General features: G+C 39.9%; 14 protein-coding genes and 1 long non-coding RNA gene across 22 annotated transcripts; 8 read left to right on the forward strand and 7 right to left on the reverse strand.

Moving 5' to 3' along the window:
- Positions 1–3,014: 3,014 nt before the first annotated feature.
- On the reverse strand, positions 3,015–7,560 carry LOC135948104 (uncharacterized). 4 transcript variants are annotated; one of them, XR_010575759.1, is made up of 9 exons: positions 7,408–7,560; positions 6,841–6,948; positions 6,564–6,782; positions 5,957–6,137; positions 5,678–5,815; positions 5,445–5,624; positions 5,221–5,383; positions 4,750–5,097; positions 3,015–4,038 (listed from the first exon to the last, which is right to left on the reverse strand). XR_010575759.1 is itself a non-coding variant. In XM_065497180.1 (9 exons), the coding sequence occupies exons 1-9, from the start codon at positions 7,432–7,434 to the stop codon at positions 4,011–4,013; spliced, it is 1,275 nt and encodes a 424-aa protein (XP_065353252.1). In that variant the 5' UTR covers positions 7,435–7,560; the 3' UTR covers positions 3,015–4,010. The 4 variants fall into 4 exon arrangements, 3 of the variants coding, with proteins under 3 accessions (XP_065353252.1, XP_065353253.1, XP_065353251.1); XM_065497180.1 differs by having other exon boundaries at positions 4,858–5,097; positions 6,573–6,782; XM_065497181.1 differs by having other exon boundaries at positions 4,916–5,097.
- A 705-nt stretch (positions 7,561–8,265) lies between these two features.
- On the reverse strand, positions 8,266–14,014 carry LOC135946886 (long-chain fatty acid transport protein 4-like). Its single transcript, XM_065495347.1, has 10 exons — positions 13,685–14,014; positions 12,153–12,303; positions 11,856–12,093; positions 11,558–11,801; positions 11,301–11,502; positions 11,053–11,245; positions 10,715–10,999; positions 9,339–9,496; positions 9,130–9,283; positions 8,266–9,076 (listed from the first exon to the last, which is right to left on the reverse strand). Exons 1-10 carry the CDS (start codon positions 13,840–13,842, stop codon positions 8,916–8,918), a joined length of 1,944 nt encoding a protein of 647 aa, XP_065351419.1. The 5' UTR covers positions 13,843–14,014; the 3' UTR covers positions 8,266–8,915.
- An 890-nt stretch (positions 14,015–14,904) lies between these two features.
- On the forward strand, positions 14,905–20,748 carry LOC135933889 (putative leucine-rich repeat-containing protein DDB_G0290503). 2 transcript variants are annotated; one of them, XM_065475298.1, is made up of 15 exons: positions 14,905–15,020; positions 16,640–16,962; positions 17,024–17,235; positions 17,294–17,502; positions 17,562–17,668; positions 17,720–17,864; positions 17,920–18,302; positions 18,357–18,522; positions 18,584–19,075; positions 19,363–19,560; positions 19,616–19,759; positions 19,814–19,984; positions 20,039–20,104; positions 20,161–20,262; positions 20,349–20,748. In XM_065475298.1, the coding sequence occupies exons 2-15, from the start codon at positions 16,679–16,681 to the stop codon at positions 20,358–20,360; spliced, it is 2,691 nt and encodes an 896-aa protein (XP_065331370.1). In that variant the 5' UTR covers positions 14,905–15,020; positions 16,640–16,678; the 3' UTR covers positions 20,361–20,748. The 2 variants fall into 2 exon arrangements, with proteins under 2 accessions (XP_065331370.1, XP_065331369.1); XM_065475297.1 differs by lacking the exon at positions 14,905–15,020 and adding an exon at positions 15,272–15,375.
- A 1,591-nt stretch (positions 20,749–22,339) lies between these two features.
- CycJ (Cyclin J) lies at positions 22,340–25,512 on the forward strand. Its single transcript, XM_065475520.1, has 7 exons — positions 22,340–22,487; positions 23,066–23,193; positions 23,757–23,928; positions 23,992–24,110; positions 24,177–24,354; positions 24,408–24,576; positions 24,628–25,512. Exons 1-7 carry the CDS (start codon positions 22,484–22,486, stop codon positions 24,869–24,871), a joined length of 1,014 nt encoding a protein of 337 aa, XP_065331592.1. The 5' UTR covers positions 22,340–22,483; the 3' UTR covers positions 24,872–25,512.
- Positions 25,513–25,797: 285 nt separating this feature from the next.
- On the reverse strand, positions 25,798–38,532 carry LOC135934218 (uncharacterized). 3 transcript variants are annotated; one of them, XM_065475799.1, is made up of 10 exons: positions 38,244–38,532; positions 29,031–29,327; positions 27,987–28,186; positions 27,564–27,793; positions 26,866–27,089; positions 26,663–26,807; positions 26,461–26,607; positions 26,287–26,399; positions 26,117–26,231; positions 25,798–26,064 (listed from the first exon to the last, which is right to left on the reverse strand). In XM_065475799.1, the coding sequence occupies exons 2-10, from the start codon at positions 29,193–29,195 to the stop codon at positions 26,006–26,008; spliced, it is 1,398 nt and encodes a 465-aa protein (XP_065331871.1). In that variant the 5' UTR covers positions 29,196–29,327; positions 38,244–38,532; the 3' UTR covers positions 25,798–26,005. The 3 variants fall into 3 exon arrangements, with proteins under 3 accessions (XP_065331871.1, XP_065331870.1, XP_065331869.1); XM_065475798.1 differs by having other exon boundaries at positions 25,798–26,231; positions 29,031–29,320; positions 38,244–38,529; XM_065475797.1 differs by having other exon boundaries at positions 25,798–26,231; positions 38,244–38,529.
- A 1,536-nt stretch (positions 38,533–40,068) lies between these two features.
- LOC135934220 (THAP domain-containing protein 5-like) lies at positions 40,069–48,627 on the forward strand. Its single transcript, XM_065475801.1, has 4 exons — positions 40,069–40,306; positions 45,368–45,638; positions 46,072–46,779; positions 47,454–48,627. The coding sequence occupies exons 1-4, from the start codon at positions 40,236–40,238 to the stop codon at positions 47,817–47,819; spliced, it is 1,416 nt and encodes a 471-aa protein (XP_065331873.1). The 5' UTR covers positions 40,069–40,235; the 3' UTR covers positions 47,820–48,627.
- Positions 48,628–48,675: 48 nt separating this feature from the next.
- On the reverse strand, positions 48,676–49,508 carry mRpL43 (mitochondrial ribosomal protein L43). Its single transcript, XM_065475807.1, has 3 exons — positions 49,283–49,508; positions 49,111–49,217; positions 48,676–49,048 (listed from the first exon to the last, which is right to left on the reverse strand). The coding sequence occupies exons 1-3, from the start codon at positions 49,417–49,419 to the stop codon at positions 48,726–48,728; spliced, it is 567 nt and encodes a 188-aa protein (XP_065331879.1). The 5' UTR covers positions 49,420–49,508; the 3' UTR covers positions 48,676–48,725.
- A 60-nt stretch (positions 49,509–49,568) lies between these two features.
- Positions 49,569–50,914, forward strand: Ski6 (exosome complex component Ski6). The gene is made up of 4 exons (XM_065475806.1): positions 49,569–49,715; positions 49,977–50,155; positions 50,216–50,422; positions 50,488–50,914. The coding sequence occupies exons 2-4, from the start codon at positions 49,985–49,987 to the stop codon at positions 50,887–50,889; spliced, it is 780 nt and encodes a 259-aa protein (XP_065331878.1). The 5' UTR covers positions 49,569–49,715; positions 49,977–49,984; the 3' UTR covers positions 50,890–50,914.
- On the reverse strand, positions 50,897–55,711 carry Mtpbeta (mitochondrial trifunctional protein beta subunit). Its single transcript, XM_065475800.1, has 10 exons — positions 55,551–55,711; positions 55,083–55,254; positions 54,559–54,746; positions 53,511–53,698; positions 53,149–53,454; positions 51,938–52,065; positions 51,796–51,883; positions 51,595–51,745; positions 51,450–51,538; positions 50,897–51,172 (listed from the first exon to the last, which is right to left on the reverse strand). Exons 1-10 carry the CDS (start codon positions 55,618–55,620, stop codon positions 51,128–51,130), a joined length of 1,425 nt encoding a protein of 474 aa, XP_065331872.1. The 5' UTR covers positions 55,621–55,711; the 3' UTR covers positions 50,897–51,127.
- An 11-nt stretch (positions 55,712–55,722) lies between these two features.
- On the forward strand, positions 55,723–57,526 carry LOC135934222 (secretion-regulating guanine nucleotide exchange factor-like). Its single transcript, XM_065475802.1, has 7 exons — positions 55,723–55,998; positions 56,053–56,304; positions 56,368–56,490; positions 56,593–56,734; positions 56,791–57,036; positions 57,102–57,263; positions 57,319–57,526. The coding sequence occupies exons 1-7, from the start codon at positions 55,981–55,983 to the stop codon at positions 57,465–57,467; spliced, it is 1,092 nt and encodes a 363-aa protein (XP_065331874.1). The 5' UTR covers positions 55,723–55,980; the 3' UTR covers positions 57,468–57,526.
- On the reverse strand, positions 55,996–58,735 carry LOC135934223 (RNA pseudouridylate synthase domain-containing protein 1-like). Of its 2 annotated transcripts, none has more exons than XM_065475804.1 (9): positions 58,450–58,735; positions 58,144–58,387; positions 57,937–58,073; positions 57,745–57,884; positions 57,518–57,680; positions 57,301–57,463; positions 56,769–56,973; positions 56,617–56,711; positions 55,996–56,263 (listed from the first exon to the last, which is right to left on the reverse strand). In XM_065475804.1, the coding sequence occupies exons 1-6, from the start codon at positions 58,621–58,623 to the stop codon at positions 57,443–57,445; spliced, it is 879 nt and encodes a 292-aa protein (XP_065331876.1). In that variant the 5' UTR covers positions 58,624–58,735; the 3' UTR covers positions 55,996–56,263; positions 56,617–56,711; positions 56,769–56,973; positions 57,301–57,442. The 2 variants fall into 2 exon arrangements, with proteins under 2 accessions (XP_065331876.1, XP_065331875.1); XM_065475803.1 differs by having other exon boundaries at positions 56,617–56,716.
- Positions 58,736–58,807: 72 nt separating this feature from the next.
- Positions 58,808–59,373, forward strand: LOC135934227 (uncharacterized). Its single transcript, XM_065475809.1, has 2 exons — positions 58,808–58,917; positions 59,226–59,373. The coding sequence occupies exons 1-2, from the start codon at positions 58,829–58,831 to the stop codon at positions 59,371–59,373; spliced, it is 237 nt and encodes a 78-aa protein (XP_065331881.1). The 5' UTR covers positions 58,808–58,828.
- An 89-nt stretch (positions 59,374–59,462) lies between these two features.
- Tim10 (translocase of inner membrane 10) lies at positions 59,463–59,992 on the forward strand. The gene has a single exon (XM_065475808.1). It carries the CDS (start codon positions 59,463–59,465, stop codon positions 59,745–59,747), a length of 285 nt encoding a protein of 94 aa, XP_065331880.1. The 3' UTR covers positions 59,748–59,992.
- Positions 59,993–60,773: 781 nt separating this feature from the next.
- Positions 60,774–62,971, reverse strand: LOC135934217 (uncharacterized). Its single transcript, XM_065475796.1, has 7 exons — positions 62,843–62,971; positions 62,617–62,786; positions 62,414–62,547; positions 62,150–62,354; positions 61,938–62,098; positions 61,364–61,807; positions 60,774–61,311 (listed from the first exon to the last, which is right to left on the reverse strand). The coding sequence occupies exons 1-7, from the start codon at positions 62,874–62,876 to the stop codon at positions 60,936–60,938; spliced, it is 1,524 nt and encodes a 507-aa protein (XP_065331868.1). The 5' UTR covers positions 62,877–62,971; the 3' UTR covers positions 60,774–60,935.
- A 23,713-nt stretch (positions 62,972–86,684) lies between these two features.
- On the forward strand, positions 86,685–87,220 carry LOC135935751 (uncharacterized). Its single transcript, XR_010574248.1, has 3 exons — positions 86,685–86,751; positions 86,809–86,853; positions 86,909–87,220. It is a non-coding gene; the product is annotated as an uncharacterized LOC135935751 (long non-coding RNA).
- The last annotated feature ends 52,576 nt before the right edge of the window (positions 87,221–139,796 follow it).

Raw genomic sequence — 139,796 nt, forward strand, 5'->3', positions numbered from 1 at the left:
AATGAATTTAGGTAGCCGAGAAAGTTTCCTGCTCTTTGCACAAAAATATAATATGCCTACAACGGGCTCAAAACATGCGGCGCACGATTGTGTTCTCAAAAGAAGAGTGAATTCGAAAAAACCACCTGCCCGCGATTCATTGGCAGGAATTATTAATCGTTGGAAAGAAAAACACTGCGAGGTTAAAGGTGGGTTTGTTTGCCGGTTTTCGCCACTAACTAAAAAGTAGTGACAGCGGCAATCTCGGCGTCGTGCAGACGGTGGGCGCCATAAATAATTCTCGAGACACGCACGCACTTTGGTGGGGTAAATTTAATCTAAAAATGAAGCGGAAAAGCTCTCAGGATGGTGCAAGTGCGAAGTGATATTGCCATTTATTTGCGCCGCGCGCTCCCAAAAGAGAGCGAGAGAGAGAGAGAGAGAGAGAGAGAGAGAGAGAGAGAGAGAGAGAGAGAGAGAGAGAGAGAGAGAGAGAGAGAGAGAGAGAGAGAGAGAGAGAGAGAGAGAGAGAGAGAGAAGAGGTCGCGCGCGCTGAGTATCAATAATGGAGCACTCGGCTGATTGCTGTCTTAACTTTTTTAACCACCCGCTGTCAGCTGCCGAGATATCTCATGCATAGTTAAGGCGTCGGCTGACGTGTGAAGCTCACGCCAGTTACACAGACAGGCAATCACAGCCCTAATTACCCCGGCGCAGCCACCGACGGCTTCCCAACACCAACTCGAGGGCCCGCCGCCGCCGCTGCCGCCGCTCTGCGCTCGTTCGCTGCGCCAGCTCTGTCTGTCACTCTGCCGTTTCAGCTGTCACGTCACACACTCGCGCTCTTCCTCTACTGCCAGTTGCCACCGACCTAGCTGATACATCTCGGCTTTTGCAAAAATCAGCATTGCTCTGTCATTTCGCTGCAGCTTGTTATACAACAGAAACAACATGATTTGAATGACTCCCCAGTCTGCTTTGCTTTTACGAGCTTCACTTTTGCTTTTTTATGGTGTAATTCTAAATGCAACTTTTCCTGCAGTTGCGAACAAAAAACTTCCGAGCCTCCATTTATGGACATTAATTTGATCCCAGCTGTTTGTGTCCCAAAAAGGAAGACATGTTCAAGCAGCAAAATCTTACTAAGCATTACTAAGTACATTAAAATTGAATGATAGTGTCTGATTTCCACATGTAACCTGAAAAATAACCTATACATGTATATACGAGATCACAACAGTATATACAAGTGAGGTTTAACTTACTATGGCCATTCACTCTTGCTAGAAAAAAGTGAACCATTGTGGAAAATTACACTTCTTATTACTATCATGTTTTTGTGTACTGTGAAACTAGCTATTTCAGTCCCTGAGACCTCACGAGTTGTACTACTATGAATAAAAAACGAAATTCAATTGTTAATTTTCTAGAAGCATTAAATTTAGATTCACTTTTATTGGCTATTGACAATAATCAAATTCGCTTAATTGCTGCGTACAATCAAAGAAAAGAGTGACAAAATTCTGCGTAGCCCCGCAACTCGTTCTTCCTGCTAAAACAATTTAGGATCCCAAAAATTCTTTAATTTATTTTGAAGCAATTGCAAATTAGGAAGTTATGCTTGTTTTATTATGGATAGCTATTTGAGAAAAATTCACTTCAGTGTATCTTTTGCAAATAGGTTGCGAGCTGCAACCAAATCCTAGAAAGTTTTGTACCAAAGCGTCGTGAAATTAATTTTCTTTGTTAACAATTTTTTTCTGTATTCTGTTTAAATTGATTTTACTTAGAACAACTTCATACATATAGCAATAAAAAAGCACTTCCAACGGTTTCTTGCGTTCAACTTGTTAGAGTAAAACCAGAGCGCACTCGTTGAAAGATCGAAGTCAGTTCTGGACTGGGGCGCTGTGATACCCACGGTCTCGAGTATTTTTGCAAACCCAATAAGTAGCAAAAGGAGAGAATACTTACTTACTTCGTGTTAAGTTGCGTCAGACCCGAACCTTGAAGTTTCTGCCTCTTAAGCGCACCATTGTCTAATTTTTATCAATTTTTCCCTATTATAAAATAAATCCCTGAAAAAATATTCTTTAGATAACATTAGATGTACTGATTCATTTCTTCTGAGATATAACATTAACAGTTAGATTCAAATAAAATTTTATAAGCAAAATATCAAACAGAATCGCCAAGCTGCAAAACCAATTGAATTTCACATGTGCAAAAGAGCGCCATTTTATGGCTAACAATTTTAAAACAACTTGTATTAAGGTGCAGCTTCATTTAGAGTGATTGATATACACATTAAACATGATCTCAAAATTAGTATTTCTTTGCCTTTGAAAATTTCAAACAAGACATGCTCGAGCCCAAGTGTAACAATCTTTTCGCACCGATGGCCAAACGTATTTTGCAGACACCATTTTTGACGTTGACTTTATGCCAGGGTGAGCCAGATTGTGAATGGATTCAAAGGCAGGGCGGCGAAATTGCTTTGGAAGGAAAGGGCGCGCTTCTGAGGTTGTCGTGTCGCACCATAGCTGATACTTGCTGCCGGACACGGGCCCCTTCAGATCCTAATGAGTGAAGAGTTAAGAAGTCCACAAAACAATATTCTGATGAATGTGAACCTATGATTTCTTGCTCAAAGTCAGTCAGATTCAAACCTGCAAATAATTCAATTACTGCATATTATGTGCTCTATTTTGTCGCATTCTAAAAAATCGCTTCTCAATGGTGCAAGTGGGATATTTTTTAAATATTTCTTCAAGAGGTAATTGTTTGAGCTATTCAGCATTATTACTCTTTTGAATTGGTAATCTCTAGTCACCACTCTACATATTCAAACCCCTTACCCCTTCAACAGTAAGGAGTGAGGGGTCGGAAACCAGGAGGTTCACAAAAGCATATATGTTGTGTCATCTATACGGGTCCCTCTGAACTAATAGACGGCACACCATGTAAGGTTTTCTCGTAAGCTAAAAGAATAAAGATTGCGTGTAAAAGGGTGGCACGAATAAATGCTACACGTGTTTACAAAAGATTTGGCATTTTTATTTTTGATGTGTGAACGTTTGCTTCTCCTCAAACAGTCGTTAAGCAAATAATTATAATTAAAATTGTTGCATCGATTCTAAACTGTTGCTTATTTATGGCAATAATTTATCTTACAGCTTTTAAATCCATCTACACAGCATCTTCACTACATTCAAAAAGATTCAGAACAGGCATTATTTAACGTGCTCGTGGTAAGAGTATTTTCCAAATATCTCTTTATTTTTATCAATTATTTAATCGCTGAAACGATTTTTACCATTATTAATTCGTATTTCATAGGGAAACAAATGCACGATTTTTGATTCGACAGATCTCAAGATTATAGAAAAGCTGAAGTCTCAAAGCGAGTTTAGAAAAATTCAATTCACAACCTCTCGTCAGTTAGTTTTATTACATAAAAGTGTTTTCTGCATTTTATCAATTCATTTTTAAACCCTTTCGTTTTAGTTTATTTACAATTGACGCGTTTTAAACAGTGCGTTGATCTAACGACGGCTAAAAAGGACATTGATTGCGATTGGAATTTGTATCATGTCGGACCCACCGCGTGAAAATAACATTATTTCTTGGTGTGCGAATTTTAAATGCAAAAATCTATCGAAATGTTCAGCAAAAGCTGATTTTAAAAATGGTTTTGCTTGAATGCAAAAACATTCGGCGTTAAGTCAAGGAAAACTAATTGTCGTGAAAAGCGTGGGTCCTGCTTTTAACAATAAAATCTGTATGAAAGTTGCAAAAATGTAGTAATTTAAACCGCAGATATAGCACGAGTGCACGTGTATGAATCAAATTTTCAAATAACACCTTCGATTTTGTCTCCGGTTGCCTTTTGTGCGAGAATGAGTCTCAAAAGATTTGGCCGTGCCGTCGGAATCCGCGCCTACCAATTTAGTTTGTGCAAAACACGCGTGAAAGTGCAAATTTTCTGCACCACTCATCAATCCAGTCAGTCCTCATCATCAAACACATAATCATATACGTGACGTACGATTGTAGCAGCTGAAATGAGAAAATCCAGAGTTAAAAAGGTAGCAGCTGGCGCTTGAGAATTTGTTTTGTTTCATCGTTTTTCGTATTTTGTTGTTCAGTGTGGTAAAAAGAAGGTTTTCATTCTAGTTTGGTTGGATTATTTGCTTTCTACTGTGCGGAATTTGGCAGTTGAATTAGTTAAAATCCAGTTTTAAACTATATTTTATGGATTTAAAGTTATATGTGTTAAGCCGATTAAGCAGAAGCTTTGTTACGCCGTTAGAGATAATTAGAGACTTAGATAATGACAACTTAGAATTGAATGTGCATGCACAAATTATTTCCATGTAATAATGAGATATGAGAGGTGTGTGTTGTGAACATCTTAAAATGAGTGATTACTTATCAGTCTTTAATCGACAGCGAAGCGACTTTTAAAATATTTTTTAATTTGTACGCAGCCACGCGTGAAAATTTGATGTATGTGCGTGTAAACATATTAAAATGACAAAAATAAGCAATTTCAAAACATGTAAGCACATTGACAGCATATTTAAAGCAGAACGGTCAGCTCTCTTCAGCTGCTCACGACGAAAAACGCAAAAATATAAAAGAATTAAATAAATCAATGTACAGTCTCTGTAACCGAATTCGATCGAGATGAAAAATTGTGAGGGGGTCGATTAAAAACTCAAATTGAACATCTACAGGAAGTGCCAACGTAACAATTACTACAATTACCATGACTGGAGGAGTTAATGAGAGAGCTAGACAGATTGAGGTGCGCGGTTGAATGGGTGCTCTGTAATTGGATAGACATAGTTTCATGTGGTGTGAGTAGTCTCTAACCTCTCCATGAGGCGCCTCTTTAACTCAGGTGGATAGGTTACGTAGATATAATGCTCGCCTTGGTTCTCGGCCACGTAATATGGCTCGCCCTCCATCGAGAACTCATCCCCGTGATATGGCATCGGGATTGCTTGCTGATGATGCAAATGGTGGTGCTGATGGCCCATTTGCGCCTGCTGATGCTGCAGTAGCGGCGACGACGGCTCCGACATGGAACCTTTGTTCCCTCGGTATTGCCAACTAAGCGTAAAAATAAGCAATCGATTAAAATTCCCATTGTCACCTTTGCAAGCATAACAGAATAAAAAAAGATCAAAAGGATCGCTGTTGTGCTAAAGTAATAATAAGAAAAAATTCACTCACTCGCACAGAAGCCAAATAAGATAATAGCAGAAGCAAATGACCAGGGCGAGGGCAGTGACCAACACAAGCAGCAAAGCCCACGGGAATTTACGTCGTTCGTGCGCTGAGTTTTCCCAGTACCTGTCGCACGTCAAGTACCAACAAACTGCTCGATTCATGTCAGCTGCAAATGCAATGTTTCAATTCATCAGAAAATAAATCGGCACAAAAAGTCTTGTACGGACCTTCGATGGTTTTGAACTCCTCGGTGGTGAGGTTGGCGAGCAGACCTGCTATGCAGTTCCAAACCAGAGTCTCGCATTGGTCCCTCAACTCCTGCAGGAGGTCTGGTCTGCAGTCAGCCTTGAATCGTTTCATTTGCTCGTCTTGGGCATTAATTCTAGTACAATCGGCACCTGCGGTGTCTGCTGAAACATTTCATACAGTTCCACTCGCGAAATTAAAATTCGTTTACGACCTGCTGATCGCTTTGATCTGGAGTTGTTGCAGTTTTGAGTGTTCACTGTTTTGTGGTGTGACTTATTCACTTTCACCTCGGGATGTTTCCCTGCCTTTGGAGCACTTGTTGGCGTTAGCACGATTTCACCTCTTTTGGCTGCAAGTGCGAAAAGCGTCAGAAACGAAACCCCGTATAAAAACGCCTGCAGCGCATCGAGTCATGCAACCGGCGTGAGAGCAACGTTGCGCGGAACGCCTACTCTTACAGCTGCAGGCGCTGAGTTCATACTAAACTTGCCTTTTTGTTGCTGGACCGGCTGCAAGGCCGTTTTGGACACGACGAGCGCGGCGGTATTCGCAGAATCACGGCCCCACAACTCCAGGTCAGTGTTGGAGGTCGATGACCCTTTGATTCCATGCTCCCACACGGTGCAACGCATGATGTCGCAATAGTCTGCCAGGCAGATGGCATCTTCGGCCTTTTTGTAAAATAGAGAAAAAATAGTTTCAAAACAGATACATATTGTAAGATAGAAACCATTTTTATAAATTATCTGTGCCTAGCTGACAAAGGTTAATAATTGCTGGGACTAATTAAAGGCAATCTTTTTTTTATCATTTTCGCACTAAACTTGATAGAAATATTATTGGACTTATATAAGGATTGTGTACATTCTGATAATTTCGAACAATTTCTGTAATCATAAAGTCTTCCCTAGTAGGTGCGCGCAACTCAACTTTATTCTATAGTTGAAAACTGATTTGAAAGTTTATATTTTAATTTTATCAATGGTTAAATTAAGTTTTGAATTTTCCTCGTTTCTCAACGATAAAAGATTTAAAATTATTCAAATTTATTTCTCATTTGATTCGCAGTGCCCTGCATGCTTAAAAAGAATTCCTACCACACTCACAATGTTGAGGTGCTCCGAGTGTCTGTTCTCAAAGTGCATTTCAAGGAACTTCTCCGAATAGAAAGACTTTCCACACAGACCACAGCTCCACTGCGTCGCCCTGTGTTTGATTTTCGACCCTTGTCTCGGCCAGTAAACCTCCCTGGCAGGGTGGAAGGGACACTCTATCGGCAGTTTGAGACCGTACCTCTCTAGGATGGGCGTCCATTTCTAGACACAAAATTTGGCATTAAATTTAATTTTAATACAAGAAAAATCAACCACTTACTTTGGTGATGATATTGCGCACGACGGACGACCTGTCTCTATGGCAGGGCGGTCGAGGGACTTGTGGGCCTGGCAAGGGCACAAGTGCCAGCAGCACCACCACCACCAGCTGCGGAAGAGCAAACAACCCTTTAATGATGGGCCACACGTGCTTAATATATCTTTTTCAAGCGAGCCACGTCGTGAATCGATGCATACAAAAGCAGAAGGCGGCACGAACCGCAAGACCACACACAGCCAACGAGTGCATGCACGTTGTGTGCTAAGCGCGCTGTTTCTTTGATTTTTATCGATCCGCACCCCGAGCCGAATACCGCAGTGCACGAGGGAATAGTCGCCGAAGCGCGGCCGGTGCATTTCGGAATTCCCCAACTTTTGAGGAGGAAGGGTGGAAATCAAGGCAAAGCCAGGGTGAATTTAAGGGCAGTGAACGAGAATTTCAAGCTAATATCGCAGACAAAAAAAGCAAACATTCATCTGGGCAATATGGCATTGCAAGCACAGGTGTCCACGTGCGGTGCTTAAATTAGAGCAAATACGCGGAAAAATATTTAGCATACAAGCTTACCTCGGAAGATAAAGATTTGGTCTTCATTCATATTACTTTGCAGCACCAGCAAGTCATTTTTCTACGCATGGAGCAGGACGGACAAGACGTTGTAACTGCATGCAAGGGTAACAATCACTTGATCATGCAGGACGGGCGCACGCGCTGCCGGAGGGGTGCGGGTGGAAAATGACTGTGGAAAATCCCGAAGGCGAGGGAAATTCAAACTCCTCGTGTTTTCTTTGTATGTGAATTTAAATGCTCAAGGGAGTTTGAAACTACTCAAATAATTCAGCTTAGAGGCCAATAATTAAGTCCTAATGTTAAGCGAAGCATAAAATAGGCTATAGTGGTACAAATAATATAATATTGCTCTGCAAAAATACTCAAATATGATCTACAAAGTCTAAAATGAAAGGCTGGGTTCATTCATATACAGCAGTGTTTTATATTGAAGTGTCCCTTTTTTGCCACAGATTTCCCCCAAAATTAATATTCATTTAGTTTAATATTGATTCCTGTTATATCAGCCCCCGAGTAACGTTTCTCTGAGATACAGGAAGCAAAATAAATATTATTATTGCTATCCACTTTTATTTTATTAATTGCTAATTTAGATAGCTTAATTCCATATAATGCTTATTCTGTGCACTCAGTCACTATCTGAAATGGAAATTCTCCATATATGGCTCATCCTAGTAAATACCACTCAAACAATTATTATGTAGTGTTCAATTACTCATATATCTATTTGAATATTTTATCCTAAATAAACATGTTATAGTTAGGAAAAAAATATTATGTTTCTATTTAGCCAAATGATTAAGCCTGGAGAAAACTCAAATCTTTCTGTTGTGTTAATCAGAATAAAAATCATCATTTACATAGTGTTTTTACCTTTATTGTTTGTTAACGGTTTGGTGTGGCAAAATATTTCATTAAATGCGGCTGTTTGAAATAATTATAACTAGTTTTGAGATTTTATATCTGCATTTAAGCCAGCTTGCTATCAAAATATTACGACCTTAATATCTCGACAAGATCAGTCAAAATATTTGCTCGAGAAAACTTGAATACAATTATCACATCATATTTTTACTACCATGACAAATACATTTTTTTAGTGAGTATGAATGACAAATCTGGCGAAGAAATGCAGAAAAGGTAGATTTTATGAGGTGAAATCACACTTTGTGACACACAAATGTGATATTTTTAGATTTTTAGTTGGCATTTATGCTGTTTAAAATATATTACTTATTTAGAAAAATTTGTATTTAGAACATTCCAAATAAGAGCAATCGGTGTCGTTTGTGAGCTCATGAGTTAGTCTTGAAATTTTGGTTGAATTAAAAAAAAATATTCTTGATAAGTCAGAAGAGGTCGGCGATTCATTTGCGCGATCAACGTTGCAAATTACAAGATAAACAGTCTTCTGATGGTTGAAAAATCAGTCAAAACAAACCAAAACTACAAATTTCTTAACATATATTTCAGTAGCCACTTTGTCACTTATGACCTCTGGAATCTCAGCACTGAACTTTCCCAGCTACTATCTCTTCATACAAACTTGATGTGAGCTCTTTGAAGTCCCCATCTTTGCTCACTCTGAAATACAAGCGATCAGAGCCGACATTTGCTGGATTGAAACCCTCCTTTTGCAGATTGAACTTCTTCAGTTTAAAGGTGCCTGATTGAAGGTAATAATTAGTTGACAAGCAAAACTGTTTCAATTATCCTTACTAGTCACGTCGATTTTCTTGGCTAATCTAATGAACAAGGGCTGAGCATATGGCGGCAGATATTTTGCCAAAGATTTTCCCAATTTGCTGATGTCCACGGTGTCGTCTGCATCAACAATTGTGGCCATGCCAGCCTTACCGTCTGTGTTAGGGATCTGCCAAAACCCCATTTGAGATAATTGCTGGTAAAATTAGTAACCATTGATCTACCTCCACACCGTACACGCAGGCATCTTGCAATCCAACTGCTTTGGTGATTGCATTTTCCACTTCAGTCGTAGATACGTTTTCTCCCTTCCATCTGAACGTGTCTCCAGTTCGGTCTTTGAAATACAAATAGCCCAGCTCGTCCATCACCAAAATGTCGCCTGCACAGATAAATTCAGGGTTTGCACAATCATTCACACACAAGCATGCACCAAGAAAAACTTTTTGTTCTGATTATTTTTTGCTTGTCATAGTTCAAGCAAATATGCACCTAACAATTGTAAAAAGATATATGAACAAAAATTTAAATGATATTTCTGGTTGTTAGTGTGAAGCATTTAATTGAAATTATACCAAGCTTCCTTGGTGAAACAGCTCGCTATATCATGGAATCTGCCTATAATTTCAACTTAGTTAACTTTTAAAATGTCCACAATAGATACAGTTTTTTGTCACCCCTGCAACGGTTGACCAGAACTGAAAGTCGGCCTTTTTCACAGAGAGACGTGTTCACGCAACATGCTTGCAATGACTTCCACACTTTAATTTCTGAAAACGAACAGTATCACACAACTGAGATGAACGGTTGTGGTTTTTCTATTGCATTTAATCATTTTTTGAACTGTGATGAAGCATACATTAACATTTAGTGAATGAAGCCACCAATGTTAATCTGTGAACGCCTCCGTATTAGAATTGATTTATGACTGTTGTAGACTTTCGTGTAAAATAAATTATTCATTCATAATTTCAACTAAGAACAATATTTTTTAGAGTTTAAAGAATTTACAACTTTAAGACAATTCTGTGAATATCTACATTTAACTTTCCATATAATTGATAGCATATTGGCTCATTGAAAAATGTATTGCAGGATGATGACAACATTATTGTGTTTGTATAATCAAATTTTACTCATTGTCGGAAATAAAGTATAATTAACATGTTACAACATTAAATATTTGATTTACTAGTAGAATGAGTTTACAAAATACTTGTGATTTTTTTAAATAGCTTCAAAAGTGCTCTTGCTCAGTATTTTGTTACCATCTGGAGTGAAACGCGCAATTCCGAGTTATAAATTGATTTGTGCCCTTCAAGCCATGGAAAATAATTGCAAATCAAAGCTTGCTCATGTTTTCCTGGAGGGTTTCCTGCCTAACGTCTACTGTTCAAAGTTTATTTGCAATTTGTTTAAAGCTTTTGATTTTTAGTATAATTAACAGCAGTTAAAAAAAGGCGAAGACTATATTTAACTCTATTGTTTAAATTATTATATCAATATTTTCATTTTGAAATTCTAACAATGGCCATTTCTGAACTGAGTGCGATTTTTCCGGATCCTCACTTGCTTAAGAAATGCCGTGTCCAGAACATACCTGAGAGGAAGTATTTGTCATTCTTCTTGAACACATTTGTGGCCACCTTTTTGCTTGAAGCCTTCTTGTCAACGTAGCCGTGGAATTCCCTGGTTGCGTCTCCTTCCTTTATTTTGCCAACGAACATGCCTGGCTCTCCAGGCAAGCAGCGGAAGCACAGACCGTCTGGTCCTCGCAACACCTCGCTGGTTTCTTCGTCCACCTTAATCAGTCCCATCGGATTGAGGAAATCTGGTAGAAGTCTAGGTTGGAAGCCAACAGCACCCACAGTTCCATCAATATTAACTGGAATTGAATTACAATAAAATTACAGCGTCTTGACATTATTTATATCTTACCAATATTGGTATTTCCTTCAGTAGCACCGTAAAACTCAACAATTCCGTTTATGTTGAATCGATCCACAAAGCTTTGCCAAACATTCTTCTTCAAGCCATTTCCAAGCATGATGCGGATTTTGTGCTTCTGGTCGTATTCCGAAGGCCGAGTTGCAAGCAGGTATCTGCACATCTCACCAATATACTGGCCCACCTAGTTTGAAATGAGAATTAATAAACAATTTCGAGAGGCTAGATTCAAGATTTACAGTGCACTCATATTTCGCACAGTCTTCAAAGTATTTTGAGGCCGAGAACTTGCTTTTGATGACGCATGAAACGCCCATTGTGATCGCGGGGCCAACTCCAACAACTCCTCCAGCAGAATGGTACAACGGTAGAGGGTTGTAAATTCTGTCCTCCTTGGTGATGTTGGCAAAGTATCTAGCAGCAAGGGTTCCGAAAAGATATCTGGATACATTTAAGTTAATTACTGAGCAACCCAATAGCAAAATGCGGTTAAAACCTTGAGCTCCTGAGCACTGCTGCCTTTGGTAGACCAGTCGTTCCAGACGTGTAGATGTAAATGAGCTCATCCTTGTAGCTGGGCGGCATCAATCCAATGATCGGGGTGCCAGGTTGTTGGTCCAACGCAGAGTTCAGCAATTCAAATCCAATGCTGGGCGATTCCAGTTGGGATTGTTGGTCAGCTCCGCAGAATTTGAACAACGTGGGTTTGGCAGAAATGTCCTCTTCCACTTCTTTCACAGCTATGATTGCATTCAAATTTGAGGAATATATAAATTAAGTTTAAAAATTATTACCAGGGCACAGTTCGGCACTAACAATGACGCCCTTTGGCTTAACCACTTCGAGCGAATGTTGAAGAGCGATGTTTCTTAGAGTGTTGTTGACCAACGCTGTAATCACGCCGAGGCGGGATAACCCAACCCAGATGGCCACATACTCGGGTCTGTTGGAGCTTACAAGGGCCACAACGTCACCCCGCTTGTAACCACGTTCGTGGAAGACTCGGGCGACTCGCCAGCTCAGCTCATTGACCTGTTGCAAGGAGAGGTTTAGCTAATATCAATAATTTTTGGGACCCTCGCTTTGCTTACCTGCTTGTAGGACCACACCTGGTCTTCAAACAAAAAGCACGGCTGTTCCGGGTACTTTGCGGCCAAATCAGACAGCATGGACGCAGGAGTGAAATTCCTACCCTTCAAAATCTGGTTTTTACGGATAATCCTATACAGCTTGGTTATGAACCTGAAATAATAAATTTACATTTTTTCAAATTGGAGAAGAAAGGTGCATGTCACTATTAATTATCTTAATCCTAGACAGTGATGTTTGTCCAGCCGAAACGAGTCACGCAATACTAATTACGTTAAATTCAACTGGACAAACATCATGCCTCTATCAATTATTTGCGGAAGCAAAGTGACAGCTGCGTTTCGGTTAAAATAGTCCTTTCCTTTAACGGGTTTTTGTTTGCATTTGTTCCATTTGTTCACTCGAAACGAAAAACGAATTATTAAATAAACAAAATAAACAGTATCAGGCATGTTTGCCGATTGCTTCAGAGCTAAAATTAAAAAGCATTATTATTATTTCTGTCACGAACTGTCGCACGCCACCTGGAAAATAGCGCGGCGACATGAAAGTATCTTTGCCTTTTGCGCCAACAATGTGGCATGTGGCACCAAAAGCAATGAATTTGTAATGCTGATTTGACTTTTGTTCGTGAAATTATAATGTGCGCGAGGTCTCCAGCGTCAAGGTCCGAGGAACAAACAGAGGAGGAGCAGAGCTATCACGAGGCCAATGACAGAGGACTCCGGATGAGTAACACGCGCATTAAGAAATTAGACGACGGACGCAGCTTTACTTGAGATCTTTGAGGATGAAATTTAGAGCACGTATATTTAAATAAATTCTTTCGACGCGCAGTTAGTGAAATGCTGAATACGCATTTCGTCTCTGTCTACACTTAAAGCAAAAGAGTTGGGACACTTCCTAAATTTAAACTAACCATTGAAAAAGTGATAATTTAAAAGCAATAAAATCATTGGTTTCGAAATATTTAAGAGACTGCAACCAACCATTCCCTTCATCTTGAAACCTCTCAAGAGTAACATTTTTTTAAAAACAATAATAATAATTTAAATAGTGTTTTGATGCACCCTTATAGCATTACAAGTTTATGAAATCCACAGATGAAATAAAAAACATGTATGATATATTTATAAAAATACATACATTAATATGTATTGTCACTATTTTTGGAGAGCGATATCAGCAACAAATAACCACATCGTGGTAAAAAAAAAACCGACAACACATTACACGATGACAGAGGTCGCAGCTCGTAGCATTATTTGCAGCGCAAACACGCCCTAATCAACTCCCTTTACCCACAGATTATTTTATTGATCCCTATTTTTATTGCGTTTGTGTGTGTTACGTAACTAAAATCAAGAATAAAAGGCAATACACTCAAGCAAATTAAATTTAATTAAGTTCCCTGTTGCTCCTACGATGCTTAAAATAAGTCTCATATAATTAACTCATTTGCAGATTCAAATTGCTTCCTTTGCGTATATCATTTCCGAGCAAGGGCGCTACCAATTGTAAAAAAATTGCTTACCCAAGGTCTCGAGGCAGAGTCCGAAGAATGATGGAAATTTTCTGGGCATTCCACAGGTAAAATGCCAAGGCACAAAGACAGAAAATCTGTAGCCATGGTCCGACGACCAAGATTACTCCCAGCAAGCAGAACACAACCTTATAGTTAATATGGTCCATCTCGTTGTTTCGGTCGGCTCTTGTCTTCCTTCACAAAGTTGAGCCAATACACGGGGAACGGGGAAAATTAGGCTGACCGAGCCTTGGGGATCCCAAAGTCAGTCGCTCCTCGTGTGCAGGGATTCCTATTTTAAACGAATTTGCGAATCGAGACTATCGAGAGAGCAACCAAACCTGAAATCTAAACACAAACAACTGATTGTGATTGATGCGTGTTTTGCTGCCTGCATGTGCCCGCCCAGCGCCCGCCCGCCATCGGTCGGTCGGTACCTCAACTCTACCCCTCTCTCTACTTGTGTGTGGCATTTTATCGCGTTTCCCCTCTTTTTCAGTAATATGCGTTCTACGTTCTAGCTTGTTGCTTCACAGATCTCCCTTCTCCTCAATTTATTAACGCCAAGAGAGCCTCGTCAACAGACCCATACCCATGCACTCAACTTCTTTCACGATGCAACACCGAATGCAAATTATGCAACACACATCACAGTACCCTCGCCCTCATCATTCACTTCTCGCTCACTTACACTCGTTTTTTCCATAAGAATTACATTATACGATTGTACCGAGAAGTGGGGTATTCCATGTATAAATATGATAAATATAGTTCTGGTACATACAATAATTAATTAATTATGAAACTTAAATTAAATTTATTTATTTTTACTATCGTATGATACGTATTATAATACTGAGCATTATTGTAATATATTATGGTCCTTGAATTAACGTACAGTATTAATTTAATTAATATATTCGCGGTAACGCAAAAGTGATCTTATATTCACTACATAAGCTTCCACCCCTTCCCCTGACAATGAGCCAAAATTCTTGTACATGTCAAGGTGAGAAATTCTGATCTTTTGAACTTCAAATAAAGAGCTCAACATGATTAAAAAGCTTGATGTACATATTTGCAATTTATCCTTGCAATTAGCTCATCAGTCATCACTGTCTATTTCTCTACAATCAGAGGGGAGAGGAAGGGGTTAAGGCTCTAGTTAAGGCTATGGCCACAAAGAAAAATACATAATATTAATTAACAGGGGGCACGCGCCACGCAGGCGGGCGGCCAGGCGCGAACGCGAACGTGTTGAACTAGAACGTTTCATTCTTGGGTTTTGGAAAGACAACCGGCAACCAACGACTTGTTACGTTTGACGCTAGACTTGAATTGATTGGTACACGCACCTGTTTGTTCTCTTATGTCTTTTGATCTATTCCAAAAAGTGTGGTGTGTACTTATTTCGTCCTGGTCGCGGTAAAATTGCGCATCGCTCATCAATCACCCATATTTACATTGTCGAATTGATTGTTCCCCTTTTCTTGCAATTAATTGCAACAAGGAAATTGGAAATTCGCGTTTGGTTGTTGAAAGTTGCGCAATTTTTCCGCTATGATACCAAGACGATTTGATAAATGAATGATTTCATCGATTTCATTTCCCAGATGGAGTTGCATAATCTTGCGTAACGAACTAACGAATTTCAATTCAAACGAAGCAGTTGAATCTCCGTTGTCACTGCAGAATTCAAGGTATATTTTTTTCGTGGTACATACATACATAAATCCTTTTTTACACTTTTCTCTGATTTTTCATTTACATAGGCGCTAAGAATTTTGATTTTGTGTACATACATACATAATGATAATATGAATATTGCGGGAGCGGTGCGTAGAACAGTTAAGACACTGGCGTCGCGGGCGATCATCAGAATTTGTGACTTCCTGAAAGGAAATAATAGTAGGCATATGTATTTTTATTAATGTACTAATTAAATAATGGTATAGATTCGCATTATGTAACATATTACATGGATCATTCATAAATATGTAGATACATGAAATAATGTTCATATCGTTCATATTTTCATTTTGCAACTTGTTCATTTCGAATTTCAAGAATTCTTCAAGCTCCGATCGTTGGAGACAGACTTCATATTGACTATGAAAATCTTAAATACGCATACATTAACTTGTTGGATCTCCTGCAAGAAATCGGGATTCGCCAATTTTGCAATGCACTTGTCTTATTATATTATGTACCACTTGATGTTGGCGGAAAAAAAACTGGAAAACCCCTCAAATTATGTTTTCGAGTTTTTCTAAATTTGACGTCTAGAAAGATCATATTCTGCGCCTGACAAGATAGAGTATCAAAAATTTTATTAAATAACAAAAATCCATTGAAATGTGAACTCGGTGGCACTAGAATTAGATTTTCTTTTTAAATTAATTATTTGTGTCTTCCAACATTAAGCATTAAATATTTAAATATATTTTTTTTGGAAAAAGGCGCGAATATGTACATTTTAAACCTGCGCAAACAGCGTTTTTTGCGATGCGGTGGGTTTTTCCAGAAAAATGCAGGCTATGCGAACCCTGGAAAATTTCCTTCGTGGCAAACTTTCAAACGAAACATCCCTCTCAGCAGTTAATTAAGAGGGAGCAATGCAATAAAATAATCATATATTAGGATCAAGAGGTCAAAAGATCAGGGCCCTTTTGTGCTGAAGACTTCGCCTTTTTTTTAAATAGTCTGCACCCTATAATGTCCAGATTAATATAAATATTAAATAGTCAATCAAGTAATCATTGGGAAATCTTTATAGTAACAAATTTTTATAATTGATAAAAATGACTTAAGTTCTGCTTTACATTAGAGAGCTTTGAATAAATCAAGTCTCATAATATATGAAACCCTACAAATATATAGTCATCAATGTATTTCAAAGCTAAAAGTGATTGATTTTCTGTAATGTTAAAATTTAACATTCCAAAAATTCATTTATGATTTCAGTTAATTCTTTGGAGTGAGTAGCTAACCAGCTCCAGCAAGATGCAGAAACAACATCAAGAGAGGCAGCATGTTTTGGCTGCAGGGGCGACCAAGGACAACCAATCAACCAGCCTCACAGTTCACTTGCAAACAACAACTGATAGTGTGATTAAGATGAAAATGCAATTGGAAAGTGAAGTTAAGCAGAGAGACAGCAAAATAGCTGAATTGCAGAGCACCATCAAGGAAATGACGAAGAATTTGATTAATCTGCAGCAGCACTCAGAATCTCTCTCACACAAACTGCAGTATGAACTGCTCAAACGTGGGAACATCATTGTCAAGTATATAATTCTGCTTGCTTAATTAGTTATGAATTGAATATTGATATCTTGAATTATTCAGGGTTGAGTCCACCAGGAATATATGCAGCACGCTGCAGGAGCATATCAAGTTTTTGTCAGACACTCTAAAGAGATGTACGGAAGAGAAAGACCTAATGAAAACAGTGCAGCTCGAGTACCTGACAGAGCTTGAGGCTCTTGTTATCAAGACTCGAGATTGCCAGAAGACTCTTAATGAAGTCTCACATCAGCGAGATTGCATCGTTCAAAAATGTATATTGGCACGTGGGTTACATAGTTTTGAAAATGCTTCCTCTTTTTTAATTTTCAGTTAACTTTGAGAAGCAAGCAAGGCAGAAACTTTTGGAGGAGGTGTCTGCAATGAAACAAGAATCTGCGAAGATGTTGGATGACGTCAAAGAGGCTGAAAATGCTGCTAGAAGTAGGGAGGATAAACTCGCTGAGCAGATAAGCCAGAAGGATGCTGAGCTTATTGAGTTGAAAACTCTAAATGAGAGTGTTTCTTCCCAACTGAAACAAGTAGCTATATTTTAATGTTATTATCTACTTTGAATTAGTGAAACCTTAACTTTTTGTAGCTCGAGGAAACCTCTAAAGAGAAGCAGATGATATTTGATGCGGACAGGGAGAAATTGGAGACTGCTATTGCTGAGAGAGATTGTTTTCTCTCTGAGAAAAATGCTGAGTATTAAGATTATTAACTTCTTCGTGCTCCTTTCTTAAAAAAATCTTCTAGGTTAGAGAAATGTATGTCTGAATTGCAAAGCAAGCTTAATACAATCCATGAGTTGGAGAGGGAAACAACTGAACTGATTGCAAGCGTTGCTTCAAAGGAGTCAGAAATTTGTTTGCTCTCAAGCCAACTCTCTGCTGTCCAACAGGTATTTCTCGAATAAAATATGCTTTAAATTGTCAAAACAAAATTTAATTTTTCAGGAGCTTCATGAAAAGATCTCCAGTTTGGACGCTATGCTGTCTGAAAAGACCAGCTTGGAAGAAAAGGTCAGCGGGATTGCCCCTCTTGAAGCAGAAATTGAAGAACTGAAGGTTGCTTCCTTCAATGCGTCGGAAGAGATAAAAAACCTCTTGGAAAAATGTGAAACGAGCAATTCCAAATGCTCTGAATTGGAAAGCTTGCTTGTGGAGACCAAACTCCTGTTTTGCCAGGGAAAAGCTCAACTTGAAGAGCTTGCCTTGGAGGCTGGTTCGCTGAGAGTGAAGAATGAAAACTTGGAACGAGAAATGAAAAGTGCTTTGGATAAACTGCAGCAAAGCAGGGAAATAATATCCAACTTGCAAAACAAAGTGGAACTTGAAATGTAATACTTTACTCTTTTTTCAAATTAATTGTTCCTAATTTTCGCTTTCATTAGGAAAGAGAGGGAGAGTCTGCAACTCACTTTGGATGTGCTGAAATCATCCAATGAAACAGAATCAGGGGAAATGACAAACAAAGTCGCTCAGCTCAGCAGTTTGTTGGCCAAATCTAAAACAGAACTGGCTATGAAAGATGAGGCTATTACTAACTTAATCAATCAGGTTAATTAGTTGCCATAGATTCTTTTGTATAAAAAATTCATGATATTTTATGGTACAACAGATCAGCACACTGCAAATCTCACTGGATGAAGCCTTGGAGCTAAGGTCAAATGAGAGGAAAGCTTTGGAAAGCAAAACCAGCAACCTCAACAAAGAACTTGATGGAAAAGCCAAAGAAATTGACGCTCTACTGAAAACAAGCAAAATGCTTCAGGAAAATGTCGTGCGTTTTGAAGAAGAGATTTCGCAGATGCAAAATCAGCTGAAGGAGGCAGCCACTGAAAAAGAAGTGCTGCTCAGTGAGAAAAAGGAGTTGGAAAAGACCCTAAAAAACACCAACTCTGAGAAAAACTCTGCGGAAACCAAATTGAAACGACTTGAGACCAAGGCTAACAATTTGGAGAAGGAGAAGAAAGAGTTGAAGGCAAAGATCTCTAAAGCCAAGGCTGAAAGCATTCAAGACGCTGAGAGGAAGGACCAGGCTATCAGTGATTTTGAGGAAGCCCTCAAAGAAAAGGATGAGCATGCTGCTGAGCTTGAACAGACTATCGCTGTATGTAATAATTTTGCTTAGTTCCCTTAAGTTGCAACATGATTATTGGAGTTGAAAATAGTCTGCACTGAAAGTATACCTATTAAATTATCATTTTTCCCATCCATTTTTTGTGCCCCTGCAACTCAAGTGCATGCTATTTCGCTGCGCACGCCACTGTCACAGGTTGCCTAACAGTTAAGGGGTTTGAGCAAAAATCAAATCATTTGCTTTGCACTTGGAGCTGGGAATATGATATTTTTCTTTCAATTTTTTTCGTTATGTATTTTATCTCTTTCACTCCGCAGGACTTGAAAAAAGCCAGTGAAGAGGAGCTGAGCGCCCATGAAGCAAAGCTTAATGATTCAGTTGCTGAAAATAGCAAACTAGTGAGTAAAGTTGAGCAGATGAACAAGCACGTCGCAGAATTGGAGGCTAAAGTAGCACAGCTGAACTTGCAGCTTTCGAATACAATCAAGAATTTGGATGAAACTGCTGACAAATATGTACGCTTTAGGTTTTAATCCCTACTTAATAACTATGTTGCAATATCTCTGTCAGGAGTCTCAAAAGCAGAAGTTGAAGGAAAAGATCAAATTCTCTGAGCAATTGATCACTTCAAAGGATGCTGAAATTGTGAGGCTCTCTCAGTCAAGCCAAACCAACACCAAAAAGTTAAATTTTGAAGTGGTCGCATCCAAGACAGTATGGTTTTTTAATATGAGATTATCTTCCCTTAATATTAACATGTGCTTGCAGTCAATTATGAGGGGTCCTGATAAGACCAAGAGGCTGTTCACCAAGAAGATCAGGTTCAGAGACAATGTGAGCTTCATTAGCTGGGACGGGGAAGAGGATTTCATCAGTTCGGGAAACTTGACTCCTGGAACGCCTGTCAAAACACAGGCAGTGCCAACTACGCCTCGAAAGGTAGTAGCTTTAATTAGGTTAAAATTTGCAACCACTAATGGTTTATATTTACAGACACAACTGAGGTCTCCGATGAGGAAAATTTCAAGTTATGATGAAGAAGATGAGATGCATCAAAATGTAATGGGAATATATATTATTAATGTCACAATAAACATACTTTATATAAAATACAGGTTGAAGCAGGAAAGAGTAGCAAGCAGAATGAGAGGCGATATCCAACGCCCATGAAGCGTTTGACAACGGCCAGTGGTGATGGCCCTGCGAAGGCCAAGAAGGTAAAAGTATTTTAAAATAACTTTCTTTAGAAAGTTATTTTTTAGAAAGTTATTTCTTAGAAGCAATTTTGATCTCTTTTTTGCAGTTCCGTGGTTAAATTGTCTCTGGATGTATTGTGCTTTTTCTTGAAGTCACATGAAGTAGGTGGCATCTTTTGTTTGTTTTATTTTTAATTAATGATTAGCTCATGTTAGCGTGGAAAATATTTTCATTGAAGTAGTAACACACGCTTATATAGCTGCGTACACTGACGTAACAGCAGAGACAAAAATGTGTTATCCGTGTTATCGTTTCTGTTAAAACTGTCTGGAAATCGCAATTGTTGATGCTTTGGTTTTACCTGCTTTGTTGTTACATTGCTTAGTCCAATATTGTGGCTTTTCATTTGTTAGAATGTTAAAAATATTCTAGATCGCTTAAATTGCCAGGCTGAACAAAAGTAATAAAATGAATCAATATAAATATATTTTATGCTCAATAGCCAAGCTATATAGTTTTATTGAATGAATGGTTTAAATATTTCAAATTTATCACCTGTAAGACCGCGAGGATTAAATGTATCTAGCAACAATTGGGGTTGGAATTGCAAGTGTTGGTAATAAAAACCAAAGGGGCCAGTGATATTATGTTGTGGGAGAAAATTCATTTTTCGGGCGTTGAAGACGCAGGTTCTTCAAATTGAAAAATTGTACGCTCTTTCAATGGCTACAGGCACAATTTGGCATGATTGACATGGGTCTTGGGGTGGTGGCTGAGTGAAGCACCACAGGCATACACTGGCAATTGAGTGAGTGAGCCAGATGGGGGCATGATGGGGTGGGTCAGGCGGGGTCTCAATTGCGACACAAGGTGAATTATCCACTAGCTACAATCGCATATTAATTAAATTTATTGTGCGTAAAATTCATCCCACACTCTAAATTACTCAATTTTCCAACGTTTGTCATAAATTGTAATACATACATGAATGACGTCACGAGAAAAATTTGTAACAACGCAACTTATTTGTATTGTTGGGAAATACAAGTATAGAATTCATTGATTGAAAATAATTTATTGATATTTGAGGCCTTTGAAAGTTTCATAATAACTTAAACTACTATGTCTATGCAATCTAAAAGACTAAAAAATTAATATTATGTCAAGAATGGGTAACAGAAATAATGTAGCTTGATAAGTTGGGAAAATATGCTCAGTAAAATTAATAATGTTTTTGACTCATTTTAACACTCCCACACTGAACCTCAAAACGCATCGTATGGAAAAGCTACAGTTTTCGCCGCCGAGTTACAGTTTTCGCCACCCCTACTTTAACATGGGATTCTCATAAGAACTGGCGAGATGTGTAACGCGGCAGAAACTGTAACTTTACCATATGCATCTTTTTCTACATTTGCAGAGGTATGTTATCAGAGATTGTATAAAAGAGTGAGAAACCCTATAATAATGCACCTTTTGTCGTGTGGCCTGTGCGTACATAATTTTAATAACCGCACATTGCAGTCAGACATGTCCTGAATCTCTCGCAGCTTTAACCTGATCTCCATCTCGTCGTACCCGCTACAGAATTGCGCAGATTATTAATTAGAATGAGTTTTTGATTTAAATTACAGGTGCAGTTGACGGTAGAATGTGTGTCGTTTGTCGATATTTAGGTTAAAATAGAGATCAGTTAGGAATCAAATAAATAGTGCATTATCCTGGAAAATTATTTTTTGTGACTTTCCATGTTGCTGCATTCCTACTCAAACATATCAGGTGTGTGCAGTTAACGTGCTCGAACAAGAATCTGTCACGTATAGGCGGCTGCAGTAAGCTCACGGTCCATCCTGGATTGTTTTCAACATATTTTTGAAAGGTGGCAGTGCACGCACATACTTGACTCGATAAAATTCCGAAAATACATCAATGCAAAAAGGTAGCATACACAGCTTGACATGTCACGGCATTGTTTTGTCTTATTTGCTTCCGTGGTAAAAGTAAAAGCAAATACGATCTGATGAGCTGTCGCAACTATTTATACGAAGTGGATTGTAACTTGTAAGTTTAGTGTTGACCGTTTATTGTTTACGTCAGTGTGTTATTGAGTGATGGTATCAATATCAACGTTAATTTGAAGTAGCTAAAATGAAAGCATTCAGGGATTGACCATACCTAGCAAGCGACATCAATTTTTCTTCAGCCGCGTAGTGATTTGCAACCATCATCATCTTGTCTGAAATGGGTAATTACATGTAAATAAATATGTAGTTAATTTAAATTATTATTTTACGCAGTCCAATATTGCACTTTAACGACCCCCAGTGACCAGCTTAAAGCATTTTTAAAGAACAAAAACAAAATATTATGGCAAAAGTTAAGGTTTCTGCCGGGCTACACAACATCTCGCCAGTTCTTATGAGAATTCCATGTTGTAAAAGTAGGGGTGGCGAAAACTGTAATTCGGCGGCGAAAACTGTGACTTTTCCATATTATATTTTATGTTTGGTAGAATTGTCATCTATTTACCCGGAGATTTCCTCCATCACTCCGAAATGCTCTGGTTAAATTTTGGCACCATACACCTGGAGATCCTAAACCTCCCCTGTTAAATTTGAAAAATAAAAAAATCACAAAACTCGCAGCCCTGTGTACTACAATATTATCTGGAATTTTTCCTACATTTTTTAATAAATTTTTGGTACTAATTTACGTACTTTACAAATTAATTTCGTAAATAATCAATCGTGAAGTCTCTTCAGAAGGGTGGTTATTAATTTATTAATGCAAATTAATTGATAAAAGTTATAACTAACTTTACAGGCTCTATCGATAATTTAATGATGAGGCATTGTAACTTTGAATGGACGGAGGAATACGAGTTGGAGTTTTTCGTTTCTCTTATAGGGCAAGAGAAGCGACGTAAAGGCAATTACATGTTATCGCCCCAGGTAAGACAAACTTAAAAATAATCATCATTGAAAAATCAACTGAATTTAATACATTCAAAAATAAACTGCCCAAACTTTTAAAAATTAATAAATAATAAAAATGGGTGGTTAAAAATATTAATAATTACAATGTTTATTACTTTTTTCTTTGAGAATGAATAAAGCTAAAACCATTAACGAATGAATATCTATAATAAAAATGTATTTTACAATGGCAACTAGCATAGGCGAACACGGGTGGAAGACAAAAATTGCAAAAAAAAAAAAATGAAAAAGAAAATATCCCACGCTCTCATACTGCACAGCACAGCAGCTCTTTTGGCACTTAACAGTTTATCATTTTTCATGTTTGTGTTTATTAGTGTCATTAAGAAAAGGATTATTCAAGAAAGGAACGAGAGTGTGGTTGTTTAGTTCCTGATCCAAATTTTATTACATAAGAACCCAAAATTATTAAAGCGTATCTATATTTTTTTTAATTTTACATTTTTACTGTGGATTATAAATTAATTAATTTGTTTTAAACAATTTAAATTTAGTAATTATGTGCGTTAATTTAATAGAAAGAATACCGCAATGAACTTGTGCTTTGGATGAAGAGCGTGTGCAAGGAGTTCAATTTCAACCTACTGACTTTGCACCTGGCCTGTTACATACTAGACTCGTTTATGGATGAGCATGAGATCAGACCTTTTCGATTAAGGCTAGTTGCCACAGCAGCTCTTTCTATCGCAGGTTAAAATTTTTCTTTTGTCAAATGAGAGTAGGTAATGTATTAATTCCAAAATTCAATTGTAGCCAAGTTTGAAGAAAAAACGTCCGATGTTCCCACCTTTAATGAAATGTTCATCATTGAGAATCCACATAATATGGAGCAGGCTATTTCTAAGGATGTAATTTTCCAGATTGAGTTACGGGTGAATAATTTATTGTTAATGACATTTTCTTAACTTCTAATAATTTGGACCATCAACGTAATATAGGTTTTCCGTTACTTGGATTGGAATCTGCACGTACCGACAGTCGCTCACTTTGTCTACTTCTTCCTTGTCACTGGGCTGACTGAGGCCGATTTTAACCAAAGGCCAGAGTTCACTGAAAATGAGCTAAGATTGGCCCTGCGGGACCATCTTCAGGAAATGCTTGACCACATGCTACTCGGTAACTGACTAAAGTTAACTTGAGTGATTTATGATATTAACTCCTACTCAAAGATTTGTGGTCGCTTAAAGTTTCCCCATCTTGGATGGCCTCGGTCTGCTTCATTAAGGCTCGCCATCATTTGGGCTTGCATCCAGTTTGGCCTCTGAAGTTTGAGGAGCTAACAAAGCTGAGCATAATCAACCTTCAACCTGCCTTTAAGATAGCTCAAAGATATGATAAGTAAAGTAACAAATAAATTATTGCATTAAAACTACAGTGAATTTTTTGCAGATTGCTTGTGTATCAACTTGAAGAAAGCTCACCGAACGACTCTGGCTACAGAAGTGCGTTTTCAACACCAGATTCCTTACCACCTCAGGAAACGAGTGGAACAGCTTGCTCAACCAGTGTCAGAAATACGCAGTTTTGCCCCATGTCTCAAGAACAGAGTCCGTCAGTCACTGCTAGATCCTCGGGGGATAGCGGTGATTGCGTTCATCGTCGAGTACTCTTTGATGATTGTGAAATGAAGTGAGTGCGTCAGAAAATTAAAGGAGATCAGTCACTAATAATTATTACTAAAGACTGAAAGTACTAGTTAAGAACTGTGTCTTACGGTTATTCCACGTGATTTAGAATCATGAACTACTTTGCCTCTTTTAGGTATGATTGACTGATAATTTTACGCCTTGTCTGTAGTATAATTGCCTTTTAGACACTTTAGGGCGTTTTTTTGCCAGTCGCACCAAGCAGTTCAGTCATTTTTGGCTTATTTCATTTTGATGTTAATCTTTGAAGAAAATAGTGAAATATCCATTGTATATTTATATAACGTGAGTCCGCACTGACCAACACACTTATATTGCTGGATGGCACACTATAGTCAGAGATGCCACCTCTTGCTGTTGAAGAATCTCCTTTCACAATATGAATTTAAAAAACTTAAAGCATATTCTTTGCAATAAAGCAAGTAGTATTGTTCAAAAATCGTTAAATTTCCATGATCGGTATTTTGAAAAGAGGTTTGTCTGGTCATATGTTAAATAATATTATTTCGCATTGCAACGTTAAATTTGAAAGAAGCGAGCTTGTAGACAGATGCTACATCAAATGGAATTTGAGTGTGTAATGTTATTTGTAAAAAATATTTATAGCAGACTAAACTTATTATTTAAACATAAACAGTATGTTGGCGTTTCATTGTGCTATGCCCATAGAAACCTTGCTTTTAAGTCCTGTGGTGTGTAATTTTTCATATTTAAATTTAAACGATTTGCTGAAGTTAGAAACTAAAGTCATTTCACATTATCGTCTGTATCTGTGATACTGGCTAAAAATGTCATCAGTTATGTTGATAAGCTGTCTAAAAATATTTTATTTTAAGAGCAATTAGAGAACATTGTTAATTAATTATGAAACTTGCTAACATTCAAAATTCCTATGGAGTGAAAATAAAAAGCATTATACGTCTTGCTATTGTATTTAATATGTATATTATATTAAGTGTGCATGAACAATTTGCAATGAATGTAGCTTGACTAGTTCAAAGATTTAGTAATCTGATTTCTTGTAGTTCTTAAATGGCATCCTTCTTAATCTTAATTGATCCAAGGTAAATTTCACAATTTAGAATTAATTAAGTGAACAGCGATAGTTTCAAATTACACAACTACTGATCTTCGGTTGCTTTTCCTGCCTGGACTATACTCTTCCATGTCCTCTGGCAAACTGTTCATAGCACTGTAATCCACTGGGAAAATTACATCGTCGTTTGCTTTACCAGAATCTCCAAATGGTCCAAAAACAAATTGGCCTGGTCCATTTGGGTGTTTCCCGATGAGAAAGTTCGCGAAGACGAGTTGATATGTATCAAAGGTTAATTTGTGGTCCCCACCCTGAAAAGAAATTAAATTTATTCCAGCAATCCTGCTGAAATATGGTTACACTCACTCCAGTCATTGCTTTATAAGCGTGTCCTAAAGCTTCGTCCACTTTTCTTGAGTCAAATGCGAGGAAACTTGTGTAAAAATGTCGAAGCTCATCTTTAGAAATCACGCCACTGGCTGCAAATGTTATAAATTTGAGAATGAAGCGATTATTATTATTATCTCTGGAAGGCATTACCACTTCTGTTAATAGCTGAAAAAAGAACCCCAGGAAAATACTGCAGCCACAATGGCAGTTCGTGGATGGCTTTCACACCGCGTAAAATGCTGCTCCACTCGTTCAGCCAATCATCCAGTCCCAGGAACAAGCCATAACTCATGGCACCTGTTTTTAAACCATTCTCAAAAATACGGTAGATTGAAAATCGATAAAATCTCACTTCTGAATTCAGTTTCAGGACTCCCGCTGTCGAGGTCAGGGGTGTGCAGCGACAGCATGAACGCCTCCAGCAGCCCTGTGACCACTTCTCGCAGCATGCAAGCCTGAGGCCCGTGCTCCTTCCAACCAGCGAACCCTCGCAGCCTCTGTATCGGTGAGAAAAAGCTTTTAAGAAATGCACGTCACTTGCGTTAAACATGATACCTCTATTAACGAGCGGAAATCGTCAGCCGAGACCAAACCATCGCTATCCGTGTCCAGGAGCGCGCTGAAAAGTTGCGCCAGTTTGACCCGCTGCTCTGGGGACAGGGGCACTAGGGGCGGTGGCGTGCACCCCTGGTAATTTCGGCATCGCCACCACTCTTGGTCTTGGAAGTTGGCACCCATCGGTTCACCCAAGCTGGCTACTATTTCCATAGTTTTCCACTCTATAATTAAAGACAGTCATTACATTTAATTAGTTTATGTCCTGAAAATATTAAATATTTTCAATATAGACCTGCGCTCTACCACTAAGTTTATTTTACGTAGAATTGCTCAGTTATATTATTAACCTCATATAGAATGCATCATAAAACAAATTAAATCCAAACTTAAAGACATCAATAATAATTTTAAATTTATTTGAACTTTCGAGGGGAGGCATTCTCACGCAACACAAACCAATTTGAGAAATTATAAAATCTAGAAAAATCAGATGTATTAACCTAACGGGAGCATGCATATCTAACGCAGTTATTTCCAACACAAACTCAACTCGGCAGCTTTTATATCGGATTAACACGCTTTGGTGCTTGATAATTATAATTTCTCACATAGTAAAAATTGTTGGAATATTACTACTTAAGAAATTATGAGAATTTAATTATATTATTTTGGTGTTTCTAAGATAAAAAATTTACCTAGCGAATGACTCCATGCTGAGCTGCTGCGACCCTCGTCCTCAGGAGTGATGAAGGTGGGGCTCCCTTCAGGAAGGGTGCGCCACCTTCTTATCAGATCCTTTGTACGCTCACGCGTTTTGTCGCACGCCTGCCGCCACGTATTGATGAATTTGCGAGGAACTTGAGGATTATTGTGGTGGTAGTGGCCCGCTACGCTGCCGCAGCTCTCCGCAGATCCCTCTGACGCACTGAAAGTGGATGGAAAAATACTACTGTTCATATTTTTTTTTTAAATTATGCATTCAGCGTTTGTAGGGGATCGATGCAAGTTTCTGCCTGTAATCGGCATTATAGATTCGAGTGGAGAGAGCCATAATTTGTCTCTCGCGTGACGGAAAATGAGTATAAGAATGGAATGGATCGGGGGAGGCCGCATTTTACCCATGAGACTCCCGCCGGTGGTTGTCGAACGCTGGCGCCCTGGACAGCGGCAGCCTGACATTGCTCTGCGAGGAATTGCTGGAAGTTCTGGACCTGTCGTCAGACCGGCTATTGGAGTGCACGCTGGCTTTTCTGTCTGGGGACGAGGCGCTCGACACCCACTTATCTTGAATCTGATTTTGAGTCCCAGTGGCAAGAGCCTGTGATGAAACAACGTTGCTTAGCGGGTGACTCTCTATCAACGTTATTCACCATTGGGGTATAAACATATCAAGCAGCGTAAATTTGGAATAATTATAAGTAAATAAGGTGGGATTAATTATTTCACTAAATATTGATCACCATATAACTAGACCAAATAGGGGCAAAATAAGGAATATAAGTTTTTTTTATTTTCAACTCCCAACGTAATCAATCGCTTGTAAAAAAATGATTGAAAAACCAATTATTGATCAAATACGGACCACGTTTTTAGATGAAAATGAAGCGTTCCATTAAATATGTCAGGTCTGGTATAAAAACTTGTGGATGATTCGTAAATAAATCTGCAAATTTAATCCACTTCAGGCAAACCCAACATAAACACACGCTCGATTGCTTCCTTGGTGAGCTTATAATATAGCTACCGCAACGTATTAAATAGTTCGGTTTCAGACATAATAACCTGCAAAAAATCTAGTAAACGGTAGGGATAAACGCTGCAGTAAATTGGCTGCCGTAAAACTTGACCTCAGAGGTTTGAGGTCAATAGACCCCTTTTTTTATGGAGCTGACCAAAGGGTTTGGTAGAAAATTTAATAAGAAATTCAACTATTTTAGGGAGAAAAATTATCAATTGAACACACGTAGAGTTCAATAAATTTTAAAAACTCTGTTATGAAATTAAATTTCAATTCAATGTCATTTTATTTTGTAAAATTTACTTTTCTCATCTGATTGAAAATACAAATTATTGTATTTTGCCATAATATTTCGACGCATTCCTTTCCAATTACAGTGATCTAAATAAAAATAATTATTTTATTAAAATGAAATTTTCCTTACCTTTTTGTCACTAGTAAAGGACGCTGCCGAAGACAAATATCCGCTGGTGCTGGCGCTGGTGGCCGAGACGCTACTGATCTTCCTGTCCGCGAGCACGCCTTCCAAAAGCAAGGTGTTCTTCCTAACAAGTGGCGCATTCTGCTCACGAAGCACCTCGGACGTCATGTTCGTCTCTTTCGTTTATTATTATTTCACGCGGAGCTCCGTTTCAGAGTATAATTCCTGCTGATGGCTCTTTGGTGACGCTCTCACGGCAGCATTATTATTCAAAGCGCAGCCTCTGTCTCCTCCTAGAACCTGCAAGAGCAGTGTGATGCAAAATTATTGATGAATCAGAAACGACTGCGCCCATGATTTAAAATTTAAACGGCTTTCGGGCATTAAGCAAGGATGGACCGCGCGCAGGTGATAAAGCGCTAGCGACCGGCCAGCAGCCGCTCCGCTACTGATCGGGTCTTTGTCATATAACGGAACCGGCGGGACAGAGTTTGCCCCGCAGCGAATTGGTTTGGTGTGCTGCAAAAGAGAGGAGAGTTCGCGATGACCATTTTAGCCAACCTGGTCTGCCTGAAAGAGAAGCACTTTTTCAGCTCGAACAACTAGTTTTGTGTTGCGCTCAGAGCATTTTTCGTTTAACGGCGATCTGAATGGGAGCACAATTTACTGCTCCTCAAGAATTAATAGGAATGTTTATTTTTGGCGGTACGTTTCATGGCAAACGACGCGCGAGTCCTATGGCAACAGTATGTCGTAAATCAATTTGGCTGGTTTTGATGGGTTTTTGAGACGTCTTACATAACTAACACGATTGGTTGCCAAAATTACGATTATGATTGTTCAAAACTCTTTTATATTTGGTGTTGTTTTTGCGGCTTTCGGGTAAGATTTGTGTTTTATCTTGTCAGCTCGTAGTAGTTTTTGACTAAGAAATGTAATACAGCACATTATGGCTGTGATGAATTTAGAAATGCACCAGTCAACCATCTGAATTTTACCTTATAGCTCTTTTTAGCAGCTAATAAGATTATGCCAAAGAATTTTAACCACGAAAAATGTGATCTTGGCAAGAAATTGCCACGCAAAAATGCGTAAATCCCATGTAAACTATCTCCTAAACCGTCCAAATGCAGCCCGAAAATGTCTAAAAATCGTCGTATTTTCATCGCACGCTCAATTTTGAGTGCATTTAATTGTTTTTAACGACCACAGTGGCTCAAAATTTCACTCAGAAAAATTCCATATAAAGCGAGTAATGCTATTTTTTTCAAATATGAACCTTAGAGTTGAATGAGATTCCCTCTAATTAGTGGCGTTTCATGTTAAACTTGTGCATATAGAATCCCGTGACCTTTGTTCGCATGTCTAGAAGAGTCGCAATATAAAAATCTCATTTGCAAAAGGTGAACTCGCGAAGCGACCTTAATGCACACTGAATGTGCTCGCATAGAGCATGGGTGAAGAGGCTTTTCATTACACGTCCCCATTCCTCCTCCGCCCTGATTGACAAATTTGAATAGCGAGATGAAATGAAAGGATATATATGGCAGCCAGCTTTTTGCACGGTGGGCGAACGAGAGCGGCGCATCACTTGACCTCTCTCAAAAGAAGTGTGCGCGCCAGCATGCTGCACGAGGGAGGCGCAGACTGCCTGGCTCCACTTTCGCCCGCTGTACAACCATGTGCGCGCACTCCACTCGAAAATTATATTATTTTAACCTGCCCTTTGTCAACTGACAACTTTCAACTTTTTTATCTGTCAGAGACAATGTGCTGCCGCTCTGATAAAATGAAGCTCCGAGCTTGAATTTGCTAGCAGAGTATTACATCTGCGTACGCGTTTGTAACTTTATTTGTCGCAGCCAACCGCCAAAGTGCACACAAGCATTACAAAGGACTTTTCGAATTTGTCCTGGAAATGTGGTGCTTATTTCACTGAGTAAGTAGGGTGGATTTGCTAACAAGAAACAAAGCCTTGCTTCTCTCAGGTATTGTTAACTTTCTGTGTTTGTTGAAATGTTGCTTTGCTCAATGATATGATGAATGCTCAGAACTCAGAAGTTCTTTGAATACGATACTTTAGTCGGAGTTTTCGTGATTGTGCTTTCCGCAAAGAGAGATTACAGAGGCTAAATTTTATTTTAATGAAAAACCTGCTCTTTGCAAATTTTAATTAATCTTCCTCCACACAGCAATATCGCATATTATCGTAATGCTCTTTTCAAAAACGAAAAAAATATGGGCAGAGGATTATGGAATTTTCATTGATTTAGTTAAAAGCAGACAAAAAAGTAGTTGGATAAAATTCGAAAATTGTATGATTCCTCGTAGCCAAAAGCATCAAATAGTTTCCTGGATAGCTTCGGCGTATCATCTGAAGGCCTATTTAATGGTAGAAATATAAAATTAGTAAAGAATTTAAAAGTTTAATTTATAGTTTTGATTCTATTCCATTATTTGTTATTTTCCTCGTGAAACAGACCTTCATTTGTTAAGCAGAAACTAGTCGGAAATTGAACTGACGCACTTGGAAACGAGGAAATACAATGATTGAATTTTATTTGAACAATGGAACAACCTTCTGTTTTTGGCGTCTTCCATAGCAGACAAAAGAAGTTTGTCGGTGTTGGTTGGCTCAGTACAGGCTTTTGTTAAAACATTCGCAACACTTTTCTTTTATTTAATCAACGACTCCATGAAAAAGGTTGAAAAGAAGATTGCAAGTCTGAAATGTGGTAAATCGAAATCTGTATTGATTCCAGGGGGAACATAGCCGCGAGTCGCATTTCACCTGAGCTGTATATAAATGGGGCTCTTTTGTCACTGCATATATACGAGGCCTAAATAATGCACACAACTCGGGACATGTTACCCGCAAAAAACCTTCAAACTTGATGATGGGCGCTTGTATTAACAAAACGGCCTTGCAGCACTTTGGCAAGTGACGAGGGAAAAAGAAAAGTGCTGGGCTTGTTGCGCAAGGAGCCGGCTGTTCTTCTACCCTCGCTGCCAGGATAAAAAAGGATCTGGCAAAGTGTGCACGTGCTGTGTATATTCGTGTGTTTGCAAATTCTATACTCAACGGGGGCAGACAGAGACTGTCGTGTGCCAAGCAGCGCAGTTATATGAAAGTCGTAATCAGCGTGCACCAGTGCGGTTTATCGTATGTATGCCTTTTCCAGCAAACATGAAACACGCACGTCATAACGATTATAAGCTTGAGAGACCGCGCAAAAGCCAGTGCAAAACCCATTTTCACCGGCAAGCGCACACGCGAAATAGGAATGCTTTAGTGAGAACGTCCCCTCCTTGGGGAGGCTTGCGTTTGCAGCACACCCCATGAATTTTGAACAGTCGTAGGATCCCCAGATTTAATTTTGGTATTCGTCGCCTTGAAAATAAGAGAAATTAAAGCGTTTTACTGCATAGAGGCTTTAATTACTTTTTTGGATGCGTCAAATATTGACGCGTCACCCGATTTGCTTATCCGAGCCATATTTATGGTTTGTTTATTTTAGAGACGAATCAATAACCAGAACGAATAAAAGCTGTATTCATAATTAAAAATATAGAGGGGGAAAATAGAAAATATTATATTAATCCTCTGGCGGCACGGAAAAGCTAATAAGCCCAAGTTTCGTCCCAAGTCACTGTTGTTTTACGGCAGGCTGGATGCACCTCGATTGCTAATGGAATTGCTAATTCTCATAATTAGAACACAACATCCCTCTCTGAGGCCAGAACCCCTTCCTTGTTGGGTGCGGTGCCTGCTCGAGAGATATGAGTTGCATGCCGAGAGCAGGCGGGAATAATAAAAGCAGAGGGTTTCAAGTGTGCACCAGCGGCAGCCGGCATCATCTCATTTCGTCAGCAAGAGAGCCAACTTTATGATTATACGATGCGAGAGAGATGAAGTGAAATTGCCCGTTGCGCCTTGATTATTTATTTAGCCGCGCACGCCCTCGACACAAAGCGAACGTGATCAAATATAAGGCTTGATTTTTCTCCCGTGTGCTAAGTGAATGCGAGGACGGAGGCGTTTTGGGTCGTATCAAAAGAACGTGACCAAAAAATACTCTCTGGCGAATGAATGGCTGAATGCCGTCTTTGCTCTCGCGCGTGAGACGAATTCTAAAGGAAATCCGCACATCATATCACTTCCAATAATCATCTCCCTTTTTTTATTTGTGGCGTTTTCAATACGATTTCTCCTTCGTCTGCAGTAAGAAGCAGAAAAAACTTTTTCGACTGATGCGTGCAGGAGTTTGGAAAAGTCTTGATGTTTGTTGGTTTATAAATGGGCGCGAAAATCCTTTTGTGTGTGGTATTGATTTCGCGTAAAGCTGCGAATATATCACTGGATGCTCTTTTTGTATGACAGCCTGTTTTCACATCTGTGGTTCGGACCGAGAAACGCGCTTCAGAAAAAGCAATCTATGCTGCCACGGCTTCTTTCCTGCTAAAATGACATATTGTGCTATTTTCTCGCCAGCAGCTGCCTCAATATGACCACTTATGTGATCAGTTTTCCCCCAAGGATTTGTTGTATTACTTTTTGGGCTTGTTCCAACCTCGCAGGGTGCTATACAATCCCTCGTTGATTATAATTTAATTATACCTCCAAACATATTTGAAAAGATGGCTCCCAAGATATTTTAACGTCTCAAAAATTCATTAAAGAGTTTTATAAAAAAAGCCTTGTCGCACCAACAGTTTTTTAGTGAGCAGCTACAAAAACTAACTATTAGGTGAACAGTTAGAATATTCTGCACTCTGCCCTACTAAAAGTTAAATTCTTCTATAAAATTATTTATTCAGATGATTGTGAGATCATAAAGAGCGAGCAGTCCCATTTTAATAATATAGATGTCTTTTGTGAACCTAAAAACAGCAAAAAGCGTTCTTTATTCACGAACATCAATGCAGCTCGAACCGCATTTGCGCCTAATCCACGATTTATGAAGCGAAATTCAATTTGGCTGACCGGCAGTGGCAAAGCCGAGTCTCCGCCACATCTCACGCATAATGTCTGGCAATAAAGCCGCTTATTGCTCCCCCGCCTGGCCGAAACAAGGGTCGGCGCTTCACTTCTCTTTAGCGCTGTTTCAACCTCCGGCTGCTTCGTACGCGCCCCCAGGCAGCAGGACGCTTTTTGAATTTCCAAGAGGTCATTACCACGCCAACCGATATTGATGACACCCTAAATCGAAATCGCGAGTGTCATGCTCTTGGCGTCAAAGAAGCCGTGAAGTGAAAATGGATTGCCCTCAAGGGATGCGAATTTTGCTTGAATGGAGGCCGAGGCCAGGCCTCGATGACATGCTGCAATATATTTCCCGTGTCTTCTTTTATGTAATGTGTGATGGACTCGTCAAGATTAAAGTCCATGGAAGTTGTGGTGAATTAAAAATATTCTCGTCCGCCTATTTTTACAATTAGACATAGACTAAAAGGCACAAGCCTATTTGCATCCATTAACAAAAGTACACAAGGGGCGTAAATTTCAACTTTAGCTTCATTCTCACCGTGACACCTTTATCAAAATTACCGGTTAGCACGCGAGACTATTATTTCAGCACAGCAATTCCAAAACCATGTAAATACATAATAGACGTGGAAATAGCGCTTCGTAAAAAAGAGTGTCGTGTGCCATATGCTCATATATGGGCCATCGAATTTGCCAGCCGAGAGGGAAATTGATTGTCGAGATGGATTGATTAGTGTGGAATGAGTGAGTGTGTGTAGTTCCCAGTGTGACGCAGCAGCAGGTGCGCTGCCATACTTATCTCGTTACAACCATCGAGCACGGGAGGGCACAATCAATTTGTCGCCTAATTGCTTCGTAACTGGCTGCCCGTGCCAATTACTACATGCATTTTGACCGACATACAGAACACAGGTTAAACATGTTATAAAGTCGGTCTGCTCCATGGAAGAAAAACCGTAACTAGTTCAGTTGATGCGCGCGCGAATGCGAAAATTTCCTTGTGAAATTTGATTGACTGATTAAAAATTTGTCAACCGCAGCTGCGGCACGAGATGATTCTCGGTATAGGGCACAACACAACACTCGTCACAATCAGTGTCTTCAAAGATTTCGCCTTTTGTATGTAATAATAATAACGTGATGAAATTCAGAATGTGACGTCAGATCACCATGGAAACATTGAATTCAGCCAAATGTAACGGAGCCCCATTAACTAATCACCTGTCATTTCGGAACCTGATATGAGTCACAAGATGCGTCGAAAGCGGGCATCCCTCTTGTTCGCGTAGTAATTGTTTAGCAATACATTGTGTCACCAAAAGCAAATCAAATTACACGCACCGCAGCCGGTGATTAGCTCTGGCTGGCTTTGTTTGTTTGTTTACACGCATGAGGTTTGCAACAAAATTCCAAAAATAGCGCAGAGCTATGCGGAGGGCCATTTGAATTCATTAGTTTCAACGCACACTGCATAAGCACCAGCCTTTAATTAGCAACTTTTCATATAGTGGTAGCCAGCGGTCACATATGACTCTAAAGGGAATAATTTTGCGCGGGAGCAACTGAAATGTAGAAGAATAAAAGCGGAAAAATGAATGCCGTTGATGTGAGCGCGAAATGAAGAGAAATAATATCAATTTTTGCTGCATGAACGGAAGCTGCCGCGGGGCTTTATTGGCTCACGATAAAAAGTTTATACGTCCTTTATTCCGACGAAAAACTGTGTTGCGGAAAAATCAATGAAACCTTGTCCTTTTCGTGCGTTCGTGGCATTATAGTTTGCAGAAAAACTCTTTATCGATCATCTAAGTTTATTAATCCCGTTCCAGATTTTCAGGGATTTAACAAAAAAAATATGTAATAGAAACACACACGTTCAAAATAATTTTTTATCTAAGAATTGTTTTAAAAACTTTTTAGTTGCACCAAAAGTTGCTTAGCATGAAAAATGTTCTGATGAGCGGTGACGATATCGTTACTTGAAAATTGCTTTTGTTCGCATGTGTAAGTTTAAGGAAGTCTTGGAACGCACAAGCTCGCTGGCGCAGTAAAAGTTGTTATTAATATTTATCGCACCTTACAAGCTAAGCGTGGTAATAAAATTTTCAAGCGAAATATAAATTGTATTTCTTCGTACAGCACATTTTTATACTAAATCGATTTTTTGTTTTGTTGCATGCTGGAAGAATGAAGGCTACTAAACGCACAAAGGAGTTCGATCTTTTATTTAAGAAAAAGAAAACTTTTAAAAGTACCCGGCGAAGCATAAAAATGGCAAACTTCAGTCACACGCGAGCTGCTCTGTGAGTTTTTGTTGCGGTAAGCATGAATGCTCGCGAAAAGTAATTTCTTTTTGCAAGCAGCGCAAAGCAGCTGCGGCGGCGGTGGTGGCTCGAAAGGCAAACTTAAAGGCACGCGAGTATTCACAAAGGGCAGATAATTAAATTTCCGATAATTGCTCAAATTAACCAAGTGGAAGCAATATCCTGTCATTCTTCGTACCTATTATATCCTTTTCTCTAGCATTTTCTTTCGGGGCGGGAGACAGGATGTGACGCACGAGATCGGCAGAAAATGATTTTGCGTCACGTGGAGCTGGGTTCCTTGTTTCCTTTTGTGACTCCTTTTCTAAAACTCGGCAACTGTCATATCTTTCAACAGAAATGAACAGCCTCTGTTTAAATAAAGACAAGCCCTCTTGGAAACACGTACGCACAAAGGGGAATCCTCAAAAGGAAAAATCAGTGCAAGCGTCGTACAACTTAACGGGCCAAAGTTCACGCGAGGCAGGCCCTTGTCGCTCCAATTTCCAAATAACGACTTATTCATCGAGTCGATGTTTTGACTCGGCGTAGACCTCGCGTGTTCATCGGTCTAAAAGGACTCTTTTGAAAGAATCGATTCCGAGCTACCTGGCGAATATCGTGCCTGCATGCACCATATTCCATCGGGGGAGCTAATTGTTATTATATATATATATATATATATATATGGAAGCGCGTCAGGTCTGACCAAGGGCTATAAAATCGCGAACGCGTGCGTGCAATCCCGCTCCCTAGGGCTCAGCTTTATTTTTCTGCAATTATTATATTTACTTGGATCTGGCCTCAAACTGTTAGTAGAATGAAAAACAAACATGCCAGTGATGTGAGCATAACATGTATGCATGCCTGCTGCTCCACATAAACATTTCGCTTTGCCACCGCGCTTGACGACCCCTCCCTATTCATTTCTGCATGGAGGCAGCAGGTGTAGGACGCCGTGTATTGTTGATGTTTTCATACACCAGCACGGCCTTCCAATATATTGACCTGCAAAGCTGCTGGCCTTTTTGGTAATAAAACTTTGCTCATCGTCCTCGTGGATTTGGCAGGGGTGCGCATAAAACGCCGAAGGGTGCGCGCTGGAAAATCCATTTTGGGAAAGTCTTGTACTTTTAATTACAATATAATGAGTTTCTCTCCTTTCTTGTCAAAATTGGCGACAAATTTTCGAAATTTGCAAACCTCAGACTCGGCCGCGTAATTTCCTGCATGCAAATAATGCGGTTGAAACCACCACAACCGCTAAACAGCCGCACGACATCAGAAAATTATACATATATACGCCGCCTGTTCCTAGAAGCCAAGCCCATTAGGGCATACGCTGACCCTTCATAATAGATCTCGGCTCTAATTATTCATGCGTTGTTAAACATGCATGCCTCACAAATGTAATCTGGCACTTTTTTAACGAGAATTTGAATTTCACTGGCTGAAAGGGTAGCGGGATTAGGCAGCGTTGGGCGTTATTTCATTAAAAAGGGGAACTTCTAGAAGCGTGTAAAGGTTACTCGTCAAAATTAACTAATGAGTATTTCATGACACCAGATATATATTTCTGCTGTAAATTTTGCCCTTTGGAAAAGCAGTTGGGGGAAATGCCTCTGTGGTTTTATGAAGTTTTAGAATTATTAATAAGAAAATACTTTTTTGATACAAAAATCTATGAATTTTCTAGCTCACCAGGCTCACCTGTAACTATTAAAGGTTTTACACGTTATTTCCTAGAAGAAACCCTGTAGCCCCACTTTTTGGAAATGTGGTAGACTCTAAAAGATTAAAACCAACAATTGGTGCGCATTTTTCTCCGAAAATTATATAAAAAATTTATATATAAAATCGGTTGAAATATTTGGTCCACTAGCAAAAATTTTAGGAAAGAATTTAAAAAGTGGCAAAAATAATCACCTTGTTTGCGGCGCGGAGGGAGGATAGTCGTTGGCTCGGATGCACCCTCGCGGTCGACAGCAGGTTGCCGCCCTCGTGGCCTTCCACGCTTGGAGTGAGAGCTGGTAGCTGGTAGCGGCCAAGCCAAACAGCAACCACCACTCGGCCGGCGCGTCTTTCACCCCCGCGCGCTTGCGTTTCTCTCGCTCGGCGTGCGGCATGCATGTACGTACCACGAACATAGCTGCACGGCTGCTACGTGCACACAATAATTATTCCGCGCGGCTGTTGATACTTCAACTGCCGCACGTGAATTCGCCACTAATACATAATATGTACACGCAAGTATGCGTGCTCGTGCGGCGACGCGTATGTACTGTTTGCACTGATGGCGGGTGTTGATTGCTGTGACGCTCATTTGCATGATTAATGAAATGACACTCTGACCAGCACGTGTGCGTCCATTTTTCCCCTCAATGCATTCTCTGCACTAGCTACCTCCCGTCAACTTTTGAAAGTGCAATTTTTTTTTGCATATGTGACAATGCTTATAGGATTGGGAAACTTTGTGACTCACTGAGAGTTTTTTATAACTATATATACATGGATATTTTTACTTAGGGATTAACCTGGAATTGATCTTTCTAAATCTGATACGATGATCTCATTCATTTTTCTCCCATCTAAGCAAAGTCTAATATCCCCGTTTGATTTGATAACGGTTACAAGTATGCAACATCACTGCCAAATTCATATTCCGATCCATTTTCCAACCAAAATAAGCATTTTCATTTGTTGCAAATTTAATACGATATCTCTGCAATTAAAAATTAGACAGTAATTAAACATTAAAATCATGAGAAGGTATGGGAATTTGATTCGTTTCCATTTGCGCAAAGTGGGCTCATCGCTCATGCCCTTTGTTTAGGCAGTACTGGGGGGCAGTCTATGAGACGCGTCCGCTAATTTCTCTCCGAGAAAAGCGGAGAATGTGCGCTGGTATAGCCTCTGCGAGTGGAGGGGGACGAAATCGTATTTTTTCGCAGGATCACTCTCCCTCCACTGCCCGTTTCGCTCGCATACAGCCTCACGAAGGCTGGAAAATCTCCACTCTTCCGAGACAAACAACTGGCCGCAGAATTCGCGGTCACCCTTACGCCACCAGGTCTGAGCGAAAATTTATCTTGCGCTTGCCTCGATTAAAACAAATGCCAAAAAATTAAAAATTAAATTGAAACAAATTACCAATATTGTTATTACTTGTTGTGTAATCTTTCAGTCTTAATTCTGGATTAAATGCTAACACAAAGGACCTGATGCCTTTTCAATTTCACTCAGCTCAAACCTTGACCCCACAATATAAATAAATAAGTATAAAATATGAAGCAAATTGGTTCGAGCATGAAACACGGTAACGTTTTGACATTTTACTAAACAACGAGGTCTGGATCTGGAATTCTTTGAAATTTATACACGTCCTAAATAATTTTACAGCGTTTTGAAGCAAAAAATTAAAATTATGCAAGTTTTTCCGTGCATTACAGTTCTTTAATTTAACAACAAATTTATTCCTTGATTTTAAAACAGATTGTAATGGAAATTTACTTTTTTACTATTTGCTTGTACAGACAGAATGTGAAAATTTAAAATCTGCAAGAACTAAAAGGGCAACTAAAAGATCACTTTGAAACTATAAAAGCTGCGAATTGTCAGCTATGCAATATGTTTGGCACAGTCGGCATGCAGGTTGCCTACCTTCTGCTGACTGGCGTCGACTGGCACTTTACGCCAAGTTTAGTGGCAGCACTGCTGCCCTCGAACCAATTGGAAAACATCTCTATGGCAAGTAGGGAGAAGGAAAAGACTGGCAGAGCGGAGAGCAGCAAGCAAGCAGAGGCACAGTGGGCTCGCTCAGCTTACCGTTCAGCTTCAGACTGTAAACAGAAACGTAGGAAGGACATGTCGACATCGCTTTGGATTTAAACATAGTGTTTTCCGCTTGACTTCGCCGAAATGGTGATTTCTTGTTCAGTGCCGACATGCCGAAACCGATTCGTCAAGGGAGGCCAAATCCAGTTCCACAGGTTTGTAGTTTTTTAGTCAGGATTGCAATCAAATTTTGCAGAAATTTTATTAATGCGCGAGAGCAAAGTACCGTTCTTTGATGACAACTTCCGCCGCCGCTTACGGTGTTTTTCCTTCCAGTCAGCCGCATTTTATTGCCCATGATTCTTTTTTGCCGTTTCCCTTTACCTTTAAAACTCAAAGGTGGCTTTTAATTCTTCAATCACTGAATGCATCAGCGAAATAATGCGTTTACAGTGTCGTGCGTCGTGCGCAATTGAACGATTTTAGCTGCTACATTTTATTTGCTAGAAATGTGTGATAAGATCGCTATTTAGCCGGAATCTTTATTTTCTGCGGACCTCCGGTGCCCTTTCGTCGAAGGCAGGGCGTGTGTATTTTTAGAATTTTGGCATCTTGTCGCTCCCCGCCGAGCCCGTCCCTCTCCTTGTTTTTTTCACTAGAATCCGACCGGATGAGAATAATATTCCCCCTCGATGAAACTGGCAGCTGCCCCTCAAATTCAGGTTGTTGCTCGCTTGCCAGAAGAACTGGTCCGAGCCAAGTCACACTCGGAAATTCCACTTTAATAATTTCGTCATCCCGTAATCTGCCATTTTCCACTGTCGTGTCGTGTGCAGTTCACATTCACAAGCACATATGTGTACGCCCTGTCTGACTTTTTCCAACACAAAATATAATAAATCTTTGATAATTTTATTACGTTGACTTGTGGCGCGCACCTTCATATCACACTAACCTGAAGATCTACTCTCATCTGAAGAGTGATCAGCTGTTTAGGTTCTTACGTTAAGGTCAAGGTAAACTAGTTGTGTTACTCATTGACGTTTGCCAGGCTTAATGGGCTTATCTGGCGGGCGAGATTTTTATCCTTTCGCAGGCGGATTGATTTTCCTCTTCGTCAGCTGGTTTTTGCTCAACTTCCCAACTGATATCGTCACAAAATGACGTGGCCTGCCGAGTTTTTTTTGGAGTGCATTGCAGAAACGAGCGCAATATAAATGGTGAATCACACCAGCGAGTTCAGTTTTTCCTACGATCGCATTTCAAAATTTAGCGATTCTGGTGTCGCTTTCCTTGTTTCGCGCCTGGTTAAGGGAGCTCTCATCGTGCGATGACATCATAATTCCATTTTTCCTTCTATTTCAACTGGCTGGGCGATTTTGTGTTTCTCAAAATTTATAATTTTGAAAGGGAAGTTCGTGGGATTGTGCCAACTATATACACATAGAAAATGCCCATGATTGTGTGTGCGAGACAGGAAGTCGTCTGTTAGCAGCACCTAATATATTTTTCCACTTCCGACTTTGCAACAGGAAGTTAGGCAACTGGGTTTAAATTTACCAGTCAGTTTGATAAATTAAGTTCTTAAGCTGGATTCCTATTTTCTGCAACAGGGCGCAAAGTAGGCCAACAATATTTTTTTAATAAAAATGAATAAAGTGACTTTGCCACAAGTTTAAACTCTTTCAGCGTGGAAATTTTTACTAATGGAATCATAAATTTCATAACTAAATATTTGGGAAAAGTTTGATTTTATCTATTCCAATAATGGGCGTGCAATCTAGGAAAAAATTTCATCCAATTTAAAGATCTACATTCCTAATTAATATCTTATAATTTATAAAACCGGTATAGCCTTTATTCCATAAAATCCCTGGGGACTTAAGTTTCATTTTAACTTTATAGTTAACTGAAAGGATTTTTCTATTTGCTCACCTCTAGCAAATAATAAGATTGGCATGATTTTGTGAGGAAGCAAAGGATAACGAAGGAGATGCAGTATGCAAATTATGTAACGCGGTCAAATGGCCACTTTCAGTATCTTCTGAGCCGGGAAATTTGGGTCTAAACTATACGTCATTCATTTCATAATATTCAAGGGTCTTTAACCTGTCGAAATTCGGCATTTTATTTTGGAGGAGTGCTAATAAAGTTTAATTCATCGTGCAAGCACGCAAGCACTCTTTCTACTCATTTTCTCATAATAAAACGATACTCAGACAGGGCTGAGCATGGGAATAACTCGTTTTTTTGGTGGTTACTTTTTTGCGGCTAGTTTCTCCCGGGTTTCTGCAAACAAATTTTGCAGCTGTTGATTTTTGCCTGTTTATCTATCTAGTCAACTTAAATGAAGTAAAATTCGAATAAAATTTGTTTAAATAATAATTTTAATTGGTAAAACCGGTCAATTTCGAGTTCCTTAAATGCAAAAAATCAACTGCAAGTTTGGGAAACTCCCTGGGAGATTCCCAACCATGTTCAAAGTTTTAAAATTGGCGATTGGCACGCCAATTTTGCTAATCAGCATGTTAAATATTCCGATATAACGGTCGAATTCCACGCACTAATTTATTTGATGAAGCAGCATTCAGATTTTGAATCCGACACTAAATATTTATTTTATCTCCGACTTTCCGCAACCACGTCGATGATAAGGATACCAAGAAATTAATTTGGTGCTGTTGAGCTGCCTCCCAGGCAGGCAGACGGCAGGCGTCTCGGCCGACCGGAATAGTATAAATATAAAGTCACACAACTGAGTTGGGAGTTGGGCAAGCGAACGGCTTTATCTCTGGCCCAGCGTCGTCTTCTTTTTCGTCGCGTTTTTCATCATTTCTAAACGGAGCATTGCCCAAACGAAAACTTGGCTCGCGAATCGAGCGGCGGGGAGGCTTTTGTCCAGCGGCGACGCGCACTCGATAAAAATAGCGCTTCTCTCGCTCGCTCTCGCTCCGCACTCGGGCAATTTTCAAGACCGACTTCCTGATGGCGGCCGACCTCATTGGTTGCCCATTTTAATGGAGTTTAGAGTGGCTGGGCACGAATTGGGCTGACTATGAGCACGGCGCCGAGCGCAAGAGGCCATTGAACTTTGCCACTCGCGCTTCTTTATCAGTCGCTCTCGACCGCTTGAATTATGGAAAAGCCAGCTCGGAATTTTCTCCGCCGAATTCTCGGCTAGGTGCATCGCATCTCTCAGCCTTGTTTTTGTTTTCCTTTTGCTCACGTGACTGACAGACTGAGAGTTCGGTTCTTATTTCTTATCGTGTGGTGCGCACGCGGCGTGGATGGACTTTCCACTCGCCGCGACGCGTTTTAAATTCCGCGCAGAACTTTTTCTCACACTGGCAGCCTGGAGTAGTTTCGTCGGAATTTTCTCTCGAGAATTCCATTTTACTGCGAACCAATTCTGGAGTGTTCGCTCGAAAAACGATTCGCACTTCGCACGATGCGTACAAATGTGCCGAGAGCGTCGATTGGACAGGAGGAATTTATTTGGTCTGCCCGGAAATTCATACAATTCATACAATTATGGAATGCGGAATAGTTACTTCTTGCAATTAGTTATTGCGCGAGATGTTTTGCATCGTCCGATGTTTTTAAAAATGCAGATCATTCTGAAACTACAAAACACCCTGTTATGCTACTTAATCAAAGTTTTTTTTATCGCTGTTATCATTTTTCCCATAATGTACGTTACAATGATCAATCTCTCTCAACACAATTTAAGACGTGCGTCATTTCTATTTTTAATTTTAAAATTTGCGTAACCATCTAAAAATTCAACATTTTCCTCGAATTCCTTTTTTGTAAATTCGGTTGGGAAAATTTTCAAACAATGTGCCGCCGTTATATATGAGATTTTCCAATCTCTTCAATAATTAGAATTTCCACTTTGGCGATTGCGTCATAAAAGCCTTACATTGGGCTGCTTTCCTTTCCTGAAATTTCGTAAGAGAGATTTCCCAATGGTTATGAGGCAAAGTCGTTTCCGCTCTGAAAAAAGAAATCGTCGTCGGCCCCAAGATCTACACACAATTAGCAGAAGCTGCGCGCATTGAACCTTTTCCCAGCCGCCGCGATTGTAGGTCACCGCTTTTGGAATGAGCCTAGCGCGATGAAAATTTGCCTTTTTTCTGGCAGCGCGGCTTAAAGACCGTTCACTCGCCGGCGAATGCAAATGAGTGTGTTCGGACGCAAAATCGCGACTCTGGCGGCGGCTGCCTCTTTCTGCACGCTAGCAACACAAAGAAAATGGCCCAATTTCAAAGTTAACTCTAGCGGATAATTTCCATCCTGCTGGCTGGCAGAGTGTTGGCAGTTACGCGGCGCTGGCTGGCTGTTGCTTGGTTCGTCACTCGTTCGCTTCTTGCCCTAAATATCTTTTACCAGCATTTTCTTCTGCTCTCGCGCTTGCCATTATCGCGCGCGCCGGCGTTCTTGAGAAATTCACCTCGCTCAAAATAAGAGCTTTTTCCTCCTCCTTCTCCGCCGCCGCCGCCGTTGCCGTCGCCGCCGCAGCGCCTTTTCACAATTTATTTTCGACATCCTGTTTCCTGCCTAGCCGAAGAAGCCTCCGCCTGCCTTACTTATTGCCAGCTCACAAATTTTCCCATTTCGTGCTCTCGCCTCGCTCGCTCGTTTTTCCTTGAATTTGTAATTTCACATATGTAAACGCGTGTCCGCTGCTCGGTTGTTGGCTCTCGGCGCTCGCAGCTCCGGGCACAACTTGTTGAGCGGAAAGAAAAGTCCAATTGCCGGTCAAGGACCTTTTCTTCCTCCGTTCGACGCGCTCCGATTTTCGCCTTAAATGCGAACCGAGCGTTCAGTACAACAGGACTTTTCAAGTAGCTCCGTTTGAATTTTCCGCCTGATCACCACATCCGAGATAAAACCTGTTTGGTTCAATTTTTTACGTGGTTTTTATTAATTGCGTGGTCGTGCAAATAAAGCTGAAAAGCAATTATACTTCAACTTTTCCTGCTTTTTGCTTTATCCTGCTACGCTGTGGAATGTACTAATTGTAAGTGATAAGAGGGAAATGGGCTTCCACACTTCAATTTCAAGGTTTCTTGACTAAATACCTACAATTGTTTATTCCCTCTACGTTAATAGTCTGTAAAAAACGGACTTCTAGTGGCTCTCGTAATATAATCTGCAAAGTAAAACAACTAATTCATTTTTTTGCGCTGAGCGTAGTACCCAAATATAATTTCTAGGCTTAAATTAATATGTATTAAATTAAATTAATATTTATTGAAAATTATTGTTTGCAGTTTTCCAATGAAACGTGAGGAAATGTGTCGAATATGGGCTGACGCAATCGGCCGCCAGGATTGGTTCCCGACAAAGAACAGTTTCGTGTGCAGTGGACACTTCAAGCCTGAGGACTACCAAACCAAGCCAGGAAAGTTGAAGCACTTCCTCAAGGAGGGGGTGGTACCGAGCGTGTTTGGGCAGAGCCAGCCACGTCGGTCGAACAACGTGTCCAATTGCGACTCCGGCCTGCTGATGAAAGTGCCTTTCAACTCGGCCCAGCAATTTCAGGTCAGTGTCCCTGAATGGGAACGGCGACGCAAATGGGCACCATTGTTATTTTGGCAGCCGCCTCCATTTCACTCGGATTCTACTTTTGTGTCATTGTTCACACCAAGCGGACTGGAAATTACAACAAAGTTAATTAAAATTTTTTTGTGTTTCAAGAATCTGTAGCTAGCGGCTGCTGTTTCACAACAAAAAACTTGCCAAACCTGAAATAAAAAATAAAAATAAAGATTTAATTTGTTTTTGATACAATTATTGCTAAAACAGTATCATAAAAATTACACACACTTTAGTAGAATTTATTATTTAAATTAACTAATTAGTGGAAAATTTTAACCAAAATTTTAGCCAAAGATTTAAAGAAAATCAATCTTTCACTTTTTTATAACTAAAATTTACTTAGCTTAATTTACTATTTCATATTTTATATTTGCAGCAATGTGACGTGCCTTCGCTATCAGAAATCATATCATCAAACCTCACCGTGACAAGATCACCACAAACGCTGGAAGCACTGCTGCCCGGCGGTGTGTCCATCGTGCCTGTGAAGCGGAAAAGCCTTAAGAGAGAATCGCCAAGTCCAAGCCAATACGAGGAGCCGCCGAAGATAGCCAAGCTGTCGCTGCCAAACGCCCTCAATGGCTCCGTGGTGATCACAGCATCACCGAGTAGCAAACAAGTTCCTAAGCTGCGCCCCATCATGTCGATGAATAACGACCACTCTTCCAACGATGAGTGTGAAGAGCCCCTGGACGTGAGTCAGTTTCTTTCGATCAGCATGCAGCCTGAGGAGGACAAGGTGAAGCGCGAGAGCGTCACTAGCCCGGCTTTGAGCTCGTACTTATCCATTGGATATGAGGATGAGAAGAGCAAGAACAATCGCTACCGTGCCGGTGGTGTGGATGCGTTCGCGACACGATCTAGCGTCGGCAGCAACGGAAGCCTCACCCACACCAACGGCAGCAGCAACACCAATGCAAAGCTGGACGAACTGCAGCGCCGCAATGCACAAATGCATGCCGAGTTAAAGAAGAGGGATAGCGTTATTAAAGACCTGCGGATGAGGCTGTCTAACATGAATAATAATGTTGACTCGACGGTCATCGAGTTCCTTAGACGGCACTTTGACAATACTGCTTTTCAGGTGGGTAGAAGGATTTTGGATTGTGAGATTTAGAACTATCAATTTTTTAGGACACAGTCAATATTTCTTTTTATTTCCCCAACTCTAAATACCATTTTTATGATCGTTTCTGTTGAAAAGTGATTAAAAACTGCATGGTGGTTCACAGTGGTTATTTTGGTAATTTTAAATAAATGTTATGTTTGAAGATGCTGGAATTCCGGATACTTCTTGCTGTTTTAACTTGATTTTGACCTAAATTTCTAGTTTTATGGATATACTTTCTTATTGCGGCACATGGTGTTGTAGTTTTAAAGAATTTTTTGGTATGGGCAATACCCAGCAAATAAATTTGTGCAATTTTGATACTTAATTGAAATAATCAATTGTTTACAGTCAATATACTTCTGCCTCATCCTATTGTGTTAAAAAATTTACGTCTAATTAACTGTGAAATATTACATTCTAATGAAGTCATGGCTTGAGCAATATTAAAAATTTGATAGAAAAGTATGAAATATTTTGTTTTAGTTCTGATTTAGTAAGAAAAGAAAATTACTCAAGATTTGTTTTAAAAAGTCCTTTATTTGTGTACAGTTGTGTTTTACCATAATTTTTATCAGAAAGGATTGACACTGAAAATTCCTCACTTTATTGGAAACAAACTTTTCACAATAACCTCATTTTATTTGCAGATTCTCGACAACCACATTCGGAATAAGAAAGCCAACTCCTTCACTTTTGAATGCTACACTGAGACAATCATGAACTTTGCCGCAAATCTGTACAAAAGTTCACCTAAGGCGTATTTGCTGGTCCGCCAGCATTTTGATCTTCCTCCACCTACTTATCTGCACAAGCGCAACCTTGTGCCCGAGCTGAATGGAGAGCAAGGAGAGTTATCTTCATGCTCCAACGAGTATTCGGAGGAAGATATTTACCAAGAGACGGCCGTGCCAGAGCACTTGCCAGAAAAGAACGACTTGCCCCCGCAGTCCATCTCGGACAAGAACATCAAGGAGTTCCGCCAGTTTAACATCATCATTGAACACGATGACTAACTGATTTGTCAATAAATAGTGCATGAGCTCAAACAGTGTCTTTTCGCAGCCGGTATCGAGTACCAAAGCATAAATAATTTATTTTTCTCTTAGGTACGGGTACCTCATAGCTCTTTTAATCCGTGTCAACTTGTGCTTGTAATCTAGTATGGAATATGTTTGTATTAATCGATTTCACAGATTTTGCTTCAATGCCAAAGAAACAGAGGCAAAATTGTTCTTTATTTTTGGCTTAATTGATGATATAGTCAGTTTTTTTTTGTTTTCATTTTGGTTTGATTGATGATAGTCAGATTTGGTTTGTATTTAAATTTCACAAGGCTCTCTATAATACTCATTTCATAAGACGAGTTTCTTGATCAAATTTCTTGAAGCAAATCTATTTCTTCTTTTTTTGCATGCATTTTCAATTATATTATTATACATTGCGCCTGTTTAATGATTAGAAGTAGCGATTATAGTCAATTTTTGGTAGGCAATTTGTGACCCTGGTTAACAATTTGTTCTGAATATACATATATTTTTATGCCCAATGACAACGATCGTTTTTGGCACCTATTGTAAGCTTCCTAATCGCAGAATGCCTTTCACGAATGAATCAAATCACAACAAACGTCTAGACTGATTAAAAGTAACTTTTATAAAAAGTTTAAATTCTGGGAAGGTTTGAACCAAAATAGCTATAACAAAATGCCTGGAACAATGGCGAAGGCTTCAATTGAAAATTGTATTCTGAATACCTGTATGGTCTTTTTGGAAACTTAATATTGTCTTTCAGCTTTCAATAAATTTTGGCTCTTGAATACAACGCTGCTGTTATTTGATAAACCAACAATCCTCAAAATAAAACAAGTAATTATTTTTTGTATCTAAACTTCTTTATTCTAAACTGAACCATAAAAACATTCACTCGGCCTGCTTCTCTTCGATTTGAATCTGGTTGCTCATCTGTTGCTGCTTGAACATATCAAGCACCATTTCTGTTGCCGAAGGCGCCTTGTTGTACATTTCCCTCCACTTCTTGTCGTGGATCAGATCAGCAACAGCCATTTCAGGATTTCTGTTGGTCCAAGGCGTCCAAGGTCCCTGAATTGAAGGGTGGTTGGTGTATTGGACATTAGTCAGTCGTGACTCCTGGCGACCACTGCATTTGGTGTACAAGTTGAGGAACTGGCCCACTGTGAATCCATCAAATTGACAGCAAGACAACTCATGCCGTTCGCCATTTACTAAAAATTAAAAACTGGTGTTTAGCATTATAATTGTGTTTGGAAATATTTATACAACTTACAGAATTCCATAGCGAGCTTAGCAGGCCTGTGTCTTCTAGGTTTAAGGTAAACTACGACACCAGGGTTATTTTTTGCATAGTCCACCAAATATCTCTCAATAAAATCTCTGAAAATAGAGAGTAATTTCTTTGTCTTATTTCAGGGGTTTTAAATGATTTGTTTTAATTTTACCTGATGCCTTTGCTGTCTCCCCTAGTTTTGCAAAATTTCAGCGTTACTCTTTGCAGCTGACAAACATATCGGCCGATTCCATTTTTCAGAGGTGCACTGACTATGGCAGGAATCGAAAATAAATGTCTGTTAGACATATTTCAAGTGCGATATCTACTAGGTTAAAATTTAATAATGAACAATTCACAATTGAACGCGTGTTTTCGTTCTCATCTGATTCTGAACAGATGGGGGTGAGGCATAGATATAAAAGTGGACGCCAGATGGTACTGCTGTAGCACAACACTGTAGCACACACCCATACTCATAAACACACGTTTTAAAAAATTGTTTACCATAGGCATAGAAGTGATTTTTGTGAATCTTTGCATTTTGCGTTGAAATTTCAATCGGTAATCGGGGACGCCGCACACACAAGATTACATTAAAATATGTACGTTGAGTATACTGTTATGTATATCACATGTTTTTGTTTATAAATTCAAAGGAATAAAATATTATGTATGATAGATAATATCGTCCTGGTCCCGGCAAAATCGCGTAACTTTCAACAACCAAACGCGAATTTCCTTGTTGCAAGAAAAGGTCAACAATCAATTCAACAATGAATATTTGGGTGTTTGTTGAACGTTGCGCAATTTTGCCGGGACCAGGACGATATTTAAGTTTTAAATGATTGATTTGAATTTAATAGAATCTACCATGGCTGGACTTCAATTGCTCTCAGAGTATGGACTTCGAGTAGATGGCAGGCGACCTAACGAGCTGAGGCAAATTAGGTGTAAAATGGGAGTTTTCAGCCAACCTGATGGAAGTGCCTACTTGGAGCAAGGAAACACAAAAGTGTTGGCTGCTGTTTATGGACCTCACGAAGTATGTATTTTTATTTTTTGAATGAAATTGATTTAAATTGAAACTGTGTTAAATTTATAGGTGAGATTAAACAGATCAAAAACCCACCATGATAGAGCCTACATCAACTGTCAGTTTAGCATGGCCGTTTTCAGCACGTCTGAAAGGAAAAGGAGGCCCAGAGGGGACAGAAAGTCGCAGGAGATGGATATGAATTTGAACCAGATCTTTGAATCAGCCATCAGAACAGAGCTCTACCCTAGATCTCGGATTGACATTTATCTAGAAGTAATATAAACTATGGTCCCTGTTCAATGCAAATTGTAACTAAAATATAATATGGTGTCATCCAGGTCTTGCAAGCCGACGGCAGCAACTTCAGCGCCTGCGTCAATGCCGCCACCCTGGCGTTGATCGACGCTGGCATTCCATTGAAAGACTATGTCTGCAGCTGCACGTCGACCCTGGCACCCTCTCAGGGTGGGGCACCCCCCACGCCAATGGTTGACGTCAACCACGTGGAGGAAACACTTGGCGGCCCTGGCCTCAACATGAGCACCCTGCCGCGATTGGACTCTGTGGTGCACCTCGAGTTGAGCGGCACCAGGCTGCACCTCTCGCACATAGACCCTGTGGCAGAGAAGGCGTCTACTGGGGCTGCTGACATCATGGCAGTGCTGGACAAGGCTGTGCGAGGACATGTGGCGCAGTGCCTGCATGCCAGGGAACTGTCTGGTCAAGGTGCCGACGCGTAATAAAAAGTTTTCTTAACAAAAACAAGGATTGTATTTGGAATCATAACTACACAAATGGGGAAATCAATAATTATATAAAGTACAACTCGTCATACAGCAATGTCAACAGTGATGCCAGTAGTGCAGGTTTAAATTTTGCTTTAAAACAATAGTTGGCTATGTTCCACCATTCCTCAAGTCTTGCTCGCAGTTAAGAAAAATAGCTATGTACATTTTCTTGCTTTTGGTAAATCATTCTTTAAACTGTTGCTCCTGGGTACCTCTCGATAATCATGCCGACGCCCTGCGAAACAAATTTTTTTTAGGAAATCTAGAGTAAGTAAATGGTAAAGAGTAAATGGCCACTGGTTAGAGTGGTTAGAATTAGAAACACGGAATGTGCGAGACTTATACTACCATCCAACCTGTCCTACAGGTATGGAGGTCCTGTTGCCTCAGACATTATGTCCTCATATTATAGCACCATTGTTAGACCACATTTCGCAACAGAAAAAGGTCAAGTCAAAAGGATTTTGTTGGTGCATTCATATATATAGATATAAATGTTTGAATAAATTCACCTGTCCTCCAGCGGCGCAGGCGGTGACGAGACCAAACTGGCCATCTTCCTTGATGAGACGGTGAGCAGTGTGAATGGCGAGACGTACGCCTGTGAGCCACAATCATTTAAGTAAACAAAGGGGACAAAAATGCAAGTTTAGTTACCAGTGGCAGCGAACGGATGTCCAATGCTGAGGGAGCCACCCCACAGGTTCCACTTGTTGATGTCGGGCATGCCGACCTTTTCCTTGCGGCCCATCTGGGTCGTTGCGAACCAGTCAGAGTCCATGGCCTTCAGGTTCGCGCAAATTTGGCCCTGCAAAAAATATTAATGGGTCAGCTCTAATTTCAACCTCAATTTCTTACGGCAAAGGCTTCATGCACTTCCCAAACGTCAATATCCTTGACAGTGAGTCCAGCCTTCTCCAAGACCTTGGGAGTAGCATAAGTTGGTCTGCAAAGAAGTCGGTCAGTGTTTGAATAATTTTTTGTCTATCAAGTTGCATACCCAAGCAGGAGCTGGTCCTTGGGGTCCTGGGAGACGTAGACAAAGTCTCGGAGGTATGCTTTTGGCTTCAGCCCCAGAGCTTTGGCCTTGGCTTCAGTCATGAGCAGGCAAGCAGAAGCACCGTCAGTCTGAAATTTATATTATGATGCGATGATTAAAAAAGAAGTCCTTACTAAAGATAAGAGATTTAATTCAATCAGAAATCAGTCAAATTCACCAAAAGATGTTTTTGTTTTAAAAAAAAAAAATAAATAGAAATGTAGCAGATGTGAATCAGACCTTCTTCTCCTTTTTCATATTTGGCTCAGGATATTTTTAGTGTTTATGGAACAATTAATGTTAGAAATTTGTAAAGCAGCAGAGAGAGAGAGATTTTAATCAGATTTCGCAGGACTTGCGACCATTGAGGTTGCAATTCTCAAAGTTCTGAGCGTTTGAAAGTGAAGGAATCAATAAGATAAGTTCTTGTTCTAATTTAAGGTGTTCTTAATTCAATCCACATTGATGCATCAAATTCATTTCTCTAAGATTGTTAGTCAGTTCGAGTTCAAATTTAATATTGTTAGGAATTTTGTTCTGATTTCTATTTTAATTCTGTTTAAGGTCCAAGTGTTCTGTTATCATAGTCGTCAAGTGACTTATTTGTTGATAAAAAGTAGAAATATTCATATTTCCGAGAGATCATTTATCACCCCTTCCCTCATAGAAACTTGAATAGAGAATGAACATTCGCACAAATTGGCAGATTTATAGTAACTTTTGTGATGTTTGATCTAAAAAGCAGGAATGTAAAATTGACCATTTTAGACAAATTTGTTGTACGGATTTAATTAATTCACGTATTTCTAGTATTCTAAAATTGTAGGTACCCATTGCACGAGGAGTTTGTTTGAAAGAAAGCAAAAAATTAATAGATACTTTGTGGGGATAAGCATGAGGCAAACAACTTCCTTTAAACTTAACAGGGAAAGCTGACTTTGTGCGTCTAATAAGCAGAAAAAGCTCTCAACTTAGCAGTGATTGAGGGTTAACACAAATTTGCTAAGCTATCATGAATCAATGATTTACTGATAAAAAATGGACCTTGTACACACTAGTGGTAAGTCAGTTATATAATAAATTAAACCTAGCTTAAACAGCATTTTTGAGTTTTTAGAGGAAAAATCTGCATGAAAGTTCAAATGATTATGCTAAGACACGCAGAGTCTCACCAAGAATGAGGCGTTGGCGGCAGTGATGGTTCCATGGGGCTTGACAAAGGCTGGCTTCAGCTTGGCCATTTGCTGGGGTGTGGAGATGCGGATACCATTGTCCTTGGTGACGGTCTCAGCCACGCCGGGCACTTGGAATGGAACAATGTCGGTCAAGTGGCCGTTTTCCTGCGCGCGGTGCGCCAGCTGGTGCGAGCGCATCGCATAATCGTCCTGTTCTTGCCGACTCACTTTGAACGCGGCGGCAAGCCGATCAGCGGAGTGGCCCATCGTTTCGTTCGTCGAAAACTCGGCAACAGCCGGCAACTGCAATGAGACAGTGCTGTTCGTTTCTCAGTATGCAGCATCAAACGAATACAAACCTCTGGAGCGAAGAAATCTGGCCTGATGGTGGAGAGCAGAGAAAGACGCTGGCCCATCGTTTTCGCCTTGTTAGCCCTCAAGAGAAGACTGCGCATTTTTCGCGAGTGCCTTATGGGCACATCAGACATAAACTCGACTCCACCGGCCACAATGACATCATATGCTCCAGCAGCAATCATGCCGATACCTGAAAAATATTATTGATTTGATCAATGTACCAGTAGAGATGAATTAGATTAAAAACCGTAGTCCACTTCAGCATAAGAAATTAAGATGATTGACATAAATAAAAATAATGAATGGCGAACTGAGCACCATGGCAAAGGTTTGGCAACAAGGCACCCAATTACTGTTGCTTACTTTAAGAAACCAATCCCTGCCTTTTGATTTTACAATTTTAGGTAACTTGCTATGTACGCAAGTAAAAAAATGCTGAAAATGCCCATCATCTGGAATAAATCAGACCATTCATACTGGTTTTTACAATAAAAAAACACGATTGGGGAAAAACTAGATGGACGAAACTGCAAACTGATTTTAATTCTAAACGCCAGGAGAACCTACTTTAAGGGCTTTGATTCTTAAACACAAAACTACTCTTTCTAAATGGCCACGATCTAATGTAAGCAATCCTTTGAATTACTATCATACTGGAAATTTATTCTTTTGAGAATAGCAGCACACAAAACCTTTTACTTCTTTCATATATTAATTTTTTTAATTTTAGCGAATGTAGAAAATTGATTTTATTAAATAAATTGCCTGTAACTTATTCAATAATATGTGTATGCCGAATTTGAAGAAGGCTCTACTGGCTGGTATTTTTAAACGATAGTGGGTGGAGTGTCAACTATTTTTATTTATAAGTTAATTAAAAACCATACCCACTTGCAAACAAATTTTTGTTTCATTCTAGGGGGGAGTTTGAATAACACAGTGCCCAATGTAAGAACAAAAAAGCCTCCTTCAGTTATTTTATATAATTTATATCTCATATTTTTTTCTTTAATTTCTCCCAAGCAGTATATCCTTGGATATGAGACCAACCTGTGGTGATGGCTTGGTTTGAACTGATGCAGGCCATAGTGACTGTGTGAGCGGGTGTTTTGTCAGAGAAACCGGCGCTGAGGCAAGCTTCACGAGCGATGTTGCTGGTTTTCACCTCTTGGATCACAGTGCCGTAAATAACATAATCGATTTCCTCCTTAGGGATTCCAGTTTTGCGCAAAAGTCCCCTGTGAATGAAACGGCCGTCCTTGAGTCAATCAATTGAGCAAATGGATTCATTGAGCCAATTGTGGCGACCCACAAACAACAACATAAACGACTTATTTCTGCATCAAGTCTTTGTTAAATTTGTTGAACCATGGCATTAACATCATATGATCAAGAGCCAAGCAAGTGAAGCGTTGCTCAAGATCATAACTAGGCCTGCCAAAAGTCTTAAATAATTAATGACACAGCCAAAGCTTTAAGATCCTGAGGATTTAAATTCCAGGCGCAGTTATTTCAAAATAAATACTACACAATACAAGGTAGCAGCTGCGGTGAGCAAGCGTTTTTATCCTTACAGCAGGGAGGCTCTGGCGAGGTCGTGGGGCATCAGCTTCGAGTAGCTGGTGCCGGACAGCAGGAAGGGCGTTCGCACAGCGTCAACCAGCACCACATTCTTGCCAGTCTTGTCTTGGACAGTCTTTTTGGTCTGCGCGAGTTGAGGAGCCGTCGTAGCGATGCATCTCGCGCCTGGAAAGCAGACAATTATGAGTTAGCAATAATATCCAATTAGTGACCCCATGTTGGAAAGGTCAGGCGAGAGCGTGGACAAGCCGCCCCCGCGGCCGATCGTCTTCGTGCATAGATTATTATTTGTATATAAAAATTGCATTGCCTACTTCTAAGCTGATTGTGTAAATGATCAATTTTCGATAAGAAAAAGAGTAAAGATCGGCCGCGATGGTGGACTTTGGATCACATCCTGTCAGGTGCCGAGTCACTCGAGGACATCGGTCAGGTGACCTATGGATGCATGGAACACTTACCGTGGTTGCTGAGGGGCAGTTTGATTCCGGCCGGAACCTTGAGGAATCCCCGAGCTGCAAACGAAGCCATCACTTTCGACAGATCGGCACCGTGTAAAGCAACAACCCGACAGAGAAAACTTGAAAAGAGCGAAGAAATTCAGCTGAGTGGACAGATGGCACTACAGTCGCCCCCATAGTTGTCGTCTTTCTTTTGTCAGACGTTGAAACTCCCATCGCGGGAATAGCAGTCTATCAACAAACCAGATTTTACTTTCTGTCCGCAACTTACACATCATTTTTCTTTGATTCACTGTATTTCAAGTGACTATTTTTTTAATTAATAACTCATCATAGGAAAATATCTTAACTTTAAGATCTGTTTAAAACTATTTCTATTTTAATAAGAAACGCGTCTGTATTATAATACCTACATCCCGTCATCAATAGAATGAAACTCATCTCGTGGGTAAAGTTTAACTATTATATTTTTTGCTTTAAATAATAAAAAATATATTCCAAGGGAGCTAACCAGTTTGGACAGCTAGCCCACAAAGGCTGGCCCGTATTTGAAGCAAGCAATACACCCAAGCAGTGTAGTCTTGACGGCCTCCCGGACGATATATTAACAAATATTAGCAACATCTGTGGCGGTGGAGGACACACTCTCCTGCTTGATTCTGACGGCTATGTTTGGGCGTGTGGACAGAACAACCGTGGTCAGTGTGGCGCACCTACAGATGCAGAGATAAAAACTATTACTCCTTGGACCAAAGTAACCCTTGAACAGCTTACATTTTAAAATAACATTTTTTACAAATTGAATAACCCCCCTCAGGTTGATATTAATGGGTTGAAAGTGAGGCAGATTGCAGCTGGATGGGAACATTCAGCCGCGGTTACTGATAATGGACGCTTGTACGTTTGGGGAAGCAATAGCCATGGACAGCTTGGGCAAGTTGTGAGTATTCAGAATAAAAATGAATTTCTTCGTATAAAATAAATTACGACCAAGGACTTAGTAACAAATTAGATTTAAACAAAATTTCCAATTTCTGTAAAGGTGGAAAGAGGGAAATGTACCTACCAACCACATTGTATGGCAGGGAATGTGAAGAAAGTGTCAGCTGGTCTTCGGCAAACAACCTGGATCGACGCTCAGAATGTTATCAACTGCTCTAGCTCCACTGGCGAAAATAAAATAAGTATGCTACAAATATAATGTTGCATTCCTCAAACCTTATATCAACATCTATTTCAGCTGTTCCGGGCGTTTTAAAACCAATTCAAGTAGCGTCTGGCCAGAAACATAACGTTGTTCTCATGGGAAACGCGGAAAACGATGAAAGGCTTGGCCAAATTTTTTGTTGGGGAGATAACAAATTTGGGCAGCTTGCCACTGGTCTGGATGGTGGGAAATCCGTGGAATTGGTTGAAGCTGAAGCTGCAAAAGAGAAGGAATTTTTAAATATTGCATGTGGTTGGTCTCACAGTGCTGGGATAACAGGTGAACTTTCGATTATAAATATCTTTATTTGGCTAAACTTGTGTATCAAATGCTACTATTTTTAGCTGATGGGCGGCTCATGTGCTGGGGGAGAAGCAACTATGGACAACTGGGTTGCCCAGAGCAAGTTGACAAAAAGGGACCTTTTACGTGGTTTCACGACCAAGAACAACAAGTTAAGGTGACTCAGATAGCCCTTGGATCAGAGCATACTTTGGCACTAACAGGTAAAAAATTTGAATTTGGTCAAAATAAAAATCCTACCTTCATTTTATGCGACAGAAACTGGTTCGGTTTACGCGTCTGGCTGGAATGAGCACGGAAACTGCGGCAATGGAAGTTTCACCGACCAGTTCTCTCCAGCAAAAATATTAGAGGGTTGCAAACTGATCGGGTGCGGCGCCTCTCATTGTTTTGCACTTGTGTCCTAAACGACAGGCATTTGTACCTTCTTAAGTTTAAAATACAATGAAAATTTTACGCTTTGTAATATGCAGTGGTCTATTTCTAAGAGATCAAACACATTTGGCTCCAAGAGGCTGCTACACACTCTCAACGATTTCCATCCTGCTATTTCTTGAAATGGGTCTTCTGAATGGATGTCTAAAAATTTGCTTTCTTCAATTTTGCTGGGAAACGTTATCCTAAAATTTGGCAGGAAATTAATTATAGTTGATAGAATTTAAAAATTTTTCATATCAATATTACCACAGAGAATGTAAGAACGTTCTTGGAGGAGAATTGTCTTTTTTGTTGCTGTACGTGAAATCTCCTACGATCGTGTGGCCCAAATGCGACAAGTGGACTCGGAGTTGGTGTCTTCTCCCAGTCAAAGGGCGCAAGAGGACCTGATAATGATGTGACGTTTTATGTGGCACTGAGACTCAAAATTTAAATTACCTTAGCAGCTGGGTAGTTTTCATAGAGTCCAAGTTCCAATACTTGCACTCTTGTATGTGCGTTTCGAGGCTTTATGCATTTTTTGTCGGAGCCAACACACATTTTCCTTGAGGTGTCAACTTCATATTTATTTTCACCTGCGTCGATTTGAAAAAGGACAATCACGTGAAAATGCTATTTATTATTTCCTTAGCGAAAACTAGGCACCTATAGACTCGTTGATGGAAAATGAATTCTTGCTGGGCCACCCTCTGATCAACGCAACGTAGAACTTCTTGACCTCTCTTTTGCTGAAACTGTCCCCAGCTTCTTTAGCTGCCTTCTTAGACAAAGCAACGCAAACAACGCCACTGGTAACTAAGTCCAACCGGTGCACAAAATGAAACTGATGCCCAAGGTTAGGGTTAGCTAAATTTGGAAACTGTCTTGAGATCATCGTTTGGAGCGTTTCCTGTGAATGAAAATACATCCAAACTCATAAAATATAAAATAAGATAAATTTTTGTTCATTACCTTATTGTTAGAATCAGAATTCATCAAAATGTCAAAAGGCTTGTACACAACTAAATAGTTTTCACTCAAATAGAGAACTTGGAAATCATCACGTCGCCAAAAATATGACGGGATAAGCTTTCTAGCAACGTTGCTTATGAAGGAAATAACTCCACTGAATATAAGCGTCAGCATTTTCCACGTAATAGCACGAGAAAATTAACGCCTATAAATATTATTAACCTTGGCTCAAAACACAATAAAATACATAAAATTGTTGGGATATTTTTCGTTCCCTCACAATCAGTGCTTCGACTGCTTAGCAGGCAGCAGCCGCTCATAAACAAAAACATGTGTTTCATTCTCAAGCCCAAGGCTACGCCCCTTTTTCTGTTGGTTAATGGTTGAAATTCGGCTGGAAGGGAAGTCGACATGTGCTGTTAGAAAAAGAATGCCACTGACGAAAGCAGCGAAAATCGGCATTGCTTGGTGCGTAATAACTAAATGATTATTAATTTATAAGTTGATCTTCATTTCTATTGATGCCGCTTTTATGAGCAAACGCTCAAAACTACTCAATGAAAATATTTTAGTTGGAATCGCTCTCTCTTTCGCAATAATCAAAGTCATTCTATGTATCGGTTTTTAGCGTAATTTGGCATTTTGGAACGAAATTTTGGTACGGAAGTGGATGTTAATTGAGGCACCATCACAACAGCTTTTAATATAAATCAATGAGCTAGATTTTGTCTGATCAGTTGAATGTGAGATTTACGTAGCATGTTTTCCCTTTTCAGGTCTATAATAACCATCACCAGCATCGGTGGGTTTGTACTGTCAAAACGGTCTATTGAAGAACGCCGAGTAGAGTCTATGAAAGTGCGAGACCGGATGCGAAAATCCAACTTTGGCGAATACCCTTCCAACGAAAGAAAATACACTTAAACACTCCCTTCCTAATCTAACAAAGACGTAACGAACGCTCATAACTCTGTGAAAAATAGTCTGCTAAAATTTAAATCTTTTCTCAGAATATGGCTGTCCCCCCTGGAGGTGCTCCCCAATTGGACTCTGCCAAAATGCAGGCGGTGCAAGACCTTGAGATTGAAATGATGTCGGACATGTACTCGCGAATGACGAATGCTTGCCACAAAAAGTGCATACCGCCAAAATACAAAGAGGCTGACCTGGCAAAAGGCGAGGGCGTCTGCATAGACAGGTGCGTGGCCAAATACCTGGACATCCACGAAAGGGTCGGCAAAAAGTTGACTCAGTTGTCCATGCAAGACGAAGACTTTGTTAAGAAAATGCAAGGCTAGCATCAAAAGTAATTCGTTACTTAGTGTTATTCAATGATAATTAGAATGTTCGAAAGCTATCATTTCAATTATCACGGGCTCCAAGTTTTCACTGTCTGCCGAGGGAACGTGATATTTTCATTTCATCGAGAACTTGGTTTTTATGAAAATTAAAGTTTTGTGTTCTTACAAGTTCACAAAATTGTTTTTAAATTTAGTGTGAATTCCCCACATTAAATATCCAAAATACATAGCACAAACAAAAATGTTTGATTTGATTTACTCTCCTTGCATACTTGGTGTTGAGAAAGGCTTTTCCATATTGAGAGCTACTAGTGCCTTTGACAAAGCAGAGATGGCTCCTCAGTTGTCATCTGACCTATCAGCGATTAAATTTTGACTTCTGTGTAGTGTAATGGTACACTGCAGTCCAGTGACTGTTGAATAGCTGCAACCATAGTTTTCATTTTTCAATCTGAAAATCATTTGATTAAAATTTGAGTTTTTTTATATATTCATCATCTTGCTAAATAAATTAACTGTCAGAAGAAATTGACTTGGTGTGTAGCGAGGAAGCCGCATTTATTAATTTCTTCTGACAATTAATTTATTTTGCAAGACATCGCTGGCTTCTGCCTTCATCGGCATCTATCAAGAACTAAATAAATTAACTTCGTACATTTTTTGCTATGTGCGTATGCGTGTCAAAAATGATTTCAATAATTATGACATCATATTTTAGTATTTTCTATTAAACTTGCTTTTATTCCTTGAAACGCATTTAACCATCAATATAATAAAGTTTTGTTGTATCGACTCTTTCCCTGTTTGTGACTTACAGTTTGACTAAAATTTAATAATAAAGTATCAATTTAACCAAGTTATTGTAATAGGAATTTTCCTAAATTAAAGTATTGCTCAGATATGATATGGAATCGTTAAGGGTTTACAAATCTCTGTGTTTGTCGGGGTCATTTGTTTTTTAAACTGCTACAATTAATAGCAAGAAACATACATTCAGCCTAAGCTCTCAAATAAAAATAGTATATACCGTTCTGTATTGTATAAAAATTACAGATATAACTATGACTTATCCGTCAATCAATGAGTTCTTTATAAAATATATATTCAAATACCGCTAAGAAATGTTACGAAAAATTGGTTGAAAAATGGCATTATTTCTGGCTCACATTGTTTATGAACCATCTTCTAGAATGAGGCATCCACCAAAGAATATTTCAGGCTTTTGATGAAATAGGGACCTCTATGAGAATTAACTTTGCCTCCCTCACACAAAAACACTGCTATGTCTTCAAAGACATTTTCACTTTCATTATTATTGTTAATAGACAACTCTCTTTTAATACTTTCAGCCGTGATATCCCTGTAGTAGCAGCCTTCTGTCAAAATTGCACTCACGCCTACTTTGCTTCCCTTTGGTGCAAAAACTGGCTCGTCAAAAGCGAAAATAGCTGAGGAATTGGTTCTGAAAGCCGTTTTTTGCCTTGCTATGTACTTCTTGCTCGAAACAAACATCTCCAACTCGATATTGCAGTTATACTCGTCTTGCCTGTCGAAAATCACTCTGGGGACAAGTTTTGATTTAATATAGTAATTATTTTATGGGTTTTGCATACCTCTTAACTTGTCCCTGGCGGAAGATAAGCTTGGGTTCAGTGTAAACCTTACACATCACTTCAATTTCGTTGATGAGAATGTAGCTCCCTGTAGTGAAATGCAGATAGCAGGAGGTGAAGTAGGTGTTTCCTGAAGTACCTTGAAAGCCTACGATTTTTTTGTAGAGCCTCTGCTCTATCAGCTCTCGACTCCCTAATATTTTACTCTTAGGGATAACCTCCAGCGTTTGGTAGTTTGTTGGCTTCTTAAATCTTTCTTCCGCTATTGGGCACAGTGCGGAAGGGACAGCCAAATGCAAATCTTTCAAGCATCTCGAATGGAGCATAGTCTGAAGAATGAAAATGGACTCTTCTGGTGTCAGTACTTCGGAAATCAGTTCAAAATCCTCAGGGCTGGTTAGAGTCATCAATCGCAGGTGTTGGAGAAAGAAACGCATTAATTGCCTGCAAATATTCATGGAGTAAATTATCGTTTTAAATAATATTCCTGTCTAGAGAAATTTAAATTTAACGAAAACCTAAAGAGATCACTCAAAATGATTTTTTTTAATGAGAACATGAAAACGCAACTCACAAGTTATTGTTGTACCTGCAGTACTTCAAGCAAGCACGGATCAGCTCTGTTTCTGACTGGATATTCATTTCCGGCAATTGCAAAAACCAATCCAGTACTTCAACGCTGATCCTAAGAAACGAGCTGTGCGAAATGCACTTTTCAGTGTGCTCTGCCAGGAACTGAGAGCACTGTTTTAAATAATAATTTAAAATAAAAATAGATAAATGAACCTTTCCACAACTGCTGGAAATGAATCTGATCCTGAAGTTAGTGCTAAGCGTTGTCCAGATGGTCTCCACGGTCAGCAGCTCGTATATCTGTTTGGAGCAAAAGTCACCCAACTCCTCAATCAGATACTCGTCGGCTGCTTTAGCCAACTGCACAGCTTCGTTTAAATCGGTCAAAGGCGCGGACAGAGAATTAAAATGGACAAATCTAGAATCACGCCAAATTAAATTGAAAATTGCCAGAGTCAGCATCAGCACTAAACTTACTCTATTAACAACTTGAAAATGTGAGGCTCAGCTTTTTTTACTCTAATTGGACCTGGTGCGGTGAACGGACTTTTCAGCATTCTATCAAAATACTCACTGGCTAAAACCAGGTCGAACTTTGAAGCATGGATTACCTTATACAAATATTTCAGGTTTAGTTTAAAAATGATATGCAATAAATGCTTAAATAAAAATAAACTTACTTCAGCATACTCGTCATTAGGACCAACAATGAAAGTGCAGTCCGTATGCTCGCCTTTCTCCAGGGCAATCCGTTTTTTCTCAAAGTATGAGGTATTTTTCCACAAGAATTTTTCATTTCGCCTACTCTCCAGCCGCATCTTCGCAGGTAGTTTGTCGTTGATTAAATTGTCTGATTAATCAAATTTTAACTGAATTGTTCCCACACGTTAAAATTAAAAATTTTACCAATAACTCTTGTGGAGAACCACACCAAGAACATGCTTGATCGGAAATCGTTTTGGATATGTTGGATGCATTCATATCATTTGTCGCTTCATAATGCTAAAAATCCAAAGCATGCTCAGAATTTCCGGGATTAGTGATTTCAACTTGTTGCCTGCATGCCATTTGATCAGAGCGACAAATGCTTCCAACAAAAAATGGGAACAGATAGATACTTAACAGTCGTGCATAGTCTAATCTTTTTCAATAGAGCATGTTGGAAATATATATATGCTATTTATTTTAGCAAATATACTAAAATACTTGAGAAAAAAACCTCTCATGAATATTTAAAATACTTTAAGAACTGTACGAAAGTATGTTTTTAAAAATAGCTACCATCCTAAATTATTTTTCGCAAAGTTTAGCCATTCGTTAAATCTTTAATTATCAATATTTAATATTTCTGAAGCTTTGCATGCTTTTTGACGAGGGAACTGTTCCTCTTTGATGATTGCAGAGGAAATGGACGAAAGAGAAGAGAACAGCCGAATGATCAGTGTGCGCGGAAAGGGAGCGTTGGGAAATATTTTATTGGCGCGATGTTCCTGTCTAGAGAAATAAATTGCATCTCTCGAGCAGCGAAAAGGAAAGATCGTGTGTGTGAGAGAGTCTCTGAAGGCTCAGCAAGTTTGCTTCTGCTGTCATTTGCAATAAGGAAAAGTTGCACTCTTCCCCCGCCGCTGCCGCCGTGGATATATTCGTACGTCTAATGAGCGTGGCACTTAATCAAAGGGCCACATAGGTCAGAAAGCTTAGTGCATTATTAATGACTCCCACGAGGGCTGACTCAGGCAAAGAACAACTTTATATTATGCCCGCTGCTCTCACTCTCGTTTTCTCTCTCTCTCTCTCTCCTCTCCGAGGTCCCCGCGCTGTAATGAGTTTACTATGACAGATTAATTATTCACAAATTGCTATTTATGCGCGGCCGTCATTTCTTTTACGTCCCTCGCTCTGCTTCAATACTGATTGTGTTCCAAATCCAAATTCTCTTTCTCTCTGGCTCCCTGCGCCACAGCCGCTAATTTATTTTTCATTACGCTAATGTGTTTAGCACGAGTCGTGAAATATAAATAATGATTTCATTGCACTCAACTCGCTCTCTATGGGTGTGCAAACGCACTTTCCCGATTCGTTCTCATTTATTATTCTCTGATTCGAGCTGAGAGTGCCTCTATCTGCCTGCACACAAACACACACACTCACACTCACAAACGCGCACCAATCTACAAATGAAATCACAAAATTGAACTCGCCGCCTCATAAATATTGATTAATGGCGCCAACCACAGTGCTCATGCTTTATTTTCTGCAATCCTCTCTCATCTGCTCTCTGAACTTTGAAAATTGAATTTGTCAGGGCACAGAAGAACTAGAATGCAGAAAGTAATAGCAAATTAATGGTGTAAAAAATAGAAATTTCACTGCTGGGCTTGTTCTCCAAAAATTTTCGTATCCAGAAAAAAATTGTCGATGACGATCGAAATCTCTATTTATGATGAGAGGGGGGTTTTGATGTTTTAGCTCATCTCTGCCTAATTTTTAACACACTTTAAATAAAAACAGATATTAAGCAGTTCAAAACCAGTCAAAAATGTAAAAGTCAAATTGATACTGCATTGAACTTTTGAATGTGATGACCCTTTTCACTGGGTTATCTCTTTTGAGATGGACGACCCCTGATAGCGAGCAACTCGCGAAAACGCAGTGTCCCAATAACAATACAAACAAATAGCATGTGCGCACGATTCTCATTTGAGTAAGCTCAGTCCAGAAAAGGACCATTTCGTATTCCTACCCCCGCACCGGAGTATTTTCTGAGAAGCTGCTTCAAATTTTATCACGCATTTATAGAAAAAGTTTCGGTCATCGAATTTAAAATTTCGATATCCAGACTTCAGTTGAAAATCCGAGAACTGCGAGTAATGTGCGTGGCAGAAATTCTTTCTACAAAACCAGATTAAATTACTTTATTTTCCTTAGCTCGTTCGGAAGCGACGAAAAGTTTGCTTTCAATTTACTCTTCATCAAGGAAGGCAGAGAGTGTGTGTTTTAATTAATTCGCAATTACTTGCTGAAGCGTGTATCCGCTTTATTTATTTCTCATCTCTATAGTGCGGTCGGCGCGTGGTTGATTATGTTGGTGTTGGGTTCAGCCAGTGGACGAAAGGCTGAAGCGGCCAGGGTCCAGCAGAAGCAGATAACGCTGTGCTGGGCACGTCGCCGGCCCCCACACACGTTTAATTGGCGCCGGCAGCGGCAGTTAGCCGACGCAGGAAATTGAGAAAAGGTGATGGAGGCGGATGAATCTCGGGCAAAAGGTAATTTTGCAGCTCATGGAAGACGAAGACAGAGACGAGAGAGCACTCTTCTCCACACGGCTCGGGCGAGTTCTTTCACAGCAGGACTATCGTTCTAGTAAATTACAACTTAATTACTTCATTGGAAAAATCATCATGTCAAATTTACTTCGCCAATAATGTTTGAAATTATTTTTTATTAGTTTGGAAACGCTTGTACACGAATTTTTAATTAATTCCATCTAAAAATTTGATATATTTCCACTGCTGAATATGACTTAATTTTATGTGAACTAATTAAAAACAATAAATAGAAGCAATGACCATTGAGATTAGTGCAATGTTTACAACCAGACACAGCACATCAGAGGCCAGTAAGGCGAAATAGAAAGCGAGATAAACGAAACAGTGGATGTTCTTTAGCTCTCTTCTTCGCTTTGGAAAGTGTTGTAAAGCAAAAGCGAAATTCTTATCTCCGCAGAAAGACAATTACTGCATTTCTCTCAGCATCCAACGCTATCTCAAATCAAATTCCACGCGAGAGCGCTGAACAAAAAAGTTTGGAAACTTTATATTAGATGTTCTGCCAGTATTTTGTTGTTAAAAGATTAAATAAAAAGAGGAGCTAGGAGAAGAAGAAACAGCGCGCGGCGAGCGAGAAGAGAAAGAAAGTGTGCTGATAGACAGATAAGGTTTGCTGGGCGTACTTTGAGGTTTTTGTTATAATAGAGGAAATGAAGAAAAGAAACTTGTGGCGAGAAAGGAGCGGAAAAAGCAAAGGGAATAAAAAAGATCAGAGGTCTACAATTTCTGTTGATGACCAGCGGCTCTGGAGCACAAGCACTTTTGGCTTCTTCCACTGATTGGAATGAGCCGACGGCGGGGCTGAGGCCAGAGGGGTCACTCGCTGTATTTTCGCTTCACTGGACCACCGCCACAGCTTTCTTTTGCGTGTAGTCTTTTGTCTTGTCACCTTCCACCCCCGCCCTCTGCGCGCACAATGACACTTTTACGAACGAAAAGATTTTAACGAAATTAATACTTCATTCGCTTGAGACGCTGCCAGGCCGGAAAGGCCGGCTCGCCGGCAAAAAAAAGGCACAAAGGTGCTGGAAACTTTCTTGCTCGGCTGCTGTTTCTCCTTCATTTCGTCGATAATTCCTTTTCTTAAATTACTTTCTGCAGTTGAGCGAGAAGGAGAGCTAATGCGTACGTGTGCACGCCTGCTGTCAATTTTTTTATATGTAATGAACTTTTTACCCCCTATCCCATGCCAATCAATAATCAAGATTGCACAAAAGGGTTCAGATCTATTTCTTTCGATTTCTTGTGATTGATAGCACGGCATAACATTGAAAAATTATTTGTTTTCATTGTTCTAACAATAATGCAATTAATTTTAATATTTTTTTTAGAATCTTATTTATTGGAAAAAACATTACAAGTCCAGCCAATTCAAGACGAATTGATGGCTGGTGCTCGTTCAGCTGCTGCATCGCAGCAGCTATTTAACAAAATAAAAGTGCAAAAACATTTTTGTATTTACAAAGTAGTGTGCGAAAAGAAGAACAAAAAAATTAGTCACACGATGACAACCAATCCTTCACTTTTTTCTTCACAACATTTTTATCTATCAGGTTTTTTAATTCACGTGGCAGCTGGTTCCACAGTCTTGGTAACACAGAGTATGATGTTCGAGCAAAATATTTACCATCAATTATTGGTTCAATGACAGGGTTTGATTGAATCAGTATTGTACAATATTGGTGCGTTCGCTCAGTGCCAAAGTCACCATCAAAATATTTCACATTTAACAAGCAAGATTTGTAAATTTTATCAACAGGCATTACGTTCCAAAATTTAAAAAAATCACTAACAGTACGCTTATGTTTGTTTGAGCACATTTTATACAACACTCTTTCCTGCAGATTTTTTATGCTCGTCAAGTTTACAGTGCCCCAGGAAGTAATACCATAATTCAAATAACAATTCAAGGTTTTGGTCTATTATACTTGATTACCTCTTTTATAATATAATATTTGAAAATATAGACTCAAGACGAACAAAGTTAATCAGTAAATTCGTTTATTGTTCAGTAAGACTATTGATATTGGGTCTTTAACTCGCAAGTCAATACAATTTAAATTGCTGGAAAGACGAGAAAACAAAATAAAACCTCCGCAATGCTTTGGTGATCAGATGGAATGCTCCGCGTCTGAGACGCAATTTTTCAGGATTTTCTCTTCACCATCAATTGCCAATACAAATTAAGTTCACTCCGCTTTTCTTCTTCCTAAAGTAAAATAACAAACGAATAGCAAAGCAGGGAAAGGAGCAACTCATGCAAATCCCCCGTCGCGAATAAATAATATGCAAAAAACAAGCGTGGAAGCCGTGCCGATGGATCTGGGCGCTGCGGGAGGTCAGCCGGAAATTATCTGTTTGCAACCCTGTGAGCGGTGACACTAATGAAATCTATTGCCATACGCAGAATCCTTAAAAAACTCTGGCAACGCGAGCGAGCGTACTTGCTTAGTTGTTTATTCGCCGGCAGCTGCGCTATATTAATTAAATCGCAGGCAAACAGCTTCGCCTTTATTAAATTTTAATTGAAATTTCATTCGAAAACTGCTGGAGCTCTTTGCCCCACGGTTGCTGCCCGCCGCCGACCGCCTGGCTGCTGCGCTAGGGATTTTTATTGTGCAAATAAATTAAGCACGGAACACGCGCGCGGCAAAAATAAATTAAGAAAGAGAGCCTCTGAGAGAGGGGATTGCGGCAAAATGGTGATAAATTCGTCGTTCATGCTTCGAATAATACGAGGCCTTAAGTAGAAATTATCGCAGCTAGTCTAATTCTGTTAATTCCCGTTTATTAGGATTCATTTAAATAATCGGACGGGAGCAAGAAAGAAAAAAACACCTTTGATTTAATTGGCCAATAAGAAAATTAAAATTGTTGTGGCAACAATGAATCTATGGCAATAATTTCTTCTTCTCCTTTATATACCACAACGAAAAGAACAGCGAGCTAATAAAAGATTTCCCTTTTCACTGACGCTGTCAGTTACTCATCCGCCCAGGGGTGAAATAGCTGACCACCACCAAAAGTACACAATTCCTCTCATCAAGACGAGCGAGAGCAGCGTTTCCCTCACGGTGCAATAATCATATTCGCCATCAGTTAGTGCGGAGGCAACGTAGATGAGTCCTGAGGGGTTGTTCTCTCGTCCGCTCTCCTGCTCATCAACCTATAATGGCAGTGCCTGCTAACTCCATAATAAAACATCCCATCTCTCGCACTGCTAATTCAGTGGCGCGACGGGAATATTTTCCTGCTCTTGTGGTTCATCATATATGAACTTCGAATTTGAATAACTCCTGTTTGAAGTTGAACCACCAATATCTTGGAGACTTGGGAATTATACTTGATCGGTTTATTAGACTGCGACATGACAACAAATCATGAAATTCTGAGTTATTATTTTCTTATTATCTAATAAAACTATCTTGTTTAGCAAAATTAGAATGATCGAGTCATCAAACATCGATAATTTACTCTGATTTACACCTCAAAGTTGTTAAAATTCATATTTATCCGAAAATAATTTTACGACACCCTGTCAGGGTTTTACCTGACGATTGAAGTGATAAAAACATATAAATTATAAAAAATCCTACACAGAAAATTGACACTTGGATGACCAGCATTTGTTTGCAAACACGATGTTTCTTCTTTTGCCTAAATGAGTCATTTCACTTAAAACAAATCAATTTTAAAATATTCAATTTAACAGGGTTGCCGTTTTCCCTCACGAAAGTTATCGAATAATTTCAATATTTTTTCGCGTTCCGGCTCCTTTTTCAACGTTGAGGAGTCAGAAAGTACATCTCAAAAGAAACATTTTCGAGTTGCGTGCAAGGTTAAACCCAGGTAAACTAAATTTCTTAAATTTGGTGTCTGTCTAAGTTTTCATTACTTTCATATTAGATCTAAAGATAAGAGTAGAGAACTAGCTGCGTTTATAATCACAATTAATTTTCATTATAAATATATTCATCATGATTTAAATCATTAATATTGGAAACACTATCAAGAGTAAAATGGCAAATAAATTAAATATTTCGAACGAGCGTTATCAGCTTTAGTTAGAGTTTGAACGGTTATTTGTTATCAATGGGAGCATTACTAGAATAAATGTCCCCCAATGCGCCCCTTGCAGCCGGCAAATGCACACAATTCTCGCACAAAACTCTCACCAACTGTGAAAGTATGTGCATGTTCTCATATATGTATGGGTCGCAAGGCAGGGGATTCATTATTTTGGACAGAGTTATAGAACTTATCCAACTTCGGTCGGAGCTGCTGTGCTTGCTACACACATACAAGGGGTTCAGCAGCGGCGGTGGCAGCGGCGAGCTGGCGCAGTGACCAATGTCCACCATTACACCCTCTCTCACCCCAAATGGATAATCTGCTCATGCACATTTAATACTGCGCTCGGCCGGCAACTTTGCGCTCGAGAAGAACAAAAATATACGACCCCGCTTGTATGAAAGCAGTGTGTATGAGAAAAGGAGGTAGCCGGCAAATTTATTACGCCAGCCAGCGGCCGAGAACAAGAAAGCGTGAGGCACATTATAACCAGCGGGCCCTGCTATGAGTGTGCAAGACATGGACGGTGGAGAGAGGCCGGCCAGAGGGTTGGTCAGCGCCATGATATTGCAGCCAGTTGTTCGCAACGTGCCATTATTCTTCCTTGTTTACGCTCTGCAGGAATTTCCTTGACTTCAAAATAATAGAAAATTGCTATTTTCGCCGGGCACGCTATAAAAGCTATAAATTATCATCCTCCAGTTGTGAACGTCTGGCGAAAGGCGCAATTAATCATGGGGCCGAAATTTAGCGGAGGATTAAAGCAAGCAAGCCAGTTCAGCTCCCTTCTCGTGCAGGGGGTTGAGAGAAAGTAGCGGCCGGGGAGGTCTAATTGTAGGGCTAAAACTCGCCGCCGGAGCGAATTTCGTTGGATTTTTATGGCCCAGTGGAATTACCGCAGAAATGCTCTTTGTTGGATTTGAAATCTTTTTATGTACTGGCCGAGCTTCAAAATCGTCATATATATTGAGTTTAACCTCATGTTCATCGAAGTCAAATATAAATTTCTAACTAGTTTAAGCATCTACATGAACATGACAAAAAAGGGTTTCTTTAAATTAAAAAAAAATCAGTTCGGAAAATTAAAGGGCCATTTAGTTCCCATTTAGGCTCTTGAAGGCAGAACGATATTCAAATGACCATTACACCTTGAACATAAAAAATAAAACATGCGTCAGTAAATGTACTCTTGAATATAAACCTATAAAATACCAATATATAGGTATGTCCTTTACACTTCATCGAATTAATTGAGCTGCAACTCTTTAATTTCAGGCGTATTGAAATTCTAACATTTTTGATATCTGAAGCTCTTTTTGATTAATAGTTTAAGAATTGAGGATTTTAAATCTAACCATTTGAACTGAACAAACCTTGCAAAAAATATGATCCCATTTTTTACGTGCTGTAAAAAATATTTTATTTTCACTGACAATGATTCTCAACAATGTTGCTGGTCATCTGCAAGATTGACTGACTGAGCTGACACAGACAGCGAGTCAGCGATGTTAAATGAAAAATTCTTGCAATCCGTGTAAGGCAACGAAGTGACAGCTGCAGTAATTGCAGTAGAGAAGGAGAGCGCGCGCGGAACGTTGCGGCTGCTGTTGGTCATCGTTTTCACAGCGCAGCGCCGAGGGTGAAATATGAGCGAAGTGCAATTACTCGAGGCATCGTGGATGCTGCATTATATATAAATACATATGTAATTTTATATTCACTGACCAGCTGCACCCTTTGTATTTGTGTTGTTTGCTATGCTTAATTAAAATAGAACAAACCTAGTTTCAAGAATGGTTCGCTGATGCAAGTCACGCGAGGGAGAGGGTATTTTGGTCTAGATAGGCTAACTGCTGGGCAGGTATGCTGCGCAGGTTGCATAGCACTAATTTTCATGTTGCAAAAGAACAGCAGAGTTATTTCTCACCGTGGTAATTAATCTTATCATTTAAAACGGTAACTTATTTTAATCATAGTGAATTTGGTTTAAAAAAACTTGGCAAAAACGGGACATTCTATTGTTTTAAAGTAAAGCCTTACAGAAAATTTGTGAAAAATCCTTTTTACCTTAACTTGAAAAATACACCATCTTAAAATTAGGAAAAAGCTCACAATTTCCCAGGTTGCCGTTTAAATTTTTTGAATATATACATATATCTCTCGTTTTAAATGTTTGCTTGCTAATCAAGTGACAAGCAATGCTGGCTCCTTATTGGAAATCATGATTATTTATTTCGCCAGAAGAGAAATTGAGCTCATAATTCGTGACGAGAGGAATCGAAACCAAGGGAAAAAATCATTGACAAACCGTTTAATTTTTTGATAAATTTGACAAAATCTGAAGTTTAACTTTCCTTGGTATAGATTTCATCATTGTACAATTTAGAGATAATCTGTTGCTGAATTTCACAAACAAAACAATAAACTCAACGAACCACTTGCTATTGTCAACAATACAAAATGTTCTTAACTGTTGGCCTGTAAAGCACTAATTCTTAAATTTCTTTAGAAAAATATAATCAGTAACTAATATTAATACTGCTTTTAAAGCAGATTTTCCGCTTAATTTTTATAAGGGAAACGCTAGTAACTGTCAAGTCGACAAACACATCCTTTAAAGCCACCTGTAAACTTTCCTTTGCATCTCTGAGCCAGATGTTGGCTGGTGCGATGGTATCTTGCGCGAGAAGAGGAGACGCCAGCCACTTTTCTTTTTCCTGCGTGCGTCCTCATTATTGATTTGCTCTTTTAGCAGTACAGTATGTTAATGTGTCTCTCGTTGGAGCTCTTTTTGTCCCTTTTCGCCGGCTGGCGGCCGATTGAGGAGCACCCACTCTGGCAGCCAGCAGACTAGACGAGCGAGCTGTTGCTACTTACCGCACACACATGCATGCACGCTTAGGGGTACAAATACGGCACAAACGAGCCGACCAGACGGCGGAAAGAGCGCACCGAAAGGCAGAGGGGTTGCCAGTACGCCACGAAATGGAAAGCAGCTCTCACTGCTTGCGGCCGCGTGTCGGCTGACGAGACAGAAAATTGGCCGAAATCTCAACATGCAGCAGGTGAGTTTCGGGAATCAATCAGACGGGAAATTCCGCGTTCATTTCTGGAAAATGCTCGGCGGCCGGACTGCCGGCGGCGGCGGTGGGGGCAGGTGGTGCACCCTCCGCGCGGGGGTGGCCGGGGATGGCCGGGCAGGGGCCGGAAGGGGCAGAAATTGAAGAAATGTATCAGCGAGAGCAGCGAGCGCAATAGAGGGGAGAAAAATGTGTACAGCGGCGCGGCGGAAAAGCTGCCGGGAGGAGAAGGGCATTTTTTGAGGGTGGAAAAGAGCGGCCAAAGACAAGGGGTTGGAGGGGTAGAGGGCGAGCCAAGGAAGTGGCGGCTTGTGCGGTATTGATCCACCTAAGGGCGTTCGCCAATCGCAGCGCGTTATGATATGATATCATAGCTCTGCATTGGCGGCGGCGTGCCGGCCAATCGCGGTGCAGTTATGGAAATATTAACCCATCATTGGGAGTCGCCGCTCCCGGGAATCGCTCCGCGAATTATTCATCGCGCCCTGCACCCCGCTGACTGGTGATAATCGTCATCTCGCGCGCGATTCTGCGCCCTTTCATAATATACGAAACCTGTTAAAACACGCGGCGCGGTGGCTCGGATGCCAGCACACTTTTTCCGAGTCACTGTGCAACTTCAAAAGAAGGGGTTGCCTTCTGCACCAGCAGCTATCATCCCTCGCACAAGGTTATTGCACGGAAAAGTTGAAAATGTCTCTGCACTCATACTACTCATAAGGAAGGAATGAAACAATGTAAATGGCATACACTTAAGATGAAATTATAACAAGTGAATATCTCTGAAGCTAGATTTTCTAAAAAAAATGGAAATCTTGAATTATACTTCAAAAGAATCATTTTATATTTTATACTTGTTTATTCTTGCTATATAGTAATAAGACATAAACGATTTAATTATTTCAAGAAAATAAAGCAAGAAATGGGCATACAGAACAAGCAAAATACTGCAGAAATGAATTAATACGGGGCAATCTCTCGCTGAACCGAGCCACAATCACAAATTCAGTTTGGAAAATATTGTCAAAAAAGATTATTCTCTAAGAAACACTGCGACTTCAATAAGAACAATCATCAAACTTTGTCTCAAGCCGCAAAGCAAGCGCGATGCGAGCGTTGCGTGATATCTTTTTTTACCTTGTCTGGTGTACACTTCAAGAAATAATAAATGTTCATTCAAAAACATTGCGAACTCTAAAAACATCTGAGAAACATTACACTTGCAGAGATTTTAATTAAACTAAGAAAAAATTACAGAATTTATTAGATCTTTTGCTGTAAATTTTGTGGTTTGAATTTGTATTTTACTTGCTACGAGTATATAGGTACGAGATAGTATATATAATTATCTTCGTTTTTACCCGCCAATAACCTATTTGAAAGATCCACTGTGTTAATAATTTCCTTGTTAAAAGTATTTGATAATCCGAGTATCAACCGAAATTAATTTAAAAGTCCTATGAATTTTGTTTACAGCCCCAGCGCTGTCTCGATTTTCCCTATTTTAAAATGCTTCCAAGAAGAGAGTCAAAGCTTATGACCTCCCTGCTCTGTCAGAAAGAAGAGTAAATTTTCCATTCTAAAAGTAGATCAAAGCGTGTACTATAGCTTTCTCGATCCTGTCTCATATTTGCAGACACTTTCATTTGCGCAGGCCGACTTTTTTGACAGGGCATTTCGTATGTATTACCAAACATGACTGGCGAGCGAGAGTATTTGATCAGGAGATTGTGTCCAATATGTACACACACTTGCTTAAATAAGAAACGAGAAGACGGACGCGGAGAGAGAGAGAAAAAGTAATAATCTATACAATGCACTCGCTCTGCGTCTCCCCCGTCGCTGCGAATCTCATGAGTGTCCACCGTGCAAACAAACACACACAAGAGAAAGCTCTTAAAATCGGATCTTCGGGATTGTAAAGCTTTTTTCTATTTCATGTATTGGTCTCGTATATTGTACGTGGTGGCCGGTCGGCCGGCCGGCAGAGGCGAAAAAAGAGAGTATAGAAGGGAAAAACGCGACGGCAAAGCAGGTGGGCCTCCCTCCGGTCTCGTCTCGATGCCAACCAGGCAGGAATCTGCAACTAGTCGGTCGACGCGCGCGCTCGCCCAAATACTATACGCGTGTGTGTATATATATGTATAGATGATGGTCAAACTTGGACGACGAATTTTGTGCGGCGGCAAAAAAACGGCGGACACGTATAAGAAAGGGAGCAGCTTTCAACTTTTCCTGCTCACCCCTGCGCTGTACTCGAGGCAAATACTAATCCTAACTGACCCTTGCCCATTTCCCCGATGGCCGCCGGGCCAACTTTTCATCCCCGAGAGCTGCCGCCGCCGCCGCTGCCGCCTCCTTGCCCCTTTCTCTCAGCAGGCTCGATTATTCTATTTTGCACATCCGCCGCCGCCGCCGCCCCACGGCCGTCTCTCCGAGGAATAGCAACATTCCAATAATACTTACCTTTTACGACCAAGTAACGTATTATTCTTTATTCAACAGCCGAGCCGCCGTAGCTATTCTCTCTATCCATATAATATGATACCGGCGGCATCATTGCAGTGCCTGAGCCGCCCTCTTTAATATTTGATTCCCACCCTTTTTTACATTTCCAAATCCCATTAGAACGGCGTTAATATTTTCGCAGCACGATCAGCGGCGGCGGCGGCTCTCGTTTTCCTCTCGCTCGCAATCTTCGATTCACGGCGCGCGCACTTATCTTTCATTGATATGCTCATGTTTTAGCAACGAATTTAAACTTTAACCAACGGAAATGTTCGCCAACGACGAGCTCAAGTGTGCTTATATATAGTCAGCGACTCATCACTAATTCAGCGTTACTGTTATTGCAGCAATTCTGCCAGGCATGCATCTATCTATCTCTGCTATCCCCGCGCCCAGAGCGCTCACGCTCGCCTCTCGCCTCGCCTGCTGCCACGTCCGTTTGTTCGCTCGGCCTGGTTTTCTTCATAACAATTATACCCACTAATCAATACAAATGCACGAGCACGCCGCGCAAAAGTAATAAATGTGCGCTCGTTTTATGGACGCCGCTCGTCTCGCCGCGTCTCGCGAGTGAGCGAGAATTGCAAGCTGCTGCTTTGATTGCGAGTTTATGTATAAAACCGGGTTTGATTTGTTACTACCATCAATAAGTACTAACAAAGGTATTATATTGCTCGTTTGCATAGACTTCAACTGCAGGCGCCTTGTTACTCAGTCGAGCGTGATGAGCCGGATGATATTAAAAAGTTAATCTTCCAAGCTTTAACATTTTCACCGTGATCAATATTAATTATATTTTATTCATAGTTGGTATTCACCAATAAATAAAAATATAAATTACATCATAGTAAGAAATTCAATTTTTATGTTCAACTTGAAAGCACTACTTGATTATAAATTAAATTTCAAATTTGAACTCATGGAATTCATTCAAAGTAACCAAAATTTCTAGAAATTATCATGAAAAATCCAAGATTCTAATTTCCAATGAACACCAAAGATAATTAATGAATAAATGAAATGGAATTGATTAATAAACTAAACATATGAATCGACTATTGATGACCTGTGAAAGAGATTCAATCCTATTCAGCTATCCTCGGCGCGGATGCAGTTACCTAACGGGAGCATGCACCTTACATCTCTGAAGCAAGTCAATCTCCAGCACTAGCACGACTGATTGTGAGTTTCCGAATTGCTACTTCAAACAAATGCCAAGGATGTTGATGGGAGTTTTCTCATAATGGCTTTTAATTGCACGATACAATGAATAAATTTTTAAAATATTTAGATATATTCTCAAATCTTAGTTAATATTTCTTATAGTTCAGGGCCGAAGAGGGACATTTTTAAGTCGATGCGGTGAAAGAGCTTCTTAAAAAATAATAAAACTTGCTTATTCTCATCTAGTCATAATACATAATATTATAGTACATATAAAGTACAAGTTAAAGTCAGAAATATATCGATGAGTAAAAGGCAGCAAAGCTAGTGGAAAACCGGTTAAATAGACCGTAGTCATCGCAATGTTCCCGTGGGTGCAAAAAAAGGGGCATATAGGACTTAGAGCTTTCAAATTTGCGAAACTTCCTTCAACAGAATGCAGACGCGTTTTCCACGGCAAATTTGCATGCAGTGTTAAACGTACACAGAAATTTAAATAGAATTTTTCCAATCTCAAACGCAAGGTAAAATTTTATATTTTCACAATAGTTCAAAATCATAAATAATGTCGTGAGTAAATTCTTCATTAATTTATGAAATGCATTTATTTAGTGCAAAGCACTGCAACCTCACAGATGAGTTTCAAACACTTAATTAAATTAAACAGATCTTCACTTAGACGCTACCAGAAAGACAAACTGACGAACTAAATATAAATTTAAAAAAATCATTTTTAATTTACATACTACGTAGTAATCACATACGCCTTGCAAAGAGAGGAAAACTGTGCCGCAGAACAGCCCTTCAGTGCGGGTGGCAAATCACTCCTCTCGTTCACGACACGAAGAACATCAAGCACATGTTAAACGACTCTGGTGTGGTCCAGCAGCTGATGCTGGCGAAGGGTTTCCGACTTTTTAATTTAATTCAGTATAATCATTACGATTCTGTTTTGATTTTCTTGAGAAAAACCAGAAAATCCTTAATCCTGACGATTAAGCCAGTCAGTGCAAAATATATATTCTTTCCGTTCAGATGAAACGCACTACACTTCCAACTTTGGCCATCAATTCCAAGAGCAATTTAGGGCAGCTGCAATTAACCCCTTGGAACAAGTAGCTGGCGCTCATTTTTCTTTCCCTCGAGTCGTCGCGCACATTTTCTTGGTGGACACCAACTCATTTCGGGGCGCAGAAAAAATATTGCCAGTGTAGAAATTAATCACCCTCGCAGCTTTGTCAAATTAGTCGGCGGCGGCGGCGGCGGGCCGGAGAGGGCGGCGAGGGGCGCGCAATTTGTGACAACTTGACAGATTGACCGTCAGAGCGGCGCTTGCATCGTCAGCATCGAAGGCATGCACGCTCGGGGGGTGAGTTAAGGGATGCAATGTAGCAGATTCAGCAGAAATATCGGCGGAGGGTGGCAGCGTGGCGGCGGCGGCAGCGGCGGTAGTGGTGGTGATCAGTGCTATCAGAGAGGGGAGGCCCGGTTTTGATATTAATATCACACAGGAGGTGGAGTCCTCTATATCGCGGAGAAAATTACCGACCGACTGCCTGCCTGCCTGCCTGCTGCACATACACACAAGAGCAGCGCAGGCAGGGGTAGTTTCGCTATAAGAGGGTGAACTTGTATGGCTGCGGTCCGCATTGCGCCAGTCACCGAGATGTAACCTGACGACCAATGGCAGACCTCCTTACAAACACCTAGTCTTTTTACTTACCGAGCCTCGCTGGCTGGCTCTCTCTCTCTTTCGGACCAGATACATACAGCACCAGAGATGATGATGAATTTATGGTGCTCATAAAACGCGCCTTCCCCATTGGCCCTTTTTCAACTTTACTGCCAGCGAGAGCGGCGCAGGGAAATAAAGTAGCAAAAAGTGGCCCCGTACATTACAGTCCTATGAATTGCCGTTGCTGCCTCTGCCTCCGCTCGCTCACCAGTGAAACGCCGCGCACACACACACACAAGCGCGCGCGAGCTAGGCTGTCTTTATGGGTGTTATTGCAAAAAGTGGCTCCGGCTGCTCTCTCGGATATAAAATGACTTTGTTGCGGACGGCATTATTCCGCCGCCGCTGCGAGGAGATATCGTTAAATTGTTTTATGTGTGCCTGCCCCCGCGCCCATCTTTATGTCCCTTCCTCCCGGGAACGGCCATTCTCAAATTTCCTGCAGATGACCACTAGTGTTTTATGGAAGAGTGAGAGTGGCTGGCATTTCTTTCTTTTCCATTTTCAAATTTTGAGAAACTGGAGAAACCAAAATATAGGACAAGTGATGTGGAACATTTGAAAGTTTTCCTGTATCTTGGAAATTGCTTTCTAATCTGACTAGCTCTTTCTATATTCCAGACTGACAAAGGGAGTCTGAAATGAAAGGTGCAATGTTTTATATGTACAATTATTTGAGATAAATATAATGAGGAAACTGTCAGATTTTTCAGGCAAAAAACATTGCCTGACTTTGACTAATTCTCAAGGTGATCAATTGAATATTGCATGCAAAAAGATTGCAGCAATCTGGTGAGTCAACTAATGAGTTCTCCATTTCTACGAGCTGCAGAGAGCGTGTGCGGGAGCAAAAAAGCATCATCGCTGTAATTAAATCTCGCGCTTTGAACTCGGCAGAGTGAACTAACTTCTTATTGCGAGAGAGCGTAGCCGCGCCAAGTAAGAAGAAAGAAGATAAATCAGGCCGCGTGTCTGAATTTATGGTGGTGTACACAATGATTAAGTAAAATTGCCTGCATAAAAACGCCGTCTAAAATGGAAACACATCCGAAAAATTTCCACAATCTGGCCGCGAGCTGGCAGAAAAGACGGAAAGAGCTGCGCATTGCTGCGACGTGCCAAGATAAATGACCTCATTTGAATGTGCGGCCGCGAATAAGAGGGAAATTATTATTGCGCCGTGCGCCACTTTTCAAAAGGTCTGCGGCTCAGCCGCTTTTGTACAAAAAGCAAATTTCCTCCTCCTCCGCCTCCTCCGTCCTTACCGCCGTTTTCGTCGTCGCGCGTTAATTTTATGCGAGAGGGGAAGCCAAGCCAAGGGATGTGCGAAACAGTGCAATGAGCTTTACCGGAAATCATTTATAATTATTTGTGCTATTTAGATATTTTCTTTCTAATTTTATGATTAAGGTTACGGAAGGGTTGCTTATTGATAATTGAAATAAATAATATTTATAACTTCTTTTGGAATTGTCAAATTTAAACGATAAAAATAACCCATTGACATCATGATTTAGTTTTAAAAAATGTAATGGAGCAATAATTTAACTTTTATGAGCCGGTATTAAGCTCTTGAGTAATATTATCACGGATACTCGTGTTAAATAACACACGTAATTTGAACTTCAGCGTGAAGTGATAAAAATTAGCCTGCAATTCGAGGCCACTAGAATGCCAACCAAAAACTAGTTTATTTTACTGTTATGTAACAACATCAAGACTCTGAAATCTGGCATTTCTTTAAAATATCTGAATAAGTGACTGGCCATGTGCACTCTTTCTTAAGTTATTGATTGGAAGTTTATTCCCACATTTTCTTGAAAAGTGTTAAAAGCATTAAGTGAATCAAAGTATGGGTGAAATAAAAAAGAGGGCACTCATAAAAAGGTGTTAGCAACCCCTGAAATCCTAATTTTTTCCAATTGAACTTTTCGCTCCATCGACTGTTTTTCACCACCCTTTGGAGAGACACGCCGCACGCTGATGTAAAACGTTCACCCTGTGGTTTAATATTTTATTCAACATCGTCCCTTTTGTCGTCCGCTGATTGCAATTTCGAGCAGTTCAATCGGCGGGCGAGTCGTCGGGTGGGCGGAAATATTAAACCGAGAAGCCGTGGTGCCGGGGGATCAATAATCAATATGAGAGATGTGAGCGTGTGTGTGTGTGTATAAAAAGCGGCTCGGCAGCAGCCAGTCGGTGCGGTTTGCGAACACCCATAATGTGCCACCGCAAGGCATGTGTAGTATAAGAATAAGGAATGACAAGCACAGATGTGGTCAAAAAGGCGATGCGTAGGCAACCGAGTGGAAAATGAACTGGCTTTTCCTCTGGCTGCTGTCTTCTCCGCGCCCGCTCGGTGTCGGCGGCCGGCGAACAAGGCCGGAGCGGTAGCTAAGGCGTGCGTGGGTGCCGCTACCGCCGCGCCGAGGAGAGCATTCCTGAGGCCGTCCGACCGCCCCCTGCCGCCCCCGCCTGCCCATCCGGGCACACACGTCTTATCAGATATCAGCCGCAGATGCTTCCGAACGCAATTCAATGCCGTCTGATGCCGATCTCGCACCGCTCCAACCGGAAAATTTATCGACATTAACGCCATTTTTTCACACCTTCAATTGAAACTTCATTTCAAAACTTCTCAAAGAGGAAAAAGTTTATTCACATCCTTTAAATTAAAGTCATCCATTTTTCTTGAATAAAAGATGGATGTTACAAGTTAAAATTGTATATAGAAAAATTATTTCGCATTTTCTCCTGATATTTCAGTGCCTCAGAACTTATCAGCATTTTTTTACCTGTAAAACCAAATTTGATGCAAAGGATTATGAATCACTAGCCGATGAAAATGACTGATTGGAGCACAGTTAAAACGAGAAATGAGCAGGAAATATTGTGAAATCCCGCCACTCGCCCTTATTACCATAGAATCCACCTAAATAATTATTACTTGGCAGATTTATTAAGTCACATGATCATGAAAACTGGAAACTGGAATAGAGGTAAGAGGTTCAAGTTCAAACTTTCAACGCCTTTTTCCAGAGATCAGGTTTTATGGAGCAAGTGGTCATTATTTTGCTGCTTAAAAACAAGTAACGTGTTCATCCAAAACCTGCCCAAAAATGTTAACATAAAAAGGAAGATTTCAAAATAGATAATAAAAATTGCAGCGAAACCCATCATTCTATGAATAAAATAATACAGCTTCAGTCACTATGAATCATGAATAAAAGACTCCCAATTATCTGTAAACCATGTTAGCAGCTTTCCACGGCTTACAATTAGAATGGCATGATTCGTATACCCATTTGATATTCTCATAACAGATGCAATAGCCTAGTCTAATTTCACTGCCCTAGAAATAACAAATTAGTTTTGCTGAGCGTGCAAAATAATATTTTGAGCAAAATTTAAATCCTCAAAATTAAAAATCTGGATTCAATTTATTCACAGGTCATTTTATTACGATTTGGTCGGTGAGATTTCCTGCGATCTCTCCCGGGTTTCTCCCATACAGCACATAACCCTATGTATATACAGAGAGTTGTTATCTGCCATTAAGCTTTATTGTCTTTTCCTTTAAAAATCCAATCTATAGACAGGCGAGCAGAGATGGAACAAAACAGAGCGTTGGCAAAGGACGGTCCGGCAGAGCTCTCTTGGGCTACGTGCTTTTATCTGATGGCAGGATTTTGTGATGTCCAAGCAGGTTTCTCGAATCCTTTAGTCAATACACACAATAGCGAGCGAGAAAGAGATGCCGTGTCCAGTGCTTTGAGGCACGTTCTGCGCTGGCTGCCGGGGACGAGCGAGCAGACTCATCCACGGAAAAGATGCAGCGCGCACCACCGCCGCTAGATTATTTAGAAAGCAGCCGACGTCGTGATACACACCCGCTTAAATCTCTTTATATCTATCTATCTATAATGTTTCACTTCGCAGCACCGGTCACTTCTTCTCCAGCAGCGTAGATCTGTCCGTCTTGGCGCACAAAAGGCCCCTCGCTCGCAGATGTTGGACTGCTGCGAAAGGGCGCATAATAAACAGACTACAATACAATACCGTGCCGGAGATTTATGGTGCGTTCGCTGTCTGCTCAATAATGCACTATCATCTATCAATAAAACACGGACCAACTTTTTCGAAGCGAGGCCAGTTTGTTCGCTCAGCACTTCTGCTGCCTGAAAATGATGTATGTGTTTTGTTCTCATAAATATTTAACATCCTCAAAGCTGCTCCTCGTGCCTATTTTTCTTCTCTTTTTTTGTGTTGATTTTTTCCTCAGAAACTCCCTCTCGCAAATTGATGTGCGGTGTGGCCACTCACTCATGAGTGCGCCGTGTTTGCTCGGGTGGGCGTCCAGGGATTTCTGCCGCGTATTGTGTTTTTGAGATGACTGAACAGATTTCTTTGAACTTGACTTGATTGGTACCACCCTTCAAAATCCGTTGATAAGAAATGCAAATGGATTTTCTGACCGTTAATGTATTATTTGGGCATACTATACAGTTAAAAAAGCCAAAAGTAGTTTTTTTTCGAATCAGAGAGCTCATTTAATTATGGTTAAACGACGTAGTTATAAAAATTTCTTTTCAGGAGCTTTGCTCCAAACAATTAAATAGGCTACATAGGCTTAAAAATTTGCAATGAACTTTACTTTGTCATTAGTGAGAAAATCTTTCTGCGTCTAGTAAACTGGGTAAAAATAATAGGTAATCACTTAAATTATACACTTTTACAGACACAAAGGGACCTGATTTCGTCAATCGAAGCCAAATATGAATTTTACCAGATTTTAGCCAATTTAGATGGCCTGAAGTATGGTTCAAATAACTTGAAACTGCATTAATCGTGTGCTTACTTGATGGTCGCACAACTAATGACTACTGTAAACTTGGAAAAGAAAATAGTCGCATTTCTTTGAAAATACATACAGATCTGAACCACTAATATTTATATCCTTCTCAACGTACTTTTTATTATTTCTTCAATATCGCCTACAAAAAGAAAATTTCCTTCCTCTTTGTCAAATCCATTATATATAATCTTGAAAAACAATTGTCGTCCGTAATACGAGATGCAGTGATGCCAGGGCAACCTCTTTGGCCCACCGAATTATTCATTCATGCAGAAAGCGGCGGGCATAAAATTACAAGTTGCTCCATCTCGTTTTTAAAAGGATTACGAAGCGCGAACGAGTCTTTTTTCTATTTCAAAATCTCGGCGGATTACACACCCAGCGCAGCTCTCACTCAGCAGTGGGAGCAGGTCAGCCAGCCAGCCTTTCCTTTTCTGCGCGCAATTTTTCTCCCTCGTCCGCGGCGGCATTATTTTTCCAAGCTGCCCTCTCCGCCGCTCTTGAATGGCAAATTTCGTCGGTCTGAGCGGCTCATCGGAGGTGGCGAGCGGCGCCAATTTAATCACATAATGTTGTCACTTGAGGGTGGGCCGCCGGACACTCACGCCTCGCTCCCGCGCGCGCTTCTCGTAATCCCCGTGGGAGTTGGCCCGCCTGGCCGACAAGGGGCCGCCGAATGCAAAACACACTCGCTCGATCGGCACAAAGAGCCGCTGTCTTTGTTCAATCACTCACTTAGGCATTCGCGAAACGTGCCCACCTACTCGCTCACGACAGCAGGCCAGGGGCACCGTTGACGTTTCGGGTATGCAACCGGCTGGACACCTGCACAAACCAGGCTGCATACTTCAGCTATTCTTAGAGTTTGCGAATTTAAGTTGATTTTATTGAATAAATATGACAACTACATATAGAGCTCAAATCTTGATTATCTGTTAAAAAATTATATCACAACACATTTCACACCAAACTTTTTGATCAAACCGACTGTTCATGATTAAATAATCCAACAAAAATAGGAAAACGCGTGAATGCAAGTTCCAAGAAAATTGGAATTTTGCTAAAACATTTCATAAACTTTGAATAAAACGGATAAAACGTGAATAATGCTAATATAGATCATACCCAAAGTGTAAAAGACGCTTCTCCGTCTAGAATCAACAGAATTAATTCAGCAAAAACTTTCATGTTTCTCAATAAACGTCTCAAATATTGAAGGTGGTCTGATTCACCCTGAGGCTTCTGCTAATATTCTTGATTTATATCAAAGGGCACATGACCCGCATAGCCTACTATGCCACAAACTGCTATTAATATTGAATTTTAAATAAATATATTTTTCCTAACATTTTAAAACCATTTTGTTTTATTTATAGGTGAATAGGATGACTTATTTGCAGTTGATGAAGACGGTTTTGGACGATTTTAAAGCGTGCCACAATCAAAAGACTTAAACTTGCGTGATCCGTGCTCATAAAATAAACACACATATAGATAAGCGTCGATCACCTTAAATTCTCAACCCTATATTTTTTGAATTTTTGATTACCCACGATTAGAGAAAAATTTTGAATTTAGGCTACATAATCAAAACAGTGAAATATAAAATTCTCAAATCAGTGTAAATTTGCCACGCTTTAGGAATTTTATTCCACAGCGGAAAGTCACAAGGAAAATGGCAGCTGACAGCCCCGAGAGTGACGGGAAACTTTTCCCCGGGAATTTATTAACTCTGATGCAGATTGATACGCGCGTTGGCTACAATGATAAATTTCGGCAGGCGGCAGTTTCAAATGTATAATAAACAGCGGCCCTCGCGTTTGCTCCCATTCAGTTGGAGAGGATGAAAAAACGCGGCGAGCGAGCCGAGAGCCGAATTCCTCTAGAGATACAAACGTGATACGAAAAGCCATATATATTTTTGGAATTTTATTTCTCTCTCTCTCTCTCTCTCTCTCTCTATCTCTCTCTCTCTCTCTCTCTCTCTCTCTCTTGCAGCCTGCCAGAGCCAGTGCTGCTGTATTTCTATAGATTTATATTTATTTCCCTTGGGATGAGAAGGCGAGCGGAGAGCGTGCGAGAGCACAAATGGACGTGAAGAGCTTCGCAGAGCGTTATTGACGAAATGGTCAAACGTCGTCTTTTTTCTCTTCTCTCCGCTCGGGATGGAAAAGCAAGCGCGGCAGCGGTGGTGGGAGTCGAGTTTTCTATGGCCATTTCTGCCCGGATGAGCCGGCGAGATAAGGCTCTCTCTCTCTCTCTCTCTCTCTCTCTCTCTCTCTCTCTCTCTCTCTCTCTCTCTCTCTCTATCTCTCTCTCTCTCTATCTCTCTCTCTCTCTCTCGCACTCGACAGCGGGGCGGCAGTATTGTGTGTAGCGGGTGTATGCAATTTCCCAACAGCAGAGCCATATAATAAAACATGTCGCTGCAAAAAAAAGAAGAAATGACGCCATCTTTTTATTGTCCGGCTCGATTTTATTGGGCAGAGCAAGCGTCACACCAGCGAGGGAGCTCACATGCCTCCACAATGACCACTAACTTCGCTGAATTGGAGGGTGAATTTTGATGTCCATATATATGCCATGATTCAACGAAATACACTGCTCTTGCTTTTGATAAAGGAATATTTTCATTTAGGGTATGTGGTAGAAAAAGGGGTTAAATAGAAATTCAAAATTATTCTTGAAAGAAAGATCGATTGACAAATGTTTTATTTCTCATACGGTAATGAGGTTCTCATGAGAATTAATTGGGTTAAATTTTTTACTCGGAATGATTCCTTTCTAAACAGAATGTCGGCACGGCAACTCTAACAGAATTTAATCAAAATTCCTTTGAATGCCAACAGCTCTGTGGTTTGTGGAAATTTCTCAAGAAACGATTGATTTTGGACCATGCTTCCAAGCATACTTGCCGTCATGGTCTCGCATTTCATGAATTGTTCAAGTTTTTCAAATTATTCCTGGTGTATATCTCTACACGCTGTTTTGCTTAGCAAAGTGATTAAATCAAATGGTCGCAGCTTGCCCAGCTTCGCTTCAGTAATTTGCACCTCCGACTGTGGCATGTTTTGGGGTATACTCATTTAAATTTCTTTTTGTTGCTTATCAAGAGCTCCATGTTCTACGTATTTTTATAATTATTAAGCTCTTCTTTTTAAGCTAAGTAATGTGTTTTTAATACTTTATAACGAGACCTTGATTTGTTCATTTGCGCTATACTATAATTGGGGAAGTTTATTTTTGGGCTTCCAAATCTAAAGAACACTTACAAAAGTGCACAAATTTTAAGGTTCTACTTTTCTCTTTTATTTTTGTTCAATGTCAGTACCTTTTGAATGATAAAATTCGTTTAGATGATATTTTCAAGCAATTAATTCTAACAAACTTGAAGCTAAAATCATCTCTCGCCTGAACACCGGAGAATATCAAAATATGTTTATTTTTCAATTACAGGTATGAGGTTGGAAGTTGGTGAGAGCCATCCGACGCTAATCCCAAATCGTCTCCACGTAACTATGGCAGTTTATGATACCTTCAACAATCCTGTTGGTAAGAACATTTTCTACGGTTCAAAAATGAGCACAAAAAAGCGAATGATTTGAATGCATCTCAGTTTTATATAATTTTCAGATATTGGCCAAAAATTGCGAAGGTAAACACGGAAAATCACGTTTTTTGTATCCTCAACGAAGGAACAACCAATGAATCGCTGAATATAAAATTCGGAAAAGGGGAAAGAGTCATCTTCTCAGTCAAAGGGCATGGTGTTGTCCATTTGACTGGATACTTCGAGCCTCACGGTTCTAATGATCAACAACTTCCAGGTGACGGTGACAAAAGAAAAATGCAAGTAGATTATTTACTCGCTATAGAGAGACGCCAGGGAGGACAATGCGAAGAGTTGTTGAGAGTGCACCGCCAGAAAGGTTAGACTGACAATCTTAACACATTTTAATAACACGTTGATGTACTGAGGTGTAATTCACGTTATAGCAGGGATTGCAAAATCACCACCTGAGGGTTAAAAATATCGACTGCTGTGGTGCAGACATCATCTGGCGACGTGGAAGGTGAGCCAGTATTTGCTTTAAGTATTTACGTTGTAATTTCATGTGTGATTTCTCCAGTGAACAATATATCTGTCAGCAGTGGAGAACTTGGTGAAGCAGAGAGTAAAAATATTGATGAACGTGAAATTCAGTGTGAAATAATGATTTTTACTTGAAGATGAGAAAGGATGATGCATATGGGAATGAAGATCAATCCTTTGAAACGAGCAGTTCAGAAGATTTGGTAGAACCAGACCAGAATGAAGGAGAGAAGGTATTGCTGCAGATTATAATCCATTTAATGACTACTCTGTGGGTGAGATCGACTCGGAAAAATCAGCTTCTCCTCTGACGACAGATGAAAATGGGGAAGAACATTCTGTTAGTTCTGTCGATATAATCGATTCTGAAGAATAATTATATTTTTTATTTCTCTTTGGCATATATTTGAATTCAATTTGTCTGTTAGAATGTTCGTAATTTAAAAATAGTGGAGCCTTGATGAATGGGAAAGTAAATTATTCCTGCATATTATCAAAATTATTTAAAAAATAGCTGTTCAAGGAATAAGGAAGGTTAGCAACTTCAAGCTCATCTGAATAAGTAGAGAATTCTAGAAATAAAAATTCAAACTGAGTTGAAAACCATTTTTTTATTGTTAAAGAAGAATCCTTAATAAATAATTTAGCCATGTACGTTATAACGTTACATAATTCACATTTTATTGGAATTTCAATTCAACACATACTAGAGTCCCACAAAACGCAACTTATGTCATGTCACAATACAAAATTAAATGCATGTATCCGAGTCAGACACACGGTTCACGTGTGCATAAACCCTTCAGGAGCAGCACGCACGTATCCGTGGGCGATGTGTCACTCGCGCTACTTTATGTTGCAATTTTACAGCATTTTTTACGATCATGCAGTGGAATAATAAACAAATGTCCGCTGCGCACGGTGGAGTGGCGTTTTTATTGCATTAAGGAGAATTATCATCGGGTCAACATTAGGCGTAAATAAGTGATGAGAGGGAGAGAGACTCTGGCCTGGCTGTGCACTCGAAACACACATGCGATTATTTATTTAAATAACGAGCGGCGCAATAAGGCGGATTGTAGCGTGATTGTACACTTCAAACTCGATTTAATCTTTTATGCGCGCCGACACAGACGGCGAGAGAGTGCATTTGTGTTGTGTTGGTCCACACCCTGCTGCCGCCGTGTGCGTCTACATAAACAAACGAACCGATTCCACTAGAGCACGGCAGCGCAGCATCAGGTGTCCAGCTCCAAGATTGCCGCGTGGATCATTGCCACGTTGCAACCAACCTGCGCCGCTTGCCATTTATTATTAAATTTTAATAACGCGCCACACGCTCCATCAAAGGGTTGGCGGAACGACGAGCCGCAATAGCTCCAAGAGCATCAGGAAACTCGGACCGTCCAAACCAGAATATTCTTTTTGATTTTGAAAGGGCACTTTAGAAAAGTAAAATGTTAATGTATTTTTTTGCAATTATTTTATAAAGCTATATCATGGTTTATTTTTATTTATTACATATTGATATGTTCGAATTGCAGTATTTTTGCGGCATTTGGAAACAAATACAATAATTTAGCACTTAATAATAAATTTCTGCTAAACTCGTTAGTTTATTGTTATGCTCCACCATATGTGATGAATTTAAACCTCAGATTGTGAATATCTTGCTTCAATTTTTGGGTACCAAATCGAGGTTTTTTGCTGAGTGAGCAAGGCGACGTCCATACATATATTTACTACTGTCCAGCAACCCAGTTAAAAGCAAATAAACAAGTCTTAGCGGCACGACGCGATTGTTGCAGCGGCGTTCGTTTGGCCGGCGCCCAGATGCGCCCGGCAGCGGTGCCATAACTTGACCCGAACGCGCGGCACAAGCACAGGTTGGCGAGGATCTCATTTCGCAGCCGCAGCAAAATGTTAATGTATTTTTTTGCAATTATTTTATAAAGCTATATCATGGTTTATTTTTATTTATTACATATTGATATGTTCGAATTGCAGTATTTTTGCGGCATTTGGAAACAAATACAATAATTTAGCACTTAATAATAAATTTCTGCTAAACTCGTTAGTTTATTGTTATGCTCCACCATATGTGATGAATTTAAACCTCAGATTGTGAATATCTTGCTTCAATTTTTGGGTACCAAATCGAGGTTTTTTGCTGAGTGAGCAAGGCGACGTCCATACATATATTTACTACTGTCCAGCAACCCAGTTAAAAGCAAATAAACAAGTCTTAGCGGCACGACGCGATTGTTGCAGCGGCGTTCGTTTGGCCGGCGCCCAGATGCGCCCGGCAGCGGTGCCATAACTTGACCCGAACGCGCGGCACAAGCACAGGTTGGCGAGGATCTCATTTCGCAGCCGCTGCTCCGGCATTCACTAATAAATGAGGCGAACGCCTTTTAACAATTTATATCAGGACGGAATTAATGCCGGTCCAATAACAAATGAAAATTGCGCACCTCTGGCTCTCGGGTCGGATCGGAATAGCTACGCGGTGGAAAAGCAGAGGAGGAAGAGTCTCATTTCATCGCAGCAGCAGGCACTGCTCCTCGCCAGATATAAAAACCAATTTTATTGGATTCTTTAATAAATGACGCTGAATTTATTACTTCTTCGCATGGAGGCGGGCGAGCGAGCGAGTGAGCGAGCACACACATTTCTCAGGAGTATTTTATTTGATTTTTGTAGCGTTCGCAGGCAGTAAATCTTGAAGGATGGAGAGAATTTCAGTTTAGATGGAGCAAACAGCAGTGTGTTGTGCGAACAGCCCCATAACCAGATTGTAACCTTTTATGCCCTTTGTTTAGCAATTTCCTAGCAAACGCAGGTTCAACCTGCCATTGAAGCCATATTACAACTCAAGGATATTGAATACTACACACAAATAATTTTGTTTAATTTTGCAGCGTCACTTAAGACAAGCATTTTACATCGAAAGAACAGAACTTTAATTTGAATTCATGCTAATGAAAATAAAAACAAACCTGTCAGTCTGGCTTACGCCTTTATAAATGCTTCTGCAATTGAAAGTATTAAATTCCTGCAGTGAAATGCGTATTTCGATCACGTTCTATAATGTTCAGTTTGAGCAAAGTAATGTACTTTTCTGCTAGTCCTGCGCCTGGCAAAAGACCACCAAGCGTGCGGTGTACGGGCACTGTGCGGAATAATAAATTGAGCTCGCATGTCTAATAGTTTACTTTGACAGTGGAACGGAACGCTCTCCTTAAATTATAAGCGCAATCTCAGCCCCTAGGTTAATTTAACCGATGCTGCAGGTAGACTTTATATAGCAGGCGCGGGATTTACCAAGTCTTACGCTAAGGGCCATCAACAATGCCAGGATGAGCACAACTAATATCATTGTGGGATTTGCCGCAAACCAGCAGTGCGAGGGAATCTTGCGTAGTTGTATTTATTTCGAATTCAAATTTTATAACTAGATGTGTCGGGGTATGATTGTCTTTAAAAGTAATTTCTTGAAGTGAAATGATTTTTTAATGTTTAAATTTTCCTCCGGTGATATATCTTAACTCGATGAAAACCCACAGGATTTAAAAAATGTCGCCAACAAATAAAACGTCAAATCGTTCAACAGAGTTTCCTTGTTAGCCTCAAATAAAGTACATAACAATATTGATATAAGTAATTTAATTTTTGGTAACAAAATCTAATGCAACTCATGTTCTATTCTGGTTCAAGAATTTGGAAACTAGTTGAGCAGGATATTTCTGTATGGAAATATAACTGTCTCTTTATTCATCGAGAAATCAGCATTCAATTTTAACTGAAAAATAATCTACATTTAATTTTAATTTTAAAGAGACCCAGTTTTTAAATTATTCAAGTCATAATTTAAATTAATTGATAATATTTGCTGTAACACATATAAAATCAAGTTTTACAGCTTTTTGCTGCCAATTTTGACCTTTTGCGTTGAGTGCTCGACTCCAAATGCGAAACTTGTTGGATCTTTGCTTCAAACAGTCGAACCCGACACGCTTAGTCTTTGAGGAGCCGGCGCTTCCTCGACAATGGGGCCGCTCAATCACACAGCAAAAGGCCGATGGATGAAATTAACTGCCGGCTCACCTGATACAGAATGCACGTTTGGGACCTCTCTATAGATTTATAGAACGGGTTAACTCTCACAGGTCATTACGTAATGGAGCTGCTCCAGATGAGTACCGTTAATAACCAAGCGGGGGCTGAGGCCCTCTCTCGCTCCGCGGGGATGAGCGGCATTAATTCTCTGTCCTCAAGATATACACGTGTGTACGTACACACACCCGAGTCCGCTCTCTGTGAAACTCTCCTTCGCACCATGCAGATTGTGCTATATTCCGTTTTATATAACTTGTGCTCACTGCGCTGTTTGTGTACACGCTTTTCGCACAGCAGACGACTGTGTCGGCTAAATTATGCTGGAAGGTATTATATCATTCCAACTTTATACACATCCCATTAAATTTTGCTCGGCAGCACCGAGAACGTAGATGATAACTCAGCTCCGTTCTAATGCATATATGCTGTATAAATAGTCGGCGGGCGTCTCTCACGCCTGCTCTGCTTTGCTATGCAATCTTGGCGTTGCAAATTAATGTGTACACGCATTTGATTAATGCAAGGGTGACATTGCTCAAGAGCAGTTGACTTCTCTGGAGGTGCAATTAAAGCAGAATGCATGTGAACTATTCAGGGTTTCTCACTGTCGCACAAAAAGGGGTTCTATGACAGATCTCCATTTTTCAGCATAAAATTGACACGAAATCGCCAAAAGGCAGGTATTTTGGATATTTGTTGGCCTCACCTGGCAAGTGCTGAAAACTGTGAACGATGTAATTTTTCGAATGTGTTGTTTTCAAGGTGGGAGGTAAGCAGTTTGATTAATTTATTTTGATTGAAATGTTGTTTAAAATCTACAAAAATGATACAATGTGCTTTATGGATAGTTAAAAGTTTGCTAGAGTGCAGCATTAACAAGCTCATTTCATGATAAGCGGCTAACTTGTTAGATTAAGTTTTTTAACCATTATCTATGACTACGTTTGATGAACTCCCCTTTCGTGCGGGCGTGTGTAGTGTGGTGGGTTGTGCGGTTAAAACATTCTCACGCGATAAGTTTAGAGTGATAGTTTTAGATTTTCGTTATTATATCAGTACGTTCCATTAAAACTTAACATGTCAATCAGCAGCACGTGTGTGATTTAATTACCTTGCAGCACGAGATAATCGCAGGGTGCTCTAAAACACTAATTGCTTTCACTCATGCACATTGGAATGGTATCATCGAACCAACACACCTTTTTCCGTAACAGCGAAACTTTTTGCTGTGACGCAACGAAACAGTAACATAAATGGCACACATTTAGCAAAGATACTTTCCTCCTGCGTCTATACAAGACTTGAATTTGTGTGAGCGCGTTACTACACCCTGCTGGGGAAAGCGAAATGCCAGCGTCGCAAAAGCTATTGTAAACTAAGGGCTAAGCAGTTGCGTAATAATTTTGCAGACGTGGAACGGGCCCGGTGTTGCCGACGAGAATAATAAGAAAGCGAGAGCGTGCCGCGTGTAAAGCAATTCATACGCTCTCATAAATATCGCCAGGGTGTGTAGCCTTTCGCTTCTTTCGCCAGCCACTTAACAACAGCAACGGATTTTGCTAAGTCAAACCAAACACGATGCTCCAATGCTAAAGAGCAACAAACTTTTAAAATTTTCAGCTGAGGGAGAATTTGATTTTATCGAGAATTTTTTTACTTCTCTTTATTACAATACATACAATAGATATACTATATTTTTAGTAATAAGAGAAGAGCAATTAGCAGCTAATCGAACCTTGTCTGATATTTTCCTGACTGCCTCATTGAAATGTCCAGCAATAAAATTAAACTCACTAATATTTGACGCTAGTAGCAAGATAGCCGTATGATTGTAAAATAATTTAAAGGTGATTTAGCAGTTGTGCTCATTGTCAGAAAAGCTGTTTTAGTAAACGTGCGAAGCGGCATCAGTAAGCGATCTCCAAGGAGCGCGTAAAACGTCGGGCCAGGAGGAAAAGTACTGCTCTCGACAGCATTTCTATTTTTTACTTTTTTCTTCCTCTGCGCGCGAGCACTCGCCATTCTGCCGCATGTGAAATATAACGTACAGTCCGGGGCGATGCCATTTCTTCTTTTTCTCGCCGAAGAAAAGCAGTTTCATAAATCTCGAAAGCGAGGCGGAGAGCGAGAGATATACGCGCACACAATTTCCGGGGGAGAACCATTAAGTTTCAAAACTAGCCTTTCCATCTTTCTAGCTGCTCGCGCCACACACCAAGAGCCGCCCCTAGCCCAACAAAATATCGCCCTCGCCCTTGATGATGCTCACATAAGAAAATTATCTCGCTCATTCTTTTATATCTTGATTACTTTGCTTTGCTCTTTTTCTCCTTCGCTTACTCGCTCTCTCTCTTTCACATTCCGCTCCCCCAGATAAATTTTCCGCTTTTTCCTCCTCCTGCTGTTTTTGTCTTTCTTTTTTAATATATAAGAAATGCTTTTAAATTCTTATCTCCCCGGCGTGGAATAACACAAGAGACGGAAACTCATTAAAAAAGAAATAAATATTATATTCCCTCTCTCTCTCTCCCTTTTCGCAGCTCTGCTCCGCCCTCCACGCCTCGCTGGCCGTGTATTTACATACTTTTTGCCACCTTCCCGGCGCGCAGCCACTCACAGATTATTTTCATCCCTTATGCAGGTGGGAAATTTATTCGCTCTTTTATCTCGCTCGCGCGCCCTTAAAAGCTTTTAACTCGCGCCAATTATACGGCGGGTGGATTTATTAAATTCCGCGCGACGCCCAGTGAATTTTTCATATGTTTAAGCAGCCAGCCACGCATAAATTAATGCGCAGCTACCACCTCGCGTGCTTTTATTAGAAAACAAATTCATTTCCTTAGCAGAACATGACTTTCCACCACTTTCCTTTAGAGAATTACTGTTACGTATACTGTCCTATTACCAGTCATTAAAATTTGTGTTAATTCAATAATATAATCATTACCATTTTTCAACTAATAAAAATGGAGGGAAAAATCATATATTACGTATATACTCTTTGAGGAAATTATGGGAGGCTACGAGTGGAATTTGAGAGGAAACACCAGCACTTTCATTGAAGTTTGTCCTGAGGTATGAATTTCATTTTGCAGGTGAGGCCTGTGGGCCGAAACAGCTGCTTTTTCTGTGCGGAAACTATGATTCATAAACACATATATGATCTCCATAGAAAATTTAAATGTTCTTGACGCAGAGGTTAAATTTGGTTCCCTCTGAATATCTATAGCAACAATAAAATTTCCATTTCAGTTAACAGTGCTTCACTTTGTCAATAGAGGAACGGTAACAAACCTATTTTTAATCAGAGCGCGCCAGAGCAATTAAATGCCGTGCAAATAATTCGCAGCCATAGACAAAACACACATATGGAGGGACAAACGCAAACTAGACCCGGCGATGGAGGCCTTTGACTGAAGCGGTTCAGTGCACTATAGTGTTTAAATAATTATATCAGAACGTTCGCTTTGGACACAACAGAGATAGACCAACCAAGCGGGCGCGTCATGCAGCCTCAGATCGACACGTTTTGCAAATTAGGACCCAAATTAAATTTTAATGCACGCTTTCCTGCATGATATAATGTATGGGTTCGGATTGTATGTGTGTGTGTATTTGTTGGTGCAAAGGGTCGCCTGCCGCTGTGTCATATTGATTGGCTGACAGCGATAATTATTCAAAGCGGACGGCCGAAGCGCGCATCGGTTGAGCAAATAAATATACACACATACGCGCACTACAGATGCACAGGCAAACAAACACCAGTGACGTTGTCCACGCGCGAGCTGGATACATAAACGGGCCAACATTTTGTGACCAGCGTGCTTTGCTAAACATCCAGTGTCAATGTTCTTCAAAACCGTAAACGGAAATCGTCATCAAGTTGAAAGATTTAAAATGAATGAAGAGAAATCTTATATTAAATCAATCCACAGAGGGAAAAATTGTTTGTCAGATTTAACTATATTTTGCTCTTCATAGAAATAAAAATGAACTCACACATTTTCCTTAGCAGATCACGAAAACTTTTAAGTACTCTTTTTAAATGCAATGATGAAGCAGCACATATCCCAATTTAATTTATTAAAAGCTGTCATCAATTTCTACCCACCCTAGCAATCAAAACTAAGTTGCAAGATCTATTCCAGCTCGATGAGAGTGAAGCAATTTTGATTGGCAAACGAAAATGAAAGGCATTCGGAATTAGTGTTGTATTAGAGGGAAGCTGGCAAAGACCTAGCAGCTCCAATTGAAAACCCTTCGTGTTGCAATCACAGCACTGGCAGTGCTTCGTGAAAGGGGTGCGTTTTATCTTGGGAGACGTGTGCCACTTGCAAAAGGAGCTAGTTCCATCTTGCCACGCGCGGCACCGAAACCGCAAGAGTTGCTTTGGGGGAATATGAGGGGCTGCGAGTGCAACCGCAGACACTCAGCCCACTGCGGCCCACCTAGCAGCCCCATTAATTGGGTCACCTTTGACACGATTACATGCTGACAATACAAAGCAAAAACAATTCTACAAGAACAATGGATAAATAAATTATTAATTCCTTTTTTGCGAATTGTTTAACAAATCTATTCACTGCACGTGGTTCATAAAAGTTACAGATCAATCATTTACATTTTTTTAAAGTATAACGAACTTAAAAAATTTACTGAAAGGCTATATACATAAAGAAATTATTACTGGCTATAAATAAAAAATATCACCGCCTTTAATGCAGGTGCGATGCTTATGAGTGTTTGCGAGTGTTGAGTTGACATCAACCTGTTATGTGTGAGTTTCAAAATAGCATGGGAGGCTCACTCGTCGCCATCCGTTGTCACTCAATGAAAATGCGCTGGCAGACGCAGCAGCATTCGCTCACGGGCAACGGTGCGAGTATTATTTAAAACTACCCGGAATTTGCAAAGCGAGAGTGAGAGACTGTGCGTGAATGGGCAGAGAACAAGTTGCGACGTGTGTCAGAAAACGCGCTGCTGCGTCGGAAATACAGCTAAAGTGATTCATTTTTAAGCTTAAAAGAGCGCGTGAAAGGCTCGAGAGTGGAGGAGAGCAAAAAGCAAACTTTCGGCGGCGCTAATTTAAATTTTGGCGTACCAGCGGAGAGTCAATATGAATTTGTGCTGCTCCCCGGCACGCTCCGAGATTGGCTTTTTCTGCTTGTCCTCTTTGTGCCGAGCTAAATTAAAATTTCCCGGGTGGAGTCGAATGAATGAATTAATTCTGGCCGTGTAATATTCCATCAGCAGGCGAAGCAGCAGACACGAATTTTCCAAGGCGCGGCTGATTGAAACGGCGGCGGCGGCGACGGGACTTTGTAAAACCCCACAAACTTGCACACAATTCACTCCGACTTGCAGGCTCTCTCTCTTCATCATCATCATCGTCATCCTTTTGGCGCCCTCTTCTCCTCCCCAAATTAATCCTTTTCTGCAGGAATATAAGCGAGAGGCGGAGAAACACTACTCAGCCGTCGCTGTTTCTCGTGAGGAATTAAAATGACAACCAGGAATTATAATGAATTTATCATTGTAGTCTGCGTGGAGCTTCCCTCCTCCGTTTGTTTTGCGAGCAGGGATTCATAGTCTGTCTAAACACTGCGCATTATTTAGCAGAACTGTACCAAATTTCTGCTTGAGTTGCAGCCGACATTTCCAGATAGCAAGAGAAGAGGAAGTTTTATAGAGCTTGCTGAGTTGGGTTTGTGAATTGTGATATAATTATTTTGATTTTATTTTGCTGATAAATGGGTTCAAGTGATAAGCAACAAAATGTTTTATTAAAAAATATAAATAATTTAGCGAAGGAAAAAATAGATTATTGTTTCCTAACGCAGTTATTAAGGTTCACAAGTAAAAAGGAATGAGAAGCATTCAAATTTCCAAAAAAATTGGTGCAATGATTTTCACAAACAGGGTTCAATTACAGCCGCGATTATAAATTAATCTACCCTCCATCATTTGACGGGACAACTGCGGAAATAGCACTGCTTTAAAAATTTAAAGAGGTCTACCGTCCGTCACTCCGCCGCATTTGCTCGCGAGTTATTGAAAACGCAGCCATGTGGGTGCACGGCTGGCGTATAATGTGTGTGGGTGGATCGGTGGGTGGGTGGGTTGGGTGGTGTGTCGGCTCGGTTGATGCTTTTGCATGGCGGATCAGCCGGCACTGATCACACACGCACGCACAGCAACATGCAAAATTTACGTAGATGTATGAGGCGTATATTGAGCGGTACATATGCGGCCGTGGCAACGGCCCCTGTGTAGCTGCACACACAGCAGTGTACGTAATAAAGCACCACCGAGCAAAAGCATCGTCATCAAAATGATCATCATATATATTGAATCGATATTGAGCTCTGGAAAGCAATTTTGTGTTGGGTAAACATTACATGAACCAGCGGCAGCAGCAGCAGCAGCGAGAGAGAGAGAGAGAGAGAGAGAGAGAGAGAGAGACCCAGCGATGTGCACGAACATGCATGGTAGCAATAAAGCTGACTGATCTGTATTGGTCTGTACATGGCTCTCTCTCTCTCTCTCTCTCTCTCTCTCTCTCTCTCTCTCTCTCTCTCTCTCTCTCTCTCTCTCTCTCTCGTGTGATTTAAATGAATGATAAGCGAAGATACACTGCGTTAAAATCTTGTCTCATTTGCAGAATTGCTAACAACCAATGGTGATAAATTAAGAAATTCTATGAAAATATAATTTAATAACTCATTTTCGGTTCGTGGCCATTTTGGCAGCGCAGTAAGAACCGACAAAACTATTTTTTGGCTTACTTACTTAAATGATATCTAATTTGATTTAGTTCAATCTTCCTGATGTTTAATCTCTTGATTGAAACACACAATCGTATTTTCTGACACTGACATGCTCCGCTAACACTGCTCGAAACTTCAAGCTGTTGGTTCTCAATTTCCGATTACCTCTTTACCCTCCAATGTTGCTGCATTAAAAAACATAATTGTGAAAAAACTAACATTCAATTATTTTTTGTTGTAGTCGGCAAATCATAGGATAATCGGAATGCATCCGTTTGCTAGAAAACAGTATCCTTCCACACTTTGTTGTGTCAAAGCCGCAATGCGAGCAAGCACAGCAGCTGTATTGCAAGATATAATTTGCAAGTTGCACGAGAAGGCGCATGTGATGCCGTCTGCGGCAAAAATATAGCGAAAACTGCAATGGCCGGCGTTGGACGTTTTATGTGAGAGCGGCGGGAGGGAGGGCGAGGGTGGTGGTGCGGTCAGTTGTTGCCTGGGCGAGTGAGTCGTGCCCCTCTCATCTTTCTGTATCTCGCTGTACAGCATCCACACAGATATTTCTCCCCTTTTGTTCATCTCCAAGCCATCTTTCTTGTCCGGCGGCGGCAGCGGCGGCGGCGAGGCTTTATTGATCTGCGAGAGAGTGAGAGAGCAGCCTCCGCCAGATGACCAGCCAGAAATAATACAAAACAACTGGCCTTCGCCGGCGCTGCTCCTCTCAAATATTGCTCACTGCACAAATGATAATTTATTGCCGGCAATTCTGATGGCTTTCTTTGTTAATTTATTGCCCGCGCGGCCGACAGTACACAGCATGCACACGATACAAAGTAAACAATTGCAAACGCCACTGGGTCTGTTGCCACGGTCTGGTGTCACAATTTGCAGTTGCCATCTAAATGGAGTTTTTGTACTTTAAAAAGAAGATTTTTCTACAAAATAACCATTAATTCTATTATAAGTCAAATTGGTGCTGAATTTGTGAAGAAATGTATTAATTGAATGGCATTTTTATGAACAATAAAAAAAGAAAAGACGTATGACAAAAAAAATAATAACAGATCGAGTCATTTAATTTTTAAGTGGAGATTCAATTGAGTGAAAAATCTAGATTTCATATGTTGGTCCCTCTGGTTCGTCCAACACAAAACATAGTGCAGCAGTTTTCAATTCACGCACCTGCAATTTTTCGCCCTTTTTATCTAGAATTTGATTAGTTTTTCGCTCACGTTGCTGCTGCAGGGTTTGGGCGGCAAGCACCTCAATGTTTCAACAAGGTATACATGTAAATAACATCTTGCACAGGCCCCTAGTGTGCCAATAAAAGCGCCTCTCGCTATTTGTTGCAGCCGGCGGAGGAGGAAAAGAAGAAAGGATTGGAGCTCCAGCCAGCAGCCTCTTCAACATGCATCAACAGGTGAGGTGGTGGAAGGAAAGGGTGGTCGGATAGTCGGTCAGTCGCCGCCGGATAGCTCGCACAGCATAACCGAGCGTCACTTTGAAGAACGCATGACCTGCTCATTGAATGCCATCGCCAGGCAAAGCGCAGACCATCTTAAACTTTTTGTCTCCTACTGTACTGTTCTTATCGGAGTAGCTTTGCCGGATGTTTATGAACAATTCTAACTTAAGACATCATTTTAATTCAATCAATTCGTTAAAATAAAACATTAAAAGAATGTAAACCCTTGTTTATTCTTGTCTGTAGTTTAAAACATGAAGACACTTGTGCCTGAAGTATGTTGCTTTTTAATACTTGTAGCTCTATTCATTTACGTTGAATTTGTATTTTGACCGATTGTGAGAATACGAATCACGATGATATAATCTTGACTGCTTCAAACAGTATGCATCGCGCTTAGCATTTGAGTGTAGCAGGTTGCATACTCAGCTTTTAAGGAGGGAGTCTTCTTGCATAAACACCATAAACGGAAATTATATTTGAGATAACTTTGGAATTTTTTCACGAGGAAACTTTCAAATGGGCAGTGCTTGAATTGGATTTTAGCAATGGTTTATCACTTTGCAACAAAACAAAAACGTAAAAAATACCTTAATATAATGCATTAGCAAATTTCAACTAATACCTGAATATTTCTGTTTAAACCTGCCTTTATGTAACTTCCAATTTCAGAAACAACTCAATCCATTGTCATTCAGCGAGAGGCTGCGATGAATGTGCACAAATAAATTAATTTCCTGTGTACCAAAGTGAATCCCCCTCTGTTGCATAGTGTTGTAGTTTGATCAGTCTTTCCCTCTGAATATTATCTCTGCGCGTTCTTTTTTTATTTTTCAACGCAGAACAAAGGCCCAAAAAGCCGCCGCCTCTCCGGTCACTGCTGTAAATGAGAAATGAAGAAAACACAGAGAGCGAGCGGGCGGAGAAAGAGAGAGTGGAAAAAGGCAAAATAAGAGGGTGCTTTGTGAAAAATTCTGCGTGCTCTTTATTTTCCACCTCTGCAATATCAACATCGCCGTCGGAATTCTTTTGAAATGTGCTATTCGAGCCACTACTTTTTATTCCAAGAAAAATAATGACTGAGGAGAGGAGTTAGGGTGCGCGCGGCAGTTGTTTTGCCTGCTTGAGCAATTATTCCGTGGAATAAAAGCCGCCACCGCCGCCGCCCTTTCACTCCCTTTTTCCCCGGTATGCTCCGAATTCTGTGGCAGAGGCGTCGTCGTGCAAATTTGTTTGCCACCCCGACGAGCAGGTGGGGAGGCAATTTATCATTGATTTGGTCTCTAGGTCACATCATTTAGGAAAACGACAAGCCGACGAAGATGGATGGCAGTGGGAGCCACGGCGGAAGTGGCCACATGTTTTTGCCCCCATCCCATCCCGTCAACGAAGCCGGATCTCTGATTTGGTTAAATTATAATCGCAGATAATATCAAGAAAACTGCAAATATAATCACTCAGCTCAATTCGGAGTCAGTCGATAATGTTTTGACGTTGTCAGGTTTTTAAAAGTATTATAAGTTTTAAAACGTTCCGAAAAGAAGTTATGATCAGGTTGGGTAGAATTGATTTAGTATTATTTGTTAATTAAGTTTATCTAATTGTAAGATTTTCAATTGGTGCAATCTACTAATGGGTGGAACAAAAGCAACCGCAGTGGACATCCTTGTTTATTTTCCATCATCTAATCCGAGTGAGTTTCCTCAAAATGATCTGCCGTGCACATCTCCAAATTACAGTGCGGCTTTTCAAGAAATAAAGACAGGTCTCTCGCAACTGCCCCGTCCGTAAAAACTCATTTGAAAAGCAACACACGCCAGCATCCAGCTAGCGGATAGTAGTATAAAAATGTATGAGCCGGCCGTGAGGTTTGTAGTTGGCGCTGTTTAGTTATAAAAATACAGCTAGCACTGCACAAGCCCTGAGTTATAACTTTTAGGGAGCACAATATAGGTGGAGGCGAGGCCGAGGGGCGGCCATTTGTGCACCCGCACCACCGGCGCAATATAGCCGAGGGAATGGCCAGTAACCATTGAGAAAGCTTTGTAGCCACCATAAATAAGATTAATGTGCTACGGCCGGGAAGAAGCAGCAGCAGCAGCACCAGAGAAGACTATGCCATAGCCACTACTACTTGAAGTTATCTCGCGCGCCTGCCGCGCGTATGTATGTACATGCATGTGTGCACATGGGTATGTACGGTGTGTGTACGTGTGAGTGTGCGTTTGCCAGGGCACACAACAATACCACTTTCCGAAGATTAGAAAAGGGGAGTGCTGGGCGGAAAAGTTATATCCGCAGCTGCAACACACGAGAGAAGGACACCCGTGCCATAATGGCAAAAAGTGCCTCGCCGGAAATGTATTTATGGCGCTGGACTGCGTACCCCGAATTTATTTGCTACTTAGAATATTACCAACCCGCGATAAGCACGCCTGCAGCTCGATTATCGCTTTTTTCTGTCCCTTTCTCTCCTTCCGACGCAGTTTTTTTTCTTTGCCACACAGATGTGGGATCGCTTTGCCAGTGGGTATATCCCAAAGTGACCATCCTCTGCTGCAAAGGAGGTGTTAAAGTGTTAAAGATCATAAGTCTGCGATTGAATAACCTTTTTAACTATAGCTATTATATCGTTTTGGGATAACGAAAAATCTCCAAAATAACAAGGCTATAAAAATTAGTGTTCAAAGCCGCAAACAGATGGTGCCACTGTAATTTTACAAGTTTTACTAGTCCATATCCACGTCATTGTGTTGCGAAATTATTCTTAAAGGCCCAATGAAGAGCAAGGTTTATGTAGCCATTTACGCTTAGAAATTAGTTTGATTTGAATTTCTAGGAAGCCATTCTGTTTGTTGAAAAAATTAATTCCATTGTTAGTTAAAATGGATGGGAATGAAGTACTTTTAATCGTGTCTAACCCAATAGACTGACAATGAGTACACAGATTTGGGTTCTCAGCGCATGAAATTAATTTTGTTACTATTTGAATGCTCAGTAGCAGGATTAAATCCTTCTTAACTTTTAAATGAACGGTAGCAACATTTGTAAGTGGCTTTTAGCACTAAGGATTTTCGCAAGTGGCCAATTATATGAATTACGGAATCTGTTAAGCTACTCATATTTTGTATTTTGACTTGCTCTTCCACCTTTATTCCAAGGAAGAATTTGAAGGGTATTTTTATTATCAAATTTATTCTACTGCTTTTATTGGATTCCAACTTTGCAAGTCCCCTCAACCCTTTCACTACAGCCGAGCACGGGGATATTTCAGCAGCAGCGGGGCAAAACTTATCGCAACATGCACGTATGTACGTATGTATGTGCGTGTTGATACATGCGTCCTTCGCACTGGTGTATTTTGTGTCTGTCGGAGAGGAGAGAGAGGGACGGAAAAGTTATTTGCGCGAGCGAGCAGGCCGGCGAGCGAGCGAGCGAGAGCAAGGATAAGGACACGAGAGATGGCAAAAAGTGGGAGAGGACGCCAGGAAATGTATAGATCTATTAAATCGCACTGGACATTCCGCGCCGATGGTCATTTTTAAAACTGCCGGCTTTCTTGCCCATAAAATGACCTCTAATTATGAAGGGTGATTTATTGCGATCACTAACAGGCTCCGAGCGCTATTAATTTTAGATGGGGCGAGTGGAATAAATGACTCGAAAAGTAATTGAATCGGAAAATTGAACCCGCTCGCTGCCGACGTCCAGCTCGTGCTAATGAAGTGAAATGAAAAATAAAATCAATATCAGCAGATTTTCAGTTTTAACGCACCAACGTCGCTTCATAAAAACAAATCTCACTGGCTGTTTTTAATGTTAGTGTTACGCCAGTAACATTAACTTTCAAATTAGGCAAGAATTGAGCCAAAACACGGTTAAATGCTAAAATTATGACGACTTTTATATATTTCTCAATCAAAAATATTGAGTTATTATCGGTTCTCTTAAAACTCATTCAATTTTTATTGGGTCTGGAACCGTGAAATTAAATTCAAATAACATAGCCCAAACCAATAATTCTTCTCTGATTTTTTTTTAATTGTAAAATAAAGCTTCGTGTGATAAATTTAATTTTACTGAACTAAAGCGTTGTAGACTTCCCGCATGCCTGGAAAGTCGAGCAGGTTGCCTATCGTACCATCGCAGGAAGCGGACTCCTGTTTAACACACTGTAGCACACACAGTGTGTTTCTCGATTAAAAGGGACAGAAGAAGGGCGAGCAATGCCAGATTTAATTATTACAGAGCGGCGCTATACTTCAGTCAAACACAAGAAATCAAATTCAATTAAAAAGCGACCGCCGACGGCACTTTTGAGCAAACAGCACCAGTTGAAAACAGATGCACATGCCAAGCTAGCGTTTCTGCTGACAAACACAGGCTTCGTTTGAGCGAGAGAGGGAAAAAAGCAGCACTCGCAGAGTAATTTCATCTCCAGGGGATGCAGCAGAAGCGGTGGCGAACCAGAGGAGGAGAAATTTTGCTGTCTCGGAAATAAAAAGGAAGGAAAATAATAAAAAGAGATGGCTAGTGGCCTATAACGTGCGCGAAAAAAGTTGCGCGGATCTGTGAGGAAAATATAAGAAGAAAAAGCAGCAGGAAAGGCGCTCGAGTATGGGAAGGGGGAAATATAGACTGACCACTCCCTTCAGCCTTTTTTTAAGCACCGCCTCGTTATTGACTTGCGTCTTCCTTCAATTTTTAACAAATGTTGTAAAAATGTCTCCACAGAGAGCTCTCCCGCTGAAACGTTTATTACGCGTGCAGAAGGATTCGCGCTATGCTAAACTGGAGAGTTACGCCTAGGAGATATCTTTTTAATGAACCAATGAATCACAAATTGCGGAGGATTCGAGTGAATGAGTTATCATTCTGCTGGGCTTATGGCCTAAGTGGGGTTGAAATATGATTATTAAAAAAAATTGAAGTTGATATTTTAGCATTTTAAATAGCTATATATAAATAAAATATCAAGGCATTTGATTTTTAAAACATCATAACTGTCCTATCGTCTTATTTTTTATTATCATTACAGATAAAAACAAAAGATAACTACTGGCGTTTAGTAATATTCTGTATTACTTTTTTTAGAAGTAATCTTATCTTAACAAGAAACCCCGTTCACCTGTTCTGCTTTTGTCATTCACGGCAAGTTCAGCCACGAACAAAATTTGATACAACTCTGTGTTCCTCAGTGGGCCAAATTTTCCTTTAGAAAGAATAAAATAACTGGATAATATATAATGTTTAACAGAAAAAATTGAAAATATAAAATACTTTATAAATTAAATAGAGGTTTGAGAATTATGATTTTTCCCTCCCTTCTTTGATTTTGGTTTTAATGATAAATAATGCTCTTTTCGGGAGAAGTGTTGAAAAATAATGAAACTGAAACCATCCATCAAATCAGCAACATATTTCATTTGATCCCCTCGCTGCACGCAGAGTGGCAGAAATTTATTCCAACACTGCGTTGATAAAATCTAATCAAATTTCCTAAGCGGTAAACATGACATTCATTTTAACGAACGCCCGGCGGAGAGTGGAATAAATCACCAAACAAACGGCTCGCTCCATCGTTCCACTCTCAGTCAGCGTGATATTTTTAGCATCCGATTCAATTAATGGGGAGAAGCAGCCGCTTTATTTACCCGTTTTGTAACCAGATCCTATTTATTCATTGCTCCTCTCGCACTGTGCATATATGCGCTCTTGTATTTGCGCATGATTAATACGAAAAGATGAGGTGGCGCGTCATAATACAAATTAACGCGCTCGGCCGGCGCCGCAGCCATCTGCCAGCAATCACAGATCATGCACTCGTTCGCCCGCGCTCGCTCGCTCTTTTCCTCCAACAAGTGACTCATCCCTGCGTTTGCAATGCACCCGCTGAGAGACTGCACGCTGAGGCCGCTTCTTGTCATGCTAATCCGCCTGCCGTATGGGGGTATACGTGGCAATTGCGGCTAATAAACTGAATTATGCTCTGTTAGCTCGCGGCTTCGACAGCCGGAAAATGTCTGCCTAATTGCGTATCATATTTCAAAACAATATGCAAACAACGTGCCGTATCATTTGCGTGATATTTGAACCACAGAACAGTTAAATTTAAAGAAAATGTATATAAAAATAATCTGCTCTTCTACTAACTTAAAGAATCATAATAATCGTTGATAATAAAATAAATTTTTTGACCTGTCTTTTTACAAATTTAATTGTAATGGGATCATATGGTGTAACTTAAATTTTTTAGTGGCAGGAATGGTTGCTTTCGAATAAATCGTTATGCAGATCAGTCGCAGCCAATTTCGCATGCGTAAATTCGAAGAAGATTACTTATTTTTTCAACTTCCGCAGGGAAATTAAAAATACAAAAGCAGTTGAGACGTGAACGAGAGAAAAGAAGTCTAATTCTTTCAACACGGTTTCTCTCAGTGTGTCGACCGGCTGCGCTGTAAATTACATTATTCCACTTCTTTTATTCTCCCAGGATTTTTCATTCGTTTTCTCTGGTAAAAAATTAGAGAGCTCCTCCTTGCTCGGCAGCCCTTTCTTTTCGTGGTGGTTGGCTGGCTGGCTAAATAAACATAAAAATGTAGAAGGGACAAAGTGGCTGGGGACTGAGGCTGCTCAATTTCCATACAAAACACGAAATTTCTTTTTATTTTCAAAAATTAGCCCTGCTGCCTCTATGGCAAACGCTCTCGGCGCAATTTTAATTAGTATCGGGTTCTTGGGGAATAATGGAGCTCGACGCAGACTTTTTTAACGGTGCTTCTGGGTAATAAGAATAAAAATTAAAACGCAGCCAACTCTGCTGGCGGCTTGCTTAGGTCGCGGTTTTACAACCTCTCCGCCCCATGCGACCGCCGAGAAATTATACAAGAAAAGCATTTTGAGGGTTAATTCCACCGGCCTTATTCCTTTTTATATACGCTGCGTACGCTGCTGCTCCCTTCTCGGTCTCTGCAGGGGTGACCACAACTTTTAATATCTCTTCTGCGCGCTGCCGCCGTTCCTCCTTGCCGCACTATAAACTTAATTATTCTCCCAAATGGACATTGCATAACCGAAATTATACCAACTTGCGCCATTTCTTCTATTTCCTCGGGTTATTTGGGGTCGGACATATTTGAGGTGAGGACATCAGGCTTATTTAATTAATCCCAAGAGAAGTAGACATGGAATCGCACTTTTTACGTACACTAGAGGATCACATTTAAAGTAATTGTGCATCAGTAAGCTTCCCGTTATCTTCCCGATGAAATTCAATTGGCTAGGGGCATTCATACGAACGAAACTAATACTTGTGAACAAAGAATTTTAGAATCATTTTCATGCGCTAAATTAATTGGAAATCTTATCTTACAAACGCCAACACGATGATTGGATTATTAAGTATTTCTAGAGCCAGGTTTGCAGGGATCAGCCGATATTACAATAAAATCACTGCTAAAAATCAAACCTCTTTCCACGATTTCTAAAATTCTTACAAACAATAAAATAGAAAATCTATATTTTTATACAGATTTATTCTAATGGTGGGTTTATCTTACATCTTACATATTGAAATTATTCTAGTGGTCAGGAATAAATTCCTAAAATTCCCTTATGGATTATTTTTTTTATCAATTTACAACCTAACACCCTCAGAGAACAGAAAAATTTAAAATTGAATGATTCGATAGCTTTGATCGAGTTCAACACGCAACTGTATTTTTGTTCGAAACTCTGATAAAGATAAAAATGTTTGTTCATTAAATATCATGGAATTTGTTTAATTGTTCAACGTTGCACGGCACATTTATGAATGCTCTATCGAATCCAACCAAGTGCAACAACCCTAGCTCAGTAACTATATTTATCAACAAATTGTGCGCATGTAATTCTGCGGATTACCATTTGGCGTGGCTCATCCCCGGCACACTTTATGGCCGAATTCATACAATAAATGCTTCGTGTCATAAGGTTAATCGCCGCCGCAGCAAAGAGAGAGTGCGGGTGGGTGTCGGTGCGTGGCGCGTCCGTTATTTACACCGAAATCATCCCTCTTGATATATGATGTAATATAATATCGTCCCCCAAGCTGTTCGCGTACTCTCGACTCATTTATAAGATTTATCCGCTCGCCGTATAATTCGGCACTTTATCAGCTATCCGAAAATCAGAAAACAACACTCGCATGTGCACACGGGAGGGTGAGTTGCAAATCTCTGCTGCTCACCGAATCCACTTCAAATTAATAAGGAACCGTACTCAACGACTTATATAAGTTTTTATGTTTAAATTATATTTGGTTTCCAATGCCTTGATTCGTGATTTAGTTTTATGTGGACCATTTTTAATGGTCTAGTTTTAGTTGGAATAGTTTGCCCCAGCCCCTCCAAGACCGGCAGTAAAAATTTTTCCATCAGATCTCAAATTCTCAAAGTTCACATGTGGCAGAAATTTTAGCGTGTTCGAATGTGTTTAGTATAGGCCTTGTTCAGCGCGTCTATCTTTTGATTTGCCGACGTTTCAGCGACACGTTCGCTTTGTACATGTTTGTGCCTGTTTCACTTTTTCGTATATATGTTGATATCAGTAAAATAAATGAATAAATAAATAAACATCGATATCTTGAATGACCAATAATTGAAATACGTACTAGGGATATTTAATTTATGGCCAGATGATATTTCTGCAAGTTTAAAATTGTAGTTTGATATTCAATTAAAAATATCTTGAGGGAAGTGTGCTTCTTTACGGGGAATCGAGAATTGCGTTTTAAAACGCCAGATAAAAAAGAAAGATTGGCAGGCGTAAAATTTATTTCCATTTGATCTCAGCGCATAAATTCGCGTGTCAGAACAAACAAGCGTGTTCGTCTCTGGCGTTATAAATAAATCAGGCCGATTTTCGCGTGGGCTGCTGCGAGCGCGAGAGCCACCCCATCCCCCGACAGCCACCCTCGGCTTGTCTCTCTCTCTCTTTTCGAGTAATAATGAGGTAATTTTATGCATGAAAAATCTTGCAGCGTGGCATGACATTTTGCGAGAGGGTAGAAAGGAATAAAAAGAGCGACCAATTCATTCATTTCATTTGCGTTTCATGCTCTGCGTGTATCTATTTTTTATTCCGGTATAATTCCCTTCAGTTTCCAATATATCAGCGACGCCTGTGCGCATTTTTGTCAGCCTGTGTTTCGAAACACGACGTGTGTGCTGGAAAATCTGCAGAGGACTCCGCCCTTGATTTGGTGTATAAAATTTGAGCCAGGGAAAGGCGGAGGAAATAAATGGAAAGCTGGCGGGGAGAACAAGAAGAATGGAGATGATGAAAACTGACTGTTCCTTTCTCCGCTTCTTTCTTTCTCGTATGATAATGCATACACAGAAGATTCTTCCATCCCCATCCATATTCCACCCCCTTTATATACGGCGTGCGGGACGCACAATGGATTGAAAGCAGTTTGCCAAGATAAACGTTACCAGCAGCAGCATTATATGGCTGCTCGGAGATATCTTTCCGCAGCTGCTTGGGGAGAAATGACGAGAAAGCTCTGCCAATATAGCCCGAAGTATAAGATGGAATAATAATATGGAAGATTTGGAATAATAAAATGGAAGCAGCAGAGACGATAGTCGACGCGCAGACATGGAGGAAGATGTACATAAAATCGTGCAGATTCGGCTGAAATGAGATGAGCGAGCGCGGTTGCATAAGTAAGCAGGGGATTTCAAGCAATAAACGCAGATTGATAGATACCTCGCTCAGCCAATAAAAGATGATTGCTTTTCGAGGTCCTGAAGAAGGAAAATGCATTTTCCGTTAAAAGGATCAAGCATCTTCTACCGGAGCTTTCTTTCCGTCAACAAAAAATACTCCTACAAGAAATTTCAAAAAATTAAATTTGCGTTTGTATCAAAAAGTGCAATATAATGGGCAAATATGTGCCAGTTAATTTAAAATTTCTCAGGGTGGAAGCCTCTCCTTTTATAATAGTTTTAATTTGAGCTTTTTAAATAATAATCCTCAATTAGTTAACTTGTTTTTACGTCGTAGCTGAAGCCTTTTTTCAATATTTTAACTTTGGCCCTTCATCTTTTGTTCCTTACGTTCCGAATAGATTTTAACAGTGCAGCGTTTATTTTTTATTTAAAATTTATTGCATAATTTTATATTTAAAGTAATTTTACTGCAGATCAGCATAGAAACTGCGCCGTCTATGCCCCATACATTCCCACATCAAAAACATCAATTAAATAACAAAAAATATAATTTAGAAACAGAAGGAAAAAGCAGCCTATCAGTTCAGTACTCTGATAAATAAATCTGACTAACTCTTTGTTTGAATGCACTTCCGCCTAGGGTAGCACGTGATTTGACAATATTACTTGCAGTAGATTGTGTTTGAATATTGCATATAATTTTAGTAAAATAGTTTAATGTTATATAGCTTCCAAGCTAGAGCTAAATGGGGAGTGATGGAAACTTCATGCCTGATTCTTAATTTAAATGGACAATCGGGAAGATTTAGAACTATTCATAAATAATTAAATTGAAAGGAAGAATGCAGAATTATTCAAGGCAAAGCAGCCGCCTCTATTTGCGCTCACCAAGACATATAGCTACCGTGAACAAAGCACGTACTGGAAAGAGCAGCACTTTCATTACAGCAAACAACATGAAATTTCACGCACGGCAATAAAGTCAAAATGCTGGCGTTGTATACACGTGTGTTCGGAGCGCACTGAAGGCGAAGCCAGACAAAAAACGGCGCACAGCAATAATTGGCCACTTTGAGGAAGGCAGAGAGGGCGAGCGGAATGAGAATTTTCCGACCGGCGTCTGGCATCAGCGAAATCAGCATGAAAATAAGCCCATGAATATTTAGAGGCTAATTCTTACGGCGGCAGTGGCGGCATTTGTGATTACACACGATTACTGCTGCTGCTGTGTGTGCCGGCTGCCTCTCAGCAGGAGCGAGCGCTCATGCCAAACGGCTAGGCCGGCAGACAATCTGCGAACAATAACATTCGCGAGCACGATTATCGCACTTGCACTCTGGCTCTGACGGAGAGAGAGGCGATTCCCAGCCCATCTAAATGCACCGCCGGCGCAGGTATGCCCTGCAATTTTGAATGCCGATAATCCCGCTCTGTTGTCTGCACCCGACTGCTTATCGGCCTGCATTATTGACGAGATATTCGCTGCATCAAGGGGATTATCATTTCGGCAACCAAGTGACAACGCAGCAAAAATTTAATCAGATGATAATGTAATTCTTTTCAAAACTTATGATGGTAATCTTTATCGAGAATGAGTTAAAAAAAATCTTTGATCATCATGGTACGCTCTCTAAGGGTATCCCTAACAGTGATCGAAAAAAATAGAGGAAAACTATTTTAAAAGGGATAGAGATGATTATCGGTATTGGACGAAAAATTTTCAATGGAGATCTGTCTCGGTGATAAAAGTCATGCAAACAAAGCTTTAGGCTTATCAAATAATTTTTAATTTAAATTTAAAAACGAACTATCATGTACCCTGGAACTAAATGGCATGATTGAACTAGATGATTCACTAGACCCCATAATTAGATCAAAAATATTGATAAATTTGGCGTTTTCCACATGCATGGTGTGCAAGTTATGAGTAAACCCACTGAATTACAAAATAATGTTTCCTTTCCGCGGTGTTATCCGATTTTTGTTTGTCTTTTTTTAAAGATATGCATTAGTATGGGAAATCATCAGCGCTGTATGACTTTAGCATTAAATCAATTAAATTATTATAATAAATTTTGGTGCATGCACTTCACAAAAAAAGTGCTTTAAATTAATAAATAAAGGATATTTTCATAATTTCCACCTATATTAAAACAAACTCTCTTACTTTTTCATAGAAATTCGGGAAAATGTGGGTCGCATTTTCATGCGTTGCAAATGTTTCCCTTAGATATAATCATAAAGTTTATTTTTGAGTCATTTAAACTTTCAAATATATAAAGAAAGAAGCCAAATATTGACTTTTCATTATCACAGAAAAAAAACGCAGCTCAACTTGGTGCACTGAATGGCTAAAACCGTGTTCAGCTAACCAGTCAAGACGAAAAGTTTCCTTTGCTCCCCACCATCTCCATTTTTATAACAAATATCTGCAGACTCCATTAATTATATGACATTCCAAAACACTCTCGTTAAAATTAATATTTTCCAACAGCAACAATATGAAATATATAAATACATATAATTAATAATTATGCATTTTCCTTCTTCTCTGCCAGAAAATTTTGAAGTAAATATAACGGCAACTCCTCTCTGCCAAATATATTTAGCCGGATGCAAAGCGTGTTACACAGAGCTGCCCGCTGTGCAATAAAATAACGCAGGCGATGAAACTCGTGACGAGCTGGCAGGCGCGCGAAATCAGTTCGGAGCAAATTTCAGATTCCCCTTGTGATGGATGCAATGGCTGATATTGGTGTTGTTGGATTATTTGCCGAAGTTTGCTCGGCACGTTCGTTCATTTAGGCAGCCAGCAGATAACGCGGCTCGCATTAAAACACACCCCCGCACCCACCCTTCCAATACATGGACTGCTGCTGCGTATTTATACAGTGTGCGGCGGCGGCAGTGGCGGCGGCGGCGGCGGCAGATCCATTTGTATGTATATGTGCGCGTGCAGGATCGAGCAGAGAGCCGACGAGCTAAATAACTAACACACACGGAACGAACGGAGGCATCAGCAGTCAAACTTTAATCCAGGCAACACCAAAAGCTATGGCCGATCATTAAACTGTCGAAAAGTGCCGGAGCGCAGTATTAGTTATACGGCGGCGACTTTAATGAATTAAAAAAGCAATAAGTGTTTAGGGGCGGCCCACCAGCAGGGTGCCGGCGGGAATTAGCATCATCGGTGTGCCTGTTAATCAGCAATTTCCAGCCGGTGCCTGCGAGATTATTTGTCTTCACTTGGTATTCCTCGCAGGCAGCACGATAATTGCAGCAAGCTTAACAAATACACGCAAATAATGTTGCCTTTTATGCAATACCTAGGAATTTCTTTAAACAAATTACGATTTGAATTAATATTTATCCAATATGATTTTTTTAAATAGCATCTTCTGCGCTAATTTGTTAAAACGAAGGTAAAATTTATCTTTTAAAACAATTACGGTCTGACAAACCGTAAGTTACCTGCGTCCAAAACAGGTCCAAAGTTTGTCAGGCTGGCGAGTGGCCACCTCCAATTTCCTTTAAATGCGTTTAGCTGAGGTTGAAGTGGAGAAGACACTGAGTGCTGCACTTTTTGCGGTGACGTCACGGAACTCGCCAACCGCACCAGACTTTGTGTGTGCAGCCGACGGACATAGCCAAATCGCACACAAGACGCTGTGGACATTACCGAAACCTCAAATGCCCGGTTGTGCTGGCCAAAAGTATTTGCGAGGTCATTAACCCTTTTCTTCCGCATAAAGAACGTTCTTGTTTCGCAGTGCAATTTATGATGCAACAGCCTTTTGCTCATATTAAATATCTTTTCCGCACCTGATTCAAATTTTATTTCATAAAAACATGGATATCTGAAACAAAAAACGCTCTTTAAAAGGCCCAATTTGAATTTGTGAATATCATTAGCAATTTTTTACTCAATTTGACTTTGACAAATTAATGAAATGATTTATGACTGACTAATTGTGAGTAAACAAACATAATTATGAAATAAATATTTCTGAAAATTTTCACACCAGCAGATAATTCTAAAAAAATTTGTTCATCAACGCTTTATTTCTGTCTCATTTGAATGTTCACTTTTTCGCCCTGTGGCATAAATCTGTTCCAAGCGTAACGTGTTTATCCGAGCGAGTGAGCCCTGCTGCCAAGGGAGCAAGTGCACTCGAGTCAAGGATGTTTAGTGGTTGCATCATAATTCATCTCGGCGGGGCGTGGTTTGATATCGAGCAAGTTGCGCCGTGCCATTGGTGCGCCGGCTGAGAGTGTACACGAACATAAATTCATCGCGCTATGTATTTCTATACACCGAGAGAGCAGCACGGCGCAGCAGATCATAATTCAAGAAGGGGCGCCCCTTTCATTTCGCGCAGTGTTTACCACTTGCACGTTCGCCAAAGCACCGCCTACCCATGCAGCTCCTTCTCGCCAAGAGATATGAATGATTTCAGATCTGGTAATTTGAAAAAATTAAAAAAATGGTTTTGGAGCAATTTTTTATTTGAGCAGTTATTCGCGAGATTGGAGGTCAATTGGACGCGATTTTTCAGCGTAGAAATTTTTAGGTGGCAGTTATATTTGCTTAAAGTACTTGTTAATAGATGGTGAAATTCCAAATTTGAAGCTCGGGAATGGGGACGTTCCCTATTTTTTCGGTATCTAAAAAATGCCCGAAAAACGAATTGTGTTAATGAATTCTAAACTGCAACTCTTGACTGCATTGAGGTATCACCTTGAAATTTTCACTGCCCAACCTAGTTTTTGATCCTGAACAACTTTTACATTTACAAAAAATTCGCAGGTCGAAGGTCAAGGTCACCTTTTGCGACCTTTTTTTGAAAATTCAAAATTAAGGGATGATAGCCCCCTACGATTTTTTTGGGGTTCAGGGCTGAAATGTAGCCCGTGAAATTCTGCACAAGCACACCAAGTTTCATAGGTGCAATCGCGATAGTTTTGCTGCAATTCGAATTTGAAGTTTGAAAACCGGCTTCAGGCCGCTTGACCGCGCGTGCACTTTGAGTAGCGAGTTAACCTCTTGTTCGTCAAGTTGATTTTTTTCGCATTTCACTTGCTTAGAAACACCAATGGGGCCTAGGGTACACCAAGGAAGGTCAAAATCGACCTTCAGGGTCTGTCCCTGACGTGACCCTGAGATCCGAAATATCGAAAATTTCCAATTTCATCGAACTTGGTGTCTTTTTATTGGTTTTCACCACTGTACAGCTCAAATATACAGCCAAAACTGCTGAATGACAATCCTGAAACCGGTTCTTGAAATAATTGTGGTAGCAATTAGTCCAGACGTGATGTGTGAAATGGGCAAAATTTTGAAATTTTTAATTTATGAAAAGATTCTTCTGTTTTGTACACACGAAATTTATATCGAGTTTTAAAAAAACCGATCGTTTTTTTTTACAAAGATAACAAATTTATTTAGAGCAATAACAAATAAATTAAATGTTAAAAATTTTCACTTAAAAAAAGTAAGGAAACAAATTTTTTTAGTTTTTAAAAGTAGAATTATTTGTTATTCCATTTAATAACATTTTTTCATTATTTTCAGTACTGAGCATAAGATCCTTTATTACTAGCACATATTATACTTCATATGTGCAAATAACAAGTATCATTTCATAAATTAAAAATTTCAAAATTTTGCCCATTTCACACATCACGTCTGGATTAATGGCTACCACAATTATTTCAAGAACCGGTTTCAGGATTGTCATTCAGCAGTTTTGGCTGTATATTTGAGCTCTACGGTGGTGAAAACCTATTAAAGGACACCAAGTTCGATGAAATTGGAAATTTTCGATATTTCGGATCTCAGGGTCACGTCAGGGACAGACCCTGAAGGTCGATTTTGACCTTCCTTGGTGTACCCTAGGCCCCATTGGTGTTTCTAAGCAAGTGAAATGCGAAAAAAATCAACTTGACGAACGAGAGGTTAACTCGCTACTCAAAGTGCACGCGCGGTCAAGCGGCCTCAAGCAGGTTTTCAAACTTCAAATTCGAATTGCAGCAAAACTATCGCGATTGCAACTATGAAACTTGGTGTACTTGTGCAGAATTTCATGGGCTACATTTCAGCCCTGAACCCCAAAAAAATCGTAGGGGGCTATCATCCCTTAATTTTGAATTTTCAAAAAAAGGTCGCAAAAGGTGACCTTGACCTTCGACCTGCGAATTTTTTGTAAATGTAAAAGTTGTTCAGGATCAAAAACTAGGTTGGGCAGTGAAAATTTCAAGGTGATACCTCAATGCAGTCAAGAGTTGCAGTTTAGAATTCATTAACACAATTCGTTTTTCGGGCATTTTTTAGATACCGAAAAAATAGGGAACGCCCCCATTCCCGAGCTTCAAATTTGGAATTTCACCATCTATTAACAAGTACTTTAAGCAAATATAACTGCCACCTAAAAATTTCTACGCTGAAAAATCGCGTCCAATTGACCTCCAATCTCGCGAATAACTGCTCATTTAAAAAACGATATTTTAAATAAAAATTTACTTGAAGGGAGGATGGTTAAACAGGATAGGAATTTGTTGTTCCTCACTTTCTTAGCAAAGTATATTTTTTTTAAATGTGCAGCTTTTTTATAGACACAGTTGAGGTTTAACCAACGTCCAATTTTATCAAGAAAGGAACTAATATTTATGCGTTGAGTATAGCGTGCGAATTTTACAAAATTCAAACTAATAAGCCCCATGTGTTTACCTTAGCCTATTGATGTTTTCCTTTTTCTAAATAAATCATGCTATATCAACGTTTAAGTAAATCAAAAGGAGAATCCCGAACTAATGGGCAAGAGGTTTTTTTACAGTAATCAATATTAGCCCATCAAAATTATATAAGGGAATAATTTAATTTTATATACATAGCGATTGATTTCTCCCTATTCATAATACCAATTTTCAAAAAATCCCATTGATCAGAATAAGCTTCTGACTGTGAACAGGCCGAAGAGATAAATTAACAAAGCAGCGCAGTTTAATATTGCGCATCAGCTTAATTTGCATAGCAATGTCGGCAATAAATGCTGATTGAAAGAGAGTGTCAGAGTAATTTTTCTGATGAATACCCTGCGTAATGCTTTCGCATCGCACCCTCGCGAGCGCGTCCTTTATGAGTCGTCCCCGCGCGCTCTCTCTATTATTTTTTATCCAACCCCCTCTGTCCCGTTTGCCCCGCTGATGCTACTGTGTTTTGGTGCGCACACGTGCTGGTCGTTTGGGGGATGCGATGGGGTTGGCACGTCCAAAATATATATTCACCAGTGGGGTGAGCCGAGCGGCAGCGCTGATTTTAATCTCGGAAGACGCACGAAATATGTAACGGATTTTGTCGCTTCACTGTGGAGCGATCATTACGCGTGTAATTGCGATTGCTATCTAAAAGTAATGTTTACATTTATTTCTAGTGTCTGCTATTGATGTTTATTCTCACGATCAGTCAAAATACAATAATGTGTCAACGGTAAAAATTCAAATGTGAGAAAGTGAATGATCATTAGAATGAAGTCGGAAGTTCGAGTGATCGCAGGACATACTGTATTAATTTGACCAAAAATTGTAATGAAATAGAACATCTAGATGTATAGTTTAATTTTAAACAATTATTATGACTTGTCTTGTTATCACTTGTTTGACGTTCACTTCCTTATCAAATGTTTAGTTACACATAAAATCTATTATTTGTTATAAGTGATGATGCATACATTTATTTTTAAAGTTTGTTGGCATAAATACAATTAATTTAAAAATGATTTAATATACAACTTACAAATTTAACTGTCAGAAGAAATTAAATTCAGCTTCCTTGGTGTGAGACGAGTTGCTTATTTTTTATATTTCCACAGAAAGGTCTTGCTCTTCCAGTCAATAAGGGTTGCAGCCCTAATTAATGAGCTTCCTTTCCCGTCTGGGGGCTGAGGATTTAAGTTGTAATAAATATTTAAACCATTAATACAATTATTAAATAAGCAAAACATAAAAATTGTTTGTTAACATGTACATTGTTTTAATTGTTTAAAATAAGTTTAATAAGTAAATAATTAAATATTTTTCCGATTAACGTTTAATTTTAAATAATGTGATATTGATGCACTCGATATAAAAACCCCTAAAATTTAAAAAGTTAATTTTACTAACCATGTGAAAAACGTGAGCATATTATGTCAAAAGCCAGTGTCACGTGTGAAGATATTTCATGAAATATTGTGCCAACAGTGTTGATCCGGCTGGATTGAGGCGCGGTGTGACGCGTGCCGAACAATGGAGCGCGAACGTGATACTAATCAGCGCCAATGAGATGAAATATGAGAGATATCGTAGCGTAGGAGCGCACTGCTGGCTGGCTGGTGGCGTGTATATATCTCGTCATCAGGACGAGCACGCGCCGCCGGGCTTATTATTCGCGGATTATTTCGGCGCATGCATCACTTGCACGCGCAGTATTATCTTTACACGCATATAACGCCTACGCGTGGGCGCGTGCTTTGTTCACTCCGCGGCCGCGGCGGGGATAACCAGCTGGAATAAGCCTTTAAGCCCCTATTATGCACCACCTCTTTCTTTCAAATTTCCGTCTGACTATGCTCAAAGGTTTCACAATTTTGGTTGTTGAAGCGAAGCAAACGTCATATGTCAGACTATGGAGTTAGTACATTAGAGGTTCCGTTTCGTTTTCACAACTTACAAAAAACTCTTGGGATTCGACGTTTTAGTTTTTGTTGAATTTGTGTAGCATTTCCTGATGGGAACAGAGGACATGATGGAAATGTTTCGATTCAATAATTGTAGCAATTTTTGGGGATTTTAAAGATATTACCAAAATTTTAAAATTGGCTTGCAATGTTCGTAAATAAACATTTGCTTTAAAAACGATTTAGCTCAGTTTAGCTGATTTTTTGTTTTTAGGTGCTGTTCAATGAGACAAATTAGTTAGTGGGTCATTTTAAGTGCTCCAAAATAATTGGAAACAAGGGTTATTTCAGGACCATAAGACCATCTTTAAAATCTTAACTAGTGTGGTAAATTCATGTAAAATATCTAGGTCTAAATAAAGAACGTATAATTATTCAGATTTAAATTAAAATTGAAAAAGATTCACTTGTTTTGGCTTTTTTTCAAAACACAGAACAAAGTGATAAAACTTCTTATTTGTATAGTGGTGATTCTCCTTAACGGTACTTTCATAAAAACGTTGAGAAACGATTGTGCGTTTGCTAATTAAATAAAAAAATCGTCCCGTCCGAGACTGCGGACGCGGTAAGCAGTGCTGCCCGCGTCGTGTTTGGCTGCTGCTTCTGTGTGTTTTTAAAGCGGCCGAGTGTTTAAACACAACTTACTATACCACATCAATGCGGCTTTGCTCTCGAGAGCGGCGCTACTTTGCTCCGAATACACACACACCCAGAGCGCAGTGGCGGCGCTAAGTATCTTTTTGCGGCTTGTTTCTCTCTCTCACACACAGTGTCGACTACTTGTTCTTGTGGTTTTGCATTTCTATTTCGCTTTTTTTCGCTCTCCTGCGCCAAAGATGACTTGGACCGAGTCTTGGCTGTTGCTAGCCAAAATTGCTGCTCCAAGCATTCGCTTCTGCATATTTTGTGTTTGTAACTGTTGGTAGGCGGATTTCACGGCGCTTTGCATTCATTTGGAAAATGGGAATTGTCACCGAATTAGTCTGGGAGGAGAAAGAACTGCGCACAGCGAAGACTGAATTAATTAGAATATTTATTATTTGCTGAGCTTCTGTGTGTTCCAATAACATTATCCTCATTTGGAATAAGGAATTTAAGGAGCAAATATTGTGAGATTTGAACATAAAATTTTTATAGGTCAAAATAATTTTTATTAAAAATTAAGTTCCTTGGCTGTGCCATTAATTATGACGATAAACTTAAAATATCCGGGCAAGAAAATTCCCCCGACAAATTACGATATCGATTCCCAATTGAGCCGAAAAATGTTTGTCATCCATACAAGTATATATTACATGAATTCTTCATCACAATGATTTTTATTCACAGAGAACAACATCCTCCAAAGAATTCTTCGCGCAGGGATGTTTTGTCATCATCTTCTTATTATGGACCAGAAAGAGATCATTTTATACTACTTTTGTGTCGTTCTCAGAAACACGCAATTCCATAGCTAATGGGCCACAGGGGCCACAGAGCATGCATCTGCCGAGCAAGCAGCCGATATTTTATGAATTCATGGTCCCCTTATTTCGTTGACAATCGTTGAGAGACCGCTACGTTCCCAAACTTTGACAAATAAAATATAATACTTTTATTTATGTTTTCCTATTATTATCATCCGTATAAAAGACGAAAGATGTTTGCCGAAAGGTACATTATATTCAGTCCGCGAATAAAAGCAGATCCAACGAGGGCACGGTGCGCTGTCAACAAGTGGTAAAAAAACGAGTATTATTTGACACGAGATCACGTTTTATAAACTGGTAATATCAAGAAATATTCTGGCCGTCTCATTTAATAGTTTTTCAACAAAATAGACTTGTAACAAAGTGTCATTCATGAGATGCGAATTGATGAATTTTTAAATGACACAATTGTAAAACAAATAACAATTTTGATGGTTGTCAAAATTGCATTATTTGGTCGATACGATTTTACGTATACATAGAGATGCTGAACATCTCTACTTAAGCGAAACTAGACCTTAATATAATTTAACACTCTTTAAAGGCTGCTTATAATTTCAGGGTCTTCTAACCCTGAAATCATAAGCAGCCTTCAAAGAGTGTTCTGCCGCGGGAATTACTCACTATCCCTCAAGCAGAGTTAATTGAGTAAATTAAGATTTCGAAATCGTTTAATTGGATATTTTAAGTAATATCCGCTGACTTTGTAGGCTTTCATCATCTGGTTTTTTATTTTTAGCAATGGTTCTTCTATTTGATAGGTGCGAAAATAAATAATAATAATAATTGCGCTTTAGCTTTATGTTTCCTCCCCATGCCCGTATTTTTGTATTCGCCTTGTTTATTGCGGACTCGCGGCATTTGAAGAATCACTAAGATTAAGACCGTGAAATAACACATATAATTACAATCACAATTACAGTAAATAATTTATATCATTAAAATATCAAATTCGAAAATTAACAATTATTACAAATTAATCAAATCTTACCCCGTAGTTAAATTTAACTAAAACGGAATTCAGCTCCGTTGCTTTTAAACTTCCGCCTTTTAATCTTTCTTTCCTACAAGTCAAAGAAAAAACTGGCCCAAACACCAGCCAACAACATAAATCTAAGCGGATCTAATTGTAAGTTAAGATGTTATGTGTATGTTAAAACAAGGTTTCATAAAACCACGCGTGTTTACTGAAATTAGTTACTCGTCCCATAGTTGAGAAAAACCCATTCATATTGTTGTTCATTCATGGTGTTTTTTGAATGAAATAGTTTAATTCGGAGAATTTGCCTGCTTTGACTATGCCGCCGTATGATCTAGCAGAGTGAATTTTCGACGGGACCACAGACTTCATAGAGATTATTTTTCGGATTCACGCACTATCTGCTTGAATCCGCCAGCTGCAACACTGCTCTATGAAATTATGCCGCGCGCCTCTTGGGTCGACCAAGCAGAAAGTGACGTGACCACAGTTGTGACAGAAGGCGTTACCCGGTTAAGATGTGCACGCATCTGAGAATGAATAGATATGAATGGTACAAAGCGAACAGGTGCACACTGAAAATCATATCTTTACAAAATTGAGATATCCTGGATTCCGTGCTCATTCGTTCCCTTCATAACCACGAAAATTGGAAATATAATATGTTTTGACGAATCACATTCCTCTAAAAAGATTTGATTGGTACGAGTTTCAAAGCATCCTCTGGGAGCGAGAGGAGCGAGCAGTTGTCGCACAGTGCAGAAGGAAATTTGTCGAAACGCCGCCGCATAGAAAATATAATCTCCGTTAATAATGATTGCGCGAGCATGAAATAAATACAGCGCGCGGAGGACACATTCATTCTGCACCAGTAGATCAGCGAGTATGAAAGGCAGCAGCATATGGACAAACTTTTTAACAACGCTAATGGATATTATATGGTGCGGCCCTGGGGGACAAATAATAATGCACTGCTCTCTCCGTACATTGATAAATGCTATCTATCTTTTTATGCGCGACACGAAATTACGCTGCGAGATGACAGAATGTGTGTTTTCCCTTCGGGGGCACTGCGAGCTGCGTTTATCGCCACTCGGATGCACAAACACAAGCGAACGAATCGGCCACTGTTTCCATGCACACGCCGCACTTTTTCATACACACCAAATGATATTACGCTCTTAAACAGAGCAGCGTCATACACAGGCTCTCGAGAATTTAATAAATTGACACTCAAAAATCACTTTTCAATGACGAGCGGTCCACTTTCTTTCATGTGCCGCCAGCGGGGGTGAAAATCCCTCGACTGCAACACGATTGAGGGTGTTTCCAAAGGCATCCATGCGTCAAGAAGTTTTCCCCAGTCGAAACGGGTTATAAATATCGTGGGATGAATATAAGTGCAACTGCAATGAAGAATAAATTACGATTAACTTATGGTATTCTGTAAACTGATAAAAACGCAACAGTTATGAAATGTTCAGGGGAGTTATGTTCTCAACCACTAGAAAAATTTCATATTTTAGCTTAAAACAGCAACATATATATTTTTAATTTAAAAAAATTAGTATACCTCTATTTAGCATTTTAATGTATTGTGGCAACGCGATCATTTTGAGGGGTTTAGTAAAACTTAAAAAAAGCTCATTTCTTGACCCCTCATTTCGGTGTAGGGTGTATTGACGCTCGGATAGACAAGTCACGACATTATGTAGCGTAAAATTGTATGGAACCCTTCCTAAAGTTTTTGCGAATAATTTTGACCCTGCTCTAAACTTATCATTACAGAGTTAGGAATTTTAGATTATCGACAATGTTTGACCGACCATAAGATTAACCTCTTGGCTCCAAAGGAAATAATTTTATAGATTTTTTGACCACATTTAAATTTGTCTCAACACGTCTTTACCCCTTTAACCACCGTAAACTTTCAAAAATCATCTAAATCTCTTGTGAAGTCATTCTTCAAAACGCTTAAAATAATACAGATCCATTCTAAACTCTTCCAATTTTTTTAATCAGATGGTTTGCATAATACTTCTTAAAACTGTTTGATCTGCAATGAAAATAATAAAATAAAACCATTATCTAATATTTTTGCTTGGAGACCATATAATACAAAAATTTGTCTCCTGTTGAAATCCATGCTAAGTTAATTCCCAACCCTATAGAATCTGAACAAATTTTGAGAACAATGAACCTGACACACCGTGAAATTAAAATATTGACAGCTGCCGTTCATATAGATCTGTGTACATTTGTTTCACTCTCCCTCCCTCAATGAATGACAGTTGGAAAAGAATCGTCACTGTCTTTCTGCAGCCTGTTTAAAAACCGCACCTATGAGCGATGAGTGAAAGAAAGGGTTTTCATTTCATAGGCACTGACGACAACTGATCCCGCGCTCGTCGCTTGTGTCAACAATCAACCCTCGCCAAATGAAAAATAAAATTAGTCCGAATGACATCTGCAGCTCTCGACTCAGTCAGCATAGCCGGCGGATGATTTACCTGAGTTGAAAAAGCTGCTGTCCCCGCAGAGCCGTTTCTTTGAGAGTCCCTCGACTGTGTATACATGTGTGTTGGGAGCGGCTGGTTTTGCTTTTTCACCCTCTCCCCTTGCAAGAGAGATGTATTTATGTTTTATACAAAGTGCCTCTCGGACGAAATTTACCTTTATGGCCCTTGAGCAGAATAAAATTGCTGTTGGCTATCTTTCCGTTGCGCCAACATTGCCGCCGCCGCCACCGCCGCACGCCGCGCGCGTTTGTATAAATGCCTTTGTGCGTGCTGCAGTTTTCGCCCTCCTTTTCTTTTATCTCGTCCACTGTTGCGAAACAAACACAGCCCTGCGATATTTAGAGGGAAAAGGTGAGGGCGAGAAAGAAAAATATGTGACACACTAGATAACGCAAAATTGCATTGGAGCGTCACCAAAAATTTATTTAAATGCCTCAAGTTAATCCTATTTAGAGGAAATAATATGAATTTAAATGATTAAACGAATTTATGATTCAAATCCAGATATTTATTGATTTACCGATGAAAGTTTTGCGTTTAATTTCATAGTTTACGCCCAGAAAGCCAAAGCGACCGCATTCGCAATTTGCTAATTTTCGCCTTTCTAGCAAGTCTGATTTATATGTGAGTTTTTTCTCACTTTGTGAAAATACAAATCACAATGTGTCATATGAAATGGCTTCGTCAAGTGAGGAAACAGTGTGAAATGACACCAATTCTGAAAAATCCAGTGTTAAGACTTTTCTTATGAGTGTAAATCGAGCCTAAAACTATACAACAAAAATATCACATTGCATTACAAATTAGCATCTCCTCTACCCATCTCTACATCAATTCTATGAGCGGAGTCTAGAAGGGAAACGACACCTGGATCTTGGACCACCAACACTTCAAAACTGCAAAAGCTGCAGGAAATGCCGCACACGATGGCAATAGCAAGTTCTTGGATTTTTGTTCGACCTGTGAAGTGAAACGTATCAAGACGAGTAATAATAAAGTTAACAAACGAACCTATTTGCTCCAGATACATTTATCGAAAAAATAGGCAATCGAATGCACCTGTCCGCAGAATGCTCTACCCGCCAACAAAAACTCTCCCACCCCCCCCCCAATCCTTAAAGGAAAAAATGAATTTTTCAATAAAAGAATTTTGAGCTCGATTTCCAGGTGAATCCATCTCTACAAAGGATGCTGTAATTTGTTTTTATGATGAACTGACAGTTGTAACAAAAATCTGATTGGTTATGACCAGGCAGGAAGCTTCTAAGAAGGAAGTGAACCTCTGTGAATTGCTCTGGCTATGAACAGTGTGTTTATCGGAGGATAAATTTACTTTAACAAGTTCTTTAAGTGTCACGCCGTTGATCGGTTTGCGCTACATTTTAAATAATCTGAATATAAGAACTAAACGAAGCAATTATTGAATTGTTTCATTGATTTAATCTGAATAAGAGATAAGTGCTAAGTAAGAGCAAACGAGACTCGATTTTGATCTGCTCTGGAATAATCTTAGCTGGAAAAATATCATAAGCGCACCATTAGAGAAAGGGATATTGGGATATGAATTGAAACTAAAGAGCGGATTTGGTGACAAATTGGATTCTTATTGAACAAAAAATGTCACCAATGTGTAGGGTACAAAACTTAAGCTGTATCTATTGTCACTGTTGCGAGAAAGAAGAAAAATAAAGGAATTAAAAAAAATTGCTCTAAACATTCACCCCTTCCTGTGCCTGTCATCATTCGAGAGGGTAGTTTTGTCTCCCCTAAGAAAGAAGAAGGTTATACCCTTAGCACCCTCATCTCCCATCTCCTTAAATCGTCCCTGCCCTTGCATCACACCATCACGCAGAGTCAAGTTTTCTATAGTGGTGAGCTTTGTGGTTTCCATATTTAGAGATTCTGATTTTAACCAGATTGTCAGAGGTAAAAATTGATATTCGTACTTGTTTAAATTATAAAGGCGATTGTCAACAAATATAATTATTAATTTTCAAAAATGGCAAAGAATATAAACAAATCGATTAAAGTACAACCACGTTTCTTTTGTTAATATCCCAAACAAAAAAGTGAATGATTTTGCATTTTGTTATTATTTTCCTTTCACTAACAATAAGTTGACATGTCTTGGCTGTTTCGGATGTTCGCTTGTATGCGCTTCTCTGTAGGATCCTATATCAAAGTTTGGCCTGGCATCCATCAGTAAGCAGCGCCAGCAGCACAAACATAACGAATAAACAAAGCTTGGCTGCTGGTGGAGCATAGAGGCAGAGATCTCATAATTGTACATCTCTGCGCCGGCAGCAGCCAAAGTTGCAGAGACAACAACTAACAACAACAAGAACAATAATAAGATTAAATCTCATCTTAAGCAATCAGACTTTGCGGATCTTAATCCCCACGACCGAAGCCAGCCGGGGCGCAAAACCCACCCCTCGGCTCGGCTGCGTTGCCAGCAACCTCTAACTTGCATATCACGATTGTTAGCTTTTAGTGTACGGGTGTAGCACACGTTGGAGCCGCGCTAATGATACCTAACCGAGACGCAAATAAGAAGGGGTTGCACGTAAAAGATACACACACACAGCGTCTTAAGAGTTAAGTGTATGCAGCGCCCGCCTTGATGGCCTCTCTCGCACGTGTATTTGCGTTTGCCAATTGTTCTTGTGTACGCTCACTTTGGCGGAGAAACGCTCGTCTCGCAAAAATCAAGCGACGGGCCGTGCCAATCAATCCAACTAGCTGACCAGGAAAAGCAAAGCCGAGTCGGGTCGGGAGGAAGAGGAGGCGCGAGCGAAATAATATTATCGCAATGCTTTATTGATCGGAAGCGCTGTGTCAGAGAAAAGCAACGAGCCAGAGAGAGAGAGCGAGGGCATCAAGTGTATTGGGAACAGAAATTGCAGCCGTGGCGAATAAACACACACGTGCACGTACATTAGGTACTTGAGCATTCACATATTATTCCCCTTTTTATATCTCCAGCGGCGGCGGGTGCTGCTGTTGCTGCCGCGTCGGTGCTGACCCCTTGTGCGAATTGCGACTTTATCTGCTCGCTGCCCGGTTTAATATGGGATGTGACCAATGGAATATAGCAAGGAGGATGCCCACCTCTGGCTATAACACACACAACAATCCATACTGCTGCAAAGCCGCCTCCCCATTGGTTCTTTATATTACTCGGACTGCTCTCTCGGCCTTTATATAGCGCGTGTATAGGTATTTCCAGCGTGCATTTACCCTGGACGTGAACAAACACACCCTTGAGCTCTTCTTGCTCTCCCTTATGAAGCCACTGAGCAGGTTCACTGTCCTGAAAATATCTAGGTTATTAAAAAAATTCATTCATGGCCGCCAGTTTAATATAGCTTTTACACAACCTCGGCGTGCAGACTTGCAGAGTATTTCCAAAAGAAACGAATCCTAGGAATGGAATAATTCCAACACTTTTAGCAGAAGAACAGTTATTTGTTTCACTAAAAAAGCGTCTAAACACATGCACCCATGAATTAATTAAAATTTCCATTTCTTATTCCACTTCGATTCGTTCCAGCGGGTAAAAACGTTAATTAAACCAAACATTGCACATTGCATAGTATAAATATTTGCTTTCCCTTGTTTCCCCGAGATTAATTAAAGCTGAATATTGCCAAGTACATACATACGCGGGGAGAGGTGTAAATAACTGAGCGCAGGAGCAGCAGCAGGAACGTGGACGGAAAAAGCAGCATTATTTATCTCTTCCTTCTTTATCACCACTTTTTCTTGCTTTCCACTCTCTTTTTCTCTCACTGCCTGCTGCAAACCTGCTATTTTTGTTCAGGCAACCAGCAGCACATGGGCGGAAAAGAAAAATACCATCAGCATCAAGAGCGGCCGCTGGGTTTTTGAAGTATGTGCGCACACAAACACACAGTAGAAAAATTGCATTTGCCTCGTGGGCTTCGCCGGGGCCTCATATATTCGGACCTAGCTCTCACCACGCTCGCTCACCCTCTCGCTCCCTCAATACTTTGTTTTGATGGTTTTGTTGCCACGTGTGTGTATTGGAGAAAGGAGTGAAATGGGATGGACCTGCGGCCACGCCGCAAAAGATGAGCTCCACGCAGTCGGAAAAAAACGGATGCGTGAGGCGGATGAGGGTACCCGGATTTACAAAATTGGATGCTCTAAACATATTTTATTGGGCAAGATATAAAGAATGCATATAATAATGCAAGGATTTAAATCAGTTTTTGCTATTCAACTTCCAAAGCGTTGAATCAATAATCATAATAACGAACTAAGAAATTAAGAATTTAAATTAAATTAAATTTTAATTTAAGAACTTTAAATTAAGAATTTCTTAAAATCCTTAATTTGAAATTGATGCAAAGAAAAAAATGAAATTTAGTTACTTTGTGATGCGATTTGTGGAGGAAAAATAACTATTTAATATTAAAAATTTCTTGTACGTGGTTGCTGTCCCCTAAGGGCGCAACGAAGCTCATATTTTGAAAAGAATATTGTTGGAGGGCAGTTTTTTATGCCACACCCTCACAAATCTGAAATACTCACAAGAAGACAGTCGTGTGAGAGTGCTCTCCTCGCTGACAAAACGTTTTAGGATTCTAACCTGACTTCTATTCGTCATAATTCACTTGCCAATAAGACGCAATAAATGAGACGTGAAAAGAAACTGATTGCATTTCCCCTTTTAAACTTGAACCATGACGTCCGCAGTTTTTAAAAAAAAAGAAGCAAATTCGTTGTATTTTATCAAAAAATATCACTACTTCTTATTTTAATTAATGGTAAAATGAAAATCTTGGTGTGAAATCTCTTTAAATCAAATAATGGATGTCATTTTGCGAGATCATTTTAAGTCAGCACAATTCCTCTGTTGGCAAGAGTGCAAAAAAATTGTGTCATTTAACACCTCGAAACACAACAAAGCAGAGTAATGCTCCCATTTATTGCTCAGACAACCTGTTTTTCGTCGGAAAGCCAGCCGTTCCCATGGCTAACCCCTCTTTAAATAGCGCGCAATAAATATTTCAAGTGCAGAGCGATTTTTCTTGTGCTCCCTTTGCTGCCGTGCGTCAGATTTGAATACGCGCCGGGAGTAAATAATTATTATTGTTATTGTAGCATGATTGCGTGTGTTTAGAGGGTAAACTGCTGCTGGCATGCGCGGGGGGCGCCCGGCCCGGTTCCGGGAGCAAAAAAATAATACACGCGCCCCGTTTGCAGAGACGCCGCTATTATTTTATTACGTTGTGGGCGTGAGGGGTAGAAAAATGTTATTAAAATTTGAAGCGGCTGCTCGTCGTTCGCTGCCTGCATAATAAAATTTTAAATGGCCCGCGTTCTCAGTTGTTTCCGAGCCAGCGAGCATAGCAGCTCGAAATGAACCCCCTTTTCTGAGTAATCATTTGTCATCATCACTGCCCTGCTCTCCTCGGCGCACTCGTCAGTGAGTGTTTGTTTCAATATTCCGCCGTTTTCATTCTGCATGCGGCAATGAACGGGCGGCGCGTGATTTGAATGGCCAAATGCGCTCTCGACTCATTCGGAGAATTAATGTGCATTTCCTTTTATTGCCGCTTTCAAAGAGGCCAACTTTATATGTGTATGCTGCAAGCTTTTATTGCCGATTGCATAGAAACGATTAATTATCTCCTTTCTCGTCCATGTTTCGAAGGGAAAGAGAATTAATTAAATTTCAGCTTTTACGCTGAAGTTATTCAAAGCCAAAACGTTATTTGCAAAATTGGCTTTCCCTGACTGAGGAATGAAATTTGCTTAATTATTTCGAACACGTTTGAAGTCATCCTGCTAATTTGAGAGTTATGCAGCCGGCGTGACTTCACAGTCTAGCAGCGAGCATAAAACTCGTCTAAGAGGCGTCACGTTATCCACAAACCCGTTCATTTCTCGCTCGTCCAGGAGAAAGCAAGCATCCAGCTGAAAATGGTCGAAATTGCTTTCTCAAGATCCAACTCGATTGGTAGCCGGTGCTCGTCACGTGAGCTGGAGGAAATCAAATCAGGCAAATGCTGAAAATTGATTGCCGCATAATGAAGGCAGATTAGAGTCGGAGGCGGCGGCGATATTAAATGGCGTGTATTATTTAAGAGGCGGAGGCGTCGAGGAGAGCGGGCGAGAGAGCAGAAGAGAGATCTTTCTCGCTGCATAAAGTCAAAATGATAAATGACGGGGATTGCGATGAAATATTCCCTGGTGGCGGGCGGGCGTGCTGGCGTCGGCGGCGGCTGCCTGCGCCTTTGTGAAATTGCTCGCTTTCATTTGAATTCTGACTTAAAGGCCAATAATGTCTACTAATATCAATGTCAATGTTCTGCCGCCGAATATGAATGTGCGTATACTTGCGACCCGAGTGGAGCAATTTATTATGTGTGCGCGCGCGAGAGAAAAACGACCACGACGACGAGAAAGCTGCCGACGACGAGAAAGCTGCCGAGTGAGTGCTGAGCGAACGTGCACCCTCTCGCCCCTCGCCTAACGCCGCCTTCGCATCGCTTATCTCTAATGCAAAGTTGATGCCGGCTTCTTGCAGAAATTTCTGAAATCGTCTTTTCATGACAGTTTCTGCGTTGAATTGATTACAAAAGCACATTAGGAATGGAAATAATCGTGAGGAAAATCTCGTTTTTAATCAGAGAACATATCCCAACATTACACTCTTTATAAAAATGAAAATATGAGGTCCCAAAATAAAGGTCACTTATTTCAACCCAAGATATTATTTCCTAAATCAGGTATTTTCAATTTTCAGAGATCTAAAAAAAATTTGAGTGTCTGAATTTTTTTCACAATTAATTGGAAAATACTTTTTTTTAATCATTTTCTCTAACACAATTGCATAACATTTTATCTTTAAGAATGCAACGGTTGCATTCAGCTCCGTTGTTTTATTCCTGATGCTTAATTCGATTGAAGTTCTATACTATAATATAAGCTTCACCCTACATTGTAGGCGTATACATCGGGATAAAATACTTCTTATTTTTCTCTCGAGAGCAGCTTCAAAGACAATCTCAATCTGTCGTATATTACATCCAGGACATTGAGGCTTAATGGTAATGATTGCAACTAGCAAAGTTAATGAAAGGAATTTACTTTAATAGATTCCAGACTTGCCCACGGATATTTTATGCACAACCAGAGCACACATATATGTATTAGCTTTTAGTCAAACCAGTGAAAAACTCTAAAATTATTAAAATTAGGGCATACATATTAACGCTTAACACCATTTAAAAAATGGTTCATTGTTGCTTTGTCGAGAAAAAGTAAGAAATTAAATTATTTGTGCAGTTTAACAACTAAATCCACAGAAAAAAACTAGAAAACCAGCTTTGCATGAGCTAACTCTTCTGATTTACCAGCAGGCTCATTTGTCACGCAGTTTTCCCCAACAAATTCCGCGAACCTAGCTTTAATGTGCGTCGCGGTTGCATTGAATATGCCCACCCACCGCTCTGTATCGTCGTGCCATGAGCAATTTATTGATTGGTAGCAGAATTTGCAGGCCTACGACTACATAGTAGTAGTACATACGTGTAATATGTACTTAGTTAAAGCGGTAATACGGGTGAATACAAGCGTCAGGCGAGCGGGCTGGTTCAGACAGAGAGAGACAATTTGTGCTAATGATGTGGTGGATATTGCTCGGTGGTCATAAGCGCTTATGATGTAGCCATTAGGCCGGGTGAGCACACTCGCGAGCCATTAGGAAGGTGCTAATACATACACTCGCTCGCGCTGACCATCATCATCATCAGCAAAGTGTGAAATATAGCATGTGCACCGCGGTAGCGATTACACACACACACACACACGTTCGTACACAAAGGTGTATCAGGTTCACTCTGCACGTCCAGCTCAGGCGGGTGTGATCGCCGAGTACATGATGTGTTGCTTAATCGCTCATTTTAGCGAAGGGCAGATAGCGGTTGGAGCGACGAGTGCTTCCTTGAGTAGAATATGTTCCGATTACTGCCGCTTTTAAGCGAAGAAAAGCTCTTAAAGTATTCTATATTCTGGACATTACGATTTTAACGATTTAATAAAAGTTTCTACTTAAATTTAAAAACATAATTTTTAGTACAAAAAATGCAACAAAATAATCGGCATTAATACATTTAAATTAATTTCGTATAAGTTTCTTATGTATTTGAACTTGCGTACTTGGAGCTCTAATTCAATATGGACGAGGGCTCCCATTTTAAATTTCACTCACTTATATGTGAATAATTCTTATTACTTCTCCACTAAATAACAAATATTACATCAAAATAGCAACCTTCCTAAAAATATACATTTATTTAATATGCAAAGGGTGCTAGGGGCAATAAATCGGTGGATTGAATAGCTAATCAAATAAATAAATGGTGCAAAAGCTGCGGCAGTGGAGCGCGAGCAGGGATATTACCGCGCACCGCTGTTTTATAGATTGGTTTGTGTGGTAAAGTCAAGATAATAACACCGAGCGCGGCGGCACAGCAGTGGCGTTGCTGGGGTATAGAGATTCGCCTGCTGGAAAATCAGCCAGAGCTCTCATCCTTTTCGAGCCACTGCTTCCGACTAGCTGCCGGCGTGTGTTTTATTTTAAAACATAAACCATTCATTGGATATAATAAAATAAAAAAAGCCAGGGGAACGAATGAACGAGCAAGCGGGCAGGCGAGCGAGCGCACAATTGATGGGCGAAATTACCAAAAGGAAAAGAATTTTATTTGCAGCCACTGCTGAGGTGGAGGAGGTGGAGGAGAAAAATCGAACCTGATGAAAATGCAAATATCCGTTTTAATTCTAATGCCGGGGAGAAATTCTCAAAATTGGACTGGGGCGCCGAGTTCATTTTACACGCGGCGACGACGACTTTCCATAACGATCAAAGTGCGTCAATGAATAATAATCAGCTCTGCTGCCGCGCGCGTTTATACGCGGAAAGGCACCAGTGCCGCCGCAGCCTGCAGAAAACCATAAAAAGACGCTCTCGGGCCCACCTTTGAGCCGGCGAATAAAATTTGATCTTGTTCCATATTTGCATTCGATATTGGCGCCGTAAACAAGTTTACGACCGAATTTTCTATTTGCCAGACGATTCACTAGCTCCGCATTTTAAACCGAATAGGCCTCTGAGTCTTCAACTCACAAATAAATGGAGAATGGCTGAAATTGGTATGGGATAAGGCTATTGTACTTTCGATGTTCTGTAAAAATAAATTTGACGCGTACCTACTTAAACTAAAAAGTAAATCGTCAAAAATGATAAATTTGTACAAATTGAACACTTAAATTATGCGTGCAATATTATTTGATATAAATTAAATATTGAACCGTCAATGATTATTGTACAGCTATGTATGCTGGGTTTAAAGGAAAGACTTATATCAGTGATCAATACGGGCTTTATATAGCCATTTTGTATGCTATGCCGCAGCACGTATCGACTTCCAAAGATAGATTAGCTTTTTCATTAAAACTTTGCTTAATTGCTTTTATTCCCCTTGAAGTGTAAATATCGCGCAAGATTGGATGAAACTGTAGCATGCAAATATACCATATAAATTTACATGCAATGCACGAGCAGGCAGTGGGGACGAGAGAGGTGCTTGCTCAATTATTATATGGTTGGAAGCCGGCTGTAGCGAGTTCTGTTTCATGCAAAATACCACTTAATTAATTCGCTGCAGAGACCAGTCAGCAGCTTCACATTAAAATTCTCACCCTCGAAAGGGAGAAAAAGCTGTTTGGAACTTATTCCGGTATTGCATGGGCCGTTTAGATTTAAAGCTGCTGATTAAATTATAAATTTTTATTCCTCTGGCAGTAGCTTTAAAAAATATATAAATTTAATTCATATTATACAAGGCGGTTGAAAATAGATTGATTTATTAAATATCATAAATAAATTTTAATGAGGTTCTTGTAACTTGGAGACAAGTATTATATGTAAGGGGAAAATACTTTAAATCAGACCGCCGTTGAAATTGAGCTGTAGCATTGTGTAAAGAGCCATGCATTCAGGACAACCACTTCTGTTGCTGGTCCTTTGCTGATTGTTTTGTTTGAATGACTTGCGATACAATTAATGAAAAAATCCAACAAAATCTGTAACAATTGGCAGCTTTTTTAATGATGACCTCACAATTTCGTAATTCCCGCGTTTGTCCACAGAAAATTCCCGACACACCAATGTCATTCTGAATTTCTAATTTTTCTAGTGACAAACGAATTTTGAATATATGTTTGACGTATAGATGTCATTTAAAATAAAAATATTTTAAGATTTTAAGGAATATTGTGACAGAAAAAATCATTAATCAGCGTAATTGGGCAAGAAAACTCCAAGTTGTCATGCAGTCTCTCTTTTCCTAATGAGTTGTTGAAAAATGAAAATTCCAAGCAACATTTGAACCGTTCCCTCCTCACCGCGGGTAAAAGCACTCGTGGAAGCTAAGCAGCTTTTTCTAGCTTGTGCTGACACGAACTGCTTCTTCGTCGCATTTTGATAAATCATCCTCGCCGGCATTATTATGCATCGCGAGTCTCGGCGCAGCAAAAGCGATGTACACAGTGCCACTTTATTGAAGTCAAAAGAATGATGGTTTCACACCCTAGCTGCGCTCGCATCAAACGCTGGCAGATCATTCGCTGCGCAATTCCTCATGCTGCATTCCAAATTAAAAAAGTGTCCTCCGCCCAACGAAAATGTGTATCTCAAACAAGGGAAGCGGAAGATAAACGCCGCACATACATGTGCGTATATATAGCCAAAATGATACATTCGCTTGAATAAAAATAAGGAGAGCAGAGAGAGGCAGTCGATCGTTATTTCCCTTTCGCTTTTCTCCTCACGATATTGGAAAAGTAATGTGTTTGCATATTATGCAGAGCCCCAGTCGGCGAGAAGAATAACTTTTTGTTGCTTTTGTGCTGAGCGGGGGCGATATTGGTTTGTTTTCCTTCGCCTTCCGCCCTCGCAAAATGGCTGATATTTTGTGAATTTTAATGCCAGCACGGAAGGAAAAGCCGTAAAAGAAAACTGATATTGGATATCGCTTCCGGATAATCGCCGATTTGACTGCTGATCAGCAAAAAGTAAAAGGCTCACATTTATTCCAAGACCTTTTGGCTAAATAATAGCTTTGTTTTCGTTCTCTGATATATATATAGTATTTTCCAAACCTGGCGTACCTGTTGTTTTACACTCTTGATTTGAATCTCGCCGGCAGACTAAATTACAGTTCATTTCGTGACAGCTAAATTGAGGCATCAAGTGCGTACCCAGATATGATTTGATAAGCATGGGAACCGCACACAAACACCTCAAACCAATTATTTTACTCTGCTCCAATTTGAATTATAATCAAATCAGGGCAATTTGGACGTATACTTGGACAGAATAATAAATACAGTTATTTTCTGCAAACCCTCGAACTCTTTTTATGCGTTTTATTTTATTCTCTATTGAAGGTAGAAAACATAAACAATCGGAGCTTACAAAAGTAAAAATAACAGTCTAGATAGGTGGTAAACCCTAGAAATATTTTTATTTCCATCAATGATTTCCCAAATAGTGTCTCAGTATAATAGTCATAATACATATTATGCCGCGCTTCAAAATATTAAGTGATTTTAATTTATTTATTTGCGTCAGCTTTTCGTGGTTACAATATTTGCCTTTGCAAAACTGACCGTTCTTATAGGTGCCCAAAAACTCATGGAAGCCAGATGTACCCGCATAGATACATAGTTTTTATTTAAATATCCAAGTAGTAATTATGAAATTAACTCCCTCACTGCCGGATGATCAGCTGCGGCTGCACAGCAGAGAGGTTGGTTATTCAAAGCAGATCCGAGAGAGAGAAAGAAATAAAGGGCATCGGGTTTGAGCAGAGAAAGAGCGGCGCGGCTGGTTTGCGTGCGAGCAACAATTATTATGCCCCGGAATCAAATTCATATGATTTTCCCGTCATATGCTTACAGGATAATTGGCGACGAGGCTCATCAAAGGCTTTTTTCCTGCTCGGCGCATCGTGGGATAAATTATGTACATAATATCGTTGCGTGTAACGTCAAAAAATCAAAGTCGCTGATGTGAGTGAGCAGGCGGAACTCTCGATTTGTGCTCTTACTCTATCGCTGTGTATTATAATTTGTAAATAAACACAATTCTCGTCGTAACTCTTTTCTTTCACATTTCTCGTCCCGGCCGAGATGATTGTGATTTTTTACTCCGACGCCCGCGGTGTATTATTAAACGCACAGCTCGGGCTGATTGACAGTGAGGTGAAGAGGTCGTCGACAAAAACTTATAAACGCCAGCAGACTTGCTTGTAAATTGAGGGGATTAGCATGCGAGAAATGCGCGCATCACCCGCGCTTTTAAATTATTATTGTGCATATTGTATTATCGGACAGCAATCTGCTCTCTCCCGGAAAACGCAATCACGAATGTGTCTTCAGACTTTGACATGGCCTGCTTTCTCAGCAGATGCAGAACGTCAGATATCAAGCTTGTGCAAAAAGTCGATTCTCATTTGAAGAAGCATCACCTCACTTAAAAAACCAACTTCGTAGCAACCATTTGAATTTAATTAAAGGACATGCATATTTAATCTTCAAAAACACGCATTGACATTTATTTGCAAATAAACAAGTCATGGCGTGGCGATCTATCTCATCATAAATTAGGGGCAGCTGAAAGGACAAAGGACAGCAATCATATACAAACGCGGGCAGGAAGAGTTGATTACACACTATTTTTCTGGTTGCAGGCGCAGAAAGATTGCACTTTCTCATGCATGTGTGCATTGTGTCTGAATGTCATTTGCGCTGAATTCACGGTATAGTGCTTCAGTTGCATGTCAATATGATATTATAATGGAACGAGCTTATTATTTATGACCCGACGGCGTGCGGAAGGAAACGCACGGCCCGTCGGAAAAACGCTCTCGCATTCGATACTTCCTGGCGGCGCTCGCTAATATTTAGGGCGGTCGTCGTTCGATTCAATTGCACTCTCAGTCGCTGCTGTCATTAGGGGTGCTCACACATAGGGGGACCCAGACGCTAATTTGGCTTCATTTGCGACGTAGAGATCGCCAAAATATGACCCCGATTCGCTTCGTCATTAGCACAACGAGCGAGACGCCCGCAGAGCCGATAATTTGCAGCTCTTTTCTCCGTCGGATTAGTGCCATGCTCTGCAACATACACATGTGCAATCGAAAACTGATTTGGCTTAGCTGCCATAAGACTTTTTCTCTCGTTCATTCTAAATTTTGATATTTCTCAGTTATTTTTGTTCTCATGTCAAGATGCCTTGAATTTATGAATTTCAAAATCGTTTTCTGTAAGGAATTAAATTAATACATATGTTTGATAAATAAATATTTGGCCCAGCTGCCCATCTTTTCATTACTATGCTAACTAGAACATATCCTCCAAGCAGCACTGGACAAACATAACGCCTTACCTCGGAGAATGAGATGGTCATTTAAATGGTTCATTTAAAATGAAGAGAGAAATTTTGTGCAACTTATTATAGGGTAGGCATTTTTAGCAATATATCAGAATCAAAAATTCCAAATAAGTCCAGCAAGCGCAGAAATGATCAGCAAAAATAATAATTATTCAAATGTGCAGATGCATTCACCTACCACTTGCACTCTCTCCAACACCAACTCATACGGGTTCTAAGTTGGCAACATTATACAAATATGCGTTTAGAATTACAATTTTTAACTTTAACGAATTTTGTGCATAATTGCAAGGAATTAACTGTTACACGTGATGTATACGGACCTGGAGGAACAACGAGATTGGCGATCCAATCTCCATGATTTATAAAACAATAATCAACAAAAAGTATACGTTTTCTACCGTGAATGTAGATTTTTAATCTGACAGTTTACTTTATTAGGAAATTAAAAAAATTAAAGAGTTCAAAACTTCCGTTTACCATTGCAAATTAAAAAAATCAAAATAAATTTAGCACTAAAATATCTTCTTTTTAATTACAGACAATAAGTTTCGTAAAGAATTGTGTGAGATATTATTAATTTATTAAAATACAATTCAATGAGGACACCTTGAAAGTAAAACTAAAAATTACAACATTCTATTGGGAATTTGTTTAAGTTAAATTTTTGCTACTTCTGAGGGACTGATTTTCCCATCTCCATGTAGCGTTTAATATTATTTTGAGCACAGTTGTTTGAAAATTGCTAATACATGAATATAGAGAAATCGATATCTTCATTATTGTTTGTGACCCCAGATTTGAAAGCAGTGACAGATGTATCACAAGCTGCAGAAATTGGTATGAAAAATAAAATACATATCCAGCGGAGAGAGCATAATTAATGCACGCATGCAGGCAGATTGGTCGGAAAATCGAGGAGTGACCCTTAAAATTGGACCGGCCTGGCTGCTGGGTGAATCAGCCACTTTATACAGAACACTCTCACGTTATATTGCAATTTTCACTCGAGCAATCGTCGAATATTGGTGTTCCCCAGTGGTTTGAATTTATCGCTGCAGCACTACATGGTGCATGCATTTTACATATCCATATTAGACGGCCGGGCACTTGACTGTAATGGTCAAATTGATTGCATCAGAGCGGAATACGATTGCTGGCTGCGCCAGAGCAGAAATGATGACCAATCTATCAATCAATCATGCATGACCCCTGCTGTTGTTGTAGCGGAGGGGCCAACACCATTTTCACAGACTTTCGTCGCAGCCATGCAGCAGCGCAAACCAGACGTCCCTGTAGCTCTAGCCGTTATTATTATTTGACCCCCTCGCGTTTCCGCCTGTTGTTGCATTTTGGCACTCGCACATGCAGAAATACATTGTGTGTGCACACTGTGTGCAGTTCGTGTGTCTATTTATGGAGCGGCCCGTGTCATTTTCCCTGCGTTTCGGTGTTTTATAGCCTCTGGGAGTGGGCGACAGCGGCGGCACACAAGCCAAAAGAATAAATACATATAATATGATATTAAATGAAAGAATATAACGTCCTGCAACTGCTCAGATTCAAATTTATTCTAAAGTTGCAACTTTTGACTAATTTTTTTATACCGTCGTCGTCGTTGACGGAATTTAACTGGTCGTTTGCATGAGAGAAACTGGGTGCTCAGGATGAGTTATCTAGTGATTTGCATCAAAAGAGGTGACGCGTAAACCGCGTGCGTCGACTATTTATGGAAAAGGATGAGTTATGCGCGCGAGCAGCGGCTCCTTTCTCAACAAACAAGAAAATCTGGTCCTCTGCACATCCCGCATAAACCGCACCATCAAATAAAATATTATTTGGACGTGCTGATGACTCCCAACCTAAGGATTATGTCTTTGTAACGTACAGCAGCAGCGGACGTCCTCTTCATTCACTGTGCCATTCAAAAGCCACAATATTTCATAACACCCCATTCAATATTACTTGATCCCCATAAATCAAACTCTCGCTGTATGGTATCTTCTGCTCTCTTGGAGCGTTGTTTTGGCTTCGCAGGCTTCATAAGCAGTTCTCTAGCTCTTAAAAAAATCCATAACCATCACCATAACTATTAGCTGCAGGGAATTTTGAATGAGTGACTTGACTCTTGCTGAATTTAATCAAAAGGAGGAAAAAAGTGACGAAATCTTGTCAACCTTGCCACTCACCCTCTCTGTGATATATAACCTGCCCTAAAAATTCACAACTCCTCTCAGAATTTCACTAGCTTCCTCAGTAAATCAAGAAATAGCTTAAAATCCATCCGTAAAATAAATTTCATGTATAGTCGCCTGCTTGTAATAACTTTCTTTTTCCTTTTGCTTAAAAATTAAAATAGACTAGTCAAGAATGATTTTCCTCTGGGTCTGCTAAAATTCCATATCATCCATGACGAAGCTTGAGAATTTGTATGCCGTGATGTCCAAACGAAATTTGTGTGTTCGCCTCCCTTCTGCTCCTCGCTCGGCAGCTCTCCTCTACTTTTTTCTTGTCGGTAATTTTATTTCTCTTGTATATTTTATTCTTGTCTTCTCTCATTAATTAAAACAGGCCTTCTTGTTCCCTTCGTCTCTCTTTTTTATTCAGCTCTGACTGCCTCTCTTTCCCCCTGCGCTGCTCTTTTCTCTCTAATTTTATTTTTTATTTAAAATTTTTTAACTTATTTTCACGACTGCAAAAGGCATTAATTAGTTTACCTTGGACAAAAAATACTCGTAGCTGCCTGCCTTTTTCTATATAATGCGCCGCTTTTTTGTACGCACTGAAAAGGAAAAGTGTATTATTACTCTCAAAGGCGAGGGCGACTGCTCTCGCAAAGTTTCCAGCCCTGGGAAAAAAAGAAACTTGTGTTTTAATCTAACTTATGCGCCGAAAAAAGATAATCCATCTGCAACTTTGCCTGCGCGCACACTTTGAAGTGTACCTTTGAAATGGAGCAAAGTGGAGAGAATGTGAAATGGGAAATGAGGACAAGAGGAAAAGAGCCGGAGAATTTTAATAAAAAAAGTCGCAAATGAATCCTGCGAAACGCGGAAAAATAATTATATAAAAGAGTATTGCTGACTAAGAGCGTTGCAATGTAGCCTTCAAAATGTTTGTAATCTCAGTTGTATGTTTATGTAACTAAAAAGTGCTAAATATATCAAGTAGATTTGTTTCATTGTAAAAAGGAACTTAATTTTGTTAATAGAACACTGATGGGTGTTAAATTAGGCAACTGAATGAACATGAAATGGAACTTTTTATATCGTGTATCAATTTATTTATTTTATATGCAAAAGAAAATGTAGAAAGTCATTGTAATTCTAGTAAATTAGCCATTGGAGTTGACAATGAAGAATATAAACCATATTTTAAAACTTACTTTTACCGTTTAGCATCATGTTGTGTCAGAAAATTAAAAATTTGCAGGACTTTTTGTGAACGACCGGCTATCGATTGATTTCCGATGAGTTTTTGATGTTCCTAGTAGGTGGCGACTGTTGTTTTGCTCTCTGAGCTGACTTTCTGCCCCTTCGCTGGCTCTTTTATCCTCTCCCTTTAGCGAGTAGATGGAAACAAGCACGAGTCCTCAAAGAAGCATTTCTATACACACGCCTTCTAATTTTAACAATTGAGAGAAAAATCATGACTTGCGTAAAGTTCCATTTAATTATTATTTCTTAAATAGTTAGACAGAGCTAAAAGTTCAGTGTGTTATTTTCTAAATAAAATTAATTATTATTACTCTGTCAACAATCGAGTCCACATAAGAAAAATTA

Source organism: Cloeon dipterum, chromosome 1 (genome assembly GCF_949628265.1).
Source record: "Cloeon dipterum chromosome 1, ieCloDipt1.1, whole genome shotgun sequence".
NCBI lineage: Eukaryota > Metazoa > Arthropoda > Insecta > Ephemeroptera > Baetidae > Cloeon > Cloeon dipterum.

Excerpts from the sequence above, each read along its gene's own strand:
- LOC135948104 (XM_065497179.1), bottom strand. The coding sequence starts at position 7,434 with ATGAAGACCAAATCTTTATCTTCCGAG. Across the intron at positions 6,138-6,563 it reads ACCTCAACATTGTGAGTGTG|GCCGAAGATGCCATCTGCCT; the intron begins GTAGGAATTCTT and ends TTTTACAAAAAG. Across the intron at positions 4,039-4,857 it reads AAGAGGCGCCTCATGGAGAG|CTGCTACAATCGTACGTCAC; the intron begins GTTAGAGACTAC and ends TTCTCATTTCAG.
- LOC135946886 (XM_065495347.1), bottom strand. The coding sequence starts at position 13,842 with ATGGACCATATTAACTATAAGGTTGTGTTCTGCTTGCTGGGAGTAATC. Across the intron at positions 12,304-13,684 it reads ACTCTGCCTCGAGACCTTGG|GTTCATAACCAAGCTGTATA; the intron begins GTAAGCAATTTT and ends TTATTATTTCAG. Across the intron at positions 9,497-10,714 it reads TGACAAATACTTCCTCTCAG|GCGACATTTTGGTGATGGAC; the intron begins GTATGTTCTGGA and ends TTATCTGTGCAG.
- LOC135933889 (XM_065475298.1), top strand. The coding sequence starts at position 16,679 with ATGCAGAAACAACATCAAGAGAGGCAGCATGTTTTGGCTGCAGGGGCG. Across the intron at positions 18,303-18,356 it reads AACAAAGTGGAACTTGAAAT|GAAAGAGAGGGAGAGTCTGC; the intron begins GTAATACTTTAC and ends CGCTTTCATTAG. Across the intron at positions 19,985-20,038 it reads TGCCAACTACGCCTCGAAAG|ACACAACTGAGGTCTCCGAT; the intron begins GTAGTAGCTTTA and ends TTATATTTACAG.
- CycJ (XM_065475520.1), top strand. Across the intron at positions 24,111-24,176 it reads TTTTCCAGATTGAGTTACGG|GTTTTCCGTTACTTGGATTG; the intron begins GTGAATAATTTA and ends AACGTAATATAG. Across the intron at positions 24,577-24,627 it reads ATAGCTCAAAGATATGATAA|ATTGCTTGTGTATCAACTTG; the intron begins GTAAAGTAACAA and ends AATTTTTTGCAG.
- LOC135934218 (XM_065475798.1), bottom strand. The coding sequence starts at position 29,195 with ATGACGTCCGAGGTGCTTCGTGAGCAGAATGCGCCACTTGTTAGGAAG. Across the intron at positions 27,794-27,986 it reads CACCGGCGGGAGTCTCATGG|TGCGTCAGAGGGATCTGCGG; the intron begins GTAAAATGCGGC and ends ATCCACTTTCAG. Across the intron at positions 26,608-26,662 it reads TCCTGAAACTGAATTCAGAA|GTGCCATGAGTTATGGCTTG; the intron begins GTGAGATTTTAT and ends GTTTAAAAACAG.
- LOC135934220 (XM_065475801.1), top strand. The coding sequence starts at position 40,236 with ATGGTGATTTCTTGTTCAGTGCCGACATGCCGAAACCGATTCGTCAAG. Across the intron at positions 45,639-46,071 it reads ACTCGGCCCAGCAATTTCAG|CAATGTGACGTGCCTTCGCT; the intron begins GTCAGTGTCCCT and ends TTATATTTGCAG. Across the intron at positions 46,780-47,453 it reads TTGACAATACTGCTTTTCAG|ATTCTCGACAACCACATTCG; the intron begins GTGGGTAGAAGG and ends TTTTATTTGCAG.
- mRpL43 (XM_065475807.1), bottom strand. The coding sequence starts at position 49,419 with ATGTCTAACAGACATTTATTTTCGATTCCTGCCATAGTCAGTGCACCT. Across the intron at positions 49,218-49,282 it reads GGAGACAGCAAAGGCATCAG|AGATTTTATTGAGAGATATT; the intron begins GTAAAATTAAAA and ends CTCTATTTTCAG. Across the intron at positions 49,049-49,110 it reads TAAGCTCGCTATGGAATTCT|TAAATGGCGAACGGCATGAG; the intron begins GTAAGTTGTATA and ends TTTAATTTTTAG.
- Ski6 (XM_065475806.1), top strand. The coding sequence starts at position 49,985 with ATGGCTGGACTTCAATTGCTCTCAGAGTATGGACTTCGAGTAGATGGC. Across the intron at positions 50,156-50,215 it reads CTGTTTATGGACCTCACGAA|GTGAGATTAAACAGATCAAA; the intron begins GTATGTATTTTT and ends TTAAATTTATAG. Across the intron at positions 50,423-50,487 it reads GGATTGACATTTATCTAGAA|GTCTTGCAAGCCGACGGCAG; the intron begins GTAATATAAACT and ends GGTGTCATCCAG.
- Mtpbeta (XM_065475800.1), bottom strand. The coding sequence starts at position 55,620 with ATGGCTTCGTTTGCAGCTCGGGGATTCCTCAAGGTTCCGGCCGGAATC. Across the intron at positions 55,255-55,550 it reads ACTGCCCCTCAGCAACCACG|GCGCGAGATGCATCGCTACG; the intron begins GTAAGTGTTCCA and ends TCTGCTTTCCAG. Across the intron at positions 51,884-51,937 it reads AAGGACCAGCTCCTGCTTGG|ACCAACTTATGCTACTCCCA; the intron begins GTATGCAACTTG and ends ACTTCTTTGCAG.
- LOC135934222 (XM_065475802.1), top strand. Across the intron at positions 56,735-56,790 it reads CACTGGCGAAAATAAAATAA|CTGTTCCGGGCGTTTTAAAA; the intron begins GTATGCTACAAA and ends CATCTATTTCAG. Across the intron at positions 57,264-57,318 it reads GCATACTTTGGCACTAACAG|AAACTGGTTCGGTTTACGCG; the intron begins GTAAAAAATTTG and ends TTTATGCGACAG.
- LOC135934223 (XM_065475804.1), bottom strand. The coding sequence starts at position 58,623 with ATGCTGACGCTTATATTCAGTGGAGTTATTTCCTTCATAAGCAACGTT. Across the intron at positions 57,885-57,936 it reads AAAACTACCCAGCTGCTAAG|GTCCTCTTGCGCCCTTTGAC; the intron begins GTAATTTAAATT and ends CATCATTATCAG. Across the intron at positions 57,464-57,517 it reads ACCACTGCATATTACAAAGC|GACACAAGTGCAAAACAATG; the intron begins GTAAAATTTTCA and ends CCTGTCGTTTAG.
- LOC135934227 (XM_065475809.1), top strand. The coding sequence starts at position 58,829 with ATGGTTGAAATTCGGCTGGAAGGGAAGTCGACATGTGCTGTTAGAAAA. Across the intron at positions 58,918-59,225 it reads GCGAAAATCGGCATTGCTTG|GTCTATAATAACCATCACCA; the intron begins GTGCGTAATAAC and ends TTCCCTTTTCAG.
- Tim10 (XM_065475808.1), top strand. The coding sequence starts at position 59,463 with ATGGCTGTCCCCCCTGGAGGTGCTCCCCAATTGGACTCTGCCAAAATG.
- LOC135934217 (XM_065475796.1), bottom strand. The coding sequence starts at position 62,876 with ATGTTCTTGGTGTGGTTCTCCACAAGAGTTATTG. Across the intron at positions 62,099-62,149 it reads TTTCCAGCAGTTGTGGAAAG|TTCCTGGCAGAGCACACTGA; the intron begins GTTCATTTATCT and ends CAGTGCTCTCAG. Across the intron at positions 61,312-61,363 it reads CGCCAGGGACAAGTTAAGAG|AGTGATTTTCGACAGGCAAG; the intron begins GTATGCAAAACC and ends ACTTGTCCCCAG.